Below are 144179 nucleotides of genomic sequence, written 5' to 3' on the forward strand. Positions count from 1 at the left end.
AACTTATTAAAAAAAAAAGAAATAAAACAGTAAAAAAAAATAATTTTTTTTTTTTTAGATTTAACAAAGTAATAATAATAATAATAATATTATAAATATTTTTAGCTGGACAAATAAATAAATATACAACCCAAATAAATATCATTTTGGACCTTGTGTATTGCAAAAGTTACCAATTGGATCCTTTATTTTGTTAAATGATAAAATAGACATTATATTTTCTAAAATGATACAAATAGGACCCTGAATTGATTTTTTGTCAAAATAAAATTTAATTATAATACGATCTAAAAGTGCTATGACAAAACTGTGTTACATTTTCTGTATCTGTTCGTATTATGAATTGTCTTCAAGTTGGTTATATTAAAAAAAAAGTTATCAAAAATTAAGCTCAGGGTCCTATTTTTACCATTTTGAAAAATACTGGGTCCATTTTGTCATTTAACAAAACACATGGTCCAATCGATAATTTTTGCAAAACACAAGGTCTAAAAATGGTATTTACCCTAAAAAAATTACACAAATACCACTTACATACACATTCAACCCATGATCCATGCTTTATGGGCAACTATTGCGTAACCACACAGTGACCCAACGCAACCGAAACGAAAATTTAACCAGAAAGAGAACTACCATTAATTCCGGCGACTTCACATGAGAAGACGACTAGAATCAATCAAAACAAGAGCTGTTTCGAATTTATGAAGAAAAAAAAATGTAGAAAAGCTACTATAAAATAAAAATTCAACTGACAATCCAGTTTAATTTGCATAAAACTAATGTCCTGACTTTAATTTTCAGATCAGTAAAATGCAGATCTCAAAAAGTTGAACTAGAGTTCTCAAACAATCCAACTCAAGTATAATAAAAAAAAATTACATCAATACTATAGTAAAATATTTATCCTACTGTATTTTTGTTATTTTCTAATTTTCAAATGATGAATATGTTCATATTAAATCATGAAGAGACATGTAGATAGTGTTACGTACGTGGAAACACTGTTTTGCTAACAGTTATTTCGTCCGATTGAAACTTTTGTCTAATGCAACCTTCAACTAACCACCTAGTAACATTCGTCTGATGTAATCTTCGGCCAACCACCCAACAACTTTTGTCTAATTGAAACCTTCGTTTGATGTAAGTTTCAGTCAACCAACCAACAACCATCATCTAATTGTGTAAGTAATAGTATAAGAGGTATTTTGGTAACTAAAAGTACATAAATATTATCCAAATGTATTTTTGTAAATAAAATATTAATTTATATTTTCCAATTAATAATTTTTTTTATAACTTTAAAAAAAAATATAAAATTAAATTCAAAGTTGGAACAGTCATAAATAGCGGTCAATAACTCGGGAGCGCAACCAGAGCTCTAGCTAAGCTAGACTCGTCGTCAGACACCCCGGCCACTCACTCGTCAAGTTTATTCACACGCGGAGTCCACGTGTCATCGTTTGAATGAGGCGGCGGTAGTCCTCACTGACTAGCTTCCTGTGTCCTCGGTGTACTTAACCAGAACCCATCTGAGAGATAGAAAGTCCCAAAGTTTGTAACCAACCGCCTCATATTTTAAAAACTTTTTTTTTTTTGGCATCATAGCAAAGGCAGAAGAAGAAGAAGAGAAATAGAAGCACCTGCTGTAGTTTCCCCCTCTCTTACTTTTTTCTCTTTCTTTTGTGTTGACCGAAAAGACCACCACCAAACGACGTCGTCCGACGATTCCTTTCTTTCTTGCCCAAACTCTTTTCTTCTTTCCTTCTCAAAATTCCATTTCTGTCCCTAAACGGAACATATATAACTGCTCGGTTCTCAATCCCGCAAACTTCGCCTTTTTTCTTTTGGGTTTAATTTTTTTAAAAAAATGGAGTAATGGTAAAGGATTCTTTCTAGAACCGCCGTCAGTATCACCGGAATCTCTATTGCCGGCGAAGTTAGATGTACTCGATTGGGCGGTTTTTGATTTTATGCCTATCCATATAATTCTACATGCATCCTTTTTGTTGTGTCTCTACCGTCTCTGACCACTCTCCGGGTAAACCTTCGTCTCAGTTCGCTGAACTCTCTATGTCTCCGGTGACTTCGCTCGCCGCTAGATCCGATTCGGCCGGAAGAGTGGCTAGCCATATCAACAATCATCATCACCAATCGTACAGTCACAATCAGAGTCAGAATCACAATCACAATCATAGTAGTAGTAACAGCCTTGGTAATAGCGACTACGGCCGGCTGAGCCAAAGAACGACCGCGGCTGCTGCAGCTGTGGCGGCGGCGGAGGCCCTAGCTCGACCTCCGTCGATGAGGGAACAACCAGTCGATGTGAAGATCAACGATCTCGTTGGAAATGGAGTTTCTGGTATACTGTATAAGTGGGTGAATTACGGTAAAGGTTGGCGACCTCGGTGGTTCGTGTTGCAAGATGGAGTCCTTTCGTATTATAAGATTCATGGACCTGATAGGATCATTGTTACCCCAGAGACGGAGAAAGGATCCAAGGTTATCGGCGAAGAATCTTTGAGAAGGATTTCTCGTCAGAGGAATTCCAATTCTCTCCAGAACCGCCGGAAACCATTCGGCGAAGTCCATCTCAAGGTATTTGTTTTGATTCTGGTTGGATGTGTTTCTCCTAAGATTCTCTTTTGTTGTTCTCTTTTTCATAGCACAAATTTAAGTAAATAATTTGATTTTTCTGTTTCCATTTCAATTTTACGTTTTTGATCCCTCATATCAATCAACTCCTGGATAAACTTTTGCATCTTTTAGTTACCTAAGTATCCCGCTTGCTTTTTTTTTTTACCTCCCTTAAGATCGATTGATGTAATTGCCTTCTTCCTTTTCATTTGATTTAGTGTAATCATGTATTCATTTGTATATATCGTTAATTGATTTCTGAAGAATGTATCTCTAGGTTTCGAGCATCCGTGAAAGTAGATCTGACGATAAGAGATTTTCAATCTTTACTGGCACTAAGAGGCTGCATTTGAGGGCGGAGACGCGGGAAGATCGTGTGGCTTGGATGGAAGCATTACAAGCTGTGAAAGACATGTTTCCGAGACTGTCGAATAGCGAGCTAATGGCTCCCATTGACAATGTGGCTGTTTCAACAGAGAAGTTGAGACAGCTGCTTACGGATGAGGGCGTTAGTGAATCAATCATTCAGGAAAGCGAGCATATAATGAAGAGTGAGTTTGCTGCTCTACAGAACCAGCTTCTTCTGCTCAAGCAGAAACAATGGCTCCTCTTCGACACTCTGAGACAGCTAGAGGTACGGAAACTTAATGCCATTCAGAACTCTTCTTCAGTTTCCCTTTCCCCTTCTAGTCCGGAGTATTCTTAATCACTCTAACCACCTAACAAAATTTTGCTTGGAGGCTGGGGTGTTTTTTTTTTTTTGGGCTAGTTTTGTCTCTTGCAAGAAGTGTTGTAATGTTATTCTTCTTGTATCAAATCTTCGCGGTGGTTTTCATTTTCTTTTCTCAAAAAAAAAAAAATCAATTTTTTGTATACAATTTTTTTTTGTTATTATATATATATACACGTATATATAGAATACTATATTAAAGAAAAACATGTACTTTCCCGATTGAGGTAACTATAACTATAAATAAGAATAATTATATCTTAATAAAATAAATACATATAATTGATAAATATGAATAATAATTTTATTCTAAACTGTAATACATGTACAAATATTATATACAATTTTTTTTTTTGATATTATATATATTTATAGTATATATAAATAGTGCACGACTTGTGGACTATTTTTTGAACTAAATTAGCATTTTAATTGTGTATGCGATAGAATCTGTTGATTAGTTTAGGAGGGTTTATACTGGTCTTTGCTGTATCCAAAGTCTAGTTAACCTGTTCCTGCTAAATCTTTAGATCCATAAAGAAAATCAATATAGTTTCTGCAGCTGTCTTTTTCCATTTTTATTGTTGAAATCCCTGGTGTCCATGCTGAGGGTAAACATTTAGAAAATGAATTTAAGTGCTGTACGAGTGGGAGATAAACTATAGTGGTGGTTGAGGCAATTGCTAGCCTCTGCTTGATGAAGTGGTAGTACGGTACCAAAGGATGAGAGGCATTTTTAGGAGCAAGTGTTTAAGCTGTTAGAAAAGATAATCGCTATGTATATCTATATTTCCACTAAAAAATGGCTAGTTAAAAATCATCCATCAGTTCTAACTTCTTTGCACTTAGCAGTCAGTTATTTGTAAAATATTGGTAGATGATTGGATAAACTACCTATCAAATCATATAAATGACAATGATTGTTTGGATACATTTAATTTATTTATGTTTTATATTTGTTAGAGCACAAGCTTCGCTACTACAATGCCGACTTAATTCTTCTCTCAGAAAAAAATACTTCCTTAACCAGTTTTCATCCATTAGCTTCATTATTATCATTAACTAAGAATATGCCTTGTTAGAACATATTGATAATTTTGATGTTTTACTTAAGGATTAAGGAATTCATGTGACTATCTTATAAGGTTTGAAGCTGAGGACACAAAGAAACAGATTTTGAATAGATTTGAAATAAGTTATGTTAATTTGGGGTGATGATACAAATTATCAATAGATAAACCTTTTTGAGTTCGCTTTTATTTTACAATAAAAATGTCCCTTAGTTTTCTGTAGTCCATCAAAAGTTAGAAGAATGTCCATGGAGAATTGATCTGCATAATGATAGTGTTTGTGCTTAAGTTGAATATCAAAATATGTGCGGTGAGGTTTGTGGAAGGTTTATACCATCCAATCTTTGGTTTTTTATTCTGACTTTAGTTTTTATTTATTCTTTTGCAAGAAACTTTAAGTTATTTAATGGTCGAAACATATGCAAATCATGTCTGTTTCTTGTTGTTGTTGTTGTTTTTTTTTCTTTTTTCTTTTTACACCTGTCTTTTCTTTTTGTTTTCCTCATTATTTGATATTGATCTTTCTGGGCATTTTGTCATTACTATTTCAAATTCTCTTTCTAACATTTGCTGGCTTTTTCTTTGCATTTTGCGAACATATTTTTTATTGTTTGCAGTATGGCCAAATTGAACTAATTTGGGTTAAAAGATTCTTGTCATCAAAGACAGACGAGCTTCTTCTTTTACTATATTTAGGAAACATATCCTGTGTTTGTACTCAGGTTGTTTAACAAAAGTTTTTAGCATTTTCTTGATTTTGTCACTATTTTTTGCTTACAAATTGCTGTTTATGTTGGATTCTGTAGACAGAAAAGGTTGATTTAGAGAATACAGTTGTTGATGAGAGTCAAAGACAGTGGAAGGATTGTGGGGTTTCTTCTAGGTCGAGGCAGGATAAATTTAGTGGTAAGTTATGAGAACTTGTAGCAACATTTTTATGTACCGAGTCACTTTATCATTTCTTTGGATTGTGGGGTATTGACTTGTAATAAGAGAGCACAATTCCTCAAAAGATTTTACTCTTCTTCTGTACTGAGTACTAATTTATTGCCTTGATTATATAGTCTTTGTTTGTGGTACTGGAAAATTTCCAAGTTAGTCTATTCAAGATGAACTGATATTGCAAAATTTAAATGTTAAATTCGAAAGAGAGTGATTTCAAAAATTATAGTGAATTTATCAAGTTTAAAACTTAAAATGATCTATTTTACTACTAGAGCCCATATATTTTACCAGTTTAGCATTTGACGCCACATGGCAGTGGAAAGGTGGCTGAAGATTTTAAGTGTCAAATTTATTTTTTTAATTTGGTAAGAGAGAGATGGTGTGAGCACATGAAAGGCGCTGTTATGAACACATGAATTTCCAATATCTATATTGCAACATTAAAAGAATAAAGAGTGAGTTTTAAAATGGCTGAAACTTGAAGCTAGTCAATTCTTTTTCACCCGGTCTTCTTCTTTTCTTCCTCTTTTTGTAATATGTAGCATTTGATTCTTTTCAGTTCTTATTTATCTCCATGTTTTATAAATTTGTAAAATGAAGAAAGTATTTGTGACATTTGATGAGGTTTTGTCTCCCCTGATATTAAAGTTGCTATAACTGATGTCAAGTTCTTTAGGTATTGATATCTTATCTTGGTTTAGTTTTATGTTATGTTGTGATCTTACCTTTGCGTTCATTCTTTTTCCAGAAGGAAGTGGAAGTGAGTCTGATGATGATAATGAAAGAGTTGATGCCGCAGAGGAAGAAACAGATGATGAAGATAATACATTTTTTGATACTCGCGATTTTCTGTCGTCAAGTTCTTTCAAAAGTAATGCCTCAGATTATAGGATATCATCGTTTTCTTCTGATGATGATGGCTTTTATGCTGTTGAGTCTGAAGATGACATTGATCCAGCCATTAGGTATGTTGGGACTAGCTATCCCCGTGTTAAGCGGCGTAAGAAATTGCCAGATCCCATTGAAAAAGAGAAGGGTGTTAGTCTTTGGTCGATGATTAAGGATAACATTGGAAAGGACCTCACTAAAATTTGTCTTCCTGTATATTTTAACGAACCTCTTTCCTCTCTACAAAAATGTTTTGAAGATTTGGAGTATTCTTATCTCATTGACCGTGCTTATGAGTGGGGAAAAAGGGTAAGTTTCTGTGAATTAGTAGTTAATATGTAGTTCCATTCATAAATGTGTTTGTGTTTCATATGTCATGTTTTTTTTTTCTCTCCTAGTAATTTTGTAGGTCACTATGACAAATAATGGAGTTTCAAACTTAATGTGGTTTAATTTTATCCAAACTCGAAACACCTTAAATGTTTTGCATTCTGTTTCATGTGGTTGTTATAATTTGTATTTCCCAATTTTTTTAGAGATGATGCACTGTTGCCAACTCCCATTTAGATTTTTATTTATTTATTTATTTATTATTTCTCTGTTTACTAATTTGTCATTTTCTTTTTAAGTTTTGCAGGGTAATAGCCTCATGAGAATTCTTAATGTAGCTGCTTTCGCAGTATCTGGATATGCTTCAACTGAAGGAAGAATTTGCAAACCATTTAATCCATTATTAGGGGAGACATATGAAGCTGACTATCCAGACAAAGGCCTTCGATTTTTCTCTGAGAAGGTAAAACTTATAGTTAATTTGCTTAAGCAAATATGAAAGTGTCTTCTATATCTCTTTTATGCATTCCTAGTGTAATGCCTCTGAAATTAGGAAATCCATAAGGAGGTCAAAGTATTTAGAGTTAGAAAAGATGGAAGTTCAAGATTTGTTCCTTTCCTTCCACTTGGCCCATGGGTGGGGGCATAGAGAGGGGTGTTTAAGGGGTAAAAAAGCAGAAAGAGCGGATAATGTGGACACAAACACATTTAGGAGAAATTTAAGGCAGTTCTTATCTATGTAAACATGTTCTTATAAATAGCAGTTAACCTAATACTTGTAAATTCTTATTTTTGGTCTCAGGTCAGTCACCATCCAATGGTTGTTGCTTGTCATTGTGAGGGTACAGGATGGAAATTTTGGGGGGATAGCAATTTGAAAAGCAAATTCTGGGGTCGGTCAATTCAGCTTGATCCTGTTGGGATTTTAACCGTGCAATTTGAAGATGGGGAAGTTTTTAAGTGGAGTAAGGTGAATGGTTCTACAATTATCTATTATTTGCAGCCTGATGTCTTTGATATTATTATATTATTGTAGCTCATCTTTGAATGGACTACATTCTCAGGTTACAACATCAATTTACAACCTCATATTGGGAAAGTTGTATTGTGATCATTATGGTACAATGCGTATAGAAGGAACTCATGGTTATTCATGCAAGCTAAAGTTTAAGGAGCAGTCGATTATTGAGCGAAATCCTCACCAGGTACTTTCCATGCTTTTTCAACTGATTTTGTGGGTTTCTTGTGAACCTGGGTGCTGAATCGATTTTCAGTTTTACTAATTGTGTTGCTTTTAACATGCTAAATGGCTTTGGATACAGGTTTTGCTGGTTCTTTAGTTATATTGAAATAAACTCTGATATCTGTTACTTTTTACTGAACCTGTGGGCGAATACTAGTTGTGTTGATTTTATTTTACTTTTGTATGTGTTTGTTCTCTTGTTTAGAAAATGTCGCTTGAAGGTTAGGAGTTGACAAAGCACTTGAAATTGAAATTATCTTTTACTGTTATGAATTTCATTTAAAATGAATTAATTGGAGAAAACTGCAAATGAATCTTACAAAATCTTCCTATGCATTTTGGCATGGGAATTTGATTGTGAACATAACTTGATTAGAAGATATTTTTTGTTTACTTTTCTCAGGGACTGGTGGTACTTGGTTGCAATTTTAGTTGGTTCTTTATCGTCGTTTGTTCTTTCTTTTATATTTGAGAAAACTAGTCCATGTTCTTTAACTATGAATAGAAAAACAACAAAGATAACAAAACATAACAAAAGGGAGTATTACTTGACTTATTGGAGTATGCATTATAGCTTCAGTTTGTGGATTAATCTTCTTCTGGTACACTGTTTTAAGTATTCTCTATTTCATTAGTTTCTAATATGTCCAAGGATGTAAATTAAAAATGAAGAAAATGTGAAGAGTAGTATAACGTTTGAATGCCGTACTGGATTTGAAATCAAATGTACATAAACATGTTTATGTATATGTGTACATTTTGAGCATTTTTCTGGATTAACTTGTTTCTAAGAAGGTGAAACAACTACATATATTTTCCGGAAATAGTAAAATTGAATAGAATATTAGAATGGATTAATGAAATGCTAAATTTTATGTGAAGTTTAGATTTCTTTTGCTAATTGTTTTTTCTTCTTGTCATTTTTAATGCTGATGGTTATGTTTATCTTTCATTTTTATCTTCGAATCAGGTACAAGGTGTTGTCCAAGATAAGAATGGAAAGACAGTGGCAACACTATTTGGAAAATGGGATGAGAGCATGCATTATGTCATTGGCGACTGTTCTGGAAAGGGAAAAGGATTTGAGTCATTGTCTGAAGCACATCTTCTCTGGAAGAGGAGCAAGCTGCCCAAGTATCCGACAAGATATAATTTGACGCGTTTTGCCATCACTCTGAATGAACTTACCCCTGGATTGAAGGTCATTTCAAATTTCATTAACTCCCGTGGTTGGAAATTCTGCTGTGGAGCTTTGTCTTTTATAATTTTGATTTTATTAAGATGATACTATGTGGGTGTTATAATCTGCAGTTACATTGAAAACTGAAAAGACACTGTTGTCGGGATGGAAGTTTGATATTATATATGACTTGCAGGAAAAGTTGCCTCCAACTGATTCAAGGCTCAGACCCGATCAAAGGTATCTAGAAAATGGAGAGTACGAAATGGCTAATTCAGAGAAGTTACGACTTGAGCAGAGACAGCGGCAGGTAAGTTATTGATTTCGTTCCTTTTGTTGCTTTAATATTTTGTTGTGAGCTTTATTAGACATGATGGATAAATATCGATGTTTGTTTGTTCACTCAATCCAAATGCAGGCTCGGAAGATGCAAGAGAGTGGTTGGAAACCACAGTGGTTTGCTAAGGATAAAGGAAGTGATTCTTATCAGTATGCTGGTGGATACTGGGAGGCAAGAGAAAAGGGAAATTGGGATTCATGCCCTGATATATTTGGTCAATTTCATTCTGATCAAATCGTTGAATAAGCTCATTGCATTCTTCTGGCTTTCACCAATTCTTTTCTGTTTTTTTTTCCTCGCCAGCTTGGCTCTGTTTCAAGGAGTTGGGATGTAAATTAGATGGTAGACTTCTGTAGCTAATAATGATAAATATGAAAAGAAAAAGGAGAAGAAAAGAAAAAGTCTATCGATCTCAAGTTCCATTCATTACATAATATGGTTAATGATCTTAGTGGTGGATGGAGTGAACCGGTGCGTCAAGAGTGAGGTTCTTCCAAGAATTATAAAATAGTAAGTAAATTTGAGAAAGTGAATATTCTTAACAGAGTAAAGCATTGGTGGTGGCCGCCCCAAGTTGATGATTCTTTTGTGGTTTGCGTGGCACATAGTACATATTGGAGAGAGGAAACCAAGCCCAATTTCTGGCTTAAGAAATGTTGAGGTCTAGATTTTGACCTCTTTTCTAACCTCTACTGCCTATCTGAGCTTTTTAAGTGAGCACTAACAAGTCTCCTAATTTGTGATTGAGGTATAATAATAAAATGTTCTATTCATATTCTACCTCCATCTTGGGTCTCGCAACATCTACCTATTGTTTGTTGCAATTTGTGATTTGTCTCCATAATTTAGCCTATAATTTATGTGTACTTTTGTTTTTTTGTTATTATTAATGGAGTTATAAAGAGTTAAATCTTATCAAAAAGATGTATACAATATTGTCTTCAGTTATTGTTTACTTTTGCCATTTTTTTTTACGAAGGAAAAAGAATTCAGGCCAGTATTATGGTCGTCATCCCCTATTTTCTTCTACTTCAGAGTCAGTATCAATCTCGTTTCCATTTGACGCCCACCTAAATTGAACCGAAGAGAAAAATGATGGGCTTTTAGTAAATTTAAGGGAAAAGTATAGACCGTTTGGCGCTTAAAATCATGATAAGTTTTGAATGCAACAAATATAACAAAGAGAATCAGAAATTAAAATCAAAGAGAATAAAAGGAACAAAGAAAATTAAAGAGACAAAAATACAATAAAAACCATAAAAAAATAACAAAAAAAAAAATTAGTGGAATGTGAGAAAAAACAAATAAATAAAATTAGTTTCCTCAAATAATCAAATAAAAAATTAAAACTTAAAACTCAATTATGAACAACAATAAAAAAAAAATAGTTATGAAAACTAGTTATTTAAAAAAACCAGTTATAAAAATAATAAAATAATATGTGTTTCAAAAACTGATTTTATACAAACCAAAAATTATACATAACATTATAAAAATAGAGTAACCGCATTACCGAAAAATTAAAACCTGTGAAACTAATTTCGACCCTGTGAAACCAGTTTTGACGCTATAAAAAATCATAAATGTTAAATAATAAAGTTAACTTAAACCAGTTTCATCAAACAATCAAATGAAAAATGAAAAAAGAAAAACACATACAAAAATACAAAAAAAAAAAAAAAAAGCACTAACAAAATACTAATCACAAACATAATCAAAACAACACACAATGCATACCAATAAAAAATGGCATTTTACAAAAATACTGGATTTGGGGTAATAGTTTTCAATTTTACTGCCACACGGCAGAATTAACATTTATACTGTCCTCCCCTTTTTTTTTCTTTTATACTGTCAATAACAAAACAAAAGTATGAGGCCTCCATCTTTGACAATCACAGACATAACCACCACAACAACACCAGGACACCGGAAAATAACCATTAATTCCGACAAGAATAAACAAAAGCAGTAAAATCGACGTCAATAAATAATCATGGCAAAACAACGGTAAAACAACACTAAAACAATCAAACAAAACAAAAGAAAAAAATGATTAAAAAAAACAAACAATCTGCTGCACAACCTCAACACCAGATGCAAAATCAACTATATTTGCAAGTCTATTCCTAGAAAATTATAAAAACAAAACTACTAAAACAACACTGAAACAACACAAAAACAAATTAAGCAAATATAAATACTTAGAAAAATATAAAAGAAACACACACCTCAAAACTCTCTTGTGAGTGAGCTCGTCAAATATATTTATAGGACAACCAAAAGAAAAAAACTACAAAAATAGCCAAAGAGAACGAAGAATAAATGTATTTATAGCATCCATCTTCCACACTCACAGACATAACCATCACAAAAACACGAGAACACCCAGAAAATACCTATTAATTCCAGCGAGATGGAGCAAGGGCAGTGAAATCGACATCAAATAAATAAATCATGAAAAACAACAGTAAAACAATACTAAAACAATACTAAAACAAAAAAAAACAATAAAAGAAAAAAATGATCAAAAATTAACTATGTTGTGCACATTCTCAATACTAAATGCACTATATTTGCAAGAAAAGTTCTAGAAAATTAGAACAAAAAAAAAACCACACTAACTCTTATATTTTCAAAAAAAAACATAACTAAGAACTTCAAAAAATTAAAAAAAAAAAAAAAAAAAAAGAAAAGAAAAGAAGATGAAGAAGAAGAACTGAACATTAAAAATAAATAAAAATCATGAAAAACAACAGTAGAACAATACTAAAACAACGGTAAAGATGAAGAAAAAAAAAACTTGAAGAAGAAGATGAATATTAGAACATGGGGGTGAGATTTATGTGAAAAGCTAGAAGATAAAGATGATGAAGAAGATGAATAGTGAGAAATGGGAGTGGGATTTTTAAATCTATTTAAATAAAAAAAAAAGAGTGAGACATGGGGTGTGATTTTTAAATTTATTTAAATAAAAGAAAAAGTAAAACATGTCACTTTTATGACACATCCCATCAACATTTTCATCAAAATAATAAACATTAAATTATCTCAAAAAATAATAATTATTAAATATTAAAAATAATAAATAATAACTTTTACATCCATTAAAATAAAAAATTAAATAAATAATTGAGCCCATGTCCCAATTAATCAAAAAAAAAAAACAAAACAATAACATAAAATTGTTGGCAGCCAAAAGAAAAAAAAAAAAAAAACAAAAGTTAATTTCGAAAAAAAAAAAAAAACAGTATAAAAGTTATGTTTGGAGTGTAACAGTGTAAAAGAAAGAAAATAGGAAAACACAGTAAACTGTGTAAATTTCCCATAAAAAAAAATAACTTAATATAAAAAATTTGTAATAATATTATAAAATAGAGCAACCCCATTACAGAACTCTCAAAATATGTAAACTAGTTTCGAACAATAATTTAGAAAAAAGCACGAACAAAAATAATAAAAAACAACACATAAAATCTCGAAGTGATATCACATTCTGTGTTCTGATGCTTCATCTCATGATTAATGACCGCTGATGCCTCTCTTTGATTGCCTGTAACCCATTCCATTTCTGTCAATGCAAGTGAACTCATATGAGATTGTAAGTTCTCCAATCCAGTGGCCATAAGAAGATCGACCCCTGCAGATAGAAAGAAGGGGAATATACATAATAGAGCATAGTGACAATCCAAGAAATAGACAAGATAAGAAATGATTCCCACCTACAACTTTCACAATTAAGGATCTCTTAAAGAAACAGCAATAGAACAGTACTAAAACTTTCATTGAGCCAATTCAACAGAGTTAGGCAAACATTACCCTGCGAAATGGCCTTGCTTGCTTCTGAAAACTGGATCTTTTTCTGACCACCATCAATATTGTAATGAGAGTCCACATGCGACAGTGACCTTGGGTTCCTTAACAACCAGTCACAGACTTGACTTGATCTCATATGGATTTAAGTTGTCATCAAAGGCTCTGGTAATAGTCCCTGAATTGGAAGGTGGTGTAGTTAATTCATCTTCCTGACTATCTTTGGCAATGGCGGTAGTTCTCTTCATCTGCATTACTGAATCTCTATGATCTTCACTAACAGAAACTACTTCTCTAGACTTCCTGCTCTCATCAAGATTACCTGAACTTGGTGCTGATTTTGCAAACACTGGTCGTTGAGGAACCAAAATTCGCCTAGGCCCTATGCTATTCGACTGCATTACACCTTGAACTTGCCCAACAAAACCAATAAAAAGGTTAGCACAATTATAATAAAGTTGGCAAGGAATACTAATTCTGCATGCAAATTTCCTTCTACTTATATAATGGTCCAAATAAATGTTAAAATATCAGTTTCTAGATCCTCCATAGATACCAAGCTGCAGCTATGTTCAGTAAGAAAAAAATTTTCAACCCATTTCAACTTCGGCCCACATTTTAATGGGTTATTCGGCCCAATTTTGTGTGGGTTGGTCTGCCCGCCGGGTTGCATGCTCAGCCTTACCTATGATTTGGGTCATTTATTATAATTGCCCTTAATAATAGAAGTTAAAATATTTTTTTTTTTTTAAAAAAAATAGAGTAAATACCATTTTAGACCATGTGTTTTGCAAAAGTTAATAATTAGGCTAACTGTTTTGTTAAATGATAAAATGAACCTTGTATTTTCTAAAATTGTACAAATAGGACCCTGAACTGATTTTTTGTTAAAATAAAACTTAATAATAATCTTCTAGAGATGTTATGACAAAACTAACTACATTTTCTGTATCTGTTCGTGTTAAAAATTGTCTTAAAATTGGTCATATTAAAAAATAAAACAGTTGAGAATTGAGCTCAAGGTCCTATTTTAATGTTTTTGAAAATATAAGGTCTATTTTGTCATTTAAAAAATAGAGGTGCAATTGGTAACTTTTACCAAACATAAAGTCCAAAAAAATGGTATTTTAAAAAAAAAAAAAAAAAAAGACATAGCATAGGCCACCGAAATGGGACAGGTAAGCGGTTGTAAAATATATATATAAGATGATTTCAAAGTTGATAACATTACTTCTTTCGATACCACTCAAAATATTCTAATCGTTATCTAGGGTTTTAATTAAGCTGAAGAGAAAGAAATTAAGGGAAGAAGTAGCAAGAAAGCAAGAAAGAAAATGGTGATGAAAGCAACAGGAACATCTTCAGCATTTGGTCATAATCATGATCATGATCATGATCGTGGGAGGAATCAAATGGTACGAAGACGTTTTTTCAGATGCCCACGTTGTGAGAAGATACTAAAATGTGCTCTAGGTCTTAGGGTTCACATCGAAAACCACAACAAGCCAGCATCATCTTCTTCATCAACTGGTTATAATTGTCAATTCTGTGGACGAAGTTTCTTGAAACCACAAGCTGTTAATGGACACTTAAGGATTCACAAAGGCAGAGCCAAAGCCAGCAGGACTAACAACAATCATAATATTCTTATGAAAAAGTCTCTACTTCTTGTTGATCATGATGGAGCTCATGCCAAAGTATTACAAGAAGATCAATATCAAGATTCGGAAAAGAATCATGATGATCACAATAAGATCACGACCAACTCTGTTCTTGTAATTGATCATTATCAAGACACTGCCAAAGATCATAATAATGATGATGATGATCATAATACTGATCAAGATAATAAGGTACGTACTACCCCTATATATATATAAATATCTACTTAATGTATACTTTGATCATATAAGTTTATTTATTTATTTTCATCTACCTGTTAATATAATTAATCATGTAGCTAGCTATGGTATTTTTTTCCCATGAAATAAAACCCTAGTCTTTTGGCACATGTATATATTTCATCAATTAATTAATCAATAGTTTCTTGGTATATATATATATGTACTGGTACTACTATAAATTAATGGCCAATTTATTTATAAATGTACATTAATCCTAGTCGAAAAATGATCTTTGTTAAAGCAGGGCCTGATGATGACGACCAAGAAGATAAATTAGCCTGCACAGCTTAATTGCATGAATATGAAATGGAGATATGGAGCATGATACGATGGTGAGGGTTAAAGTTACTGTTAATGTCAGAGATTATTACAACAAAGATTCCAATTAGAAGGGTTTATATATATAGTCATAAAGACAATAAAAAATAGTAGACACTATTGTTTGTTTCCAATATGCATATATCTGATTTAAATATTGTATATGTGTCAATCTAATATACAAATTTGACAGACACAGAATTAAATAGGTTATTTTGTTTGGAGACGACATTTTTAAAAGTGTTAGATTATATGGTTTGAGTGTTATTAATGAAAGCTTATTCTTCTTCTTCTTCTTCTTCTCTCTCTCTTCATTTTTTTTCTGTTACACGTACGTACTTAGTGATGAAATAATAAGTTCAAGAAGAAACATGCATGTAATATTACGGTATGCTTAATTGTATATTCTATATTCTAACTTTAGTGAATTCCTTTGATTAGGATGTAAAATTGCATATTTTTTTAAGTGTTAATTGGTAAATAATTATAATTTATTTCATGGTTTTGTGTAAAATTTTAATTCCAAATTATTTAATTTAATCTAATATGGTGTTAAAAAAATTAGATTAAGAAAAAATATAACAAAAATGAAAGGTAGAAAGGAATAAGCATCAAATTGGGCCCAGTTCTAATGTATTTCAACCTTGGTCTTTCCAATCACTAACTAGTTAGTAGGGGTACACCGTACACGGGTGAGTTTTAACGAGTTTCGGGTTTTGGGTTTGGATTTTCGGGTTTGAGTGTGCGAATACTATAAACCGAACCCGCCCGATTGCGTGGCCGGGTTTTTGGGTTCGGGTTTTCGAGTTCGGGGGTGTGCGGATACTATCAACACAATTGTCATTTGCGATTGAGCTCACAAAACTCACGGTCCAACTTATAATTCTAAGCTCATGGAAGCCTTCACTAAATTTCAGCAAGCTTTCACTTCACTTACAGGAAATGTTTAAAAATATACCAAAATTAAAAAAAAATAAAAAAAATTGAAAAATATATATAGATTTTATTTAAAAAAATACGGAATGGTATTAATTTTATTTACAAAAATATGATTCTTATTTTTTAAAATAATTTTAACAAATTTGTAAACATTTTTTCACATAATTTGTAAATAACATTTACAAAAACTAAACACATTATATTTGTAATTAACTATTTTTACAGTTAAAAACTAATATTTTTTCTCAACCGTCAACAACACCATGTCAATGTAATTATTTGGGATAATTACATGAAACATCATTTTTTGTAAAAAAAATTATATTTTTACGTTTAAATATCTTTTTTTACATTTTTACAGTTTTCTATAAAAATAATACGAAAACAACAAGAAAACTCCATAAAAGTAAAAATAACATTTAAATAACATCAAAATAGCAACAAAAATTAACATACAAGTAACAAAAAATCAATAATAAATTAACAAGAGTACAACATAAAAAGATCGTATTTTCTGTAAATAAAATCAAAAAAATCGTAAAAGTGTTTAAATTTCATAAAATTGTATTTTTATAATTTTTTTTGTTGTTTTTGTGTATTTGTGAAATAATTCCTAATTTTTTCCACTTTATTAAGCAACATGGGCCTCATACAATCTTTTCGGCCCAAGAACCATATTTCATTAAATGTCCACGTTCAAGTTTCTAAGAAGGCCTATGTAGTCGATATACAATCCAATTCCTCCCTGGTTTTCCAGTTAATTTTCCCTGCCACTTAATTTCTCCATTATTTGCAGCTCTTTTTGGCTAATGTCTTCTACATATTTTCTTTTTATTGATGTGGATATAGTCATACGACAAGCTTATTCTACTATTGCAACCATTTTCTGAGTTTACACACGTAAATTTTTGGTAGAGGTCTCAAACTGATATATAATACATGAAATGAATATTTCTTTTTTAATAAGATTGATAAATGTGAGATGTTCATTAATTTTGTACATGTTTTACGGCTTTTATTTTTATACCCCCTTTTTACTTTTTTTTTTTTAAATTAAATAAATATAGTTGTAATTAGTAATTGTTTACCCAGAAACTCACTCTGGTGATGTGGACATCAATATTTGACATGTGTCAAGAAATAAAACATCTCAGAGTTGAGTAGTCCCTAATTATGGCAGTCGACCTGGAAGGGGTCCCTAACCCTGTGCCCAAGTTGACTCTGGGAACTCTAAAATGGTTGTTTGGATCCCTCTAAGTAGTTTCCAACTCACTAGCTTTCAGTATTCTGTAACATAGACATGAAGAATCTAAATTCAAGGCCTGGAAGTTGAAAATACACAAAGCAACAACCCAGAAGTCAACCCGGGTGCCTAGCGCCCAGATTGACAACCCTCATAGGGTTTAGGTTTTCGAACCAGTCTTAGTGCCAATGGGTCAAACTTTATACTGTCAGAAGAATTAGACATGCCAAGAACATATTTGAGACAACAGAATCAAAATCAGAGCACTTTTAGTTTTAAGCCCCTGGAGCACCAGGTACCCCAGACACCCAACACCAAGGTTGACATATTGTCAACTTGGAGCACTTCCAACCACAATACTAAAGAATTATACCCGAGAATTTTCTTCGTCTTCATTCAAAACGAGGAAGCAAGTACTTTCGAAGGAGAAACGGATCAACTTGGAGGCCAAAATGGGGACCCAGCACCTAGGTTGGGCCTAGCGCCCAGGTTGACACTTTGTCAACCTGGGCCACTTCTATCAGCAGTTCAAATGAAGTCTTCCAAACATATTTTTCGTTTTCATCAACATTTAAGATTTGCGTGCTTTCGAGAAATAAATGGAATCATTTGGGGGTCAAAACTAGGATCCAGCACCTAAGTTGACCTGGTGCTAGGCCAAGCGCCCAGATTGACATTGTGTAACACTAGGCCATTTCTAATGAGTTTTTCTGAGAAGTATTTCAGACATATTCTCTGTTTCCATTAACAGTTAAGATTTGAGTGTTTCCGGGAATCAAACGAATTCATCTAGCGGCCAGAAACTGGACCCAGTACTCAAGTTGACACCTAGCATTGGGCCTAGCGCCTAGGTTGACATTTTATCAACCTGAGCTATTTCCAATCATTTTCCTAAAAAAAGTGTTCTAGGTATTTTTTTTTTTGGCATAAAAAATAACAAAAATACAAATGATCTCAAGGAGCAAACGAGATTTCCAGAGGGCTAGAACCAGGTCCCAGCACCCAAGTTGACATTGTTGGGATTTTATGCCCTAAATAAACCCATCTTGAGATAATCTTATTAACTGTTCAATAAAAGATAGAAATCATATTATGTTACTTGGTTCACATGATACTTTCGTGATTATAGTTTTAATATATACATTCTATTAAATCCTGAACTTATGGACAATCATGATTGTAGTATTATCTACACAGTGAAAAATAATCATGGTCATATGGTTCAAATTTTTAGTCCCATGATTTATCAGTGCACCACGTTTACACTGACGTGATAATTAACGATGTAGTTTACTAGCACTTGGCTAAGTGGAATGTCTTTTCCAAGGCATGAGTAAAATAAACAAAGATTAGATGTATTGGCTATAGATCGGATTAGACCGATATTCACAGTGAAAAAGATATCGTAAACTTACCGTAATATATTTTCTAAGTGAATATCACTTAATTGATCTTAGATCAATAATCTTAATCCTGAGATGACTAAGTTCTTGCTTAACTGTATTGCACGAGTCCTTTGACTTGTTCATTATAAGCATACCAGTAGAATTAGTGCATACTTACATCTTGGGAACACGGTAGCTAGTACAATTGAGTGAGAGTGTTAATCATAGAAATGGAATCTATAACTTCTATAATTGTTTCCTTAGAGCTTGAATGAAATGCATAAATGGAGGAGCTCTTAGATCAGTAATTATATTAGTTTACTAAAATATCATTTATAAGAAGCTAATTGTTTTAAGGACAAAATGGGGACCCAGCACCCAGGTTGACCTAGGCGCTAGGCCCAGCGCCCAGGTTGACACTTTATCAACCTGAGCCACTTCTATCAGCAGTTCAAATGAAGTCTTCCGAACATATTTTCTGTTTTCATCAACATTTAAGATTTGAGTGCTTTCAAAAAATAAATGGAGTTGTTTGGGGGTCAAAACTAGGACCCAATACCCAAGTTGACTTGGTGCTAGGCCCAGCGCCCAAGTTGACTTGAAACTAGGCCCAGCGCCCAGATTGACACTGTGTAACATTAGGCCATTTCCAAGGAGTTTTCCAAAGAAGTCTTTCGGACATATTCTCTGTTTTCATCAACAGTTAAGATTTGAGTGTTTCTGGGAATCAAACGAATTCATCTAACGGCCAGAAACTGGACCCATACTCAGGTTGACACCTAGCACTAGGCCTAGCACCTAGGTTGACATTTTGTCAACCTGAGCTATTTCCAATCATTTTCCTGAAAAAAGTGCTCTTGGCATTTTTTTCGTTATCAGAAACAACAAAAATACAAATGATCTCAGGGAGCAAACGAGATTTCTAGGGAGCCAGAACTGGGCCCCAGCGCCCAAGTTAACATTGTTGGGATTTATGCCCTAAATAAACCCATCTTGGTATAATCTTATTACGAAAGATAGAAATCATATTATGTTACTTGGTTCACATGATACTTTCGTGATTATAATTTTAATATATACATTCTATTAAAACTTGAACTTATGGACAATCATGATTATAATGTTATCTACACAGTGAAAAATAATCATGATCATATGGTTCAAACTTTTAGTCCCATAATTTATCAGTGCACCGCATTTACACTGACATGATAATCAATGATGTAGTTTACTAGCACTTGGCTAAGTGAAATGTCTTTTCCAAGGTATGAGTAAAGTAAACTAAGATCAGATGTATTGGCTATAGATCGGATTAGACCAATATTCACAGTGAAAAAGATATTGTAAACTTACTGTGATATATTTTCTAAGTGAATATCACTTAGTTGATCTTAGATCAATGATCTTAATCTTGAAATGGTTAAGTTCTAGCTTAACTGTATTGCACGAGTCCTTTGACTTGTTCATTATAAGCATACCAATAGAATTAGTGCGTACTTGCATCTTGGCAACACGGTAATACAATTGAGTGAGAGTGCTAATCATAGAAATAGAATCTATAATTTCTATAAGTGTTTAGAAGTCTTGGCTAAAATGCATGAATGGGAGAGCTCTTAGATCAATAATTATATTAGTTTACTAAAATATTATTTATAAGAAACTAAGTGTTTTAAGGACAAAATACATTGATGGGTAAAACGATAATTTTGTCCCTATTCGATGAAGACCATCTATAAAGAATCATTAATTGATTAAATTAAAACAATAGATAATTTATAGCGTATTTATTTTTTTCCATTCTATACAAATTTGTAACATTAATTATTTAGCACCCTTTCTAACGATTCGCTTAAATGGTCTCTTGCTTTAATCTTTATTCTCTTCTCCAAGTTCTTTTGTACCGGTATGATGTTTATCCAATTTATTTATATTAAATATTAGTGTTGTAAATATGAGTTAGATTTTTTGACATGACACGAAACTAGCACGAATTTAGGTGGTATGAGCACAACCAAGTATAAAAAAATATAAGCTTTGGCACGATACGACATAAAAATTACAAATGACACGGTATATAAACACGAATAAACTAACTCGAAAAATACGACATGAAATAAGCTCAAAAAACACGACATGATACATTACATTAAAAACACTATAATAATAATAAATAGATAAGTATTTATCAAGTAAGTTAAAATGATAATAAAATTGAATATTATAATTTTATAATTAAAATTATTAGAAAATATAAAATTAAAACTATATAGTAATTAATTTACAAAGAAAAATATAAAAATTTGAGTATTTATAAGTATATATTTAAGTTATAATAACTCTAATTATTTTTAATATAATTATCTGTAAAATATTATTGAAAAATTATATGAATATAATTAAAGTTATGATAAATTTATATTTTAGTAATTGACTCATTATTTGTAAAAATAAATGTAAAAAAATAAAGCACGAATTTAAGTCTGACTATAAAAACGAATCAGTACGAGTAAAGCACAGTACCAATTAGATACGACACGAAAACACCAGGTGTACCCTTTAAAAATATTGACATAATATAACACGACTCGTATTTTAGAAAACATAATATAATATAGGTCGAGCTAACACGATACACACAAATTTACAATACTATCAAAGATATCTAGACAGACAAAAAGCAATATTTGAACAGGTTTTAAATTAAAGGCTGACATTATACTAGCTTTAAATTTTTATGAATAGAAACAAGTTAGGACTTGAACCATGTAGCATGCATTGCACAGTAATGCATTTCATTAAAGATATATATATATATATATATATATTTATATATATGTGAAATATAAAAAGAACCTAATTTATGGAGCAATAAAGTTTGTCTTGTCCAAAGTGGGGACACACATCTCTTTCTTCTAAAAACGAATCGAAATTGGATATTTTTATATTGAGAAGGCACTGCTGATGTCTAGATATTATTATTAGTGTAATTAGAGAAATATTAAAAGGTATTATTAATGTTTAGTACTTTTTTATATATTAATATTGTTATTTTGTCTAATTAAGTATTGGGTCTTTTATAATGTAATATAATAATTTTTAAGAAGTATTATTAGCCAATCGTAAAACCACATTTTTAGAGGTGTTAAGCACTATTAGTGTTCAATAATAATACTCGTGTAATTAATTAAGTAGTAATTTTTATATAATTTAATGTAATAAATTTTAAGAATTAGTGCTAGTATTACTAAATAGCAACTGTTTTATATTATATACATTGTCTTGAACTGCGTAGCAGTCAATTTATACATGTCAAACAATACTGTGTACATAATTAAAGCCCCTAAATTTATAACCCTAAACCATAATCACTTGTTACAAAAGCCATAGAAACCTTCTCTTTGTACTCATATTACTCTAAACACTCTTAATCTTCCACAGCTCTTTCAGCACATACTCTCCGGAGGTACCCATATGAGAAAGAGAAACTACTCTTAGTAAAACCACTTCAAGGCACCATTTCCTTTGTTAGAAATCCAGTCTTTTCTTTCCATGTCTTCAACAATGGCTAAGCAAAAAAATCAGAAGAAGCCCAGCAAACAAACTCACCACCAAAGCCAGAAACTTGAATCCCAAAAGGTAGAAAAGCCTCCTTCTTGGGCAGTTGTGAGAGATTTACTTACTTGCAAATATTCTCAAACACTACAACCAGAAGAACAAAAGAAGCAGCAGCAGCTGCTGCTGCAACAACAACAGCATCAGCAGAAGCTGAAACAAAAGCAAAAGCAAAAGCTAAAACAAAAGCAAGAGCAAGAGCAAGCAATAGAGGAAAATGCAAAGAAAAACAAGAAAATGAAGTGTTCTGGCTCTCTATGCAGCAACACAAAGGTCATGCACAGGCCTGAAACAGGTTCCCCTGAACTCCACAAGAAAAAAGCTTCAATGGGCTCAACATTACCCAACAATGAATCTTCAAACAGATCATCCATGAAAGCTCCAGTACATGAACTCAATGGAGTTGTTTCAACTTCCTCTTCTTCATTATCTGTCTCTTCCAATTCTTCTGTAGGTGGATCTTTTAGAGGAATGCCATTTAGGAGATTCTCTGGTTGCTATGAATGCAGAATGGTGGTTGATCCTGTTCTTGGATTCACAAGAGACCCTTCTCTTAGGACCACCATCTGTACTTGTCCTGAATGTGGAGAGATTTTCATGAAAGCTGAAAATCTGGAGCTTCATCAAGCTGTTAGGCATGCAGGTAAATACTTGTCTCATCTCTTTGATCTTTTCTACCTCTTATTTCCATACCCTTTACTTCAATTTACATTGTAAATCCAAAAATTCAATTGCAACCCTGTTTAAGCAAGTAAATTTCAACTGATTTAATCAAGATTTTCTGAGCTATAAACGCAGTTCCCTTATTCAAAAAGTCAAATTTCCTCTTAACATTTTAATTTGTCATAAATCCACAGTTTCTGAATTGGGTCCGGAAGATACAAGCAAGAACATAGTAGAGATCATATTCCAATCAAGCTGGCTCAAAAAGGAAGCCCCAATATGCAAAATCGACCGAATACTGAAAGTTCACAATACCCAGAAAACCATATCCAAGTTCGAGGAGTATCGAGAAGCCATTAAAGCCAAGGCCACCAAGCTCCCAAAGAAGCACCCTCGATGCATCGCCGACGGGAACGAGCTCCTCCGCTTCCACTGCGCCACCTTCATGTGCTCCCTCGGCTTGAACGGCTCTTCCAATCTCTGCAACTCGATGCCACAATGCAACATTTGTAGCATTATAAAGAACGGGTTCAAGGTCGCAGGAGAACCCACCGGAGAAGGGCTCGGAAAGGGTATACTGACGACGGCGACGAGCGGAAAAGCGCACGACCACGTGGGAGAGGCGGGGGGAAACCAAGGTGAGAAGAGGGCAATGCTGGTTTGCAGGGTGATCGCCGGGAGAGTGAAGAAGAATATGGAGGGAAGTATGGAGGAGTATGACTCGGTGGCCGGAGCTGTCGGAGTTTACTCCAATTTGGATGAATTGTTTGTCTTTAATCCCAAGGCTATTTTGCCTTGTTTTGTTGTAATCTACACTGGCTTTTAGTGTAATTGTGTAAACACTTATATTAGTAAGTGTAAGAATTTATGGTTTTATTAATCTAATCTACTAAGTGTTTTATTACTTCTTCACAAATTAGAGAAAGAAAACTAGTGAAGTTGCATAATCACAGCACGATTACTATTGTGTGAAATGAAAACAATCAATCAATCACTTAGGATTCAGTTTATAGTACTAACAAATACTTAATACAATCAAGAAATAATATATCAAGAGGTCTCAAGATTCAAGTAATGAAATAAGCAGTAAAACAGGAAAAAAAAAATAACATCAAATTTAACGAGTACGATGTTCAAGCTATGTGCAATGCAATACATCTCGGTTGGAACAGCAGCAATCATATTTATAGCTATAAATAGATTTACAATGTTACCAAAAATATCTCTTAAATCATTCTGGCACATTTACCCCGCTTTAAATGATCCAATTCATTACCAGCAACAAAAAATTCACTTCATCTTCAAATATGCATTTTTAGTACGAACAATTTGAAAGCTCTATAAGCACACAAGCCTTCCAAATACGTACAAGATTTCATTCTCAGATGAACCTTCAAGACTGGCAGTAAACTGTCTGGGAGTGTACCTCCGGATTAATAACAAGCTATCTAGGAGAGACATTCTATACAAAGTATAAACTTATTTGGAAGTACCTTCCGAATTCTACCAGATCTTCTGCACATGACTTTCTGGATCCTCACTAAGTTTTCAGTATCTTCTCTCGAGTTTTATAGCTTCCAATCCTGGACGATAAAACTTATAACCATAACCAATCTGTGTTAACATTGACTACTTCGCGAGAAAGAAAGAATGAAAACAATATATATATATAGAGAGAGAGAGAGAGAGCAATGAGGGCTAGGGTTAATGTTTATGTTGGTTTTTTTATTTATTCTCTATAAGTTATGTATATTTTTGTGTTGTGATTCTTATGAGGCAAAGAAATTATTGTGCCCTCTAATCTTATGGCAATAAAATTTCGACTGGCTAGGTGTTTCACTAAGGACCAGCCGCACATATCTTTTTGAGCCTTTATAGCATTGACGCAAAATGGGAGTTATTACTCAACTATTACTCCATCAAAATCAGAGTAATAACTCCTAGTAAGATTTTGTCTCCACGATAATTGTTAATTATCTTTAATGAACGTTCAGTAGCAATTATTTGTTATTAAAAAAAAAACTAAAGAAAAATGTATTGAATTGTTAGCAAGTCTTTGATTTTGTTTTTATCCTTTTAAGGAATTTTCAGTACTTTGATTAATATCAATTAATAAAACAAAATTATCAACAGTTTAGCTACATTTTTTTTAATCACAGATAGCATTTAGAATATTTACAATAGAGAGTATAAATATAGTATATTGCTATTTTTTAAAATATCTGTTAAAAGTTAACTTCAATAGCGATGTAAAATACTTATTTTGGTCCAAACTAAAAATTGTACCAAACAAAAAATAACATGTGCTAAATTTTAGCTCACAATAAATACTATATTTTTAATTACTTATTTGTCACTAATTAATATTATTCATTAATAAAAAAAATTATATTTATAAGTTATTAAAATAATATAAATAAAATTAATTAATTGTTTTATATATTTTTAATGAGTATTAATAGTAACTTTTATAACTAATTTATATATTGTACATTAAAGTATAAATACAAAAATTAAGTTAAATATTATTTTATAGTATATTTTGAGCGAAATTTAATTTAAAATATAGGAGATGGTCTTATCCAACATAGTTTTTTTTTTTCTTGCTGCCTTGCTCTATTGTCTAATCTTGTTTGTTTCTTCTTCAAGAGATTTTAACTTCTAAGCTCTATTACAAGTAAAGAACAAGAGTAAAAATGTCATTTTTTACATATACAAATTAATAATCACGATTCACAATCATATATACATATATACATGTGGGATGGGCGATTTCTTTTTATGCATATCTTTATTTATTTATTTTACTTTTTATGAAATATTTTGAAGGTCAACTGTGAAATTTTGAGTGGTTGGTGGGGGATCTAATACTTAGCTGGCTTGCTCAACACTAGATGACGAAGAAGTTATGATAAGTAATATTATTAATTACATATATATTTGTTCAATAATGTTGATTTTGATACAAAGAGTATAGAAGGTTGTGTACATATACATTGTTAATGATGATAACGCAAAGCATTGAATGCACGTTGGGGTTTGGAAATTGTGTTTCCAACTAACAATTACAATATTAAATATATGTATATCAGAAACTGTGCCATATGAATTTTCTATGCTCACATATTATTTATTCGTATAGCTACATATCAATGTGTAAATTACTTTTTTTTTTTGTTTTTTGCAAGAAGACATGTTCAAAAGATAACAATTTATTAGTTACTGTTAATCAAATGAACCATTTGATATATATATGTCCTTTGTTTTAAGTGTATTTTTCTCTAGTGTTGAATGTGACACCTTTTAAGACAGTCCACAAAGTCAATTTTATATATTTATTTATTGCTATTTTTATTTATTATGGTGTTCTATTAGTTGATGAATGATGATAGTGTGATCTCGATGTAGTTGGCTGTATGATGTGATGATTACTTAATAATGCATTGCATCTCTCTTGAAAAATCACTTTCAAATTACACAAGTGTTAGAATTTAAAACTATTACATAAAATACAAAGTTATAATAACCCATTATAATTAGTATTATTCAAAATAATAATTATAATCCCATTGAGAAACTAAACTACAACTTAAAAATAGCATGAGAATAGAGTACTTCCCAATGAAATTAAGGACATAAAATTGATGTTATAGAGGGTTATGAGAGGTAGCAGAAGCATGAAGAAGGTAGCTAGGCCTTGACAATTTCTTCAAATAAAACAAAAGCAAATGGACAAAACTTAAAGCACTCCCAATTTAAACTCTTAGGTACTGTTTGGTTAGAGGTAATGAAATAGAATAAAATAGTCTAAAGGAAACAATTTTTGTTTCATTCTTTTGTTTGGATGCATATTAAAATATTGGAATATTATTCCGATAGAATGATATTTTTACTATTTTAGTAGAATTACTATTTCATTTTAAAATGGAAGGAAAGACTATTCCAATGCATGATGAGAAAAAATTTAATAATTTTTTAATGTATTTTAAATTTTATTTCATTCTATTCTTAAACCTATTCTCATTCTCATTCCTATTCTTATGTTTTCATTCTTCCTAACCAAACGCCACCTTACATTCTTAAAAATTATAAAGAAAACGGTATTAAAAGTAGCTCCATCAACTCTTTCAAACCTATTCTTTAAAATAGAGATCCTTAAACTCATCTCTATGTAGAGAAGCTTTAAAGCCTTTTCATATATTTTTTGATAATATTTTTTAATTTTTGTCTTTTTGTTTTTTTTCTCTCTCCTACTAAGTACTTTTTTAGTATTTTTTCTAATTTTTCTTTTAATTTAAGTAATTAAATATGTAAAGATAAAATATTTTATTTGATGTAGTGTAAAATAAAAAAAATTATATGGTCGTATAATGTAAAAATTGATGTAAAATAAAGAAAAATAAATTTTAATAAGTATTTTAAAAATTAGAGTAGAAAAGCTATTGGGATTTTTTCACCACTTTGAGTTGGGAAGTTTATATATATTTATAATATATAATATCAAACCTAAAAGTGTTCAAATACTTGGAATTTGATATAATGTCCCACTCTGGCCACAAGGGGTGTTTTTCAATTTTTATTTGCTGGAGGTGGGTTGATATTGGATCACACTGGGTTGGCATTTTTTTTTAAAAAAAAACCAAAAAAAAAAACTAACATGTATATATAATTATATATATATTAACAATATATATATTTTTTTTAAATAAATTTACTCCTTTGAAAATTGCTCTGTAATTTGTCTTTTGGCTAATCATTTCCAAAAGCTTAATAATATAGATGATGATCAATTATATAAACATTTGTCATATTTGTCATTTATTACCTATTTTTATATTTTTTATTTTTTAAAAATAATGTTGAAACTTGGAACTAACTATTTCACACATTTTTATGTTCTTTTTCTTGTAATTTTGTTGAAGGTTCTGATGAATAATGAAATATAAAAAGAAAAATATCTTTCAAAATATTCCCCAAAATCAAAATCTCAAAATCCACGTGAAATTGGAATGTACTATCACTGTTAGGATGATATTATTGAATTGAATCTTTTGCTTTGTGTACTCACTAATTAAACTAACACTAGTAGTAGTCCTACTCATTTTTCTTAGTTACTTACCAATTGCCATTGTTATTATCCTTTACTTAATTATTAATTTTCATATGCAGGCTTTACCGTTAGACTTGTTGAGGAAGAATTGTGTCTTTTACCATAAACGACAAAGAAATTGTTTTATTCTTTTTTCTTATAACTGAAATTGTTTTATTGTTCAGTTGTACGTAGATGGAGATGGAGTCAGTCTCATCTCAGGAGTAGGATCACATACATAGGAGCATAATAATATAGAGGTTTTTATAAAAAGATTTTGGACAAAAGTTTGTATTTTTACTATTATATGAAATTTTTTACAATTTTTTTTTTTTATATAATAACTGTAAAATAACAAAACAAAATAATTAAAATAATACTGGAACAACTTAAAAATAACTATGGAAAACCGTGAAAACTTAACACAATATACAATATAAAACTTACACAATATTTCTGGAAAAAAAAATCTACTCCACATTAAAAATGTAAAAAAATTATAGAATATCAGTATGTGGTGTTAAAACCCCAATAATATAAGAGTATTATTATTAGGTATCAGTAGTATTCAACACTCTTTATAAGTAACACTCTTATAATTGATTAACGATATTATTTTCTAAATTATATGACATCCGATAATTTTGGTGTCTAGAAGTGAATAAAAACTGTGTTGAATTCTTGTTAGATTGAAAAGTGTCATATGTGTTTATATACACACTCAATATCAAGAGGAGTTAAAAAAAGAATTAGTTAGAACAACAAATAGGATACCTAACCCTATCACTCAACTCACTAACTAACAAAAACACATACATAACACCTTACATTAATCTAATACCCTTAAAGTAGAGTGTATATATTATATAATCTTATTTTGTCTTTGAGAGCTTGAAACTGAGTTCGCAGTAGAGCTTTAGTGTAGATGTCTGCATTCTGCTCCTTGCTAGAAATGTGAAATGTTTTAATTGTCCCTTCTTGAGCCTTTTGTCTAACAAGGTGGCATGCAATTTTTATGTGTTTAGTCCGTTCGTGGAAGACCGAATTTGTAGCTATTTGTTGAGTCGCCTTGTTATCACAATGCAAAATAGCTGGTTCACGGTGCTCAATTCCCAGTTCATCAAGTAATGACAGCAACCAAACTAATTCGCATGTGGTATTAACCATGGCTCTATACTCTGCCTTAGCAAAGGATCGAGACACAATATGTTGCTTCTTGCTCTTCCAAGACACGAGAGAATTGCCAAGAAATACACAAAAACCAGTAGTGGATCTTCTAGTCTCAATATAAGATGCCTAGTCTGCATCTGTGTAAGCTTCGAGCTTAATCTTAGAGTTAACAGAGTAGAACAACACCTGTCTAAGACTCCCTTTCACATATTGGAGAACTCTTTGGACTGCATTTAAGTGATTAATGGTCCTAGGTGAAGCTAGGAACTGACTGAGTTTATTAATGGAATAAGCTAGGTCTGATCTTGTTATGATTAAGTATTGCAATTTACCAATGATCTTCCTGTAGAGAGTAGGGTCAACAAGCTTGTCATCACCATCTTGGCTCAGTTTTAAATTGATCTCCATAAGTATATTTGCAGACTTGCATCCCAAGAATCCTAGGTCTTCTAACAATTGCAAGGCATAAGATATTTGTGAAACAAAAATGCTTTGTTGGACCTTGCAATTTTAAGCCCGAGGAAGTATCTGAGTTCTCTGGGGTTCTTCAATTTAAACCTGTCATTTAGCTTTACTTTCAAAGCTTCTAAGTCCTTGATATTATTGCTAGCCAAAATATCATTATCCACATAGACTAGCAACAATATTAAACTCGATCCATTTTGTCTAATGAACAAGGAATGATCTGAGGCAGAATGTTTGAAACCTTCCTCAATGAGAGCTGTTGAGAATTTTTCAAACCATTACCTTGAAGATTGTTTGAGGCCATATAAAGATTTTTAAAGTTTAGAAACAACTCGAGGTGGTAGCTCCCCCTTAGGACTATACCCTTGAGGTATAGTCATAAACACGTCTTCATGTAAATCATCATGAAGGAATGAATTATTCACATCTAATTGGTGTAAGAACCAACCTTGTATAGCAGCAAGAGCCAAAATAAATTTGATAGAAACTAACTTAGCAACTAGAGCAAAGGTGTCTATGTAATCAACTCCTTCTTATTGATTGTATCCTTTAGCCACAAGTTTGAGTTTGTATCTTTCAATAGTGCCATCTGTATTATATTTCTTTATAAACCCACATACATCCAATAACATGTTGATGAGGAGGTAGAGTAACAATGATCCAAGTCTTGTTAGCCTCTAGAGAAAGAATTTCAAAAGCCATAGCATTATCCCAGACCAGAATACCCTTAGCTTGACTGTAAAACTTAGGCTCATATATGCTTGATATTGCTAACACAGTAGCTCAAAACTTAGAAGACAACTTGATGTAATCAAGAACTTCAGATAAGGGGTACTTAGTAATAGGGGTAGAAACCTGAAAATACACACTGTTAGTGGACAAAAAATAATGATAGTCATTTAGATAAGATGGCTTTTTAGTATTTCTAACAAGTCTATGAGTAGAAGGAATTGTAACTCATGATTGTCATGGGTTTTAGATTCAAATGAAGTAGCAATAGGGGGAGCAGACATGGAGGTATCTGCATGATGATGTGGTGTAGAAATAGGAAAAAAATCAAAAGATTTTGGTGATATGGTTCCAGCAAAAACAAAAGGGAAAATATGTTCATGAAACACAACATCCCTAGAACAAAAAATCCTATTAGTATTCAAGTCAAGTAATTTATAAGCATTCATCTCCATGGGGTACTCTAAGAAAACACAAGTAACAGCACAAGGAGCAAACTTAGTTCTAGCAACCCCTAAGGTAGAGACATAGGCCAAACAACTAAATGCTCTACGATGATCATAATTGGGAGCTTTAGAATTAAGAATTTCAAAATGAGACTTGTGTTTGAGATTTGGAGTAGGTGTCCTGTTAATGAGATAAATTGCAGTATTCACACACTCTCACTAGTAAGATAAAGGAATGTGAGACTAAAAAAGAAGTGATCTAGCCACATTCAACAAGTGTTGATGTTTCCTCTCAACAATACAGTTTTATTGAGGTGTTTGCACACATATGGTGATGTATGATGCCAAGAGAAGTGCACAATTTAGGGAATTATAGTTCTTTGCCATTATCAAATTGAATTCTTTTAATATTATCATTGTATTGGGTTTTGATAAGTTGGATAAAAGTTGGTATAACATTCTAAGAATTAGATTTATCTTTAATAAGATGAATCCAAGTATATCTAGAATAATCATCCACAATAGTAATGAAATATCTAAAACTCTCAACAGTTAGAACATAATAGGGACCCCAAATGTCTATATGAACCATATCAAAATAGGATTTGACAATATTATGATTGAACACAAAAGGTAATTTTCTTTGCTTAGCAAAATGACAAATGGAGCAAAGAAATTAGAACAACTAGAATATTAAAATTGTAAATTTTTATTCAATGAATGAGTTTTTACAGTAAGTACTTCCATGCCACTTCTAGTAAGCGAAGAAGAAATAATCAAATTACTAGTTTGCGTGATGATAACGGTAATATGGTCTCTTGGGACACTGGTCTTGCTAATGTTATGATAAAGTATTTTGAGGAGCTTTTTATGGTGGGTTTGTCAGATTGGGAAGATGTATTAGATTGTGTGGTTACGTCTGTTTCGAATAGTCAAAATGAAGAGCTTCTAAGGCCGGTTACTGAAAGTGAAGTTAAGGTGGCGCTTTTTCAAATGTATCCTGATAAATTCCCAGGTCCTGATGGTATGAATTTAGATTTCTATCAAAAATATTAGCATATTGTTGGTCATGATGTAGTGTTCATGGTACAACAATTCTTTCGCACTCAGGTGATGCCAATGGACCTTAATGATACTAATGTGGTGTTAATCCCCAAGAAGAAATATCCTGACCGCACGAGTGATTTAAGGTCTATATCTCTTTGTAATGTTCTCTCTAAGATCATTACGACCGTTATGACTAATCTTATGAAGCATCTCCTTGATTAAGTGGTGTCCTTGAACCAAAGTGCTTTTATTCCTGGCCGATTAATCACGGTCAATGTTATGATAGCGTTTGAAGTCTTGCACTACCTGAAGTGAAATCAAGCTGGGAGAGATGGTTTTATGGCTTTGAAGCTTGATTTTAGTAAAGCGTACAATCGGGTGGAATGGTCTTTCCTTTGTGCCATGATGTCTAAGATGGGTTTTGATATTCTATATCTATAAATATATGTATTTATATAAAAGAATACACAAGAGTCTATATTCTTTTTATAATAATAATTTATTTATTTATAAATATAATAAATATATATAAAAGAAATTACAACATAAGTCATATGATATTCTTTATGTTCTTTATTTTTTTTTTTATTATTATTTTGAATTTATTTAATTTTCTCTATTTTTTATGTTATTTGCTAATGAAAGATAATTAATTTATTACAATATAATTCTTAAAATAATATTTTTGTTAGTATTGTTTTCATTAATAGTTAACTATTAATGGTGATTTTTCATTTTTATAACTATCACATTGTTATAAATAGTATTAATTATGTGGATGTCCAAATCTTTTATTTATTACCATTAATGTAATCAACATTCCCTTTTTCTTAGTTTCCCTTTCTCTTAGTTTCTTAATATCTCACTCTTGTATTTGTATAAATAGGGGTTTACCCCATTGGAATAAACAACTCAGAAATTCTCATTCACTTTCTCTTTCTCTCTTCATCATCTTCTTCTTTCTTCTCTTCTACTTTATATTATTTTATAACACGTTATCAGCACGAGTCTCTGCCCAAGCTTCAAGCATGAGTCTATGCTATGTCCCAATGTAAGTATTTTGTTAAAGTTCTTGAATTGTTTCAAAGTCATGATACACTAAATATATATTTATATATATACTTATCTGACTGAAACAATTTCAAGAATCATTTGTTTTCTTTTTTCTTTTTATCTATATATCTATATATTATATATGTATGTATATGTTTTTATATATTTATTATTAATTTCATATATATATATTATGTTCTTATCATTCATAATATTTACAATATATGTGTGCCTATGATATGATAGAGAAAATCTATATAAATTATACATATATCCAAAAGATTATGTATTATCGATAAAATATTGCATATATCCTAAAGATTATGCATCATCGATAAAATATTGCATATATCCTAAAGATTATGCATCATCGATAAAATATTGCATATATCCTGAAGATTATGCATCATCGATAAAATATTGCATATATCCTGAAGATTATGCATCATCGATAAAAAATTGTATATATCCCGAAGATTATGCATCCTCGATAAAATATTGCATATATCCTGATGATTATGCGTCCTCAATAAAATCTTGCATATATCCTGAAGATTATGCAAACGTAATATTCATTATATAGTTGATGGATATATAATGAAAGAGATGAATACATATTTATATATATGTTCTTGTATTCTTTGAGGACAATGAAAAGTAATCTAATATCGATATAGATTTTGACAAACATTTCCTGAAGTAAATGTTTTATATTTGTCAAAAAAAAAAATGATTGTATTTATGTGAATACAACTAAAGAATCATTAAAAATGATTATTATTGATGCAATTTTATAGTGAGTTTTGAATATCCAAAAAGAATATTAAGAAAATTGCATTGAAACATCAAAGTATAAGAATAACAATGAGCATGACTAATGTTATTTAAATACATGAGGCAGTATTTATTGTTCATCATTCCCTGCAGAGAATGATACGAATTGAAGTCAATCACTTTTAAAGATTCTTCGTATTAGTCATGTTATTATACATTGTTATTACTTGCAATGTTGCAAATTATTGAATCTGACATATATTAAAGATTAAATTTTGTATACATCTTGGAGACTATGCAAAAATTGCATTCATATATTCTTTGAAATATCGTAAAAGAAATTGTTGAATAATTTCTTATATTTTTTATGGATGAACAAGTAATAAATTTTTAAGAAATTTATAATAATGTTCTACTTGTTCAACGTCATCCCCCGAAGTGAATGTAATGATTTTAAATAATCAATGACATTATTTACTACTAAAATATTTCCAGAAAAAGTGGAAACAACTAAAAGATGAGATACCACACATAATCAAAGTGCATGAAATTTATATATCATGTGTGGAATTGAATAATAGTGGTCGCATACCTGTAGTACGGACATACTTATAATCAAGATAAAAGTATACTTGATTATTGAATAGAATGTGAATTGTACAAATTGATTGTACATTTAGAATATTTAAATATCATTCCCTAAAGAGAATGAATAGACATGAAATTCTATTTCAAAGAATATAGATTTCACATATATTGGCAATGCCAAAAGCAAATTAATATATACATATTTTATTATTTCTTGAAATCAATAGTTTCAAACTATTGTTAGTACAGGATATGTATATATATAGTTACTATATAATTCAGTTTGCATATTCCCAGAAGTGAATATATAACTTACTAACATTTGTTAGTGATCCAATATAATCAAAGTGCTAAAGAATCACAAAATGATTATTTGAAAAGCTTCTTGAAGAAGTCTTACATACAATTGCTACTTGGAGTAGTAAAATATATTTGTATGTACCTAGATGTATAACTTTTATCTAGTTATAAAAGTGATAAGAAATTACTTATTATATGTACTGGTTGTACATTTACATATATAATATATCAAGTCATGATAATTAGACTGATGAATAGTCTATTAATAAATTAGACGACTTGTTAAAAAGATATCAGGAAAAATGAATGATATGTTATGGTTATATCTATTTGACCATTACAATAACATGATGAAGTTGTCATGTATCTTTTAAATTATACACATCATTGAATTGATGATAGTGATTCCTGAAGAGTGTATATGTTTTGGAGAATAATATAATTATATTATTCGTGTATATAAAAATGAAACTTGTAATGATTATGTTGTAATGAATTTACATTACATTTTGAAAGTTTCATTGAAATACAAATTATAGTGAACCTGAAGTTCATGAATTGAATTATTTTGACATGATCAATCATATGCAATAAATTGTCAAAGAATTTGACTAAATTTTGTTGAAGAACCAGAAGATTCTTCTCATTGTTTTTTATAAGGCTCAAAAGAAGAATGTGCATATATTTCCACATAGAAAATATTTAAATTATATTTTCTTAACAATCTTGAGCCATTGTTAGATTTTTATTGCATAGTTTCTTATCGATGTGATAAGATTATATGATCATGCATTTACAAAATGTGTAAATTTATGTATTTCTAATTATACACGTATGACTCATTCTTAGAAATGAATTAAGTTCATAAGTATTGAACTTGAAACTGAAGTTATTGAACCTGAAGTTCAATGTCATATAATATATATGAGTTTAAATAGATATTGATTCATTGTGATATATTGAAATCCCTACAGGTGTATTAATATTATTAGATATCACAATTTTTAAAAATTCTCTCGATCAGGGGGAGAGAAGCAGTTGGGATCGATGATAATTTTTGAAAAATGATCCTTGCACAAAGTATATAAGAACAATATAGTTCAAAATGATATATACCAACTGCAAATCAATATTATTCAAAGTTGAGATAGAATGAGTTGAAAACGCCTGAAGCGTAAATGAACAATGTAGAAATTATTAATAAATGTTCATTTGATTTGCCCTGAAGTTGTTAAATCTAGAGGTACTCATGGAGATACCTTAATGTTATAAAGTATTAAAATGATAACCGTGATGAAAACGGTACTCGAAAAGACTCCCAAGAGAAGTTAGACATAACACATTTGATCATAATTGAATCCCTGAAGTGATTCTATATAGGTACCTATAAATGATAAACATATTTGAAAAATATGTAATTTAAAGAGATCTCTATAAGTTATGTCAATATGGGAGGAAATTATCATTTATTGAAATTTTTGTCGACAATAAATATTGAATGTTTGCATATGCAATAAATTAACATGAGATAGCAAGGATCATGGTATTAGATTTGTCGAGAATCATCGACATACATTTTGATTTTTGGCCAAAATATTATGACGCAATCCAGGCAAATTTACTCACATAAAGTGAAGTAAGACCTGTAGGGTGTGCAAATAAATATTTCTAATGAGAAATTTGCATATATGTATTTGTACATAATGAATTGTTATACAAAGTTTGCATAGACATGAGATTGATTGAAGTAAGGCTTAAATATTGAGAAAATATAATCATGATTTGATTATAGCCTGGAATATATTTTATGAGGATTTATAAGCGTCACATAAATGTTGCAACAAAAGGTTATTTATTTGGAGCTCCTAATATAGTGAGAATTTGAAATAAGCCTTATCTAAAAATTCTAGAAGAATTTAATACATGTCTTAAGTGATATAAATTCTAAGTCGCGCGCACTATATGACAAAGATCTTTGTATGAAATAAAGACATGTAAGTAAATTATTGTTTGAAAAATACCTATGGTTGTCTATGCAATATAAATACGTAAATTATACGTTGTGATAGACTCTTGAAGAGTTTTTGATTAATTGCAAAACAAACTTTTATTTCTTTTGTATATCGAGAAATATTAAATGTATAAAGTTTGTTCATTAGTATTGAAGTCTTGAAGTACTTCATATGTATTAAGAATTATAGATATATGATCATTTGATATGGAAATTAAGATCATACAACAAGATGGAACAAATATATGGTCTTGGAGTACCATCATTGTCACAAACGAAAATTTATATTATCATTAATGTGTTATGTTCATATCTACTTGAAATGTTAAATTTTAGTATGAACAAGATTGTATATACACATGAATGATACAATTAGTTGGATAAAGATTAATGTTCCACGAACCCCTCATCTATAATTTAGATGTCCATACATACTCTAGAAGAGTTATAGAAAATATATGATCAAAGATCATATATGGTGATATTTTAAAAGTGATAACAATAATCTTATGAGATATATTATCACCAAAAGAATTATGGATCATATGTGCATGAGGGGGAGACATATTCATGTTGCACTCTTTTTCCCTTAGTTCAGGTTTTGTCCCAAAGGGTTTTCCTAGCAAGGTTTTTAACGAGGCAACTTACAAATAGTTATGAATGTGAAATATATATTGTACTCTTTTTCCCTAGCTCAGATTTTGTCCCACTGGGTTTTTCTGGCAAGGTTTTTAACGAGGCAACTATAAATCATGTTAACATACTTGCATTTTATGAAGCAAGTAGAGAATGTGTGTGAGTGAGATCATTGACATAGCATATTTGGGAAACATATGGATTGCACCCAATAAAGAAGTATCAACCCAAGCAATTCTCTATGGATAATACTGCTTGCATCGCTCAACTAAAAGGATGGTACATTGAAGGAGATAGAGTTAGAACACATTTCACAAAATTCTTCTTTATACGCTTCAAGAAAATACATATAGGTGTTCAACATATTTAATCAAGTGTCAATCTTGTAAACTTATTCACAAAGTTATTACCAACATCAACATTTGAGAAGACGGCAGATCAGATCGAAATTCGTCGATTAGAAGATCTCCACAAATGCTTAAATGAGGGGGAGTTAGTTTACACTATACTCTTTTCCTTTGATCAAGTTTTCAGCAAGATTTTTAATGAGGCAGTTATTATGGACATCCAAGGGGGAGTGTTATAAATAGTATTAATTATGTGGATGTCCAAATCTTTTATTTATTACCATTAATGTAATCAACATTCTCTTTTTCTTAGTTTCCCTTTCTCTTAGTTTCTTAATATCTCACTCTTGTATTTGTATAAATAGGGGTTTACCCCATTGGAATAAACAACTCAGAAATTCTCATTCACTTTCTCTTTCTCTCTTCATCATCTTCTTCTTTCTTCTCTTCTACTTTATATTATTTTATATTATTTTATAACATAACATATATAACATATTTAATCATTAACCTCATACCTATAAATATGTATATATATATACCTATATATGCTTCTATTTAAAAAGAGAAATTCTATTATTTTATATATTTGATGATATATTTATTTCTAAACTATTCATCTTCTAAATTTATTTTAGTTATTAGATTTTTTATTTTTATTTTTCAATACTCCTCATATATATAATGCAATTGAAATCTACAAAGATAATAAGTTGACTCTCTAAAATTTGTTAATTTTAGATTATTTATTTTGTGATTGATCTATTTTATTAATTGTATTTCTTATTTAGAGTTGTAATATTCCTATTTTAAGCTACCTAAATATAATGAAATGAAGATTACAGACATATATATATAAAATATATATAAATTGTTGGGACTTTTTCATTTTTACACTTCAAAACAGATTTTTTTTTTTGCATTTTTACGGAATTCTACATAGAAACATCTACTGCAACTAGCGCTGCAACTTAAATTGCAACAAAAAATCGTACAGAAATCTCTATTGCAACTAGCGTTGCAACCACTCTAAAAATCCAAATCGTAAATTTGAAAAAAAAAAAAAAAAAAAAAAAAAAAGCTAAAAAAATAATATATGTGGTAATTTCTCTAAATTTTTTTAAATAATTAGTATTTTTCCTTCTGAACTTTTTACACTATTAAGTTGTGTGTTTATAGTATATGGCTCGTAAATAATACTCCTAGAAATATAAATTTTGTAGTAACGTAATCTTTCCATCATATTTTATTTAAATTTATCGTGAAATGAAAAAAAGTGTTAAGATAATATATGATGAATGGATGCAAATTAAATAACCGTGACTCTTTCTATGTTTTTTTTTTTTTTTTTTTTGAGAAAAAACTGCTATTATTAAAAAGATGAGTCCCTAATAATAACAGAGATAATTGGGGAAGGAGTTTCCCCCAACCAAGTGTAATCTTCATCCAATCGAAGAGCAAATTTAGCTAAAGCATGAGCTGCTTCATTAGCATCTCTTTTTACATGAGATACTTTCACTCTAGGAAAGAAGGATAAAAGATAAGAGACATCTTCTACTAAATCATAGAAAGGAGCTAAAAACTTAGTAGAAGAAGCCTTATTAAGAGCATTAACTACCACCAATGCATCTGTCTCAATGAAAGAAATTGGAAGATGAAGTTGAAGAGCCCACTGAAGGCTATGAAATAATGCAGTAACCTCCATTTCTTTAGGAGAAAAAGTCCCAGGGAAAGGCTTGGAAAGGCCAGCAATAACAAAGCCATGGTGATCTCGGAGAATCGCACCAAAGCCTATTACAGCACCTGCTTCAGTACATGCCGCATCTACATTTAATTTGTAGCAGCCTTCATCAGGTGGCTTCCATTGAGGCCTCGTCTTCTCAGGTGCGTCCACAGGAACCGAAACATTGCAGCTGGTAGAAGATAAACCAGAAGCACATTTCTGTTGTGTAGCAGCCATTTTGTATTGAGTTAAATAATTGGCAGCAAAAGAACAAAGAATGGGTGCAGGTTTCGGTTTAGTGCCATGAATCTCTTTGTTCCTTTCAGACCAAATACACCAGAGGAGGCATGTGATAATTTCTAAGTCATTGTCATTGTGGGCAGCAGCAAGATGGGAATAAATATCAAATCCTTTAATGTGAGCAATGTTGGGAATGAAAACATTAAAGTGAAACTTATCCCATACCAACTTAGCTCTGTGACAACGAAAGAGGGCATGTCCGACTGATTCCCAGCTACATTTGCAAAGAGCACAAGCAGCAGAAGAGGCAATTTTTCGATGTGCGAGATTGACTGCTGTAGGAAGAGCATCATTCACAAGTCTCCAAGCAAAAATTTTGACTTTTTTGGGAAGTTGGAGTGACCATAATCGATTCCACCATTTCCTATTGGTGGATGATGATGAATGATCATCTCGTGAGTCCAAACTAACAGCTAGGTGATATCCGGATTGCACTGTATAACATCCAGAATCCGAATGGTGCCACATAATCTTATCATCTTTGGGGAAAGGACTCAACGGAATAGAAAGAATACGTTGAACATCCAAGTCACCAAAATGCTGCTGCAATAACTGAATATCCCACTGCCTATTTGAATTTATGTAGTGCTCAACAGTAAAAAGAGGATCTCCACCATAATGATAGGGAGTGAAGGTAGTATTACCGGGTAACCAAGGATCCCTTGCACATCTAACAGTTTGCCCATTACCAATTTTCCATCTAAGACCTTTCAATAACAATTCCTTACCATCACAAATACTTTGCCAAGTGAGAGATGGTAGAGTGCCTTTCCGAGCCATTAGAAAATCTCCATTTCGAAAATACCGGGCTTTAAGCACTCTTGCTAAAAGCGAATCAGGAAAATCTAGTATTCTCCAAGCTTGTTTTGCTAATAGGGCTTGATTAAAATGGATGAACGATCGAAAACCCATACCACCATCAGCCTTTGAGGAGCACATGAATTTCCATTTCTTCCAATGTATTTTGGAATTATTAGCATTAGAACCCCACCAAAAATTAGCCATCATAGACTCTAATTGGTGACAAAACTTCTTCGGAAGACTGAAACAACTCATAGCATATGTCGGTATTGATTGAACAACCGCTTTTAGAAGCACTTCCCTGCCACCTATAGAAAAAAGCTTGGCATGCCATTGATTCATGAGTTTCCAGATACGATCTTTAATACCACTAAAAAGTTCCTTTTTATCCTTACCCGCATAAGAAGGAAGGCCTAAATATTTCTCATGAAGGGAACAAATAGGCATACGAAGAACACTATGGAAACGCTGTTGAATTCCGTGAGAAGCATTTGGGGAGAAGGACATCACAGTTTTCTCAGTATTCAAAAGCTGCCCAGATGCTCTATGATAATAGTCAAGAACTCGGTTAATAGCTTGGCAAGAATCTTCTGTAGCTTGACAAAAAAGTAAGCTATCATCCGCAAAAAGAAGATGAGATATATCTGGAGCACTTCTCGCAACTGTTAAACCCTTTAGCTGACCCATAGCTTCCTCATGTTTGAGTAGAGCCGATAATCCTTCAGAACAAATCAGAAACAAGTATGGTGACAAAGGATCTCCTTGGCGTAAGCCTCTTTGGGGAGAAACAGATCCCTTAACCGCTCCATTAAGATTAAAAGAGAGTGTTGCAGAAGTAACACAATTCATGACCAGATGCACCCAGTTGCTATGAAAACCCATCTTTAACATTACTTCCGATAAAAAGTGCCATTCGACTCTGTCAAAAGCTTTACTCATATCAAGTTTAAGGGCTGCATACCCCATTCTGCCTCTCTTCTTATTTTTAAGGCAATGAACCAATTCAAAGGCAAGGAGAACATTGTCTGTAATAAGACGATTAGGCAAAAAGGCGCTTTGATTTTGAGAGATTACATGCGGAAGAACTTCTTTAAACCTGGCTGCTATAACCTTAGACACCAACTTGTATAAAACAGTGCACAAGCTAATGGGCCGAAAGTCACTAACAAGCTTTGGTTGATCAATTTTTGGGATGAGAGTAATGAGAGCTGAGTTTATGGCATCCATTGACTGACCTTCATTCAGAATAAGTAAAATACTTTGAGTGACAAGAGGTCCCACTATATCCCAATAGTGCTGAAAAAACATTGCGGACATACCATCTAATCCAGGGGACTTATCAGGGGCCATAGAACGGAGAGCCATTTCAACCTCAATAGCTATAAACGGCTTCAGCAAAGATTGATTCATGTCAGGAGTTATAGCCGAAGGAATGGTAGAAAGGACAAATTGCAAAGCTTCACTATCAACACCATTAGATGAGAATAAAGTAGAGAAATAATTAATTATTTCTCCGCTGATTTCCTCTTCAGTATGAACCATTCCACCATTACTAACTTGAAGCTTTTTAATTTTATTTACTGCATTTCGAGACTTAGCTCTGGAGTGGAAAAACTTAGTATTTGAATCGCCACTTTGGAGCCAATCTACCCGTGCACGCTGATGCCAATATAACTCTTCTTTTGCAAGTAACTCATCAAGAACTTTATCAGCATCTTCCACCCGTTTCAAATGAGCAGCAGAATTATCATGTATAGTATTCAATTGCGAAGAATTCTTATGAGCAGCAGCAATATCCTTCCCCATTTGACCATATTTCTTACCATGCCAATCTTGTAATGCACTAGAGCATGCTGCAATATTTTGCAGAACAGCAGCCGTGGCCTGTGAGTGAGAGTTTGGACACCAAAAAGCTTGAATTAGATCCCTGCAGTCAGTATCTTTGAGCCACATTTGCTCAAAACGAAATCTGGAACGCCGTTGATTAGTCTGAACTGGCAGTGGAGGTTGGCACACCATGTATTCAATAGCACGATGATCTGAATGGTAAAAATCCAAGTGTGAAAGAGTGGCTTCATGAAAAAAATCTGACCATTTATTATCAATGAAACCTCTATCAAGCCGTTCCCGAACCACATTCCCATGGTGATTTTTATTAGTCCAGGTAAAAGCATCACCATTAAAAGGGACAACTTTTAAGTTGCAGCGATCAATCGTTCTTCGAAAATTATCCATAAGAGTGTCATCTCGAGGAGGACCCCCGACTTTATCCTCATTAGAAAGTAATTCATTAAAGTCTCCAAGAACTAACCAAGGTAAAGATGGAGCATTGGAAGCAAGGCTACTTAAAAGATTCCAAGTATTGATACGCAAATGAGTTTCAGGTGCACCATAAAAACCAGTAAAGTGAAATTGATGACAAGAATCCGACGAAACCAAAACATCAAAATGATTCATTGAGTATGTATTTAGAGTTACATCAATATTGGCCAGCCATAACAACAATAAACCACCTTTCATACCCATCCTAGGAACTTCCAAACCATGACTGAATTTTAAACAAGAACGAAAACGATCAACAGAATTACAAATTAATTTAGTCTCCATAAGGAAAAGAACATCAGGACGCTGCTCTTTCACTAGCAGCTTCAAGTATCTGAATGCCGAAGGGCTTCCCAATCCCCTGGCATTCCAGCTTATGATTTTCATGGCTGTGGGCGGGGCTGCATAGAAGCAACCTCCGCTGAACAAGAAGAGTTCCCTTCAACTGAATCTGTAATCTGATCAGAAACATGCTGGAAAGATGACTCCTCAACACCAGAAATGTTAATAGAATTACCACGGCATCTCTTTAGTATACTTCGCAAATTCTCAGGATCCATTTGACGCTTATAAGTCTTGACAGAGTCCTTATTCCCTTCATAACAATCGGAATTCACCACAGCTTTCCCTTTATTCACAGTCACATTAATCGGGGTATGAGAAGAAGTAGTAACAGGGACCTGAGAAGTGGAGAAGGATGGCAATTGCGAAGTAGTTTCAGGTTGTGACGAGGGTGGTTTGGAAAGTAATTCAGGTGAGAAAATGGTAGGATCATAAGATGGAAAAGGCAAAGGCAATTCAGGGCAATGTTCCTTCTCAATCGCAACTGATTTTACAGGTGTAGAAGACTCAGCTAAGGTTAGAGGTTGAGGCTGAGGCAAAGATCCACTGGCCATATTTCGATGAGAGTTAAGTGCAGGAATAGATGCAGTGATGGTTTTTCTAGTGAGGCGAGTAAGAAAAGGATACACATTAGCTTTGGAAAAATCTCCACGGTATCGATCATAACCAGATATTGGCAACTTATCACCAATCATTTGAGGACCATAAGGCATATCAGGATCAACACCAGCATCAACCAATTCCATAAAACTGATGCATTTGTCAAAAGGATGGCCTAATTTGCCACAGTGAAAGCAGAAAAGGGGCAGGTTTTCATATCGGAACTCAAGCCAATGTTCATCCTTAACCCGAGGCATAGACACCATTTTACCCCGCATAAGAGGCTGCGTAACATCAATGCGAACTCTGGTGCGCATGAAAGAACCCCAGCCTTCATGGAGAGAATCTTCATGGACATCAACAAACTCTCCAATCCATTCACCCACTTTCTTAGCCAATGCTCTTGATTTGCTTAGGAAAGGGAGACGGTGGGTTTGGACCCAAAACTGAGTGTAGCAAAGATCATCCCGTGTAACAGATTGCAAAGAAGAGGGAGAATGCAACACTATTAATTGATTCATATAATGCCATGGCTCACCAGAAAGAATTCGTTGAAAATCCCCTGCACAAACCATAGTTAAGAGAAAAAGATTAGAATGCATTTCTGAAACAACAACCTCAAACCGACACTTGTTACTCCAAAATTCGCCCATCTTTTTGATGAAAGTATTGGGATTAATTGAACTTGCAAGACACTTAGCCACCAGAAAAAATTTGGGAGATTGATTGGGGTCACAGAGATCAGCCTCTGAAAGAGAATGTACCACTCTCTCTTTCTCAGATAAACAAAGAGTTGTACTCATATTTTGTAGAATGGATTCCATACAAACCAAAGGAATAGAAAAAGAGAATAAAAATCTGAGGAACAAATCGTAAAGGCTGTGATGATATTTATAACCCAAATTAGAATCCAAAGATGGGATCATGGGGTGGGTAAACACCAGCAAATGCATCCGCAAAGAATGAGAATATGGGCAGTTAACCATAGACATGGCTGAGATGGAGAGAAAGTGGAAGGGAAGAAACAAGAAAACCAGAGAACCGCAAGTAACTGCAACAGAGAAAAAAACCCCACTCGGGCACTAACACTTAATACTGAATACTTCGACTCTTTCTATGTTAGTAAATAATAGAATACAAGATTTTTCTTTTCTTATAATAATTTAAATGTTTATTTTTAGTTTTGTAATCATTAAACTAAAAATGGTGAAATTCGTTTCATAATAAACTTAAATAAAATATGATAGAAAGAGTAAAAGTTATATTTCAAGTACTATTAACAAATTATATATCATAAAGGTATAACTTGGTAGTGTAAGAAATTAATTTACGACAAAAAACATTAGTAATCAACACATAAACTTTCTCAAAATACTCAGACAAATAAAAAATCACAGTATTATCATGCAAGCCAACACAATTATCAAAATTTTGTTATTCTTCCCTTTCTTTGATTCTTTCGCACCTATACCATATCCACTCTGATACGATTCAAAATTAGTGAGCAAAAAATAACCACCATCTTGAAAAAGAATAATGTGAACATTGTCTCACATAAAATAAATAGTAAAGTATTGAGCCAAATATGAACTACTCCATTTATTACCAATTAATTTTAAGATAGAATTCCATGATTCTCAACACTCAAAAATAAAAAGACTGATGGGCATGCAAAACCTTATGTGTCATTTTGTTATTGTTGTTTTATTCAATATTATTCTTGTCATGAAAACATTATGTCACATTTATCAAAGATTATTTGCACACACTGGCCACCTCAAAACAAATCTTTTAATTTCACTTATACCAAAATTGCTTAGCAAGTTTACAAAATGAAAAGTGACATTGTAATGCTAAAACTGTCACATTCTTACCTGCTAATAACAGCAGTTACATATCAATCAAACTGTGTCTAAATTCAAAGCCATGTGACCAGAACTAGGAAGCCATACCCCACTGGAAATGGAAAATAAAGTTTTGAATATACATACTTGTAATAATTCAGCTCTGCTCATTGATAGGCTTTTGAAGAGATCCAAACAGTAACCTCAGAAGGAACAAGTTTCACTTGTAACCAAATTCCAATTTTCTCTGTACAATTTCAGTGACCATCTATACCATACCTTCGTCGGTGGCAATTGTTTTCATGAGCATCAGAACAAAGGTAAGAAACCACACAAGAGAAGAACTATACTCCCTAAGGATGAGGTGTATATTGAACCAAACTGGCAAAACACGTGTTCTGTTTGTCAAACCGAGTATCATGAATGCACATTTAGGTCAACTTGATGGTTTTGCGGTTGCTGTAGACACCTACATTCAGGCAAAGGGTAAGTGTAAACCGAGGATTTTCTGTTTATCTTCTTCACTCTTGGTACTATCATTCCTTTCCGGTCACTTTCAGCAAGCATAGCTTCCATCTCATCCTTGAAACCTCTCCAACTGCAACTCAAAAAACAGGAAATAGATTAGAAGAAAACAAAGATGTTAGGTAGCTCTAAATGTAGGAGCATAAGTGCGGTTGTTATTAAATCATGATGTCCTATAATTTAATATCAACAGTCAGGACAATCCAAAAATAACTCAGATTATACAGATATGTCATGCTTTTGATCCATCACTACATACATAAACCCAACAGATATATATATACAGTGTGTGTGTATTATAAAAATATAAATATATGTGTGCATTTTTAGAATTTTTGTTCTTGCATATCTTCTATCTTCCTATAGGTTCCATGACTAAACACGACCTTCCTATTTAAATTCTCTTTTGCCATTTCAGATAGTGTCAACTAGTGTTGTGAAAACGGGTCCGGTTTTTTGACATGGCATGAAACCGGCACGGGCACGACCCGACACGAAAAAAATATAAGTTTAGACACAACACGGCATGATGCTGCAAATTGGCAGGACACGACATGAAAAAAATGGACTTAAGCAAGGCACGTAGGCACATCTAGACTAGTCCAAAAGCACAATACGTTAAATTTTTTTATAATTTGATAATAATAATAATAATAATATATATGTATTTACTAATAAATATTCAAATTCTAATCATTCTCTTTTATATAAGAGTATAAGTGTTGAAAAATTATATAAAACAATTAAAACTATAAAAATATATATATATATATATATAATTTAGTGATTAGCTCATTAGTTGTAAAAAATAGTAGAAAAGTGGAGCCTGAATTCGAGTCCGTATAAGAAAATGGACTGACCCATCTATAAACTACAGGTCAACCAAAATAAAGCACGACATGAGTTCGAGCACAACACGAAAATATTGGCTTACAGGCCGTACTGGGCTTACATTTAAAATATTTGCACAACACGGCAGAACCCAGCCAACACGGCACAACCCATATCAAGCGGGCTTTTCAAAATATGGGTCGGGCAGACTCAATACGCACGTATTTACAGCTATAGTGTCAACTGTCAAGAGCATCTAGATTGTAGACCTTTGTTGTTATAACTGACCTATAATAAATTTTTAATCCATTCTACAACTCAATCCAGTTCCAGTAAGTTTTATATTTAGGTTCACAAGATTACTACTATAAAATATTTTCACGAAATAAATATAAAACTAAAACAAAAAGTTTCAATCTAAGGAAGTAAGCAGCAACATACCTCATATTTTTATCTTGAAGCAGAACAACAAGCTTGCGCTTATCAGGTATAATAGTCTTTGCATGTCCGCCATTATAAAATCTTCTGTGACCCATTAAAAAATGTGGAAAATTTCCTCCCTGAGTTGTTACGAAAACCTCACTAAGCAAGCATGCTGTGTAGTCTAAGGCAGCCAATCTCGACGAATATACCTACAGATCGAAATAATCATTATTAGGCCAGTTAAACCAGGACTAAAATAACACTAATGGTCTAATACTGCATATTCATATTACTCATGTTTTCTAAATCAACCTAACACGAAATTTTTTTCCAAAACAAGACCTTATAGGTAATTCCACTCTATTGGAATCAACGGTTTCTGTTAAATGGTATAAAATTTTATTGCAATCCTGATTGACTAATTGAGCTTTCCAATTATGTCTCAAACTGGGTTGAACAAATACATTTTATTTTGTGTGAGATGCAGTTTGGCACCGAGTTCGTAGTTGTCCTCTGACCAAGTTTCAGTTTGGGTCATATTTAACTAGTGAGCAATATTGAGAAGTATTTCAGTATAGATGTGATAATAAGTTAAAGACAATAAGCTTTTAGCAGTAACAAATAGTTTGTAGATACATTAATTCAACTAATGAAAAAGAAACTCAGCAGCAAATGATAAGCAAGATAGTTTTACCTGAAAAGGACCAAGCTCATCAGGGGATACAAGAGACTCCTTGGTGTGCAGGTTTGGAAACATCTTCAGCAGCGGAGCTAGATGTTTCTCTTCCTGGTATATTTTGCCTGAGGCCAAGTAAATGGAAGTGCTGTTATCAAATCCCATACCCCGTAGCATCATTCCTACCTACACTGACAAGATATTATGCAACAGAAGGAGATTATTATTCACAACATTAAGAACAATGGGAATGAATAATACTAAGTTGTTCATCCATTTCAAAACTACAGAGTAATTGGTCCTGCTAATACCTCTACTGGGGTTAATGGACATTTTCCTTCAACTCGATTTTGACCAGGTGAAATGACACGATCTGTTCGCTGGAACTTCTTCTTCCATCCTTTTTCTCTAATTGAATCCATTTCAGACATTTCAGCCTCTCCCCCGTCATATAAACAGCACGAGAAGGCCACCATATCCTATTTAACAAGGAAAAAATTATAAAAACAAACAATTAGGCTAAAAAATAAAAAATCTCAAAATAATTCGGGAGACAAAGTGTTCTTACCTCCTCAAAGCGAAGGTGGATTGAGATGTACTTTCCACCTGTCCTTGAGCTCTTCTCGGCCATACGACTGACTAATGTCTTTCCAAGATTCAAAATGGGAGCCGAAAACTTTAATGCTTCATAATTAGCTAGGCATCTTAAGAATTGAATCTGAGGTGGGACGTTCATTGCCAGTCTATTAGCGAAGGGGGATATCCGAATAATCCTGAACATAAAATTAAATAAGATATGAAATAAATTTCAATGAAAATCAAATAAACAAACCAAAGTTATTGTATGGTCATTTGTCAACAACTTGGTTACACACACAGAAATGAAAATAAAAGGGGGAAATTTATGGTTTACTGCTTACCCTTGGCTCCTCAGGACAGGATAAACTACACCTGTGTAATAACCGACGGTAGCCCAAGCTTGAACGCGGAAAGTTGGTATGTTACTTATGTTGTAATCATATATCTCCATCACATCCAGAGGTAGCTCTCTAACCACTTTAACATAGTCCTTAAGGGTTGCTATGAAATGATCTTCATCATATATGTCAGCAAACTTACTGTAAACAAAAATTAATAGAAATAGCTGTTACAAATAAAATTGATTCCCCAATGTAAGGGTGCAACGAAAGGTACATTTTCAAACAGCTTAAGCAGCTACAAATGGATTATGGAATCATAATTTTTGAATCACTATCATCAGGATAGCTACAAATGACAAATGCTAACACTTTTGCTAAATTTGACATGGTGACAATTGCAAAAGATGTCTCTTTTAATGGAAAAATATCTCAGAAACCATGATTTTAAGGACCATGTCACGGATCTTTTATGTTTGAAGACAATAGTCTTGGCCATTAAGATAGTTAGTAGTTACCTTGGATCTCTCCAAACACTATTGAACTCAAAACTAGGAATTACTAGTATCGCGTTCAAAAGTCCAGCCACGGCCACAGCATTGCAGATCTGTGAAAAAAAATTATTTAAAAATATGAGAAAGTTGAAATGAAAGTAAGAAAGATGCAAGCGAAAATCAGAAGATCCCACAAAGCATACATGGTCGCCTAATGCTTTATTTTATTAGGAGTTTAGGACTTTTCCTTAGCAATTTTGTTAATGCGTTGAAAAAGCTTAAATATAGTTTATTGAATTATTTTCACACACTTAAAACACAGGAGAGTTAAAGCAAGTGCCACAATGTATAAAAGGTTGTATTTCTGTACTAACAAATAAACATACCGCAGATCGTTGTTGGTTGAGACCACCATTGGCTTCAACAATCAAGTAGCCGCTAGGACCCGAAGACACTGTAATTCAAGAGAAAATTCCCAATTGAATATACAAAATAGTACTCTTTTTAAGTATTAGTAATATAAGTAACTTCCATATAGATAATGATCATAACTGAATGCTGTTTCCATTTTTTTTTTCTTGTGTTCAAGGTAGATGAGGCTTCATTATATCCTTATGTACTTTTTTTGTTCCTTTCTTGTATTAAAAAAAAAAATCATGCAGAAAGATGGAGAGAAATAATGCAGAGTCAACAATTCAAGTCAATATTGGTATGTACCAGACAGTAGTCTGGCAGTTGAATTTGGACAAGGTTTCTGCTCTTTCAGTCTTCTTCTGTAACTCCACACAGAGGAAAGCTGCATCAAGAAAAATATATTTACATCACTGGCTTATCACATTGCAAAAATAACTTGTAAATATCACTATTAATATCATAAGCCATTGGAAGGACCAAAATGATATTTACAGTTATACAGAAAAAGACCAACCAAAGTTAAATAAGTCCCAGAAAAGTCATTATTTATTTACCTAAGAAGAGTTTGCTCTATAGCAAAATTATAGTCACCAATTATTCCCCAGAATTTTTTTTTTTTTGAAGTTTGCATTTTTATCATCACCTAATCTTGGAACATTTGGAAAGAAAATCTACTTGAAAGAGCTCATAAGAAACTATATACTAAATTTCAGAGGCCAATGTACAAACCCAAAAGTCCTCTTTTGGAACAAAATTCAACTAGCTTCCACTTAGTTTGCTTAGACAATTTTGAGTAACACCCAACTCAATGACTTGTACTATATGCAATCCCCAAACTGTGTTTTCAGTAAGGTTATGTTCCAAATCTCTAAATGCGAAGAAAATTTCAAACTCAAAAAACCTTCCTTTTCTTCTTTCTTGTTATTCTTTGCCCATTTCGTAAGACTAAGAATAAATAAATCAATTGATTTTTTAAAAAAGAAAAAGAAGCACACCTGAATCCCAGATGAATTATCAGACTGAATATGATTCCAAAGCCTTCGAAACATCTCATCGCTATGGTAAACCGACCCTGGAGGAGGAGGTGACTGACCCATCAGAGCAGAGAAGGGACCCACACACATGATCAACCCAGAGACATAGAGCATCGGCAGAACAAACAGGTACCGAAGGTTCCACCGGAAAATCATTCCGCTGGCAAGGTTCGAGTACGGCTTCGACCGGAGCCTTCGACGGCAAAATGACAGACTAGAACGACGGCGCGGTGAAAGAGGTGGACTTGGCGAGTTACTACCGCTCTCTTCGCCGGCACCGCCATTGCCATTGCCGTTGCCGTTGCCGTTCTGGTGATGGGTTTTCCCCTTCATAATGTTGCTTTTAAACAAACCACACTAAACTCTCTCTCTCTCTTCGCTTGGATTTCTTTTGTTTAAGAGAGAGAAAAGGACAATGTCCAAGAAAGAAAAAAAAATGGATTTTGATGGCTTGGGCTTCAAATTTATCAACACTGTACGTTGCAGCTTTCATGGAAGAACTTAAAAAAAAAAGTTAAAGAAGAAATTAAATAACAAATGACAGACAAAGAAAATGACAGGAAGCTTGGCTTGGAGCCGATGATGGTGACAGTTTGGTATGTCAGCTAATGCAAGCTTCCATTTTTTTTTTAATATTAACCAAAATTTGATCATATATTTTATTTTTTCTGTTTTTTAAGGAATAAAGTGCTTTTTCTTTTTCTTTTTTGTATTTTTACTGTTTTTTAAAATGTAATATCCTAGTTTTCCAGAGCACTGTAATCTGTCTTGTTTCTTTGTTTTGTTTTTTTATCCGTTTTCTTCATATTAAACAAATTAATTAATTTTATTTAACTATAAATGTTTGGGAAGTTAACTTCTGGTTAAAAATGTTTGGAAAATTCTACAATGCACCCCCTTAAAATGGATATATTGATGCACCCCTATCTATTTTAGCATCCAAAATAATTTTTGAGACAAATTTTATCTTATGGTCATGTACGTTATAATTATTTAAGACATCCTGCAAAATTTTAAAAAATTTGGAAAAGTTTAACATGCCGAAAACTATGTTCAAACAGTGTATTGCACGCGTGACTATTTTATTTTATACGCGTGTAAAATCGACTGTTTGAACATTATTTTCTATATTGTAAATTATTCCAAATTTCTCAAAAATTTGTAGGATATCTTAAATAGCTATAACGTACATGAATATGAAAAAAAATTAGACTAAAATTTTTTTCTGAATGCCGAAATAAGTTAAGAGTGCATCAATACATCCCTTTTATGGGAGTGCATTGTAGAATCGCCCAAAATGTTTTTCTATTAACTTTTTTTGACCGTACAACCCTTAAAATTGGACTGCTTACAAAATTAAAGTGCTATCTATTTTGTTTTGTGTATTAATTACTAATATAGACTGTTTATGTGTATATTTTTGTACATACGTCAAATTAATATTATTACAACTAATATTATTAATTTAAAAGTATATAAATTATTAAAATTTATAATATTTTTTATATTTTTAAAATATTTTGTTTTTATTTTTATAATTTTATTTAATTTTAAAATGAATTTTAAAAATAATAATATTAGGTTTACCGATATAAATGTGTCACGTGAACAAGAGTGTACACATAGTTCAACAATTTAAAAAATTTTATTGCTAAAATTTAAATTTAAAAAATTAAATACAAATAAAAAAACAATTAAAAAAGTTTTACCGCAAAAGAACTCTTTTCTATTTAATCAGGAAAAATTAATGTAAGTTGATTTGGATTTGTAAGCATAGTACGCTAGACTACACTGGTAGTTATTTGTTGTGATTACTTTAAAAGTAGGAAGATATTTTGAAATGATACTCTTACTATTATTTAGGGGTGTTCGCGGTGCGGGTTGTGCGGTTTTTAACCATTTTTTCAAACCAACCCGCACATGCGGTTTTTCTAATTTTCCAAACCGCACCCGCACCGCGATATTAAAAAACCGCAAAAACCGCACCGCAAAAAATGATGCGGTGTGGTGCGGTTTTTGCGGTTTATGCGGTTTGAACTATCACAATTTTTTTTTTTTGAAATAATCATAAAATAATTAAACTATCATTAATATAATTATTCCAAAACACTTAAGAAAATACAACAAACTTGAGACTAATAAAAGTTATAACAACAACAATAAATCAATAATCTTTTTAAAATTTCAACAACACACTTAAATCAAAATAACAAACTTGAAACTAATTAAGTTCTAACAACAATATAAATGTACAACTAACATACTTACATCAATAGATTAAAAATAAAACAAATACAAACTTCCAACTCCAAATTTTAATACACATGTATGGACTTGGGTTTGTTGCTAAGAAGAGAGGGTTTGTGAAGAGTTATGGATTTTGCCCTAAGATTTATAGGCTTGGGTTGGGCTCATATGTATGGGCTTAATAAAATAAATATAAAAATTGAAATTTTAAAAGATGCGGTGCGGTGCGGTTTGAATCGCGGTTTAATAATTCAAAACCGCAAACCGCACCGCACCGCGCGGTTTGGGAAAAATTCAAACCGCAACCGCACCGCGAAGAATTTCAAACCGCATTTTTTTTGCGGTGCGGGCGGTTTGAGCGGTTTGAGCGGTTTGATGTACACCCCTACTATTATTGCCTCTACTACCGTTTCAAAAAGATATTTTCTGACACCGTAAAGAGAATGAAATAACAAATATCACCTGTTGTCTATAACATATTTTCCTTGTTTTGGCATGGTTGGGTTGAGCTTCACTCCAAATTTTATTAGAATCTCATTTTTATATATATTTAGGGTATTTTTAATGTATTGATGTATTCTTTATATATTTTAGTATTTAAAAAAAATTATTTTTTTTTATATTCGTGTATGTAATAATTATTTAAGATATTTTATAAAATTTTAAAAAATTCAAAATAATTTACAAAATAGAAAGCAATGTTCAAATAATTTCTTTCACACGCGTATAAAATAAATTTCTGATTTTTGGCATGTTTATTTTTTTTGAATTTCTTAAAATTTTACAGAATATCTTAAATAACTATAACGTACACGACCATAAGAAAAAAATTGACTAAAATATTATTTCAAATACCAAAATAGATCAGGGCACATCACTACATCTCTTTTAAAGGAGTGAATGGTAGATTATTTCATAAATTTATTAAAAAATATAGAAAAATTTTGCAGCCCTAAAAGAGTTCTATTGTTGCACCTCTTATCTATTTTAGTATCTGGAAGAATTTTTTAGTTTAATTTTTTTCATGGTAGTCTACTTTGTAATTATATAGGACATCTGGTAAAATTTTGATAAATTTTAAAAAAACTTAACATGTCGAAAATATAGTTCAAACAATTTATTTCACACGAGTATAAAATAAAAGAATTTCGTATGTAACACACTATTTGAGAGCTTTATTTTTGGCGTGTTAAATTTTTTAAATATCTTAAAATTTTACAAAATATTTTAAATAACTACAACGTGAACGATCCTAAAAATTCTTAAATAAGGATCACTATACAAAATTTGGACTAAAAAATTTTAAAAATTACCGAAAGAATCCCTTTAAAAAGATACATTAATTATAGAACAATGTATTAAGTATAATAATACATAAACTTCTTCTGCAAAATAAGTTTGTAAAATTTGCATCCCTTTATCGACAAAGAACATTATAATCATGTGATTTTTGTTTTTAGTTTATTGACTGTCTTCAACTGTCTATAAATAGAAAAATTACTGTTGCCTTAAATCTTGATTTCTTTATTATTATTTTTTTTTAACATCTTGATTTCTTTATTCAAGTGCGACTAAAATAATAAATTTATTATTATTATTATTATTATTCTAACATGAAGTATGTTGATGGATAAGGTTAAATTTATGAAGATTTTGGCAGGAGAGGGAGCCAAACACGAGAATTTCTAAATGTGTGACTTCTTTTTAATTTCTACTATATTGTTGAATTAAAAAGAAAGAGAGAGAAATTAACATCAATAAATTGAAACTACATAAAGAGACTTGAAAGTAGTTGTAGATATACATATTAGACTTTTAGGTGGTGAAAATATAATTTGACTTTCAATCATTAATTAACAAACTCACATTTTAGGTGACATTTGAAGAATCGTTGAAATGACTAATAGTCAAAGCGATGATGTTGATGAAGTATAACTAGTTTCAGACGACAATATTTACAAATGATCTTCGAAGAAGATTAAATGAAAAGAAAAAGAAAGCAAGAACCAAAAAAAGCAGATCCTGTGGGGACGATTTGAGAAATCATACCAATGATCGTATTTGTGGAAGGGAATCTTCAAGTGACAAAACTCAATACTTGAAATGCAAAGTCGAGGAATTGATAAAGATCATAGAGAAGATTTCTAAAAGAAAATGGAACTGTGTCCGATTCAGAAGAAGAAGACACAGAACCATGCGTGAAAAGAATCATAGATCAACCCCTGTCGGAGCACTTCAGAATGTCCCAAATGGATTTGTATGAAGGCAGGACGGATCCCAGGGACGACCTGTCCAAGTACAACCGCACGATGCAAGTTGCTAAGGCCAATGATGATGTAAAGTGTCTCTACTTTTCACTAACTTTGGCCAAGTCCGGGAAAGATTGGTGGAAAAGGCTATCTCCGGGATCAATCCACAGCTGGAGGGACCTATAGGCAATGCGAAGAACTTTGATCTAGAAGCTAGTTCCCTGACCAATGTTAAACAGCAACCAGGAGAAAGCCTGAACATGTATATTCAACGTATGATGGACGTTGCAGCAAAAAAAAGTTTCAGATGATATGAAAATGGTGGCTTTGACATCAAGATTAACTACTGGATTCTTGCTATGGGGAGATCTCCAATGCAAAAGAGCAGAGACTTTGACTAATTTCTTAACAAGAGCCCAAGGATTCATTAACTTAGAAGATGCTTACGACCAAGCTTACAGAGTACTCCAGCACCTTCCACCAACACAGTGACTACCCAAACTTCACAGATGACAACTCCATCAATTTATCCTCCTGCAACTACCTTTACAACTCCTACAATTTACGGACCTAGTGCTTCCGTGTAGCCAGCTACACAAGCTAGTTTATTCGGATTTAGAGCTGTATAAACTAGATACAGTGCTGCTCCTGGATAAACGAACCAAAAAGTGGAAGCTCCAGAGTCCAATGTAAGCTGATCACGGAGTAAAAGGAGTTCCAAGGGTCCAAGTCAGAATGATTCTGCAAATAAATGGAAAACTCAAGAGTCAAGATACTCCAAGTACACAAGCCTTGTCGATACTCGAGAAAATATCTATAAGGCAACTTGTAACATGGTCCATTACAAGAAATATCTGCCAATGTACAAGGCAGGAAGAAAAAAAAAACGAGATCCAAACAAGAGGTGCAAATATTACGATGATATAGGACACACCACCAACGAGTGTGACTATGAGGGATGAAATTGAAGGATTGGTCTGAAATGGTCATCTATCTAATTGGGTAATGATACCAATTATTTATTCTGGACAGGGGTTGCACATGGCCAACTTTTATTCCTGGACAACATGGAGCTATTAATCCTTAGGGAGTAGGCCACCCACAAGCTCTTGGAATTCAAGCTCACAATGCACAAGCCCTTCACGGGGTGCAACAGGCTATAGCAGCAAGACCTGCTATAGCTCCCAGTCCTAGAAATCCATATCCTTCTGGAGCAGCCCAGCCAGCACTAGATGGCCACGTTGCAACCTCTGGTGGACCACACATTGCCGAAAGCACTCGAAATGCACAAAAAAAATACTTGAATGAGTTAGATCAAGAAAAAACTTGCAACTTGGTACAATCATCTGCTTAGCATCCTCGGATGATGAATTTGCCAATGACTTTCACAAAAGATGACGCCAAGCATGTACATTTTCTGTACAATGACCTTTGGTGATAGAAGCTCAGATTGCGAATAAAAGAGTTTCTAAAATTCTCATAGATAACGGAAGCCCCTTTAACATCATTTTTAAAGATGCCTTCAAAGCCGTCAGTCTTATGGAAGCAAATTTATTACCTTGTCCAATTCAACTGCAAAATAGAGACACATTGATTCCAATCAGAAAAATACAACGTTCAATGACGATAAATGAAGAAGTCTCTAGAAGCAGTGTAATATCCTCTTTCAAGTATAGTACCTTTGTGGTAGTTGACTGTCCAATAGCTTACAACGTCATTTTGGGATGACCATTTTTGGTTTATTTTGGGGCAGTAACAATCATCGGTCATCTATGCCTAAAATTCCTAGGTGATACCGAAAGTCGAAAGTATTGGCAAGAAGCTGCTATAATGTTTCAACCAAAACGATTCTTATGGTCTGGGAAGGAAATATAGCAGAAGCCATAACATCTTCTTAGTCAGCATTGAGGGTGGTCCGTGAAGAGGATGAACTAGATCCATGGGTTGGTGTGGAACGAGTAATTGAGCTGATGGAAGAGGTAGAAGAAGATGCATTGATGATGAGGATACCACTAAAGTTATCAAAGTGGGAAAGAATCTACCTCAAGTTGTTAAAGAAAAGATTATCTCCACAGTCAAAGCAAACAGTGATGTATTGGCCTGGAGTCATTCAGATATGACTGGAATTAGTTATCGTGTGATTTGTCATGAACTGAACATAAACCCTAAGGCAAATCTAGTTTGACAGAAGCGAAGACCCATAGATCCAGTGAGGGCAGAAGCAGTTAAAATAGAAGTAGATAAGTTGACCAACATCGACTTGCTTAGGGAAGCTCTATATCCCATATAGCTAGCCAATCTGGTTTTGCTTCTAAAGCCTAATGGGACATGGAGGATGTATACAGATTTTACAAATATAAACAAAGCTTTTCTAAAATATTGTTTTCCACTTCCGTGAATTGATCAGATGGTCGATGCATCCTCAGGGTATGAACTCTTAAGCTACATGGATGCATACTCCAGTTACAATCAAATAAAAATACATGTGGCTGACCAAGAGCATACAAGCTTTCAAACTGAGAAAGACATCTATTGCTACAAGGTCATGCCCTTTGGATTAAAAAATGTCAGAGCTACCTACCAGCGAATGGTTAATAATATGTTTAAAAATGTATTGGGGAAGAACATGGAAGTGTATGTCAATGACATGTTGGTAAAGTCAAAGACTTCCATGAGCCATCATGAAGATTAAGAAAAAGCATTTTCCATTATCCGAGAATATGGAATGAAATTAAACCCAAAGAAATGCATTTTTATAGTTTCCTTAGGGAAATTCTTGGGTTTCATATTTAGTTCTCACGGTATTGAGGCAAACCTGAAGAAGATTAAAGCTCTTCTAAATATGCCTTCACCCAAAAAAACATAAGGATGTCCAAAAGCTGACTGGAAGGATTGCAACACTTAACCGATTCGTTTCTAAATCAATAGATAAGTGCATACCTTTCTTCAATGTGCTTCGAGGGAACAACAACTTTGATTGGACAACTGAGTGCGAAGATGCCTTCAGCAACTTAAAGAACATCTAAGAAAGGCTCCAATATTGTCCAAACTAATTGAGGGAGAACCATTATTCCTGTACTTGGCAGTGTCAGATCACACTATAAGTGCCGCCTTAGTGCAAGAAGAAGGAAAAGTACAACTTCCTTTATATTATGTGAGCGAAAGATTGCTGGGCACGGAGTCCAGATATCCCATGATTGAAAAGTTTTCCTTTTGCTTGCTAATTGCTTCACGGAAGTTAAGACCATACTTTCAAGCTCATGCCATCAGGGTACTGACCAACCACCCTCTCCGTTAAGTATTGCAGAAGCTAGAGTCATCAAGAAGACTCTTAAAATGGGCAATGGAGCTAAGTCAGTTTGATATCCAATATCAACCAAGAATTTCAATTAAAGGTCAAGCCTTAGCAAATTTCATTGTGGAATGCACGGGCACAAACAACGATCCTGAAATGTCCATCCTAGAGCTAGAAGTCTGGAAGATATATGTAGACAGAGCATCAAATGAGAAAGGTTTCTAGAGCCAGAATCATTCTAATTTCTCCTTAACAACTTCAGCTTCAAATTGCACTCTAATTTGAATTCGAAGCTTCCAACAACAAAGCTGAGCATGAAGCAATGATTGTTGGCTTGCAGTTAGCTAAAGAAGTTGGCGCCAAGAACATTGAACTATACAATGATTCGAAGTTGGTTGTCAACCACGTGTCCGGAGAATACCAGACAAAAAGGGAAAAGATGGCTAGTTGCATAGTAAAGACCAAGAGCTATTGCAATATCTTAAGCACTATTCTGTGAAAAAAAATCCCTAGGGATAAAAATGCATTCCTAGACATGCTAGCTAAATTAGCAACATATCTAGAAGTAGATAAATACTGACTAGTCCCCATCGCCCATCTACTCACTCCAAGCACAGAAACACTGGGGGTGTCAGTTATTGATCACTCAACTTCTTGTATGGCTCCAATCCTAAAATATATGGAATTTGGCACACTTTTAGAAGATAGAGTCGCTTCGCAGAAGATACAATATCAAGCCCCCAGATATGTGATTATGGATGAAAAGCTATACGAAAGAGAATTATGATGCCATACTTAAGGTGCATAGCTGGAACTGAGATAAGCATTGTCATGCATGAGATACAAGAAGGATTTTGCAAAGATCACACATTCGAACCCAGTCTTTCCAAGAAAATCATTTGCCAAGGTTATTTTTGGCTAACCATGAAGAAGGATTGCACTGAGTATATCCTTAAATGTGGACAATGCCAGCGTTATTCCAAGGTTCCAAGAGCTCCGCCAATAAAGGTAACCCTCATGAACAGTCCTTGGCCTTTTGCCGTTTAGACAATAGACTTGGTGGGATCACTTCTAAAGGTTGAAAATTTAAAATTGGGGAAAAAGTGATAAATAGAGTCTTATAAGGGTACTAATACCTAAGGTGGCTATCCGTGTGAAGAGGAATGAATGATCCACGATCATATCTATAAAAGAACAAATACATCCGACGGTTGGGGAGTCTAGCAGTCAAGCGTGTCAAACAATTAATACGCTCTAGAATCAAGGTACAAATCAATGATGAAGATGCTATTTATTAGTTCTCGCACCAAAAAGTGAACACCTATCAAAATAAAAGTGTGCCCAGAAAGCAACTCCTCGATAAATGTTACGAATTTTATGTTTATTACGCAAGTGTACGCAATCAAGTAGTATCTCACGCAAGTGAGGTCGAACCACAGGGAATTGGATTAAATACTACTGAACTATACTTATGATTCTATTCGGTAAAATAATAAGTTTGCAATTTGAAAGTAAATAACTCAAAAATTAAAGAGAAAATAAACGAAGATTAATCAAGATGAGAGATTAGGGAGGTGAATCCTGTTGTTAAGCTACCAATGTTAATACCTAATTGCTATCCTTATCTCAATGTGAATGACAGATTATAAATTAACCTAACTCTTTTCAGATCTTTTAGGTTCTAAATAATGTATTCTCTAATTAACTTCTTAATTAAATCAACACAAAATCAGCATTAAGAAATAATCTATTAGTCACTGAGGCTATGTAAATACTTTCGTTTTACATCAAAACCTAGACTATCCAAATTTTAGCATTCTCAATTCTCACTTTTCAGATTTCGAATTGAGATCATTAAACAAGTAAAAGGTGATCAAGCTTGCACATGGAATTAAACACAAATAAAGATAGTATTCACACATAAGATGAAGGAATGTCAATTATTTATTAACTAGGCATAAACTTAAACAACATTCATCATCCTCCCTTATTGGGAAATTTAGTTCATAATAACTCTAAAAACATCCATGATTAATTCAGAAATAAAAACAAACATAAAGAAGAATTCAAATGGTAAAAGAAAGAAACTAGAAGGTGATATCGCTCCGGGTCTTCAAGATAGCTTCCTCTCCACTTCCATCCACTATTAGGTCTGTTTTTGCTTGTCTCTGACCTTCAGTGTCGTATTCCTTATATAGGGATGAGTAGTGTGCCTCCAATTGAGAGAAAAATCAAAATTAGGTCAAAACCACGACGTCCGTACCAAGTCGCGACTAGCCCTTAAGCTGGTCGCGACTACAGGCAAACCTCAAAAATCGAAGGTTCTGCCAAACCTCGAAGTCGCGACCCCAGGAAAAAGGGTCGCGACCTAGCTCTCATGAAGTCGCGACTACTGTAGCTTCTGGAGACGAATTTTCCAATTTTTTTCCAGTTTATCCCAGTTTTTCGCCATTTGACTGAATTTGAACTTTAACACTCCGGGAACCTGAAATAATGAAAATCAAGCGTAAAACTGCTCCAAAAGACACCAATAGACGAGATAATGCTAACTTTAAAGACCCGAAACATAGGCTAATTATAACCTAACAAAATCCCCCAAACTAGATTCTTACTCGCCCCCGAGTAAGATAAAAAAAACTAACTACGCTATCAGATAATCACTATGCTGCTGACTCATGCTCTGTTTTCTTACTTGCATAAACTAGAATTTTGATCCTACTAACTCTTACAATTAACTCGGATGCTCCGTTAATAACATTGTGTACCACTGCAACAATTTACTCAAATGTGAAACATTGTTATAAAAATTTTACTCTTTCCATTAATTCCACAATCCGATAACTCATAAGCTTGCATGCTTACCTTTCTCCACTAATGTTGACAGTATTCTTTGGAATCATTAGGTCTTTTAAAGGCTTAAGTATCATGGCTCAGATATTCAGGGATAGGCAAAAGACAATCTTTTTGGCTCAACATATCATAAGCACACAAATAGAACCCACAAGCTTTTCACTTTGTTTTTTTTTTTTAGAATCCCATAATGTTCCCCAAATTTACCAAGATTGATAGAAGATATCTCTATTATTTTTCCAACATCACTGAGTCTCTTTTTTTCTCAAACATATTTTTTTTCACTTTTTATTGTTCTTTTTTTTTTTCTTTTTTCCTTTTTTTTTTATTTTTTCATCAGTGACATTGAAGTACAATTTTTCCTCTTCTCAATCTTACAAGTTTTTCTCCTTCTCACTAATTTCTCTCACTAAGTGTTTCCTCTCCCCCAAACTAATTATGTAGCTTATGATATCATGAATAACATGGTGAAGAAAAAATTAATAGTGTGGTTACAAAATTTTTTGAAATCAACGGGTGAAAAACAAAACAGGTTTAGGCTCAAAAGGTTCACTAGGGATAAACATTATTATGGTAGGCTTGAAAGGCTCAAACTATCCAAAAAATGCCTAAGTCATATTCCAATTGAACACTATCAAGGATTTCGCCTCAAAAGAATAAACATGCAAGTTCTAAGCTATCCTGTCAATCTTACCACAAACCATAGTAAAACAGTTATAACAATTTTCACAGATTGAGTAATTACAATTGTTCACAGGTTCCTAAGCATCCAAACTAATCCAAAGAGTTAACAGAATCAAGCACACAATTATTTTATAATTTCAGATCACATCGCACTAATAAGCAGTATACAACTATCACCAAGCTTATTGTCATTCCTTGACTAAAACAAAAAACTAAAACAGAAAATTAAAATACAGAAATTAAAGTGCAGAATTTAAAATTTTTAAGTCTCTCCCCCCAAACTAAATATGACATTGTCCCCAATGTATACAGGAATATGCAGAGAAAAGAGACTTACCTGAGACCCTCTCAGAAAGGGTTGGGTGGTGGCGGCTGGTCATAGGGATAGAACCGAGGAAGTTGTGCCAAATAGTTCGGGTCATCAATCCCAATGTTCATTCTGTTGATAAGAGAGTTGAGTTGCTGAACTTGTCCCTCATCATAGATACTCCTCTGCACCATGTATTGTTGCATGTGGTTGTTCTGCTGAATTATATAACTCAGCTGTGCATGAGTGTATTGTGTTGTAGGATCGATAGGCCCAGGCAATTGTAGGGGCTTCTCCTCTTCTTCTTCAACACTAGGCTCACGTTGCCGCCTACGCCCTTGCGGTGCATCAGGTGGTGGTTGGCCATAGGGATGTGGTTCTTTCAGCCTGTTGACAAAGGCGATGTCCATCTTGCGAAGTGGCAACACCGTGTTGTCATACTCTAATTGGGGAACTTCATATGCCCCGCAGAGTTCTGTGATAACTCCTGCCAAACCAAAACCACCTCCTGTGGCTCCTTGCACGATCTGCTCAATGCTTTGCCTTATGACTTGTCCAATGTTAATGTTGTACCCCTTCATTATGGCGTACACATATTTCAGGCGATCCATTTGGACATCGGAAAAATGCTTGTTTGGCACTAACCGAGCACTCACAAAGTACAGCCATGTTTTTGCCACCAGGTTCAGCTCACACCGGTATAGAATATTGGGCGACCCCTCGGTGCCATCATTTTCATGGAACCTCAACCCAGGGAATCCCACTGTCTCCGCCACATCCACCATAACAAACTGCTCTTCCTCCTCAATAATTCGGAGGCGTTGTTCTTCCCTAGTGTAATCTTGGACAGAGAACATCACATTAAATGCATCAGCAGTAGCAGGAACTTTCTTCCCACGCACTTTCACCTCCCCATTCCGGCGGTCGGGCCAATTCGCAAGGAATTCACAAGCCATAGTAACATTAGCCCGACCCCGAGCATCTACAAAGCTTCCCCACTTCATTCTTTCTATTTGAGCTCTGATTGTTTCAAATCGAGGTTGACGCCTCAAGGGATTCTCCGGGAATTCAATACCCCGATCATCAATATAAGCCCCATTCTCTAGCCTCATGAAGCGATTTTGGGCCTCAATGTTTCCAAAGCGGGTCCTATCAAAACCCGTTGGTGGTGGGTTTGAAGACGAACCCTCCTCTACATTCCTAGTCCTCTTGGGTGCCATTTTTTTTTCGATTTTTTTTTTTTTGTATATTTTTCTGAAACTTTTTTTTCTAAAAAAAATTGGGCAACACCTCCCCTTAATTTTTCTCTATCCCAAAAATAAAAAAATTCACTCAAACAATATTCCCAAACACTCAATACCACAATACAATAATGACAAACCCAATATCAACAATATTTTGCACAACACACAATTATATCACCCAAAATCTAGAAAAAGTTAATCAAATTCCTTAAAGATTGAAGAAAGTGATACTTACGAACCCGAAAAAAACTTTACTCCACCTCCATTGTTGAATGTTCTTGAAAGCTTGAGGTTGAAGTTGAAGACAATGGTGATTTTCGAATTTGGGGTATTATGGGTTATTTTTGGTATGGGTTTTGATGATATGTGTAGATTTTTGGGTGAAATTGGGTTTTTGAATGGATTGGGTTTAAGAAATTTAAAAAAAGATGAAAAGATTGAAGATTGGAGATGAAAAATTGAAATTTTGAGATGGAAAGGGGTAGGGTTCGGCTGAGAGGATTTGAATTTTGAAATTTTTGGTGTAGGGTTGAATGAGGGGGAAAATTTTGAATTTATAGAAAATTCGTGAGCAAGTCACGACCTGGCCTAGGGCAAGTCGCGACTAGCTTACGATCGATTTTTAAGCCTCTCTGGAAAATCAGGAAGTCGCGACTGGAGTCGCGACTTGGCCAAAGGCTAGTCGCGACCACTGGAACAAAAAAAAAATTCGTGAGTTTCTGTAAAAGTCCAGGTCGCGACCAGGGTCGCGACTTGAAAAATAGGTCACGACCCAGGAACCCTCAGGTCGCGACCACTGGGCTCCAGGTCGAAAAAACTTTTTTTTTCACGCTTTTCATGAACAAATTAAAAAGAAATAATGTCTGGTTCTAATCTAAAAATTGAAAATACTAAAAATACTAAAGCATACTAAAACATAATCAAAAGTCTGAAAAATTAAAGAAAAACACTTGGGTTGCCTCCCAAGAGCGCTGTCTTTATCGTCATATAGCCGGACGCTGAGCCTTGTACTTCAAAGTGGCGCCAGGATCATGGCGGACTTGGCTTGGTCAAATTGACCTCCCAAGTAGAGCTTTAAACGCTGTCCATTAACTTTGAAAGTTGCTGGACTATCACCTTTTAACTCCACCGCTCCATAAGGAAACACCTTGACCACCGTGAATGGTCCTGACCACCTTGACTTCAACTTTCCAGGAAACAGTTTCAACCTTGAATTAAAGAGTAACACTTGCTGCCCTGGTTGAAACTCCTTCCGTACTAGACCTTGATCGTGCCACTTCTTAGTTCTCTCCTTGTATATTTTTGCATTTTCATAGGCTTCGTTTCGAAACTCCTCTAGCTCATTCAAATTGTCAGCCTTTTCTCCCCTGCAGCTTTTAGTTCCATGTTAAGAGTCTTCATGGCCCAAAAAGCTTTATGCTCTAACTCCACCGGTAGATGACAAGCCTTTCCAAACACCAACCGATATGGGGACATGCCAATCGGTGTCTTGAAAGCAGTTCTGTATGCCCACAATGCATCATCTAATTTTCTTGACCAATCTTTCCTTGATCTTTGCACTGTTTTCTCTAGAATCATCTTAATCTCCCGATTAGAAATTTCAGCTTGGCCATTACTTTGGGGATGGTATGGTAAAGCAGTTCGATGTCGGACACCATATCTTGAAAGAAGTGCTTCAAACTGCTTGTTACAGAAGTGACTCCCTTCATCGCTTACTATTGCTCGAGGAGTACCAAACCGAGTAAAGATGTTCTTTTGTAGAAAGCGGGCTTGTCTTACCATCATTCTCGAGGTGTAAACTGAGCCGACCCATTTAGACACATAATCGACGACAAAATAATGTACCGATTGCTAAAGGATGAAGGAAAAGGACCCATGAAGTCTATTCCCCACACATCAAACAATTCAACTTCTAAAATTCCTGTTAACGGCATCTCGTTTCTTCTTGAGATATTACCTGTTCGTTGACAACGATCACATGCCTTTACAAAGGTAGTAGCATCCTTGAATAGCGTTGGCCAAAAGAATCCACTTTGCAACACCTTTGCGAGTTTATTCCATTTCCACTAAAATGTCCTCCACATGGTAAAGCATGACAATGATTTAGGATAGAATACATCTCCTCTTCAGGCACACATCTCCTAATTATTTGATCAGCGCAGTGCTTGTAGAGGATTGGCTCTTCCCAATAATAATGTTTCACCTCAGAAAAGAACTTCTTCAATTGTTGACGCGAAAGCTCGGGAGGAGTTATTTTTGCAGCCAAGAAATTAACATAGTCAGCGTACCACGGTACCATCGGAGTTGTCCCTCACACTAAAGAGTTGTTCATCAGGAAATTGCTCATTTATTTGTACCTCCTTTGTATTCTGACTCTCTTCCAGCTCTAATCTTGACAAGTGGTCTGCTACCAGGTTTTCTGTGCCCTTTTTATCTTTTATCTCTAAGTCAAACTCTTGAAGTAGAAGTACCCACCGAATCGCCTCGGTTTGCATCCTTCTTGGTCATAAGGTATTTGATTCGAATGATACGTGTAGACAATTACCTTATTTCCAATCGGGTAGGGTCGAAATTTGTCACAAGCAAACACTATTGCCAACATTTCTTTCTACGCGTGGCGTAATTTAATTGAGCATCATTCAGAGTTCTACTAGCATAGTAGATTGTGTGGAATACTCTGTCAACTCTTTGACCCAAGACCGCTCCAATGGCATAGTCACTTGCGTCGCACATCAACTCAAACGGCAATTCCCAATTTGGTGAAGTTACTATCGGTGCTGTAATCAATCTCTCCTTTAGAACCTTGAAAGCTTTTAAACAATCTTCTCCAAACTCAAATGGAACACCATTGACAAGTAAGCTAGATAAAGGTTTTGAAATTTTGGAGAAGTCCTTGATAAAATCTGGTAGAAGCTTGACATGTCCTAGGAAACTCCTCACTCCTTTTACAGAAACTGGAGGTGGCAAATTCTCTATTGTTGAAACTTTAGCCTTATCCACCTCAATTCATGCCTTTGAAATTTTGTGCCCAAGAACAATTCCTTCTGTTACCATAAAGTGGCACTTCTCCCAGTTTAACACCAAGTTAGACTTCTCGCACCGTGTTAGCACTTTTTCCAAATTTTCCAAACAATGATCGAATGAAGAACCAAAAACTGAGAAATCATCCATAAAGATTTCAATACAATATTCAATCAAGTTTGAAAAGATAGCCATCATACACCTTTGAAAAGTAGCAGGGGCGTTGCACAAGCCGAATGGCATTCTTTTGAAAGCAAAGGTACCGTAGGGACATGTGAAAGTAGTCTTCTCCTGATCTTCTAAAGGGTCTTATAGCTATCCGTGGTATCCGGAATATCCATCAAGAAAGCGATAATATTCTTGCCCCGCCAACTGTCTAGCATTTGATCAATGAAGGGCAAAGGGAAGTGATCTTTTCGTGTTGCTTTGTTGAGTTTCCCGTAATCGATGCGAGATTCTCCAACCAAAGGGATCGTTCTTGTAGGAATCAATTCATTCTTTTCATTCTTGATCACAGTCATTCCACCTTTCTTTGGAACCACTTGCACCAGGCTAACCCACTTACTATCTGAAATAGGATAAGCAACTCCAGCATCCAACCACTTAACTACTTCTTTTCTGAAAACTTCTTTCATGGGTGGATTGAGTCTTCGTTGAGCGTCAATTGTCGGTTTGGCATTGTCTTCCATGAGAATTCGATGCATCACTGTTGAAGGACTGATTCCTTTGACATCGCCTAGTGTCCAAGCGATGGCCTTATTATGAGCTCGGAGTACCCTCAAAAGTCTATCAGTTTCCACATCAGAGAGAGAAGCTGAAACAATAACTGGCAGCTTTTTATCTTGACCCAAAAATTCATACCTCAAGTGACTAGGAAGCACCTTCAATTCAAGTTCTGGAGGCTTTTCAGTAGATGGCTTTAGCTCTTTTGGAACTGCTCCCAATTCCTCAAAATATCTTACGTTCGTCTGCGGCCCATAGGAATCAAGCCACTTCACATAACCCATGACCTCTTGTCCCTCTTGCTCCGTCAATTCATCTTCAGTTAAACTTAGTTCAAGAGGATCATCTCGTAGTTTTTTCTCACCCACAATTTCATCAATTAAGTCAATGAAGAAATAGTTATCACTTGCCTTTGGGTACGTCATAGCCTTTAGCACATTAAAGACCACTTCTTCTCCTTGGACTCTCAGCTTTAATTCACCCTTCTGAACATCGATCAAGGCTTGGCCAGTTGCCAAGAATGGTCTCCCAAGAATGATTGGGACATTGCTATCTTCTTCCATATCCAAAACGATGAAGTCAGCTGGAAAGATGAACTTGTCAACTTTAACTAACACATCCTCAATGACTCCTCTAGGATGGGCTAGTGATCGGTCCGCCAATTGGAGAGTTACTGTTGTTGGCTTTGCTTCTCCCAACTGCAATCTTTTAAACACTGATAGAGGCATCAAGTTAATGCTGGCTCCCAAGTCACAAAGTGCATTTATTCCTTCAATTCTCCCAATAGTACAAGGAATAGTGAAACTCCCTGGATCTCTGAGTTTGGGAGGGAGTTTCTTCTGTAGAATGGCGCTGCACTCTTCAGTTAGAGCCACTGTCTCATAATCCTCCATTTTTCTCTTCTTTGACAGAATTTCCTTCATAAACTTAACATAACTTGGCATCTACTCTAAAGCTTCAGCAAAGGGAATGTTAATGTGAAGTCTTTTGAAGACTTCTAGGAATTTGGTGAACTGCTTGTCTAGGCTTGACTTTCTAAGCCTTTGAGGGTAGGGTATTTTCACATGGTGATCACTATTAATTGGTGGAGACTGATGTGGTTGTGTTGGTATCGTCGTAGCCTTCGTTGAAGTGGGTGTTGGGGTTGACATTGGTTGAGCTTCATTCTCCTTTTCTCCATTCACTAGTTGTGGCATTTCAGGACCATCATAATTTTTACCGCTTCTAAGGGTAATTGCTTTGCAGTTTTCTTTGGGGTTTACTTCAGTTGTGCTAGGCAGATTCCCTTGAGGACGAGTTGCTACTTGAGTTGCTAGTTGGCCCATCTGTGTTTGCAGGTCTTTGATTGAAGATCTAGTTTCAGTCATGAATTGAAGCAATAAATCTGTTTGCAAACTAGAATTTCCACCAGAGGTTTGTTGCTGATTAAACTGTTGATTCGATTTCCGGTTCGATTTCGTTGCCGATAGAACCCTTTGTTTCTTCCTGCTATTACCCTAGTTGAACCCATAATTGTTGTTGTTGTTCTGTGAATAGTTTCCAATGGCTTTAGCTTCATCCATTGGCAAATCATCCACATCTGCTTGACACCCTGAAAAGTGATGACTTCCTCCACATAACTCATACACAACTTGGGCTTGTTTAGCTTGCCCTGCAATTAGCTTTGTCAATGCCTCAACCTGAGCTGTCAACTTTGTGATGGCATCAACCTCTAACACACCAGCTACCCTCTTTGATTGACTCCTTTCGCCTGGCCATCGTCGATTGTTTAGAGCCATCTCCTCCAATAGATCATAAGCCTCATTAGCACTTTTTCTCATGAAGGCTCCACCAGCTGCTGCATCTATTAGAGTTCTAGTGTTTCCTACCAACCCATTGTAGAAGTTGTGGACCAGCATCCACTTCTCTATACCATGATGAGGGCACTTTCTGATCAGATCTTTAAATCTCTCCCAAGCCTCATGGAGAGATTCATTATCTTGTTGGCAGAAGTTATTGATTTCTCCTCTCAGCTTTGCAGACTTGGCTGGAGGAAAGAACTTTGACAAGAATTTCGTTGCCAGATCATTCCAGGTGGCAATAGAGTTGGGTGGCAAGGAGTTTAGCCAACTCTTGGCTCGTTCCCTGAGAGAGAATGGGAACAGTCTCAATCAAATGACATCATCACTAACTCCATTAACTTTAAAAGTTTCACAAAGTTCCATGAAGTTAGAGAGATGCAGGTTAGGATCTTCAGAAGGGAGGCCACCAAACTGAACTGAAGACTGCACCATTTGAAGAATGGCAGGTTTGATCTCAAAATTATTTGCATCCACTGCTGGTGGCCTGATACATGACTGCACTCCCGTCAGAGTAGGGAGAATGTAATCTCTCAAGCTGCGGCCATTAGCTTGATCTTCCACGGCGCCACCATTATTACCGTTATTACCTCCATTGTTCGCAGCATTAGCAGCCATGATTTCTGAAGTTTCAGCAGTTGCTGAAACTCCTTCTTGCCTCTTGTTCTTTCGGTTTCTCCTACAAGTTTTCTCGATTTCAGGATCAACTGGTAATATGACAGCTTGTCCTTGACGGCGCATACACTTAGGATTCCTGAAATGGAACACGAAAATATTGCAAGAAAAAGGTTAGAAAAATCAGCAAGAGAAAATATACCAAAGTAGAAGTTAGTATAATTTGTGTAATATTAATCTTTAAACAATTTCCCGGCAACGGCGCTAAAAACTTGTTACGAATTTTATGTTTATTACGCAAGTGTACGCAATCAAGTAGTATCTCACGCAAGTGAGGTCGAACCACAGGGAATTGGATTAAATACTACTGAACTATACTTATGATTCTATTCGGTAAAATAATAAGTTTGCAATTTGAAAGTAAATAACTCATAAATTAAAGAGAAAATAAACGAAGATTAATCAAGATGAGAGATTAGGGAGGTGAATCCTGTTGTTAAGCTACCAATGTTAATACCTAATTGCTATCCTTATCTCAATGTGAATGACAGATTATAAATTAACCTAACTCTTTTCAGATCTTTTAGGTTCTAAATAATGTATTCTCTAATTAACTTCTTAATTAAATCAACACAAAATCAGCATTAAGAAATAATCTATTAGTCACTGAGGCTATGTAAATACTTTCGTTTTACATCAAAACCTAGACTATCCAAATTTTAGCATTCTCAATTCTCACTTTTCAGATTTCGAATTGAGATCATTAAACATGTAAAAGGTGATCAAGCTTGCACATGGAATTAAACACAAATAAAGATAGTATTCACACATAAGATGAAGGAATGTCAATTATTTATTAACTAGGCATAAACTTAAACAACATTCATCATCCTCCCTTATTGGGAAATTTAGTTCATAATAACTCTAAAAACATCCATGATTAATTCAGAAATAAAAACAAACATAAAGAAGAATTCAAAGGGTAAAAGAAAGAAACTAGAAGGTGATATCGCTCCGGGTCTTCAAGATAGCTTCCTCTCCACTTGCATCCACTATTAGGTCTATTTTTGCTTGCCTCTGACCTTCAGTGTCGTATTCCTTATATAGGGATGAGTAGTGTGCCTCTAATTGAGAGAAAAATCAAAATTAGGTCAAAACCACGACGTCCGTACCAAGTCGCGACTAGCCCTTAAGCTGGTCGCGACTACAGGCAAACCTCAAAAATCAAAGGTTCTGCCAAACCTCGAAGTCGCGACCAAGGTCGCGACCAGGAAAAAGGGTCGCGACCTGGCTCTCATGAAGTCGCGACTACTGTAGCTTCTGGAGACGAATTTTCCAATTTTTTTCCAGTTTATCCCAGTTTTTCGCCATTTGACTGAATTTGAACTTTAACACTCCGGAAACCTGAAATAATGAAAATCAAGCGTAAAACTGCTCCAAAAGACACCAATAGACGAGATAATGCTAACTTTAAAGACCTGAAACATAGGCTAATTATAACCTAACAATAAACGTGCTCCTCTATCACCAGATGACTACCACGTTAACTTACTACGACTGAAGATGGAAATTCACCTTCCATGATCGATTAACACCTAAAAAGCAATGCAAGATTACTTTTAAACCTCCACATGTCCATATTGATAGAATTGGGCAAGCTTCCACCATACGTAGCATTCTGAAAGCTTGGGGGTAAATGTTATCCGTATTTTTGGCAAGGGACATGTGGATTCCAAGTCAGCACCAAAAGCCCACAAGTGGTTCCCAAAGAAGATAATTTAGGCCAAGCCAAAGCCATACAAGACCTTATAGGAACGCACCTTAGCTCCGTGACAAGATGAGCTTCTGCCAATAATAGATCGTATACAGAAGCAGCTCTAGTATCATGATGCCCGAGGGTTAGTATTTTTGGCAAGGGACATGTGGATGCCAAGTCATCACCAAAAGCCCACAAATGGTTCCCAAAGAAGATAATTTAGGCCAAGCCAAAGCCATACAAGACCTTATAGGAACGCACCTTAGCTCCGTGATAAGATGAGCTTCTGCCAATAATTGATCGTATACAGAAGCAGCTCTAGTATCGTGATGCTCGAGGGTCAGACAACATGTTTCTAGAAGACGAGTCCAGTTTCCCTTTTTGATCCAAGTGCACAGAATAAGAAATTAAATGCTCCTCAAATCTCGACAGAAGATCATATCAATCTAAAAGGGGAAATTACCTAAAATGGAGATCAAGCAATTATTTTATGATTAATTGTCCACGATTATAGGACACAATTTTGAAAAATTCAATCGTATCCAGTCTGTCAGCCAGCAGATCAACTCCTTCGTGGGCTGGACCTTATGAGAATAATCCAATTTATGTATTTTCATGTGAACTCCCTAATAGAAGAAAAAAGGAAAACTAAATATAATTCTCTAGTCACCAACATAGAGATATGAGGGTCATAGGGTGGTGCCATGTGGCATGTCTCCTTCGTCCTTGCCATAATGGACATCGAGTGTCTAGAAACAGTAACCATGGTCTCCGTGACAAGAAGATCTTTTGGTGAAGAAATTGCCCTATCAACAGGCAAAGTATCGGGCACACTGTCCTGAACAATGTAAGTCCAGGAACCATGAAGAAAATACCTCCACACGAGGCTCAATTCCCAAATGAACCAGCTGTAAATCTCACCACCTATTCGCTCTGAATGACGGTGATGCTGGACTTTGGGTTCTGGAGAACCACTACTAACATCAAGATCTCTAAAGAAGCTACTAGAGGAATCAACTGGACACTAATCCTCGAAGAGAATGTTGGAATTTATTTTACCAGGATCTTAGATCTACTCACAAGTATGTTGTTTAACACCCTAAATATGAACTTTCTAAAACGATAAATAAACACATATAAAGTTAAGAAAACTTTACATTGGTTGCAGCGGAATAATATGTCTCCTTCCACTCAGATCTCTAACCCTTGTATCCTTTCTGTCGCAGAGTATTATCAAGATCTGAGCCCGAATGTCCTTCTCTTTGAATGTGATCCTTCACAGTCTTCCAATCTATGATTGAGGTACCACTTGCTGTGTGTGGGCACTACTCTATCACTAGAGGGTTCGAAATAGTGAAGAAGAAAAGAGAGAGAGGTAGGGTCGGCTATAGAGAGAGAAAGTGGAAGGCTCAGTTTTTCTGAAAAGGCAATCTTTGATTTTTTGACAAAAGGCTTGAAAAACTTATTATTTTGACTGAGCCATCACTTTCTATTTATAGGCAACTACTAGGTTTAGGTTAGTAATTATTTGGCATTAAAATAATGAAAATATTAATTGGAAAAAGCTAACCAAGTGGCCGACCATAGGTGTTAGTGGGCCTCACTTGGATTTTGCAGTTTTCATAATTTTTATTTCTATTTTCTCAAAAACGCAAATTTTCAAATTCTAACCATTTAAATGCCAAAACTAATTATTTAATAACTAAAATAGATTATTAAATAATATTGTCATTTAATATAATTATTAATTAGACATATAGAGTCTCTTAATTAATAAACAAACCTAGAATCTCTTTTCTTTACAATTTCACCCCTTCTTAGTGAAAATTCACAAATTAGACATAGTCTAACTTTAGAATTATAATTGATTAATTATAAATCAATTATTGAGTCTTACAAGCAGTATGGTCTCAACTAGAATGGGGACCATGGATCTATATGCTGAGCTTCCAATAAGTGAACCGAATTTACTAAGTAAATCCCTACTTATTAATTCCTTGTTGAATCCACTCTTAGAACTTAGAATTGCACTCTCAGACTTATATAGAGCATTCTATATGTTTCACGATATAGATATGCTATCTCATTTAACCATTGTTATAATCTTAATATGATCAAAGATTCTCTATATAGATGATTTACATCGAGATGGGATAAATTTACCGTTTTTCACCCCTCAATGTATTTGGCCCCTTAAAACACTTAGCTACATGTAAATGATGTTTTAGTGATCTAAGAATTAGTCACTGAAACAAGAGCTCATCCATTTACTTCTATTTAACTAAGCTCGAAGGGAATCATCACTTGACTTCTATACACCAGTAGAAGCTATAGATTCCATATTTATGTTCAGCGCTCCCACTCAATCATACTATCATGTTCCCAAAATATACGTATCACCCTGACCCAAAAGTAGGCTTAACTAATAAATCAAAGAACATGAATAGCACTCCTGAGTTGAGCCTAAGCATATTAGGATTTAGATTCTTTTAATCTAAGATCAACTACTGATATTGACTTGGAAAGATACAACAGTAAGTTTATAATATCTTAACTAAGTTCAATATCGGTCCAATCCAATGTATACTCCATACATTCGAAACCAGTACACTTTGCCAATGTCCTGGAAAGAACATAACACTTACTCCAAGTGTAAGTACACATCATCGCTGATTATCACATCAGTGTAAATTCAAAACACTGATGAAACAGGGACTTAGTCTTTTGAATCATATAATCACAATCACATTCCACTGTGTTGACAATACTGTAATTATGAATAAATATATGTTCTAGACTTAACAGATTTTGTGCATATATATATATTAAACATATTAAACCATAAGCATGAAAAATTCATGCAAACATAAATCACTTCAAATTTCTTAGATTGATAACTAATCAGATTGTAATGGGTTTTATTTAGGGCACATAACCCAACAGAGAAGACCAAGTAAATCTTCGTCGATATAATAGTCACCTCCCCAATAGTCACTTGGGATCATCTGCACACAAAAGACAGGGGGAGGTGAGCAACCTGACAAAGTGACAAGGTTTAGACAAGACTCTGGTTCAACGTACCTAAGGGTACTTGCCAGATAATTGCATCGTACACGGATGGGTATCAACAAAGTACAATTTCAAGTGTAACAACTTAGACAAATGTTGAGTCTTAAGTTGAGTATTCGACTATATTAGACTCACCATAAAGTGTCATACAAAGTTTCTAAGGGAACCATGTATGAGACAAAGGTTGTATAGGTTCATAAGACCATGACAGAATTCTTGCCAAGGTCAAAAGAGGACTAAAAACTGGCCACCCACTTGGGACCAAGGCCTAGGCTGGCCAAGGTCCCAAAACATTGAGAAGGTCGGCTAGGGTCCCATGACCCATGCAAGAACTGGCCAGGTTCACATGACCCATGCAAGACTGGCCAGGTTCACAAGACCAAGGCATGAACCGGCCAGCTTCCTAGGGTAAAACCCTAGAACTAGCCAACCCTAAAGCCAGCCATGTCTTAAATAAGAACCTAGGGGTGGCCATAGTATGTTTTGGATCAAAGTGTGTGTTTTTTCAAAACTAAAGCGTGTTCTTCGTTACTCAAAGAGTCAAGAATCACAACAAAGATCAAAATTGAATCTTTTTCATTAGGAAATCACACATTATGCATCCTAAAACTATCATGCAGATAAAAATACCAAAAAGACTACAATCTAACGTGAGAATCAAGAATGTATAAAGCATGGAAAAGCTTGAACACAACAATGGTAAATCCAAGAAAATTAGAGAACGTGATTTGAAAGTTTAACCACTAGTAGAACCTTCAAGTAAGACGGTGGGAAGCTTGGATCATCAAAACAAAGCGAGAATCTCGAGTTTTAGAGGACTTGGGTGTGTTGGCCTCAAAGGCGGAATGAAGAGCTCCTCTTGTTTCCTTTTTTAAAGAGAGAGAATGTAAAGTGTGGAATGAAAGGTGTTTCACCAAATAACCTTATATAGTTTCTGGTGGGCCCCTCTCATTTAACATGCAGCAAATAACCATGCAACCTGCAAAAAACAACCATGCAGAATGTGAGTAGCCAAACAAGAGAAAATATTTTACAACTAAAGTTATTATATAAAACCTGCTCGATTAAGGCTCTAACAGTCAAAATTGAAGCTGGAAAGTCCCTATCTATACAGACGTCCACATAGGGACTTGGGGGCCAAATATTATCCAAATTTTTATCCACATGGGCCAGACTGATGCCACGTGGAGTACAATTTGTTAACAACAAGGCTAAGTCATCATACACAACATATCAGTTGATAGGAAGTTCGAATACTTAAGCGGGATAAAGAGACAACAAACTGACCATGTTAAGGGGTTTGGCTGGACCCCCTTGGACGGCCCTATTACCAGCATAGGCCAGCCAGCCTCCAGTAAAGGAAGGGTCGGCCAACCTCCATCCTGGCAAACACTTGTTGTGCCTCTACAGCTTACATCCTGGACAACACTTTTAATCATGAATTAAGCTTCAACAGCCCATGAAAATAGGAGATAAACTTCATTATTTACCTATTCCTAGGGACTAATAAACATATTATTTATTTATTATTTTAATGTGTAATAAATAAGTGATATCTCCTCATTTTAAGGGATATCAACCTATCATCTCTTGTAAGCTCTCCTATATAAAGAGCACTAAGCTAAACCTAATCTCTCCAAGTGATAGAGGTCTAAAGTCTAAGTTCTAAATCCAAAGCTCTAAGTTCTAAAACCCTAGCTCTCTCTCTCCTCTACATGCCCCAAGCAGTGTAGAAGAGACTAAGTCTTTCATCTCTCCTACTTGAGATTTGCTTCTTGATTCTCACTATTATAATCTTAAGAGAGCCACTTCAGAATTCATAACACTTGTGATCTGAGTGGTATTATCTCTAATATCAATACAACCAAAAGGGGATACGGTCATTACCTGCTAACTAATGGGGTCAAACCTCTATAAAAATGTTGTGTCTCTTTGATTTGCTTATTCTTATTATGTACACATGGTGATATTAATCATAAATACGACTCCGTTGTCAGTTGGCCAAATATGAGGTCAACAATGATAAAAGCTTTTTTCTTTATGAGTGACACTCATTTTAAGGTCACATAAAAAATTGATCTCGTTGAGAGTTGGAACAGGCCAGTTTTGCAAACGATAGATGATGAAAAATGTCAAAAAAATTCAATAACTGTTCGGATTCACCTGATGAGGACAGACTCCGAAATAATCAGCAATCGACACAAAGCACGGGTGTAAGGGCAAGAATGCACCCGCGTTCATGTGAAATCTTGACAAAGCACTACAACAAGGATTTCGAGAACCATTGGGTCACTCAATTATGGGTTTTCTAACAATAATTTTTGGTAAAGAGTACTCATCCCTAATCAACTCTACTTGGTGCTCAGTGATAATTTTAAATACAAGGGGTCTTAACTCAAAGTCGCGATCTCTTGCATCTTCACTTTCAATGGTAGCGGTAAGTAACTCGGTTGCCATGAATTTTCCTCCACGTTTGCCACGTGTGGGTCATATTCATTGAGTCTTCTTCTAGTTATCTTCATACAAGGCATGCTCGTTCCCTACTTAAGTCTGATCAACTTGGATAAGGTGAATATTAGCTCACTTCAACTCAATTCACCTCAAAATTGCCCTTTTCAGCTCACTTAAAGATGTGTTAAGACAAACTAGCTGGACTGCACCTTGCAATAAAAGTTAGGTCTTAGATTAAGACTCACATGAAAATTGTATTTTCGATTTTTGGAGGTCTTATAAATGGAGTTTAAAGATTTCCAACTAGATCAAGAATCCTTAAACTAGGCTCTACAAGAGGGAGGAAGAAAAAAAAAATAAAAAATTTTGAAAATACCTGATGGGGATGAAGAACACTTGAGAACTCTAGAAAGCAAAAGACTTAGGCTCTTTTTTCCTCTCTTCAGGCTTGTGGAATGGAATAAGAAAGAGTCGAGATGAGTTCTCTATTTATAGAAATTAGACTCCTCTACTCCTAAGCCAATAAGGAGTTATTTTAAATTTAAAATTTAAAAAGAATGATAAGAGAGAAAAATATCAATTATCTTTTCTTTTCTTTTTTCTTTTAAATTTTGAAATTCCCAATCCAACATGGAATAGTAATTTTCAAAATTCCTATTCCAACTAGGAATCATTGAAAAACAGAAAACAAATGCTAAGATTGTCAAAACTGATACCCATCTGGTAGTTTCATATGAAATGAGCTTAGTTCACGTCATCAAGTCAACTTCACACAAGTGTAAAATTCACTCGGGGGTAAATGTTTACCCAAAATCTGATCTTGGTGATGTGGAAATCAATGTTTGACATGTGCCAAGAAGAAAACTATTTACGAAGTTGAGTAGTCCCATGTCATAGCAATCGACCTAGGATGGGTCCCTAGCCCTACTCTTAAGTTGACTCCGAGAACTATGAAATGGGTGTTTGGATCCCGCCTAATGTTTATAACTCACCATCCTTCAGTATTCTGAACCAAGAAGAAAAGAAGAATCCATGTCTGAGGCTTGGAAATTGAAAAGAGATGAAACAACATCCTGGAAGTCAACCCGGGCTCTTAGGGATTTCACCCAGTGCCCAGGTTAACATTCTTAACTAGGGTTTCCGTTTTCGGGTCCGTCTAAGTAAAAATAGCTCAAACTTTGTAGTTAGACATGAATAATGCCTATCACGGACATATTAGAGGCACCAAAATCAAAATCAGAACACTTCCCGTTTGGAGCACCCAGCACCAAGTGCCCGGGCCACTTGGTGTGTACCCAGCGCCCAGGTTGACATGTTGTCAACCTGCGATACTTTCAACCACAATTTTGAAGATTTACCTCGAGAATTTTCTTTGTCTCCATCCAAAATAAGGAATCAAATGCTTTCGAAAAAGAAATAGATTAACTTCAAGGCCAAAATTAGGACCCAGGACCCAAGTTGACCTGGTGCTAGGTCCCAACGCCAAGGTTGACAATGGGTCACTTCCAACTGTAGTTTAGACAAAGTCTTCTAAGCATATTCTCTGTTTTCATCAACAATCTATATATGGATGCTTTCAAGAAATAAACAGAGCCATCTGGGAGTCATAATCAGGACCTGGCACCAGGTCTCAGAACCTAGGTTGACATATTATCAACCTGGGCCATTTCCAAAATGTTCTTCCAAGAAGTCTTATAGGAATATTCTTTGTTTTCATCAATAGTTAAGATACGAGTGTTTTAGAGAATCAAACAAAATCATCTGGTGGGAAAAACTGGGACCCATCGCTCAAGTTGACATTTTCTCAACCTGGGTCCCAAGTGTTTTCTCATAAAAGTGTTTTGGGCATCTTTTCTATTTTTAGAAATAATGAAGATACAAGTGATCTCAAGAAACAAACGAGAACATTTGGGAGCCAAAACAGGGCCTAAACGCCTAGGTAAACATGGGCACTGGGCCTTGCATCCAAGTTGACATATAACATGGTTCGCATGTTTCTGCTCCTTCAACATAAATTATGCTCTAGTCATTCTTCTTATTTTGTTCAAAAATTGGATATGGGACCTTGTTCGCAATCTTGAATGCCTTAGAAGTATCAAAACAACCCCCGAGAAGCCCCCCGAGGAGCACTTAACGCCAAGGTTGACATATAGCATGGTGCCCTGGGTTTTACTTATTCGATTCTGGTTCTGTCTCAAGAATCCGACTATTTTTCCGTAGTAAACAAGACCTACCACTTGTGAAAATTAAAGTTCGTACTTTTCTATTTCACCTTTTCAACAAAGTGGAATATCAGCAAATTAGTCGCAAATCGGGAAATTTTGAGTCTACCCGATTTTGCAGAAAAGAATCATCTCCAAGAACTGTTGAATGATTCCACAAAAAATTAAGAAATTGACTAAGTGATGTCAACATATCACTTAAACATTAAAAATACAAGTCCAACACATTTTTCTACACATACAGCGTCCAGGTTGACGTCAGTATGTCAACCTAAAGCTGGGTGCTGAATAGTTTTTATTAAAATAGTCATAACTCCCTAAATATTGATCTGATTAACACAATTTAATTTGATTCTTAAAACTCTTCCAAACTCTTCTAAGCATGTCTCACACCCATATCTAAATTCGAAATATTTCAAGTCCAAAATTCATCCCCAAAGCAAGTGTAATTTTTCACCATTAGATCGTCATCAATGGTCAAGATCAACCAAAAAATATTTTTTCATATTTTTTGTAAAATTTTATTATTATTTTAATGGACCTCCTTCCCTATAAAATGATAGTTTCACTAGCTCATTTTTTACATTCTAAAAAAATTCTCATATGGTCAGAGCATTTCTCTCTAGTTTCTCTCTCTAGAAATATAGAGCTCTTGCCTAATCAATTTTCTTGTATTCTCGTGAGTAATAAAAACTCGAAGTACACGTAGCTCCATTACCATCGCGACACGAATAGTGAACTACTATAAATTATGTGTGTCTCTCTTATTTAATCTACTTAACTTTTATTATTTTTCTCGCCAATCTAACGAGCAACTGTTGGCTAGTTTTTTATTTCAACACACTCACTTATGCACCTATAGAAATACAATAACTAGACTAGATTTTGTAATAAAAGTAAATATAATAATGTATTTTAAGGAAAAAAATTGTACGAAATAAATTTTTTTATTTATATACTAACCAAAATATACATATTAAATTATTGGCTTATATTTTTCTCGTCTTTTTAGACAAATAGTGCAGTGCTAAAAAAAAAAGCTCTATTTTAAAATTGAACATTAACTTATTTTTAATTTGATAAGGGAAATTTGTTAAAACATACTTAAAAATTTAGACTATTCTTTTAATATACCACTTTTAAACAAATACTCTAAATATTCTCCAAACACCCTAAAACCCAAAATTACCCTTACAATTAGGGGTGTTCATCAAACCGCTCAAACTGCCCGCACCGCAAAAAAATGCGGTTTGAAATTTTTTGCGGTGCGGTCGCGGTTTGAAGTTTTTCTAAACCGCGCGGTGCGGTGCGGTTTGCAGTTTTGAATTTTTAATATGTGATTCAAATCGCACCGCACCGCATATTATAAAAATACCAATTTTTATATTTATTTAGGTCCAATATGTGAAGGCTCAACCTAAGTCCACTAATTATTGTATTGTTGAAACTTGAAATTTTTTTTTTCATATTTATTTTCAAGTCTTATGGTATTTTTGACAAATGTTGCTCAAACTTTGTTGTATTTGTGATAGTTTAATTATTTAATGATAGTCCAAACCACAAAAGCTGCATAATCGCACCGCACCATTTTTTACGGTGCGGTTTTTGCAGTTTTTTAGTTTCGCGGTGCGGGTGCAGTTTGAGAAATTGAAAAAACCGCATGTACGGGTTGGTTTGAAAAAATAGTCAAAAACCGCACCACCCGCACTGCGAACACCCCTACTTACAATTCAAAAATTCTATTCTCCCACTCTCTCTGTCTAACTTCCCCCCCCCCCCCTCTCTTTTATTCCCAGCCCTAAACCTTTCAAGCCCCGACTGTTCACGAGCTCTGACTGACCAAGACGACCCACGACCAAATCTTCATTCGGCTAGGACCAAGACTACCCACAACCCACGACCAAGATGACCCACGACCGAGAAGACCCATGACGACTCGCGACGACCCACGAGAAGCACCCAAGACAACCCACGACCACCACATTTTTTTTTCTAGTTTTTGACCCATCTAGCGTTTGTTTTATGCATTTTTTTTCTAGTTTTTCACGATGTCGCGAAACATCGCTAGATGCCGTGAAACATTGCAAAATTATGAAACATCTATAAATGTCTCCAATTCACAACAACACTTATTTTTTGCATTTTTTTTTTCTGATTTTTGACGATGTCGCGAAACATCGCGAAATCGTGAAAACATCAATAGATGTCTCCAATTCACCACATCGCGAAACACATCACAAATATCATCGCTAAATATCGCTAAATATCACTAAATATCACAAATCATCACTAAACTTCATCCCTGACCTCAGATTTGTTCTATCATTGCAAATACATCGCTAAATATCGCAAAAAACTAGTAAACCAGAAGAAAAAAATACAAAAAACGAGAGAAGTTCTTTTGAAATGTAAGGCGGCCGAACAACACTAGCTCCGGTAATGGGTCGTCCGACTGGTAGAGTGTGTGTGAGTGTGTGTGGTGTGAGTATCCTAGAGAGAGAGAGAGAGAGAGAGAGAGAGAGAGAGAGAGAGAGAGAGAGAGAGAGAGAGAGAGAGAGAGAGAGAGAGAGAGAGAGAGAGAGAGAGAGAGAGAGAGAGAGAGAGAGAGAGAGAGAGAGAGAGAGAGAGAGAGAGAGAGAGAGAGATGTTTGGTTTTTATTTGTTTAGGGGTAAAATTGGGTGAGAAAAATACTATAAGTATATTTTGCATGATGCAAAAATTCTAGCATATTTTTAGTAGAATTAATTTTATGCATATAATATCAAATTTCCCTTTGATAAAAACTATTATATATTATTTTTTATAATATTCATTAATTATTATTTATTTAAACAAAGAAAAAAACATTACTAATACTATATTTATATTAATATAATATACACTTTTATGCAAATTTGTATGGTTAAATATTTAATTATGTATACTTTAATTTATTTATTTTTTATATTACACTACGTGGTTATTGACTTAAAAAATATTTGAAGAAAAAATAAAATAATAAAATTTTACTACATTCTCAATAATGAAAATATATAGCTTGGTGTGTGTCCAAGTGATTCAGAGCGGTATTTTATGCCTTCATAATTTGTGTTTTGTAAAACGATCTGTAAATAAGTTAGCTCATTGCATGGCAAGAGACTCTTATTTCTCTACATGTCGTGTGCTTCAGTTGGAGGACTGTTCTTCTGAAGTACGTTCTATTATTTTGAACAAATTTATTAATTAATAGATCTTATGACTTTTATTCAAAAAAAAATATTAACTATTTTATGATTTTGTAAATGGCAGATAGATAATAGTGAATACTATTATAAATAAATATATAATTCTCAATATAATTTCAAAAACAAATAATTATAATTTCAAACATTAAAAAAACAAATAATTATAAGCATTAAAATGGCAGATAGATAATAGTGAATACTATCTTAAAGTTAACATTAAAATTTTAAACATTTTAATTCTCAATATAATTTCAAAAACAAATAATTATAAGCCTTTAATATAAAAAAAATTTATCATGTAAAGTAGATTGATCTTTTACAATTTTTTAATTGATATAAATTAATATTTATATAACTTTATTTTTTAAATATGAATTATTGTATTTATTGAATTTTATATATATAAAAGAAAATCTAAAAGTGAAAAATATAAAATAATTTTTAAACAATCAATTTCTTGTTTTTCTTAATAAAAATATTTTGAACTAAAAAAATAAAAAGTGAAAAAGTACTTATTAAGTTTTTTTGGAAAAAGCTTGAATTCTTTTAGTAAATAGAGTAATATATAGGTAAAAAATGTATGAAAATATTGCTAGCTAGGTTTTATTATTACTGTGATATTTTCTTAATTTTATCACATCTTATATAAGAGCATGTTTTCAATAAAAGTAAAATATAACTCATTTTATTAAAAATCTATTTTAATAATATTCTAAATTATGATGTAAATATATCATATATCATAATCTAGATTTAAATAATAATATAGTATGATGTAAAATTTACATGTCAATAAATACTATATTTTTATTTGTTAAAACAAATATTATATTTTTATATTTATCATTATATTGTTTTTAATTTTTTATTATTAAATTTTAGTTAACATGTTCTTTTGCATTAAATGACTTGTATTATTCTTATTTTTAGTATTAGATTTTATATTTATTTTTGTATTATTATTTTATATTTTTTTAGTAAATGATATATTAAATTTTACATCAAAATATTTATAATTATGCAATAGAGCACAATAATAAAAATTAGGATAAATACTATTTTAGATCTTGTGTTTTGTAAAAATTATTAATTAGATTTTCTATTTTGTTAAATGATAAACTGGACCCTGTATTTTTTAAAATTGTACAAATAAGATTCTAAACTAATTTTTTTTTGTCAAAATAAATCGCAATAATAATCTGATCTAGAAATGTTATGACAAAACTGATTATTATATTTTTTTTGTATCTATTCGTGTTAGAAATTGTATTAAAGTTGGTTATATATATTAAAAAATAAAATTATTAAAAATTGAGTTCTTGATCTTATTTTTACCATTTTAGAGAATATAGGGTTTATTTTATCATTTAACAAAATAGAAAATCCAATTGAAAACTTTTACAAAACACAGGATTTAAAATAGTATTTATCTTAAAAATTAATATTAAAATATCACAAAATTACTTTTAAAACTAAATATAGCTCAAACTTTTATATTTTTTATTGATGATTCTCTAATGTAGATGTAACATTGACGAAACACATGTATACATATTTATTTTACTTTACGAATACACTAGTTAATACTAATTATTATGCAGCAGGGTTGAAATAAGTTAGCAATGAAGGAATTGTTTCATATAAATATCAAAATGAACCGTATAAGTTATGAAATTCAAACCCTCCTATATTTCATACAATCTAATAATTAATATTTTTTTTTAAAAAAAAGTGAGTGAATCTCACGCCATTCTCCCTAATTAAAAAAAAAAATCTTATGCTCTTCTATCACAGTATAAAATAATTATACTGTCCTAAAATATATGTGGCACTCAACAACTAAACGAATTTTCATTAAAAAAAAAATAATAAAACAAACAACACTACGATACCAAAAAAAATTTTGGAAAATTTTATTTATACTTTACAATTTTTTAAAGACACTCCATTTTATTTAAAATTTATATCTTTAATTGTACTAAATTTTTTTAACTTTTTTCTTTCAATTTATATTCTTAAAAAATATATCTATTAAACAAAAATAAATTATTTTAAATATTATGACAAAAAATTATATAAAATTTTCTTAAAAAAATTAAAAACATGAGTTAGAAAAAATTATGAAATGAAATCAAAATAAGTATTGAAATTAACATAAAATAATGTGAGAAATTTTTTTTAAACAAATATTAAAAGTAATTTTTAAAAATTATTTAAGTTTATCTTTTTTTAATAATAAGATATATTTATCATGCTATGGGGGTGCAAATAAAACTTCCAAAAAATATTATATTATTTTTGATCGTCAATTAAGAGAAGGGTAATTATATTTCCACCCTAAATAATTATAAGTACACTTCATGTTTAAGTTGATCCCATTTAATAAATTAAAATATTATTTTTTTAATAAAAATACTCTATCTATTTATATCAAAAGTACACCCCATCCCATGTTTAGAATTTTTGTTTCCTCTTTTCTTTCATCAATTTTTTTTTTCTCAATTTCCATCCCACTTACCTGTTAAACATAGTATCATTTTTTTATATGAACTATTTGTGAAGCCTACGAGTCTCCAACTATTTTCAATAAATTTTTTTTTAAAATAAAACAAATTAATTACAAAGTTACAATAACATAAAATTAGAAGAATAATTTTTTTTTAAAGGAAGTAATTTACCGTAATATAAATCACATCAAGAAGAGATAAATTTCCATTAACGTGAGAAGAAGTCTTTGGGGAATCTATTTCTAAAATTAAAACTCTTATATACAACTAAATTAGTATCATACATATCCTTCTAAACAAATTATCTTACATATCATTATATTAATGTTTCATAATCTATATAAAAGTTTTGTAATTGTAATATTGAATTGATGATTTGTAAGGGTTAAATAAAACAGCTGAATTTTAGTAGATGGGTGTGTATTGATTATGAATAAATTTTATAAGAAACTTAATTTTAGAATTGTTTATTTTTATTCTTTTATAAAAAGACAAAAATATATTTAATTTATTGAAGTGTATTTTTAATTATTTGAGTTGTAAATATAATGTTTTGAACAATATCAATAATATCCCACGTGAGGTTAATTGAGGATAATTAAAATAATTTTATATGGTTGGAAGGCAGCCGACACACGTGGTTAACAGCTGGCTTGATGATGAGCCGCAACGTGGGAAGCCAAGCCGATCCTAAAATTACGGAAAGGAAGTGAGGATCGGCTAAAGCGCCGCCTGGGGCTGTGTTGATCCATCCAGCCAGCCAGCGCATGTTTTATTACAATATTTTTGGACCATTGTACCCTCTCCAGTGCTCTGCTTCACCACCACCACCACAATCCCACTTTCATTCAGTTAACACGTGTCATATTATTTTGTTAAAAATAATAATAAATCTTTATCATTTTGCTCCACTACTTTGTTTTTTGTTTTTCTATTTTGTAAAAGGAAATTTAAAGAAAGTTAGTGGGTTGTGTATTTTATTATTAATAAAGGATATTTTGTTGTTCGTTGATACATGTGCTTTTAACTCCCACTATTCTATTTCTACCTCCTACATGTGGGTGGGTATTATATATCAACATTTGATCTATTTTACAGTTTTTTTCTCTGGTTGGCAATTCTGCTCCGCCACCACATTCCAATATGCTTCACACTAATTAACACAATTACTTTTATTCAAAAAAAAAAAAAAAATTGAAAAACTGTGTTTTTGCAAATGTCAGTTGTATATACGAAAATATAAAAACTGTACGCGTTTGCGACGGCGAAAGTAATTCTTCTGACGGGCGAACGGGCGAGAATATAAAATATTTGCGAGAAAAATAAATAACTTGACACGAAGAGATTTATACGTGGTATCGGTGTTCTCACGAACACTCACAGTCAGGGGCCACGCCCCGAGAGAATGAAATCAATTAATAAAGTATCAAAATTACGAAAGACAATTGACTTAAACAAGTTTAGACTCCTACAAGTATTGCGCAATCCTTTGTAATCCACTTTATGAATCGACTTCTTGAAACACCTTGGCTTAGAACTCCCTTCGTCTTTGAAGTGTGAGTGCTTACTTCCTCCGAAGTAAGGCTTGACAAGTCTTCTCCCGAGAAGACCAAGTGCTTACTTCCTCACGAGTAAGGCTTGACAAGTCTTCTCCGAAGACCAAGTGCTTACTTCCTCCGAAGTAAGGCTTTATCAAGTCTTCTCCAGAAGACCAATCTCTTGTTCGGTCGAGTAGTTCTTCCATGACCTACAGGATAGAGTAAGAACGAGAAATAGAACAACTAGAACACTAGATGAACAAGCTAGGCTCTCGCAAAGCAAAGAAAGACCTATCTCTTCTCTCAAAAGATAAATGTAGAAAATGAATAATGGAAGAGGTAATACGAATGGTTGCTCTCTAGGCTCTATTTATAGACCATAGAAACCAAAGAGGCAACCACGAGTTCGAATTGTAATTGTCTAAAACTTTCCAAAAGAAACACGTCTGTACATCGGATTCGGATGCTTGACGAACGGATACGCGAAACGGAAACTTACTAAAATCGGGTTCGATCTTCTTTCAATGCTTGATTCTGCCAAAAAGCAGTTAGATATTACGATTGTATCAAGATACGATCGAAATTAATAAGGAAAAGGCAATAAACAAAGTTTCCACTATAAAAAGACAACTTTCCGAAAGAGAATTCCTTCTCTTTTGAGAAGTTTTCAACAAAGGAAAGTTCGGTGAAAGTGCGAAGCTTTCCAAACAAGGAAAAGGGCAACTACACTCACGAATTTATAAGGTAAGAAATCGAATATGAATGCACAATCTTACCATAAATGGGAAAATTATTTTGTCAGTAACTTGCTAAAAAAAGACTTTACAATCTCCCCCTTTGGCACTTTAGATGAACAAAATAATTTTTAACACAAAGTACTGCAAGTTAAAGTTAGTCATAACAAATAACTACTCCCCACGAGTAACACGATCGAAAACCAACAATAACTAAAGAAACATGCTAACTTTTAAACCAAATAAGTTCACGAAGTACCAAAACCTGACTCCACGAAAAAGGGTGCTAGAGTTGATAAAAACAAATTGAATGCTCAATAAAATGCACATTAATTAAGAAATATTTTGACAACTAAATTGCCAAAAAAGGACCTAACAATCTCCCCCTTTGGCGAGTTTAGATAATCAAAATATTATTAATTAACAAACACCTACAAAACAAAGTTAGCAAAATAAACATAAAAACTCCCACTTTGAGAAGCACAACATTAAACCAAAATAAACGGCTAACTTTGACCAAAGATGAACACGAAACACAAACCTCGGCTCACTGACGAGTTGAGTATACAATTACTCCCCCTTTTTGTTTATGTATAAGGGCCAAAGACAAAAAGAAATGAAAAGATAGAAATATGTCCAACAAAAACAAAAAGAAAGAAAACTTATGCCCCATAAAGCTTGATCAATGAGGACAAGCTTGCTTGGACATCTCTTCTTGAACCTCTCCATGACGTGGACGATTGGAGCGGCAAGAAGAGCATTTGAGGGGGCTTGTTTAGATTCCACCATTTTCCTTTTTGGGATGCCACTAGGTTCTTTGTTCTCACTATTTTGATGCGAAAGAGACAATGAACGGCAAACAAGCAAGAGAGACAACGAAATAGAATCGGGTAGGTGGTGAGAGTGAATGACATAAATTGGTTGAAATAAACATGGGAGAGTTTAGCAAAAAGGAAACCAATTTCAACATATTTGAGAAACCACCGGCCCACGATTACAAAGGAAGCGCACTCCTTGTAACTTCTTTCCCCTTTTTTTAAAAAAATAAAAGGAAACTAGAATTACCAACAATATTTCCAAAAATAAGTCAATCTTTCAAGATTAAAGACACATTACATATAAAAGATCAATCTTTAAATGGAAACATATCAAAAATAAATCAAAGAAGAATGAATGTTGATACTTACCATTTATGCACAAGATTTTCTTGACCCATGAACCAAGTCACACGCCTCCACTTTTTTTTTTTTTTTTTTTTTAAATTAAAACTGAAAATAAAATACAATGTGTACAATAAATATATGTGATTCGAATCAAGCAAAGAAATAAAATATCATTGACAATTGACAAAATAAAATACATGTTATGCTTTTAAGGAAAATAACTAATTAGTATCTCATGAAATAATCATACTAATTGATGTTAAGGAAAAAGATATGCATGTTGCGAAAATTGTGTACCAGGATTATCAATTTAATTTTAATAGAGGAGACTTACAGAATTGAACACACTTGTCAGACATAAGTGTGTGCAGTGAAAATAGGATCATTGTCCTTGGCAAGATTTTTCATTTTCGCCTTTTTCAATTTGATCACTTGGCTTGGATGCTTTCACGCCCATCTTGAAGGTAGCCATTTTACTATGGTAGTGCATCCTCGTCATAGTTGCTAATTACAATGTTCCGGCTTACTCATCAGATGGCTTTCACACTCGGTATGGGTAGCTCTATTCAATGAGGGCTTTGACAAGTCTGAAACAAAAATTGCTCAACTTGTATAAGAACATTATTTAATCTGAACACAAATAAGGAGTAACATGAACCTTTTAACACAACATCACAAAGTATGATCGAGACGAGAGATCCTAACTAATTATATTCGAGAGCATAAACATGATTCGTCAACATACAATGATAGAAGATTAAGAGTAGAGATGAATCACATAACACTATTGTACAAGAATTATGAACAAATAAAATTAAACAATGCAAACTCCCAAAAGACTTTACGAGGGGAGTCAAAGCGACTTGCATCTAGGGCCTTTGTGAAAATATCGGCTAATTGTTTTTCGGTATCAACATATTCTAATTGCGATGATTTATTTTCAACAAGTTCCACGATAAAGTGGTGTCTTATGTCAATGTGCTTTGTTCTAGAATGTTGAACGGGATTTTTGGAAATATTTATGGCACTAGTATTGTCACAAAAAATAGTCAAAACACCCAATTCAAACCCATAATCAATCAACATTTGTTTCAACCACAATAGTTGAGTCGACAATACCACTTGTGACGATGTACTCGGTTCGGCGGTGGATAAGGAGATGGAATTCTGTTTCTTGCTATGCCAGATACTAGATTATTCCCAAGAAAGAAACACCCTCCACTTGTGCTCTTTCGATCATCGGCATTTCTGCCTTGTCTGCATCAGCTTAAAACAAGCAAGATTTGAATTGGTATCTTTCGAGTACCAAATTCCATAATCGAAGTCTTGTAACATATCTAATAATCCTTTTCTGGTGATACATGAGATTCCATAGGATTACTTTGATATCTAGCACACACTCCCTGTAACATATATCGGGACGACTAAACGAGTTAAATACAAAAGACTTGATCATGCTACGATAGAGTGTAGTGTCTACCTTTACTCCATTCTCATCTTTTGTTAATTTCGGTGTGGTGCTCATAGGAGTACTTACACCTTCCGATTCAAGGCCAAATTTCTTGACAAGGTTCTTAGCATACTTGCTTTGAGATACAAATGTACCTCCTTCCATTTGTCTCAACTTGAAGACCCGAAAGAAATTAAGCTCACCAACCATGCTCATTTCAAATTCACTTTTCATTTGATCAACAAATACCTGCACTTCATGGTTAGATGTAGAACCAAAAACTATATCATCAACATAAATTTGAGCAATGATAAAATCAGATTTTATATGTTTGATGAAAGAGTTTTATCCACACTACCTACGTGATAGCCATGAGAAAGTAAAAATTGAGTCAACCTTTCATACCAAGCTCGAGGAGCTTGTTTCGGACCATACAAAGCTTTTTCAAGTTTGTATACAAGGTACGGAAATTGAGGATCTTCAAATCCTTTTTGGTTGCTTTCAACATAAACTTCCTCATTCAAAATACCATTTAGGAAGGCAGATTTCACATCCATTTGAAACAATTTAATATTCGAATACAAGAAATACACAAAAGTAAACGAATTGATTCTAATCTTGAAACGAGGCAAAGTTTCATCAAAATCAATACCTTCTACATGTGTACCCTTGAGCCACCAAACGAGCCTTGTTTCTCACAATTATGTCTTAGGAACTCATCACTTTTATTTTTAAACAACCACTTTGTTCCAATAACATTTATACCTTTTGGTCTTCGAACCAAAATCCATACCTTGTTGCGAACAAATTGGTTGAGTTCCTCTTGCATTGCATTGAGCCATTCCTCGAAAGGTCATGGCTTCCTTCACATTTTTCGGTTCATATTGAGAAACAAAGCAAAGAAAGGCGATTAAATTAATATACCTTCTGCGAGTTACCATGCTTTCTTCGGGATTTCCAAGGATGAGATCTTTTGGATGATTCGGTTTGACTGCGGTGCTTGGTTCTTTCGAATAGAGTCGGTGATGATGTTTGGATGAGTCAAGATAGACGGTTACGGTTCTCCGGTTTCGGTTGCGACGGCGGATTCGTCCTTTGCGGCATCGGCAATGGGTTCTTTGCATCGAGATCTCTTTGTTACAACACGGAGGGTATCCATGAGACTATCTATCTTGGCTTAAATGAAAAACTACGAAAAATCTCTAAAATCATCAGCAACCACATTAGGCGATTCCAGAAACGGTTTGAGTTCTCATGTTATAAACACGATAAGCTCTCTTGTTTAAGGAATATCCAATAAACACACCAACATCACTTTTAGCATCAAATTTACCAATATGCTCACGATCTCTATAGACATAACACACACATCCAAAAACATGAAAATGACTTACATTGAGGCGCTTACCTTTCCGGATTTCATAAGATGTTTTTGAGGTACACTGGACGAATAAACACTACAATGTTTATTATGTAGCAAGGAAATTTGTGTTAATAGCTTCGGCCATAAGCGCTTTGTCAACTTCTTGCTATTTAACATCACTCTTGCCATTTTACGCAATGTTCGATTCTTCCTCTTGACAACTCCATTTTGTTGAGGAGTTTTGGAGTTTGAAAATTCATGAGTTATACTGTAGACTCGCAAAAATCATCATACACGAATTTTCAAACTCCTTACCATGATCAACTTCGAATTCGAACAATTTTCCCAATATTACAACCTTTCTCGACTCTTAATCTCGGACAAGAGTTTTAAAAGGCATCGAAGTGTCGATTTTTCTCTTAAGAAATCTACCCGAGTAAAACGAGAGAAATCATCAACACACACAAAGATATATCGTTTACCATTCAAACTTTCAACTTGGATTGGACCCATAAGATCCATGTGAAGCAATTCCAATACCTTTGAGGTATTGATATCGGTTTCTGAGGCTTGTGAGTGATTTTTAATTGCTTCCCAGTTGACACAGTTCACACTTACCTTCACTTTCCTTACCAAGCTTGGGAAGACCTCGAACAATACACCTTGCATTTGACAATTTTTTTTCGGGTTTTTAAAATTAATATGCCCAAGTTTGGCATGCCACGGATACGTAGTGTTGTTGATGGTAGTGACAAGTAAACACGGGGGTTAGAGTGTAACGGTTATCATTGGATCGAAATCCTTGCAAGATACATTCATTGTCATCATTCGGAACATAACAATGATCACTATCAAAAGAAAGCAGTAAACCCTTGATCACGGATTTGGCGATGCTAAGTAAATTAGCCTCGGATCCTTCAGTAACATCACATTTTTCGGTTTAGGTAACCATGAAATTTAGAGTTCCCATACCAACAACTTTTCCGGATAGGCCATTACCAAAAGTGACTTCTCCACATTGCATAGGCCGAATGTTAGTCGAAAAATCCTTGTCACTGTCATATGTCTAGAGCGACCCGCGTCGAAATGCCACATTTGAGATACGGCGGTTTATCGGAAAAACCGGTAGACACTTCTTTTTCACCCATATTTGTTTCAAACCTTTATGTTTCTTTTGAGATTTTTCAAATTATCAAAATAATTTATTTTAAACGGATTGTTCAACGTGAAACATTTAGGTACGATATGTCCTTTTCTACCACAAAAATGACAAATGGGAATAAATCTTTTTACCGAGATCTTACCACTTTTTAAAAATCCTGGAGATTTTGCGGCGTCGAAGCATTTGTTCTTGCGCTGTAACGTCGTAGAGCGTACGGCGAGTTTGTAGCCTCAAGGTGATTCGTTGGAACACTAGATATTACAAACTTCGTGACTCAAGAACTTTCCATTCCATTAGAACCAAGGCTGCGAAACCTCTCGACTGCATTCGAGCTTTTCAAAAAATAGAAGATCCGGGGTTAAGCATTTGAACATTTTTCTTAAAATTTTCAAGTTCCTTCTTTAATAGAGAGATTTTTTCATCTTTATCACAAAAACTTGTCTCATATTCTTTTATTTTCAAATCACACATTTCAATCGATGAGACAATTTTTTATTCAATTTATTCAACTCTCTATTTTCGAAGCAACTTTGAATCCATTTTTCATACATGACTTTGTATGATTCGGCAAGAGATTCTTCACGGATTTCGGACTCATGCGAATGCGATTCCTCTTGTTTGGTGGTATTATTCGAGACATACCAATCTAGCTTTCACTGTGAATCACACGACACATTAGTCATAACGAGAGGTTAGGGCAACATTTTCGACAATATCTTCGTCAACTTTCGGTTTTCATCACTCAGTGACATTGAAACTTTTCTTATTCTTTTTCAAAGTGTTTGCACACTCGGCTTGAATATGCCCAAGAAACCTTCACATTCCACCTTATGAATTCCCTTTTTGTTAGAGACGGAAAGGTTTAATGAAAGTATTACTTTATTGAACCTTTTGATATGTTCTTTTTATTTCCCATCTTTTTCATATATTTTTGAAAATTCTTAGTTAATAAAGCAATCTCATCATCACATTCACTATCAGAATTTTCATTATCAGCAACTTTCAAAGCAATACTTTTACCTTTATCGGCAAATGGATTTGGGTTTGTCCTTTTGTTTAATCTGTTGATTTAATTCAAAAGTACGTAAGGAACAATCAATTCTTCCACTTTCATAGTGCTAAAATCTTTAGCTTCCTCCATTGCCAAAAGTTTAGTATCGAGCCTTTACGGAAGAACTACAACAATTTTTCTCACGAAACGAGAATCATCGAAGCTTTCTCCAAGAGCAAAAATATTCATTAGCAATGTCGGATAATTTTTCATAGAATTCGGTTAAAGTTTCATTATCGGACATTCTAGCTCATCAAATTTAGTTTGAAGCATGATAAATCTAGATCTTTTCACATCGAAGTTCCTTGAGTTTGAAGAATCTCCCAAGCTTCGCCAAGCGGAAACACGAGATGATATAAGTTTAATGTAACCTGCTACACCATTAAAGATAGCATGCAAGGCTTCGCTATTGTGGGCAGATAATTTATCATCTTGATAGACCATTCCGGTTCGAGATTTTGTAATAGTATTACACGAAGAATCGACTCAGTTGGAGGAGACCAACTGATAGAACCATTCTCCACGCATACTCATCTTGAGATTTGATGAAGGCCACCGTTACAACTTTCGATAAGGATAGTTAGAGTCATTAACGACGGTGGTCTAGAAATAGAACTTCATGCAAAAAAATGACATTAGCAAAAACGTTATAGGACCACCTTAAGAGTTTAGTGTCTACGTACCGATTGAAAAGCATGTTTTTGCAAATGTCGATTGTATATACGAAAATATAAAAGCATGTACGCGTTTGCGACGGCGAAAGTAATTACGCTACTGACGGAAGCGAACGGGCGAATATAAAATATTTGCGAGAAAAATAAATAACTTGACACGAGATTTATACGTGGTATCGGTGTTCTCACAGTGAACACTCTGAGTCACGGGGCCACGCCCGAGAGAATGAAATCAATTAATAAAGTATCAAAATTACAAAGACAATTGACTTAAACAAGTTTAGACTCCTACAAAGTATTGCGCTTGATCCTTTGTAATCCAAGCTTTTATGAATGCGACTTGAAAACACCTTGGCTTGAACTCCCGCCGTCTTTGAAGTGTGAGTGCTTACTTCCTCCGAAGTAAGGCTTGACAAGTCTTCTCAGAGACCCAAGTCTTCTTTTCCTCCGTAAAGGCTTGACAAGTCTTCTCCCGAAGACCCGAGTGCTTACTTCCTCGTAAGGCTTTATCAATCTTCTCAGAGACCGATCTCTTGTTCGGTCAGTAGTTCTTCTGACACCTAGGATAGAGTAAGAACGAGAAATAGAACAAGCTAGAACCTAGATGAGCAAACTAGGCTCTCACAAAACAAAGAAAGACTCTCTTCTCTCAAAAGATAAATGTAGAAAATGAATAATGGAAGAGGTAATACGAATGGTTGCTCTACAGGCTCTGTTATAGACCATAGAAACCAAAGAGGCAACCACGAGTTCGAATTAGCGGTATGCAAAAACTTTCCAAAAGAAACACGATCTGTACATCGGATTCGGATGCGACGAAGCGGATACGCGAGAAACGGGAAACTTACAAAAATCGGGTCGATCTTCTTTCAATGCTTGATTCTGCCAAAAACGGATTAGATATTCGGTGTATCGAATCTGATCGAAATTAATAAGGAAAAGGCAATAAACAAAGTTTCCCTAAAAAAGACAACTTTCCAAAAGAGAATTCCTTCTCTTTTGAGAAGTTTTCAACAAAGGAAAGTTCAGCTGAAAGTGCAACTTTCCAAACAAGGAAAAGGGCAACTACACTCCGAATTTATAAGGTAAGAAATCGAATATGAATGCACACCAATCTTACCATAAATGGGAAAATTATTTTGTCAACTAACTTGCTAAAAAAAGACTTTACAAAAATTAACACAATTAGTTATAAAATTGAGGTTAGGTAATAAAAATAATGGAATAGGAATTGCTTTGACCAAAAATAGTTATTAATATTTTTGATCAGATTGCACAGTAAGTATTTTCTTTTGTTTATGAGAACTTTCTCTCAAAGTTTATAATGGATTCTTTATTCTGGTCTCTTTTTTCTCTTTTTCTTTTACGTCAATTTCTTACTTCATTTATATTGTATGCTATATGATGGACACGTGTACCTATAAGTTGTTAAATTTTCATGATTAGTTTTGTATTGAGATTATCTGTTTTTGGGTTAACTTTGTTTTATTTGATCTGGTTTTAATTTTTACGGAGCCTAGATGAGATTTACTTTGACTAAGTGTGATGCTTATCTTATATATATCAACATAATTGGTTTATCTTAAATGTCAACTATTCCGGGTCATTGATTTACCTTGCTTATTGGGCCGAGATATAGTCATACTTCAGGTCTTGGTTTATCTCAAACTATATATCCTGGGGTATAACTTGAATTTTAGCATTGCAAATATTTGATCCAATTAGCTTTTGGCTGGGAGATGGAGGTGAAAGGAAATGGTTTTCCTTCATTTAAGTAGGTAGAGTTATCCAAAACACAAATTTATAGAGAGTGTTTGCACCGTTTTGGTTGCATTGATGAAGTGAATTGTTTATTATGATTTGGATTTAGAGACTCATCATCATTTGCTAGCTCTTTAAATGTACGTAATTATAATAACCAAATTTAGATGGAGATTTTCAATTGAATTGGGCTGAATGTTCAACAAGATGATTTAGTGCATTGCTTCAAGTGGGTGAAAAGGTATAAAAGGCCAAAGAGGAAAAAAGAAGTCTATGTGGCTAATTGGCTATCCTTTGGTATATAATATTTGGCAAGTCAGGAATAATGCTCTTTAGAATGCTGACGTATATGCTATAAAGTATAAAAAAATTTGAGTAAATATTATTTTAAATTCTGTATTTTTTTTTAAAGTTATTAATTACACTTTTTGTTTTGTTAAATGATAAAAATAGACTTTATATTTTCTAAATTAGTAAAAATAGAACTCTAAGTTTAATTTTTAATAATTTTATTTTTTAATATAACTAACTTTAAGATAATTTTTAATACGAATAGATAAGAAAATGCAACTAATTTTATCATAACATTTTTAAATCAAATTAATATTAAGTTTTATTTTGATAACAAATCAGTTTAGGATCCTATTTGTACAATTTTAGAAAATATACAAAGTCTATTTTGTCATTTAATAAAACAGAGGGTCTAATTAATAATTTTTGCAAAATACAGAATTTAAAATAGTATAAACTCAAAATTTTATTTTAAATTTTTTCATTTTAAAAGAGAGAAAGCCAGTATAAACAATTTCAATTGGTTGGATAACTTGATTATTGTACTTATTTCTAAAGTTGTAAAAAGTTGTTGTTGGCACTTGACAATAAAATTCTTCTTGCATACAAAAAAAAATATATTGTTATTGAACATTAGTGGTGCCTAACATCACTACTACAAATATCAGAATTCGCGACGATTTTAAAAATAATTTTTTTCGGGAACTGTCGTTAAAAAAATTAAATAACTATTTAAAATCGTCAGGAAAAATTTAGTATTTCCGGCGGTTTAAAATCGTAGTAAACAAAATAAGCGACGTTTTTTAATAAAATGTGATTTTTTAATAGATCCTTATAGGCGAAAACCGTCACCTATAAGGGTCCATTAAAAAATCGTCACCTACTTCTCGCCACATTTCCCACATGCCCACCTACTTTTTTTCTATTTCCCACATGCCCACCTATTTCTTCTCAGCTATTTCTTTTCCATTTCTTACACCCTAAAATAAAAATCTTAACTCTCCAAAACCCCACGCACGCCTCCGCACCATCGCCCCCCTCTCTCGCCGTCTTCCTCCCTCTCTCGATCTTCATTTCTTCTCGTCCATCGATCTCCACCCACCCCTCCTCGCGTCGGTCTCCCTCTACTCTCCGTCGCATACGTTGGACCACCACCACCTCCAGTCGGTGTCTCTCTCATCTTCGTCTCATATGTCGGACCACCACCACCTCCCGTCTGTCTCCCTCTCTCTCTTTCTCTCTCTCCGAGCTCGGTATAAATATATTTATTTATTTATATACTTTTTTATTTATTATATATATTTATTTTGTTATTGTATAAATTTAATGTGTTTTAAAGTTAGTTGTTATTGTAACAAAATTAATTAGTTATAAAACTAAAGCAGGAAAAAAATGAAAGAAAATACAGATTTTTTTTGTCATTAATGGCAGAAAAATCTGTATTTTTTTTCTCTTTTTTTTTACATTCTCGGCGGTTTAAAATCGTCGCCTATAACAGGGTATAGGCGACGGTTTTACACCGTTCCCTATACTAAAACTGTCGCCTATAGTATAAGGCATTGTTATAAACTGTCGCCTATACCCAGTTATAGGCGACGGTTTTAAACCGTCAGAAAACCTACATTACCGTCGCCTATTCTGCCCGTTTTACGAGATTGTATAGGCGATGGTTATAGAAACCGATAGAAATACTTTAAACGATTGTTTAAAAACGTCAGGAAAATCCATTTTTGTAGTAGTGCATCTTTAGACATGTCGTCTTGTGATTGGTTAGCGATACTCCCCAAAAGTTATTACATTAAATTATATGGGACCATATACTTAATTGGACCAATAGCGATAATGACACGTAAGAAAATAATAAGCACCACTGATACCTTTTAGCATTTCTACTAAAAGAAAAAAAAAATAGTTGTGCTGCTTTTATTAAAAAAATCAATGCTAACTATTAGACGCTAGTGGTATGAGAAAAGAGCTACATGTCTTGTAAATGGTGAATAATTTTTTTAATAACTATTAATTAAATTATAATGTGTGAATTATATCTATGAAAATGATGGATAATAATAAACAAATTCGACATATATTTGATATATATAATTGGACAAACATTAGTTGAAGCAATCAAGATGGTTCACAATAATTATTTCATATATGGTCATTTAGCTAATAAAATACAAAAGTAAATAATAAATTCCACACAATTATTAATTTTTTAAAAGAATGATTTTTCTTTAATTAAGTACATAATAGTTTAGTAATGAGTATAAGGGGAAGCATGAGAGTGAGCCATCTTCCAATGAATGACTTTAAGCCTTGTGACCCATTACAGACCAATTTGTTGTTATGATATGTGCATACTTGTTGCTTCCTGAAAGGGGTAACAAAATTATCGTATATATATATTTGGACTATTATTGCTATACATATAATTACTCTCCATCATCATAAAATTTAACATATCTTATTATTAATATAAATATTATTCATGAACTACATGTTGTCATTAATAATAAGAAACCCTAAACATGAACTACACGTATGAAATTTAATCATTTTATAAAAAAAAACAGTTTTATTTACGTAAAAATTTATAAGAGTGCTTTAAAAAAAATTATAAAGGTAATTCATTTTAATAATTTTTATTTTATATAAAATATTAACTTTAATTTATACTAATTTTTTTTTCTAATTCAAGTTCTTACAAATTATTATTAAATAAAAATAATTATATATTAAATATTATGATAAAAAATTTATTAGAAAAAATACCCATGATTTAAAAAAAATAATAAAAATAAATATTAAAATTAACACAAAATCACGTACGAAATTATCTTTTAAAGATATTAAAAAATGATTTGGAGTTTAATTTTTCTACTGTAAACCTTATTCTTATTATTATTTTTAATTTTAGAGTGTAATTATAAATTTTTTTGGGTGTAAAAAAACTTTTTTTTTATATTGCAATATTAATAGTTTTAAGAAACTGCAATATCGTATTTTTCCATAATGAGATACAATTCTTCATACTAAATACTCGTAATAATAAATTACTAGAAATATATTTTACCAACCTCTTGGTGCAAAATGCAACCACATAATCCGTTCCGGTGCATGTAAATATACTGGTGGGATCATCATAAGCATAACTGTAAGCATTAGGGCATGCATTTTTGAATTTCTTGGAATAGAAGGTAGGTTGGCACACAACAGGGTTCCCATAAAGCCCTCGGCAGCAATACTCATCGGTATCGAACACGTCACACGCGCTCCGGCAGGCAATCGTTTTCCCATTGCTCTTGACCGCCAGCTCGTTAGGGCAACTGGTTCGGAGGTCGCCATCACATCCCGCCACGCTGCAATTTCCTTGCCCGTGGAGTGGTGTGACGACTATGGGCAAGTTGAAACCGTCAACAAGACTCACATCATAAAAATCAGGAGATGCTAAGGTAAATTCAGCAAGTGTGGCCGGTGTCTTTCCCGAAGATCCACACTTAAGGGCATCGCCGCAAGCGCCTGTCTCGCACTTTCCTACACCGCTTTGGTCGAATTTGCAGCCAGTGCGGCCCCAAATTCGGCCAGACCAGGCCACGGGAGCTGTGAAGACAATGGATTGCCCTGGTTTCAATGCGAATCCTCCACCGTTAAAGTTCTCGCCGGGAGTCACTCCTGGCCAGATTGTCTCTTTGCAGTTGTTTATTATGGTAAACATTCTAGCTGATTCGGATAGGTTGGCTCCTGTCAAATAACAAAAAGATTTAATAATTATTAAGTTTATAATAACAACTAATTGTCAAATTTGGATTAAAAGAAATACATACGTACCAAAAGAAACAATGAGAAGCAAAAAAAGTGAAAGAACATTCATATGTGGAGTATCCATGTCTCTCTTGCTATTTCTCTATCTATAGTAATACGATCACTTTGTAATTAGTAAAGTGGTTAATTATAAAGGAGGAATTAATGGAGGAGAAAACTAAGCAAACGAATCCCATATAAAGCATAAGAGAGAAGAAGAATACGTGTGCAGAGAGGGATAGTAATATTTACATCCCAGGAACCTTTTCTTTAAAAACTAATATATATATAGTTATGTATACAATAATATAAGCTATATATATATATATATATATATATATGGTCATTCTTATTCTTTTCCTAGTCCTTTCATTCAAGTTTATTCTGGTTCCAATTCCATTTCTATCTTCTTCTTCCAACTTTTTGATTTGTTATATATATACATTAATCCAATATTGTTCGTACATTGGCAGGCGTATTATACTTACTTTCACTAGTTAGGCTACCAATATATACGCAAATACACATAATATATATGGAAATTCTATATGGTTGAACCCCTAAAAAAATGACAGTACTATTTTTTTTTTTTTTTTAATTTTACAGTTTTACGTTTAATTTTTTTTTTTTTTACATTTTTACGATTTTTCTATAAAAACAACACGAAAATAATAAGAAAACTACTGTAACAGAAAAATTAATAATAACATACAAACAAAATCAAAACAACAACAAAAAGTAGCATATATATATAAGAAAAAATCAAAAACAAATTAACAAGAGTACAACATAAAAAGACCGTATATAAATAAAATTATAAACAATATTTAAAATTCCGCGTACAACGTATTTTTGTAATTTTTTTATTATTTTTATGTATTTGTGAAATAATCCAAAAAATAATATATATCTCTTATGTACTTTTTATATATTTAGATAATTTTAATTTCTATTTTTTTATATATGATAGTGTACATCGTATTAAAACATTTTGTATACTTTTAAAAAATTCAGAGTAATTTAACGTGCTCAAAATATTAAAATTGAAACATATGATGTACGCATGCTTCTTTTATTTTATATGCTTGCAAAATAGAATATTAAATCATAAGTATAATTTATTGTAAACTATTCAGAATTTTTAAAACTTTGGAGTAGGGTAGTATATATTTTGCATGTTGTCGTATTATATTACATATTTAATTGATCAACCTTAATACAACTCATATAAATTTTGTGTCTAGAATCTTAATCCTAATCCGACCTATTGTGTTTCCGTACTACTAACACATATCATGCTCATGTGTCGATTATACTTAGATTTTGATCACATATTTAATTTATATGTATAAATATATATATATCAATTTATTTGGCTCATGTGAATAATATAGTAAAAATATATTTATATAAAGTTGCATTTTAGTTGAATTGATTTATTAAATAATTTATAATGAATTATATACAATAAATAATTTTTTAATATTAAGTATAAATAAATTTATTTATTGAGTTTTTCAAAAAGTAATATAATAAGAGCTTAGAAATAGTAAAATACAATAATAGAGGAGATAAAAATTTTACGTGGTTCAGGCGTCAATGTGCCTTAGTCCACAAATTAGTCTATTGGTCTTAATAGGCTTGTATGATATTTTTACAGTGCTTATGCATGAAATCCTAACTCTGTACTCTTAGTTTCTTTTGAAGAAGAAAAAAACTTAGAGTAATTTTAATAGAGCTTCAGCTATCTTGAATTCGATCCTCCCTTCATATGGAAATAGAAGGGTATTTATAGGTTGAAGAGCGGGTATGGACACATACCTATGAACCGCCTAAGATTTTTGCAAAAAGCCCACTAATAGGGTACAATACATGCAAAGAGCTAATTATTGGGCCCCTTGGAAGCTATTGTGCTCGTGCGTTGAAGTAGTTGGATCATAGGGGACCACCATTCATACAGGATGCATGTCGCCAAAAGGTTTAATCCTTTAAAAGTAAATGTCTGGAATAATTTTCTGGATAAAAATCGCGTACTACCATGGCCTGTCATAGGAGACAAGATCTAATTGTGTCAGAAAAGCATAATTATCGCTAGGTGTTGTGCTATAGAATTAGATATACGCAAGTGCACGTAGTCACAAACAAGTAATACAATGATAAGTAAAAGAGTATCGTCTCCACAGGGATTGATTAGAAATTAATTATTCAAAAATCAATATTAAACAATTTGGTTAAAACAACCAAGAAGTGATAATTTGAACTAGGCTAAAAACTAAATAAGAAAGTAAATAAAATGAGAAAAGAAAATGAGCAAAGTGATGAGCTAGAACGATTAAATCCCCCTAGAATGCAAATTCAATGTAAATGTCATAGAAGAATACATTAGTAATTAAATTTTGTCATCCGAAAATATAAATAAACATATAATTTTTCCAAACCTATATGTTATGGGCTCTCAAGATTAAATTAACATATTCCTATGCAAATTTACACCTAGAGAACACAAATTAAGCACTAATTTCCCATGAGTCATACAAGGTAAATAGCATATTCCTATACCATCTACAAATCACACTTTTCCAAGGTGATAATCTTGCATCATTCAAGTATTTCTACTAATCTTATTTTTTCCAAAATCAAAATTAGCTAACAGCCTACAATTGGTGATCAATCAAAAATAGGTAAACAAACATTAGGCATCCTTGAATGAACAATTCTTTATTATCAAAAACATTCATAAAACATCAATAAAATTCATAATCCAAGGTTCATTAAAAGTTTTAACTAAGATAAATTAGTTCATGCTCAAAAATACAAAAATACCCAAAATAAAAATAAAGAAGTATGAAAATGAAATACAAAAGATTAAAGGAGTAGAAGAAACTATGTGGATAGATCCTCCTTCTTCCTTCTTCCTTGTGCACTCCTCTTCTTCTTCTTCTTCTTCTTTTTCTTCATTCCTCTAAGTATTTTCAATAATGGTGGCTCCAAGAATTGTGTTCCTCCCTTTTCTTTTAAGCTAGGGTAAAATTTCCTTTTCTACCTTTTCAAAAATGCCCCTCCACATGGTTCCTTAATTCCCACTTAGAGACTTTTCCAACTAGATCAGCTCAAAACCACTTGTCTTTCACCACCTCAGCCTCATTTTTGCCACATCAATTAATAAATTGCCACATTATCTTTTTCTACATTAGTTTCAACAATCAGCCCTGCTACTTTTGCTGCAGCAAAATTCTTAGCAAAACTTCAGCAAAACCTTGCACTTTCTCTATTAAGTCATTTTCTTTACCAAAACTCAAATAAAACTTAATAATTTCCACTAACAACTCCAAATTACCCAAAAGAACATAAAAATGCAAAATAATATATTTTCTCACAAAATGGAAGGAAAAGAACTAAATACAAGTAAAATACACACAAATTAAGCTAAAAAAATATAACAAATAACTCTTTATTCAAGAGTTATCACTAGGAAATTTGGGTATATCCTTAAGGTAGACGTTTGAATCTCTTTTAGGCTGTCGGCGTCCGTGATAAGCCCTTCAGTAACCTTCTAAGTATCATTTTGGGAAAACTTTAATCCTGGGCACTCCAGGTCCCGGAGCAAGGGTAAGCCTTTCATGTCTCGAATGGCATAATTTTTCGTGTATCCTCTGGCCTTGATCTATTCCTGGCTTCGTGGAGCCTCTTTGTGATTTGATGTCACAGAGGATACTTATTTAATGATTTTTCGGAGCCTTACTTCTCTTTTTATGCCACATGTTTTGCTGTCCAAGAGTGATGATAACATTTACCCTCCAAGATTCCGAAACTTTGCAAGTTGTGGGAGCTTGCAATCCTCCTCTAGATCTCTGAGGCATATTTATGACACGTGGATAATTTTTGGGAACATGGATGTGTTCTTTTTATTGAATTGTCGTCGGTTGAAAGATCAAGAATTAAGATGCCACTGGTGTGGCACACATGACATGTCTTTAGTGAACCCACTGTCAACATGCGTGTGTTGGAGGCACGTTTTCCAGGGGAAGTTGTATTGATGCATGGAAGGTCGATTGACATGACCATCCTTTAATGCATATTGGGCTCAAGACAGCTAATGATGAAAAATTTAAGCATTGAGCAGATTTTAAATGCCATCTTTTCAACTCCCTATCCGTTAGATCAAATTGTGCTTTTTGGAGGGAGAATCCAGACTATTTATTTTGAATTGCACGAACTTGATTAGACTATAAATAGATCCATCATACACCACTTCCTCTTCTTTACCATTTTAGACTTTTTTAAAAAATCCTTGCTTTCAAATTTCAAACCAGAGCCCTATTTCCCAAAAAAATGTTTTGATCTTGTGCTCGTTTTGGTCGGTGAATGTAAGAATTTTTGGACTACTTAATCTATTCTTAGAACTTCGTTCAACCCACTTTCAGAGTGTATAGCCATTGCACCTTGAATCATTCCACCCCTAGTCGAAACAGGATTTCGACGTGCAAGTCAGCTTCGACCGATTGATTGACTGGGTGCACAACTCTTAGGCAGATTTCCACAATAACCCCTCGTCTTCCACTCGTATATCAAGTAAGTATCCTGATGCTTGTTGAATCTTGCCATTTCATATCTAGGATAGAAATGCTTAGTTCAAGGTAAGTCTAGGATATCTAATATATATGAATGGTAAACTGATGTCCGTAGAGTTGTATTTCTAGAACAGGGTTATGTTAAAATTGCCCCGCCGAAGGAATGTTAACGTCACCTTAATAGTCAAGGTATGGTGCCCTGATTTTTTTAAATGTTTGCATGTTCTTAGTGTTGGGTTTTATGCCTTAAATAAAATTCATTTCAATATAATCAGATTTACTTATTAATAAAGATCAGAAATAACATTTTATGTTGCATGGTTCACATGATTTATTTCATGATTATATGTATATAATGTATGAATTCTTTTTAAGTCCAGAACATATGAGTTTGTTAAAGATTATAGTGTTGTCAGCACAGTGGAATATAATCTTAATTATATGTTCAAAAGTTTATTCCCTGATTTGTCAGAACACTGGATTTAGACTGACATGGTATAATCAGCGATAGGTATTCTTACACCTTGGAAAAGTGTTATGTCCTTTCCAGGACATTGGCAAAGTTTACCAGTATCAGATGTATGGAGTATACATCGGAAGGGACCAATATTGAACTTTGATTAGATATATTAAAATTTACCGTAATATCTATTCAATTCAATATCACCTGTTGATCCTAGATCAAATGATCTTAATCCTGATATGGTTAGGTTCAATCTCAAGAGTGTTACTCGTGTTCTTTGATTTATTAGTTAAGCCTACTTTTGGGTCAGGGTGATACGTACATTTTGGGAACACGGTAATGCAATTGAGTGGGAGCGCTAACATAAATATGGAATCTATAGCTTCTATTTGGCAAAATAGAAAGTAAAGGATGATTTCCTTCGAGCTTAACCAAACTGTAACGTCCCTGATTCAAGCCTCCATTGGGCCCTTACACCCACGGAATGAATGGCTCTTATACACGAGTACGTCACTCTGGCTGCTTCATGGACTAATGACTGACCCTACAGACCAACACGAGTGTTTCCAGCGTGCTTTGTCCTCACTCACACGCTTCCTGGGCAAACTTCCCAGGAGGTCACCCATCCTTAAATTGCTCCAAGCCAAGCACGCTTAACTGTGGAGTTCTTTCGTGATGGGCTACCGAAAAACAAGATGCACCTTGTTGATATAGGTAGTACCAATCAATCCATTTAAGCCCTCTTCAACTGTGTAGTCCCATACCTACACAGTCTCAGAATCATCCCACTTGACCTTCCCCAGGCGGTGTGGGATTGCACAGCTTACCCGGTGTTTCCCCTTACGGATCACGGGACTACTGACTGTCACAATCACCCCCCTTACGGGGTCTGACGTCCTCATCGACCAGACTTCTGGCTGGGTCAAGGCTCTGATACCATTTGTAACGTCCCCGCTTCAAGCCTCCATTGGGCCCTTACACCCATGGAATGAATGGATCTTATACACGAGTACGTCACTCTGGCTGCTTCATGGACTGATGACTGACCCTACAGACCAACACGAGTGTTTCCAGCGTGCTTTGTCCTCACTCACACGCTTCCTGGGCAAACTTCTCAGGAGGTCACCCATCCTTGAAATTGCTCCAGGCCAAGCACGCTTAACTGTGGAGTTCTTTCGAGATGGGCTACCGAAAAACAAGATGCACCTTGTTGATATAGGTAGTACCAATCAATCCATTTAAGCTCTCTTTAACTGTGTAGTCCCATACCTACACAGTCTCAGAATCATCCCACTTGACCTTCCCCAGGCGGTGTGGGATTGCACGGCTACCGGTGTTTCCCCTTACGGATCACGGGACTGCGGCCCATCACAATCACCCCCGCTACGGGTCCGACGTCCTCGTCGACCACACTTCCGTGGGTCGAGGCTCGATACCATTTGTAACGTCCCCGCTTCAAGCCTCCATCGGGTCCTTACACCCACGAATGAATGGCTCTTATACACGAGTATGTCACTGCAGTGCTTCATGGAGCGATGACTGACCCTACAGACCAACACGAGTGTTTCCAGCGTGTTTTGTCCTCACTCACACGCATCCTGGGAAAACTTCCCAGGAGGTCACCCATCCTTGAAATTGCTCCAGGCCAAGCACGCTTAACTGTGGAGTTCTTTCGAGATGGGCTACCGAAAAACAAGATGCACCTTGTTGATATAGGTAGTACCAATCAATCCATTTAAGCTCTCTTCAACCATGTAGTCCCATACCTACACAGTCTCAGAATCATCCCACTTGACCTTCCCCAGGCGGTGTGGGATTGCACAGCTTACCCGGTGTTTCCCTTTACGGATCCCGGGACTACTGACTGTCACAATCACCCCCCCTTACGGGGTCCGACGTCCTCGTCGACCACACTTCCGGCTGGGTCAAGGCTCTGATACCATATTGTAACGCCCCGATTTCCCGAGACGTCACACTAGCTAGTCCGTTTAAAACCATTTAAGATAAAGACAATAAAAGACTTCTTTAATGAAAAATAACTAAGCATGAGATCTCATTATTTTTAAAACAAAACATTTATTTATTCATAACCTTAAAATATAAAGCTTTACAAAAACTATTTGAATCATAATCTTTAATGAAATATTTTTAAACCAAAACATCATGACAATCCCCTAACATGTAATCCATGCCTCGAGCTCGCCACCCTCACTGTATAGTTTTGCCTTTACCTGCACACAGAGTACCCGTGAGCTAACGCCCAGTAAGAAGAGCTATGTAGGACATAACCCCCCAACCAGATAACATAGTCATAAGTATAACAATATCACAACATCAAATCAATTCATACCATACTTGCATACATATACCAACATATCCTATCACATACTATTCTCAAATACAATATAACATCATAATTGTGAGAGTCAGTAGTCCCGTGATCCGTAAGGGGAAACACCGGGTAAGCTGTGCAATCCCACACCGCCTGGGGAAGGTCAAGTGGGATGATTCTGAGACTGTGTAGGTATGGGACTACACAGTTAAAGAGAGCTTAAATGGATTGATTGGTACTACCTATATCAACAAGGTGCATCTTGTTTTTCGGTAGCCCATCTCGAAAGAACTCCACAGTTAAGCGTGCTTGGCCTGGAGCAATTTCAAGGATGGGTGACCTCCTGGGAAGTTTGCCCAGGAAGCGTGTGAGTGAGGACAAAGCACGCTGGAAACACTCGTGTTGGTCTGTAGGGTCAGTCATCAGTCCATGAAGCAACCAGAGTGACGTACTCGTGTATAAGAGCCATTCATTACGTGGGTGTAAGGGCCCAATGGAGGCTTGAAGCGGGGACGTTACAAATGGTATCAGAGCCTTGACCCAGCCGGAAGTGTGGTCGACGAGGACGTCAGACACCGTAAGGGGGGGTGATTGTGACAGTCAGTAGTCCCGGGATCCGTAAAGGGAAAAACTGGGTAAGCTGTTCAATCCCACACCGCCTGGGGAAGGTCAAGTGGGATGATTCTGAGACTGTGTAGGTATGGGACTACATGGTTGAAGAGAGCTTAAATGGATTGATTGGTACTACCTATATCAACAAGGTGCATCTTGTTTTTCGGTAGCCCATCTCGAAAGAACTCCACAGTTAAGCGTGCTTGGCCTGGAGCAATTTCAAGGATGGGTGACCTCCTGGGAAGTTTTCCCAGGATGCGTGTGAGTGAGGACAAAACACGCTGGAAACACTCGTGTTGGTCTGTAGGGTCAGTCATCAGTCCATGAAGCAGCCAGAGTGACATACTCGTGTATAAGAGCCATTCATTCCGTGGGTGTAAGGACCCAATGGAGGCTTGAAGCGGGGACGTTACACAAACGAAGATAAATGGTGGAGATCTCATTTCACTTAGCTGAAATATCATTTATACAGGGTTAAGTGTTTTAAGGATAAAATACATTGAAGGTGTAGCGGTAACAGTAGTGCCTTTTCAGTGTAAATCATCTATATAGAGGATCATTGATCACATTAGGGTTATAACAATGGATAGCTAATGACATGTCTATATCGTGGAACATATAGAGCGTTCTATATGACTGAGAGTGCAATTCCAAGTTCTAAGTGTGGATTCAATGAGGAATTAGGGAATTTACTTGGTAAATTCGGTTCGACTTATTGGAAGCTCGGTCATATAGACCCATGGTCCCCATACTAGTTGAGACCATACTGCTTGTAAGACTCAGTTAATTGATTTTAATTAATCAATTATAATTCTAAAAGTTAGACTATGTCTACTTTATGAATTTTCACTAAGCAAGGGTGAAATTGTAAAGAAAAGAGATTTTAGGTTTATTTATTGATTAAGAGACTTTATATGTCTAAATTAATAATTATATTAAATGACAATATTATTTTATAATGTATTTTAGTTCTTAAATAATTAGTTTTGGCATTTAAATGGTTAAATTGGAAAATTGGCATTTTTGAGAAAATGGGAATGAAAAATAACAAAATGGGAAAGTTGCAAAGTGAGGCCCAATATCCCTTGTTTGGCCGCCCACTATGCATAGCAATTACCATTTATAGTTTTCATTATTTTAATGCCATACAATTCTAACCTAAACCTAGAAGAAATTCTATAAATAGAAAGTGTTGGCTTCAGGAAACACACAACTTCACACATTGTTTCCTTCAGAGAAAAGCCACACGCCACTTTCTCTCTCTTTTCTTCTCTTCTATTTCGAAACCCATGAGTGAAAGAGTAGTGCCCACACACATCAAGTGGTACCTCAATCATAGTATGTAAGACTATGGAAAATCTGCATCAAAGAAGGAGAAAAGAAGATCCAGATTCAGATCTTGATTATGCTTTGCTACAGAAAGGAATCAAGGGCTAGAGATCTGAATGGAAGGAGTCATAATATTCCGCTGCACCCACTGTAAGGTTTTCTAAACTTTATATGTGTTTATTTTCATTGTTTTAGAATTCATATTAGGATGTTAATCAAACATACTTGTTAGTAAATCTAGATCCTGGTAAAATAATTTCCAACACTTAGGACTCTGACATTAGGGTTTGTGTTGGAAATATTTTACCAGGATCTAGATTTACTACCAAGTATGTTTCATTAACATCCTAATATAAATTCTAAAGCAATGAAATAAACACATAAGAGTTTAAGAAAACCTTACATTGGATGCAGCAGAATATAATGACTCCTTCCGTTCAGATCTCTAGCCCTTGATTCCTTTCTGTAGCAGAGCATAATCAAGATCTGAATCTGGATCTCTTTCTCTCCTTCCTTTGATGCTGAATCTCCTTCTTGTTGTTTGGATTCTTCACAGTCTTAGACACTATGATTGAGATACCACTTGATGTGTGTGGGCACTACTCTATCACTCTAAGGATTTTGAAATTTTAAGAGAAGAAAAGAGAGAGAGGGGCGGCTATGGCTTTTTTTCTGAAAGGAACAATATGCAAAGTCATAGTTTCCTGAAGCCAACACTTTCTATTTATAGAATGCCAACTAGGTTTAGGTTAGAATTGTATGGCATTAAAATAATGTAAAAATAAATGGTAAAGGGCTTGCATAGTACCCGGCCATATAAGGAAATTGGGCCTCACTTTGCAACTTTCCCATTTTGTTATTTTTCAATCTCATTTTCTCAAAAATGCCAATTTTCTAATTTATCCATTTAAATGCCAATTCTAATTATTTAATAACTAAAAAAATAATTATTAAATAATATTGTCATTTAATATATTTATTAATTTAGACATATAAAGTCTCTTAATTAATAAATAAACCTAGAATCTCTTTTCTTTACAATTTCGCCCTTGCTTAGTGAAAATTCATAAAGTAGACATAGTCTAACTTTATAATTATAATTGATTAATTAAAATCAATTAACTCAGTCTTACAAGCAGTATGGTCTCAACTAGTATGGGGACCATGGGCCTATATTAACCGAGCTTCCAATAAGTCGAACTAAATTTACCAAGTAAATTCCCTAACTTATTAATTCCTTATTGAATTCACACATAGAACTTGGAATTGCACTCTCAGTCATATAGAACGCTCTATATGTTCCACGATATAGATACGCTATTAGTTATCCATTGTTATAATCCTAATTTGATCAATGACCCTCTAATAGATGATCTACATTGAATAGGCACTAAGTTACTGCTACACCTTCAATGTATTTTATCCTTAAAACACTTAGCTCCGTATAAATGATATTTCAGCGAAGTGAAATGAGATCTCCACCATTTATCTCTGTTTAGCCAAGCTCGAAGGATATCATCGTTTCACTTCTAAATTCCTATAGAAGTTATAGACTCCATATTTATGTTAGCGCTCCCACTCAATTATACTATCATGTTCCCAAAATGTACGTATCACCCTGACCCAAAAGTAGGCTTAACTAACAAATCAAAGAACATGTATAATACTCTTGATATCGAACTTAACCATATCAGGATTAAGATCATTTGATCTAGGATCAACGGGTGATATTGAATTGAATAGATATTACGATAAAATTTAATATATCTAATCAAAGTTCAATATCAGTCCCTTCCGATGTATACTCCATACATCCGATACTGGTAAACTTTGTCAATGCCCTGGAAAGGACATAACACTTATCCAAGGTGTAAGGATACCTATCGCCGATTATCATGTCAGTCCAAATCCAGTGAACTGACAAATCAGGGAATAAACTTTCGAACATATAATTAAGATTATATTCCACTGTGCTGACAACACTATCATCATTAACAAATTCATATGTTCTGGACTTAAATAGAATTCATACATTATATATATAATCATGAAATAAATCATGTGAACCATGCAACATAAAATGTTATTTCTGATCTTTATTAATAAGTAAATCTGATTATATTGAAATTGGTTTTATTTAGGGCACAAAATCCGACAAACTCCCACTTGCACTAATATAAAACAAAATGTGCATTTCAAATAATCTCAACACATTGATATACAAATCAAGTGTAGTAGTAGTATACTCCTCGTAATAGGATCTGACAGATTGAATTAACCACAACCTTTTCTCCACCATTACTCTTCCTTAATCACGAAATCCTTGATAATGTGAAATTCCTCTCTATATGTCTACTCTCTTGGGATACTGGATTCTATACTCTTGGCAACTACTTTTTGGTTAATCAGAAAATTACACTAGTAGTTAAGACAAGTTGGAATGGTGCCACAAATGTATAGAACTTTCCTTAGACTGAATAAGTATCTTTCCTGCAACTTTAACATTCAATCTCTCTCTGGTAGCCTAAGAGACTTCAGATAGGTTTTTACACTTCTCCAAAATGACTACTCCACCCCCAGAGTAATCACCATCTTATCAGTAAACTTTCTAGCACAAAGGCAAGTCTAGAAATCTGATGTGGTGTATTCTAAGAGTTTTAAACACACCCTTATCGACTAACATATAGATCCTCTTCTTAATCTTAAGATTTACTTGATTGTCTTCCAATGTTCCTCTCCTGGATTAATCTGATACCTACTCATTACTCCCACTCAACAGCAGGTGTCTGGTCTAAGGCATACTAAAGCATATCTGAGACCTCTCACTGTTGATTTAAGAAATTCTTTCATGGCTTTATCTTTCCTGGAATAGTTGAGACTTTTCCTTAGATAAATAAAATCTATGTCTAGAAGTTGTGAAGCTTATATAGATTGCCATTGGAAAGAAAATGCTTCAGCATCTTACTAAAGTAAGTTGCTTGCATTAGAGTAAGTAATTACCAGGTATACCACAAGCCATAGGTTTAGATAAACTCAAACCTATAATACTAGGAACAGGAAGTTTTGTTAAGTCCATTGAATAGACTTATAAACTAAAATTTCCTTTTATGTCCTTGTAATAGAAAACTTTTGGTTACTCCATGTGAATGGATCAAACCATAGTTCTATTGGCTTTTCTTCTTAGTTTCTTATCTTGACAATCCATTACTTGTTTAAACTCACAATGGATTTTAATCACTAGTGTCTTCCAAGTCATAATAAGGTGAGTTCCTAGAAACCCACCCACTACAACAAGGTACCGTGAATTATGTCTAAGAAAACTAAATTGTATTAACCTCTTCGTTTGTGTCAAGACAACAGAGGCAGTGGGATCATCATATGTAGAATAAGATGATAGAACACTTTTGGAATCAAAAAATTTCTCCTTTATTTGCTACTTTATTTTCAGACTTAGTCATTTTCTTAGAAAAGTAGTATTTGTTTAAACAAACATTTTCTTATCTAATGACTATGGGATGTTCCACCCCTAATCACTTAGAATAGCTAACAAACATGCAAACCATGGTTAACAGTTCTATTTTTTTTTAAGATTTCGATTACGTCATCCATGAATCTAGTAATGATTTACATTAAGTATACAACCATTACATCATTCTGAAATTGTATTACCATAGAAGGACTTAGGCAACGACTAGTAACTAATCATCAATATGCAACTCGAATTTCTAGGGAGGTAAGTTTGGATATAATTCAAAATTAACTTAATGATCTTTGAACTGCATATCTACTAACTATTTCTCCACCCCTATCAATTCGCAAGATATTTAACCACTTACCTTAATGGTTTTTCACCATTGCTAGAAATTCATGAAATTTTTCAAACATTTCAAATTTCTTTTACTTAAGGTAAAATCTAGAGTGATCGTTTTAAGAATACAACGAAAAACTCATATCCACCCCTGAATGTACATTCCTCTGCAAATGAGATGAACTTACTTTCAGTGGATATAGGCATATTAACTCTTTGCAGAGATTTGATCTTGTCAAAACCACTATGAACAGGATACAAATGCCATAGATTTATAAAATGTGGTTGTAGTCTTTTGATGACTTAGGTTTAGTTACATCAAAGAGTTCTTAGAATAGTGCAAGTGGATTCTGGTCACAGAATACTAAACTCATATTCCATACTAACATACAGTTTGAATCCATTGATAGAAAATGGTTATTAAACACCTGTGAAAGTGTAACTGTATAATGAGTAATTCTTTCTTGGACCACCACTACTAATTTAACTCTATGATTGATTTGCCCATACAATTAGGAGATTTTTAAGATAGAGGATTTATATCATTTTGGGATAGAATTTCGGGAATATAATCATATGCGTCATTTAATTTCTTAAGAGAAAATATAGAATGACATGAAATGATTTATAGACCATTCATCCAATGATATGTTATTGAGCTAATTCGAAATGAATAAGCTAAGAGGAATTAGGATAATTTTGTTTTTAAATAAGAATCCAACGATGCTCCAATTAGCGTGAGTCAAAGTAATCTTATTTATACAATCTTCTTGTTTCATATTGTAAATACTAGTCTAAGGTGTCATCAATTGATGAACAGCTAGATGTTGCATTTACAATATTTATCTTTCGAGATCTAACACTATTATGTTTATCTAATGGTTGACAATCCATTAGGGATTTGTCCCATTAGAACAACAAACCAAGTTAGACCAACAATGAAGATTCGAAATTAAACTACAATTTAATAACAGAAAATAACATGGTTCAATATAAATTCATACACAATTCAGAAATTATTAAACATATAGCAAGTAGGAATGACAAGTGAAAATACTAAAACATACAATCCTAAATAATTTCCAAGGTCTTCAACAAACTGATATTAGTGTCCCGTTTAGGCGAGAGTCAGTGATATCATCCATTGAATAGAGTTGTCAGCTCATCTAAAATGATAAACATTCTAGCAACCTTTTATTCGATCAAGATTGGAATCCAGCGTTGTCCCGTTTAGGCGAGAGTCAAGGCTATTCTATCTTATGAGCTTCCACCATTGTTTCATACTTTTGTAAGTCAAATACAGTCGCCACCATTAGGGTGATCAATACCATATAAAACACTTACAAATAATATTATCTTTCGAGATTCTACGGCGTTAAATTGCTAATGAACGTTCCTCCATTAGGGAGGATTACTCACTAAAACAAGAACTATGTAGAACCAACAATGGAGATCGAATGTCCTAATAATAAAGCTCATTATTTTAAGTGTATTTTCTTCTAATATTTATTTTAATCAATTTATTTTAAATATATATTTATTTAATTAAAATTTCTAATTTAGAATGAAAAATTCTAAATATAAATTTTAATTTAATATTTATAAATTATATTTAGATGGATATGAAAATAACATGAATTATTTCCATCTTAGTAATAATTTCCAATAAATACTTAGAAAATTATTCAATTTAAGTTGTTTCAAAATTAATTTAAATTAATTTACAACTCAAATTTAATTTTCTATAAATATATATTGCATCTCGAAAAATTAAAGTATATAAGAATACTACTTTCGAAAAAATGCTTTAAAATAAAATAAAAAATAAATCCTGGAAAAATTATTCTAATTTTATGTTGGCCCAAAATTAATAAAAATTAATTTACAACAAAAATATAATTTTTCTATTTAATTAAATATTTAAGAAAATTTCAAATATTTAAGTATCATGATTAAGAATCAACTTAAATATTAATTTTCTATTTAATTAAATATCACTAGAAAAATACTTCAAGCAAAACAGATAATATCTATCTAGACTTTCATTGACTAATTAATTCATTTTCTAATTATAATATATTTTAGTTCATTTATTTTAATTAATCATTTAATGAAAAAAATCATTGATTTAAGTTGGTCAAAAATTAAAATAAATAATTTTCAACTTTAATCTATTTTTTAAATAAAATTCGAAATTTCTGCATTTTAAAAAAATGCAATTTCGAAAATAATAAAATAAAATAAAATATATTTGGAAAATTATTCAAATTTAAGCTCTTATGAAATTTAAAGAAAAATTTCCAACTTAAAATAATTTTTCACTTTAATTATATATCATGAAAATAACAATATTTAAGTATCATGATGAAAATCAACTTAGATATTGAAATTTTCAATTTAATTAAATGTATTAAATTCAAGAAATAAATAATTAAGTATAGAGGAGACTTAATTATTAATTCTAGTTTAATACTATGAAAAATATACTTAACTTAGATTGTACCAAAAATTAATTATTAAACAATTAATTTCACAATCTATGATATTTTCTTAATTAAATATTAGAAAAAATAATTAGTATAGAAATAACTATCTAGAAAATATCTCAATTTAACTAAGTATCTTTTCAAGATTTGGAAAATATCTAATTTAAGTTATTATAGAAAGAATCTAAAATAAGCAACTTAAAATTTTCCAAATAAAATTTAATTAAATATCAAAATCAAGTGGTAACTACCTAATTTAAGAATATTCCATTTTAAGCTTAAAACCAACTTAAAAAAAAATATCTTAAGAATCTTCAATAACTAATTCCTAGAATTCCTCAACTTAATTTTAAATTCAAAAGATATTCAAATTTAAGTTGATAAGAAAAATTAGTTAAAAATAACTAATTTATAACTTAAATAGGAATATTTAATGAAATAATTAAAATAAGCTTCAGAAAGAATCTAGTTAGTTATAATTCTATATTTAATTAAATACAAGAAAAATACAATAGTTTATTTAGAAATTAATTAAACTAAGAGTGTTTTTCTTAAAATTAACTTTAAAATATTAAAATGAAAATAAATTTCAAATATTTTAAAAGTTAATTATGGTTCTAATCAATTTTATTAGGTTAAACTAATTTAATTAACCTAGTACAGTTATTCAAATCAGGCAAATGAGCCTTCACAATTGGGGTAGTTCATGTGAGGGGGAGCTGGGTTCAGTATGTCGTACCCACTTCTATTGGCCCCCAACTCTCACACAAGGCCCAAAAGAGAGGAATTTAACCTTAAAATGAACAACTGTTATTAATTGAATAGGCCCCAAAAAACTAAATGGGCCTTAATAAAATCTATCATGGTGTGACATTTTATTTAGCAACAACCTATATGCATCTAAACATAAAGTAAACATGTAGGCTCAAATAGGCACACAGATTTGGATGGATCCTATCATGTTACTAGGTCATACACAGATGAAAGAAGAATGTAAAATTTACTTGTTACAAATTATTTACTTGACCTATTGACAATTGAACCATGGGTTAAAATCAGATCATTGGATCTGTCAACAAGTTAACCATGGCAATTTAGATCAAGCAATAATAGGTTTTAGAAAAATTACAAACAAGCTAAAACACATACTCCTGAAACAAGTTGAATTTGGATAATTGGATGTAGAATTTATATAATTTTAAATTAATTAATAAAAAAAAAATTCAAAACTAATATTTAAATAAAAAATATTTTCGGTTAAAAAAAATTAAAATTAAACCTACAATTTTAAAAAATTAGGTTTCAACTAACCTAAATATCATTTCAAAAAAAATTTGATAACCAACTTTTAAATTTCATGTTATTTTATAAATTAAATATTCAATAAAATAAAATGATAAATACATACCCTTTTCTGATTTTATAATTTAATTTAAGTAAAAATAATAAAATTTAAAAGTTAGCAAAAATATCTTATTTCTATTTAAAATACCATGATTATAGTAATCTTATTTTAAATCTAAATAAAGTCAAAATACTTAAAATAGAATATTTTATAAAATGAATTTAATATATGACCTTAGATTTAAAAATAAGATAAAATAATCAAATTTTAAAAAAATAAGAAAAGAAGTAAGCAAAAATAGATTTTTACCTATTTTTAAATTCAAATTACACTAATATCTAAAATTAATTTAAAAAAAAATTAATTTATTTCTGATAATTAGATTTGAAATATGAAAAGTAAAAATCAAAATACAAAACGACACAAAAAATCGGAAGTTAATTCCATGAAATAGCATGAAAAATCGAAGAAAAACGAAAAAAAAAAAAAATTGAGCTGTACGGACGGTATGCAAAGCACACCATCCAGGTGCACATCCTTGGGCGCAAGGGGCTGCTTGGGCGCACAAAGAGTGCTGCCAGCAGCCAGCCACACGCACAAGGGTGTGTCACCACCCCCGATTTTTTCAAAACTTTAAAAAATCATAACTAATTCAAATAAAATCAAAATTGAGTTCTGTAAAAAAAGAAATTGCTTAATTTTTTCCAAACTATCCAATAAAAATAATTCCAGAAATGAAAATTCAATTATGTTTCATAAATTTTCACAAGCATCAATCAATCATCATATAACACACAAATCAACATGAAACCATCCAAATCAACATATATCATCGTTTTAATTCATATTTCATGAAAGTAAATCATTACCATGGCTCTGGTGCCAGTTGTTGGAAATCTTTTACCAGGATCTAGGTTTACTACCAAGTATGTTTCATTAACATCCTAATATGAATTCTAAAACAATGAAATAAACACATAAGAGTTTAAGAAAATCTTACATTAGGTGTAGCGGAATATAATGACTCCTTCTGTTCAGATTTCTAGCCCTTGATTCCTTTCTGTAGCAGAGCATAATCAATATTTGAACCTGGATCTCTTTCTCTCCTTCCTTTGATGCTGAATCTCCTTCTTGTTGTTTGGATACTTCACAGTCTTACACACTATGATTGAGATACCACTTGATGTGTGTGGGCACTACTCTATCACTCAAGGATTTCGAAATTTTAAGAGAAGAAAAGAGAGAGAGGGGCGGCTATGGCTTTTTCTGAAAGGAACAATATGCAAAGTCATAGTTTCCTGAAGCCAACACTTTCTATTTATAGAATGCCAACTAGGTTTAGGTTAGAATTGTATGGCATTAAAATAATGGAAAAATAAATGGTAAAAGGCTTGCATAGTGGCCGGCCATATAAGGAAATTGGGCCTCACCTTGCAACTTTTCCATTTTGTTATTTTTCAATCCCATTTTCTCAAAAATGCCAATTTTCTAATTTAACCATTTAAATGCCAATTCTAATTATTTAATAACTAAAATAATAATTATTAAATAATATTTTCATTTAATATATTTATTAATTTAAACATATAAAGTCTCTTAATTAATAAATAAACCTAGAATCTCTTTTCTTTACAATTTCGCCCTTGCTTAGTGAAAATTCATAAAGTAGACATAGTCTAACTTTAGAATTATAATTGATTAATTAAAATCAATTAACTCAGTCTTACAAGCAGTATGGTCTCAACTAGTATGGGGACCATGGGCCTATATTAACCGAGCTTCCAATAAGTCGAACCGAATTTACCAAGTAAATTCCCTAACTTATTAATTCCTTATTGAATCCACACTTAGAACTTGGAATTGCACTCTCAGTCATATAGAACGCTCTATATGTTCCACGATATAGATACGCTATTAGTTATCCATTGTTATAATCCTAATTTGATCAATGACCCTCTAATAGATGATCTACATTGAATAGGCACTAAGTTACCGTTACACCTTCAATGTATTTTATCCTTAAAACACTTAGCTGCGTATAAATGATATTTCAGCGAAGTGAAATGAGATCTCCACCATTTATCTCTGTTTAGCCAAGCTCAAAGGATATCACCGTTTCACTTCTAAATTCCTATAGAAGTTATAGACTCCATATTTATGTTAGCGCTCCCACTCAATTATACTATCATGTTCCCCAAATGTACGTATCACCCTGACCCAAAAGTAGGCTTAACTAACAAATCAAAGAACATTTATAATACTCTTGAGATCGAACCTAACCATATCAGGATTAAGATCATTTGATCTAGGATCAACGAGTGATATTGAATTGAATAGATATTACGGTAAATTTTAATATATTTAATCAAAGTTCAATATCGGTCCCTTTCGATGTATACTCCATACATCTGATACTAGTAAACTTTGCCAATGCCCTGGAAAGGACATAACACTTATCCAAGGTGTAAGAATACCTATCGCTGATTATCATGTCAGTCTAAATCCAATGAACTGACAAATTAGGGAATAAACTTTCGAACATATAATTAAGATTATATTCCACTATGTTGACAATACTATAATCATTAACAAATTCATATGTTCTGGACTTAAATAAAATTCATACATTATATATATAATCATGAAATAAATCATGTGAACCATGCAACATAAAATGTTATTTCTGATCTTTATTAATAAGTAAATCTGATTATATTGAAATGGGTTTTATTTAGGGCACAAAACCCAACCGGTTGAACTAGGTAGAATGAACCTCTAAATGAGAATTAGGTTTATTTATCTGCTACATGCCTATTTGGAGTTGCTAGGACTCCAAAGGAGTTTGATTTTAGGGATTTATTGAATATGCTCTGGTAATTGTCTATTGGGTTCTCGACTTATCGTTTAGAACTGTTGTCTGGTGAAGGTAGGTCTTTGTAAGTGATGGGTCCAGCGGGGACTCCTCCAAGAAATTTTAGGGGAGGTTTGGATGTTGGGTATATAATTACTTGGTTCTTTCTTTCTGTTTTTTATCCAGTGATGGATCTAAACAAGGAATTTAGCCTCAAGGTAGTATAGATTAAGGAAACAACAGTGGTGACTCTCCCCAAGGAGGCAACTGTTGAGGAATTTTTAGCTACGACTCTCGTGGAGGACTTTCAACAAGGCCTTGCTACAGAAGCTGCTCCATCTAGGGAGGCAGTAAAGTCTAAATCCAAGGCAAAAAGGAAAGCGAAGGTTGTATCTCCTACGCCTTTCATCTACAATGATTCCATCTGAGAAATGGATCAAAAAATAAATAGCTTCAGGTCATATGACATGATGGAGCTTTATGCCAACGAAGTCGGAGTGCGCAACAGTTTGGGGTTTATGTGCAATAGGCTATCTGTAGCAGATGAATCAGCCTCCATGAGTACAAATGGGTTTAGCGCTTAGAGCTGGGCCCACATAGTGAGTGGGGCACATTCCCCTAAGGACATACTTTATAGAACTTTGTGCGAGGATAGGGATAGCTCTTTTCCAACTGATACCTCTGGCTTACAAGCTTTTAGTTGGACAATATATCTTTTGTAAGATCCAAAAGTTTGAAGTGCCCAACCTAGCGGAGATCTTGTACTTTAATGGCATGAAGCCCCAACCTATGCGTGCCAATTGTAAAAAGATTGTGTTTACAAGCTTAAGAGGTACTCAAATGCATACTGCCCCACCAGCTATACCTTAAGCTTCCTAGATCTTCGGGAGTATTGGTTCTTTTCCATTAGTTTTCTAGTAAAGAGAGTGATACCCTTCCTTTGAGCTTCCAAATCCCAGGTAAACATTTTTATTACTGTTTTTGTCCTTTCTTTGCAAACTTCTTGAGTATGGGTGTTAACTAGGATTTTATCCTCTTATTTCTGGCAAAATTTGTTCCTCGAAGTCTTGACACGGAGGAATTGAAGAAGAAGGTAGCCGGCCAATACAAGCCCTTCTCCGTTAAGGAGCTATAAGTTGAAGGCTTGGTTACCATAAAGGTACTCCATGAGCACGGGTTGATCGCTGACTTTCAGAGCATTGATAACGTGAGTGGTAGGGGCCAGAGCCAAGCTTCAAAGAAGGTGAAGGAAAAAATTTCCATGGACATCACCAAAATAATGACTGAGGCTGTTAAGGAAGACATGCTCCTGAATGCGGATTGGGCACTCCGCCACCCCAACCCGTTGACCGAAGAGGAGGAGATCATAGAAAGGTTTGCTACAACATACCCAGACAAAGGTGCTTTGTGAGCCAACACTTTCAGAAGAGGTAATAGGCCCTTCCGTGTATTTCTTACCCCTAGCCTCTACCACATGTCTCGGAGGGACCAATAAGGATTCAATAGTCATTTTTTAGGTCTATATACTCTCGAATATCCCATGAAAACATATATCAATAGTGCAGATGATATTGTTAGGAGTCCTAGTAATCCAAAGCTATCTCTAGATACTGTTAGAGTGGATTTTTTCTTGACTATGTCCTTTCCCGACTTCAATGAGTATGGCAGCTTCATTGGCTAAGAGGACATGATTTTTTTTTGCCTAGGGAAATTGCTAACGGTTGCACCCACATTAACACTCGTAGCTTATGTTGTCATATGTTAACTTTTGTTTAATTTTGCTATTGGAAGATCGTTTTCTAATTATATTATTGATTGATGTGTTACAAAAAATTTGGAATCGAAAATGATAAAATCAGTGATGGACAGGACCGTCAAGGGAGGTGCAAAATTTTCTTATTTTTATATACTCTAAATTTATCTTATAAAGTGTGTAATCTTTTGAATTGGAAAAATTAGAGTACACTGTTAACACCATTAGCTAATTTTAGTTAGTTTGTTGTTAGCTTAGGTTAATTAAATATGTGTTTAGTTAGTTAAGATAGTTAAACTTTCTGTTATGAGCTTAATGCTCTGTTTATAAATACAGTGGTCATTAATGATAATTAGTGAGCTTTTTACAATTTCTTTTTCGTGTGTTTTCTGTTAGAAAAATTAATATAAACCCCAAGATCAATTTGTACATAACATAGAACACAATAGTAATACATAATAATTAGGTATGTGTACCTGATTGATCCATAGCAATTACTTCAATTTGATCCATAGCAATTACTTCAATTTGATAGTGCAATACTATCAACTAAGTCTTCCTCCCTAGATCTCTAAATCAGAAGCAGTTTATTTATCTGATTATCAAAAGGTATACAATTGTGATGAGACAATATGTATTTATAGAGTTAGGGAGGGGACTTAGCTACATAACCCTAGTTGGACTGGGCCTGCTCATCAAAGGCTTCAGTTAACTAGAAAAGCCCACACTTCTGCTTCACCTAGACTTTACACACAGATGTTAAGCCCATTAACAATTGATCACCAACAACATGGGCTAACACAGCAAAGAACTATCCAATCAACCCAAGTTTTAATAAAACCAATAAAATTTAATGTAAGCCCAAATAAAAGTCTAACATTTTTTTCTCCCTGCTTCTTTTCTCTATATGGTATCAGAAGTTTGACTCAAGACCATGTCTTCGTCTACCTCCGATCTTCAGGCTCTTGCCATGACACTTGCAACTTAAGCTCCTTAGGCCACTGTCGTACAGTCCTCTGCATCTGGATCTTGAAATCCTTTTTCAAATTTTTTGTCTTCTTCTCTTACGATCAAGCTCGATCGTATGAATTTCCTTTCTTGGAAATCACAAGTAATTGAACATAATCTTGATGAGATCTTCTTTTCTCTACATACACTACTAATTAAATATATAAGTGATTGAAATATAGTTAAAGACAAACATAATTTGTTATTTACATGAAAAATGATGTCTCATGCTATATAAGACAAGCATGACATATCATTTTGTTTTTTGTTTTTTTGAAAAAATAAGAGACATCGCTTGCTCAGGCCAAGTGACATTCATAATCTACAAAATCTATATGACACTTTCTTGAAAACTATTGAAAAACAACGTATTAATCAAAGTTTTAATTTCCTTGTACAATATTTTTAGAAAAAAATTATTTCAGTATCTTCAAATATAATTTAATAGTTATTTATATTATTTGTACTGGTGTGTAAATGTTCAAAATATGTAAAACAATAAATTTAATTAGTTATTGCTTTTAAATACAAATTAAGTAAAAATAATAGTTCTATATCAATTGTGACTATCATTTATTAGCAAGTTATTGAATTATGTTGTAGTTACTTTAATTGACTATTATATATAATACCAATTAAACGTTATAATAATAATAATAATAAATTCATCAGAGAAGAAAAGTGTCGTCTCATCTATAAAATTTACCACACGGCTGTCTAAAAAGCGATGTGCAACTTTAATTTTCTTTTTTAAAAAATATAAATAAAAATTTTATTGAATTATCTTAAATAACTTTCAAACTTTGTTAAATAATTTATTTATAATTAGATAACATTTTTTAACTTAAAACTACGTAAATAAGTGTTTACATTAATTTTGATAAATTTTTATTGATTTCAAACAAAACTGTACAGGTCATATTTTTCATTACAATCAAAACCAAAACAGAGACTCTAAAAATAGAGGCTCAAAGAATCAACTCATGACTTTACACAAGGTTTCTCAATCATTTTTTTTTTTCTATATTAGTTTCTGTACTGATTTTTCATATACATACTATATTGTCTCTTTCACTATTTTTCTATAGTGACTTGTGTTTGGATATCAAAACGTTATTATTTCTTGACTTCCAACATAGATTCCCCTCCTAACTTCGATTTCTTGTACTTCTGAATCCAATCAAGTAGTTCCTAAATAATATTATTTATCACACTATTCTCTTTATAGTTAATTATTTAAATTAATTTACTTCTGTATTAAGTTTGACTAATAATATTAACTAATCAACATTATTTAATTAAATTAAAAAATTATTAAGAATAAGCATGAGTCGTCGCTTGTCATGAAAGTGACGTCTCATGTCGTTATAATTAAAATGTACCACATGATGCTTGATTAAAAAGCGACGTATGATCGTTTCATTTTCTTTAACGAAATGATGCAATTTGTCATCGTTTCACTTACAAATGCATGGATAATAAGACTTCATTTTATATTTTCATCCCTTTTAAACTAAGGGTCAAGCGCAAGTTGCAATAGTTTGTGTTTTTATCATTTTTCTTCGGTTAATTACCTAACTAGTTATGTGTCTTATCTATGTATGTTGAAATTGCGGATTATTTTAGAAATATCCAAAAATAACAAAATATTTAAATTTTTACAAGATTTTGTTTTTTATTACAATTTTTTTTTACAGACCGTTGTTTTTAAGTTGTTCTAAAAATGATATTATTTATACGTTATTTTAATGTTACAAAAATATAATATAATGTTGGGTACTTTGTGTAAATTTCAATTAAAATAATTTATGTTAACTATAAGTCAAAATTTTGAATATATTGCATCTATAAGTTATTATTGCAAAATAAATTTTATGGCTAGAGTAATTCTATAAGTTTCTTTGTGTTTAGATATTTAAATTTTCAATATAAATATGTGATAGGCTTTGTCCATTATTTTGCATGTAAAGCAAGAAGAAGAAAAAAAGGTTGTATTTCATAATACCAAAAAATGACAAAATGTTTAACAAAATATAGATTTACAATTTCTTTAACATTTTTTTACGGATTTTTAACTATTTTTTTTTTTTGTTAAATATGACAGTTATTTTTCCAATGTTTTCTAAAAAAAAATACAAGTAAAAAACCTATGAAAAAATCCACAAAAATGTGGTTTTAGATACTTTGTATAAAAAACAAAAAATTCAAAAAGGTAAAAATAAAATAAAATACAATTTGATAGCTCATATTACTACGAGCCATAAATATGAACATGGCATGTGAATATAAGTCTCGAAGATTGAGAAAAACTATAAACATAAAGAATAAAATAAGCTTCTCACCTCAGGATGTGCTACAATTAATGAGGCGTTGTCTCGCATTATTATATTATGGCTATCAAATAAAAGCGATAAAATTATAAATACAATGATTAGCGAGAATAACAACATCATAAGCTAATCTCAAAACTTAACCGAGGTAAACAAGGTGTACATAAAACACGAAGGGATGAGCTGAGTGAAAAGGGTAGATAATGAGTTCTTTAAGAGCTTACGACTCATTGACCCACATACTCATGAGTATATTGAAAGACTAAGGAATATGAGCCAAAGACGACCCATCACGGAATGTTCATAAATGATGTGAGATAATTGACTCTAAGGAACACGAATGACTCAATCCTAAGTACTATCTAAAGACTCATCTCAGAAGACAGAAGCAAGGAAGATACTTCAATTAACACTTTGCAAAATACGCCTAGCCATTTTAGTGAAGAATGCGAGGCATATTTTTGGGTATGTTATCTCGGTAAAGAAACTGCTTTTAAGATAAGTACAAAAAACAGTTACTAGTAGTTAGATCATTAATCCCACATGTTATAAATATGAAACGTGGAGATCGTTCACATTTCATGAACGAGTATCTAGATAAGATCTAAAGGAAATAACAGTCATTCCTAAAAATTCTATAAATAGGGAAGGACCCACGGAGAAATGATGGTTTTTTTGGGAGGAGAAACTCTTGAGAAATTAAGTATTAAAAATACCCAAAAATATCTTGAATCCAGAAATACTATGAAGGAATAATCAGAAATAATAACGACTATTGGAGTATGCAGATTTTAACTATAAAGTGATGTAAAATTTCTTTTTGTCTTATTTATATTTAGTTATTATAAATATTTTAATTTTATTTATAAGGCTTCATTATTATTAATGAATTTTTGTGCTAACAATTTGGTGCTTTCATTGAGAGTCTTTGTTTAAAAATTAACAACTCGAAACACATCTCCTCGATATAATCAGACTTCCTCGTCATGGAAAACACTCAACATGATTAACCAGTCATGGAAGAAGAGACAGTGCATCGATCAGGAAAAGAGCCCCAAGGAACACATACTTAAAATAGACCAAACCAAGGAAGGAATCCCATTGAAAGGAACTCCGGAAGAGATGACCCTGAGGAAGAAATTCCCGAGAGAAGAGATTCAAATATGTATGACCCCATGAGGTATGTCCCACTCGTGGAGTTAGAAAACTGACAACTTCGACAAAGACTCGCGAAATCTAATCAAAGGAATGAGGAGTTAGAACGAGCTATGGTTGCGGCCAAAACAACCCCAAATGATGCATCATCGGTACAAGAAGAACAACTTGTCTGACGGCCACGAGGAAGACTACATGGGTCACAAACCAGAGGGGCACGAAGACCCAATGCCACTAAACAGGAGTAAAATAACCCCATTCGCCCCTAGGATCAACAACTAGGGGAAACAAGGAAAATTCATATCGATGAGCATGGGCCACAGACTCATGGTGCCACTACTTTGAGGTAGGCACGACTAAGGGGTCAACAGTCATCTCATAGAGACGGTGAAGGTATAAATGATCAAATACCTAATCGATCTGCTCGCCCTCCACGACCACCATGTGGACCATGAAGGTAGGAAAGGAACAATAGGTATACTTATCTAAACATGGGGCGATTTTCCAATGTCATGACATCAAGTGAAACTATTGTTAGGTTTCTAACTTGCTGATTGTCTTATTAAACAATGACAGAGATATATGGTTATCGGGTTAGGGCATCGACATTGCCTTATTAGGCAATGAGATATATGGATGCCAGGTTAGGGCATCGGTGTTACCTTATTAGGCAATGAGATATATAGATGTTGGGGTAGGGCATCAGCGTTGCCTTATTAGGCAATGACATATGTGGATGTCAAGGTAGGGCAATGTTGCCTTATTAGGCAATGAGATATGTGGATGTTGGGTTAGGACATCAGGGTTGTCTTATTAGGCAACAACATAAATAGTTATTTTATAAAGTAACATATACGACTTAGTCTTATTATACAAGTGCTTGAGTATTACTGTTTAATTATGTTATTTATCCTGATTTAGATATCTGGCTATTATATACTTTCATTGTTTACTTTTCTACTAAGTCTTTGTGACTCACAAGTGCTTTGTGGTGCAGGTAAGGGTAAGGGGAAACTAGGGCAACTATGAGACGACAGTCTTCTTCGGCAAACATACATATTGACTTATCCGACTTGTATGGTCAAGTTGTCAAAGGTTGTTTTGGGATGTACCTAATGTGTATTTTGACTTACTATTGTATATAGCCTTTTTGTAAAACTTTTGTAATAGGGGATCCCCGAAACAAGTTTTTAGCAATGTCATCCTGTTCATTATTATGGTTTTATGTTGGTGAAGTTTTTATTATTATCACAAATTTTATTAAATAATTAACCTATTATCCCTAAACTATGTTCCAAAAGTACATACGTGGCGTCCCTAGGGATTAGGGTGTTACATCGTGTGTATACTTCACAGAACTGATTGGGCAGTGCACTTTTTTGGAGTATCTTTCCAACTTGTAGAAGACAGTCTTCTCCTTGTGACCCCTCATGGGTGGAGATTTAATCTTGTAGAAATATAAATCTCCTTAGGTGTTGGTACTGTTTTCTTGTGCCACGAACACAAAATGTACCATCCAGATAGGAGATGGTACATATGTGGTATAAACTGGAAGGGTGCAACTCCAGCTACCGCACAGAAGTTGGCAAAGTAACACCTTGGCAGAAGGTGTGCACCCATCTCCACATGGGCCCAACTCTAAATGTCGAAGCCCCCAATCAACACATTTGTTTAGTTTCTCTGTTGACGGAGACCCTATTCCAGTACAACCCCGGAACACTTTCAAGCCTCCGCAAGGTCTCGTATTTCTGGAGGTTACCATAAATCTTGAATTTATTAATGTACTAGTCCATTTCCCATGGACTGTCGTTCAACATCAATTTTGGTGCATTCTCCTGCTCCATTACCTTGTATTCTAGTTCAACCTCTTCTCGCTGGACCTTCTTGGACGTGATTTCTGTGGAAAGAAAATCAAGCAGTTAGCTACCCAAACTACCTAATATAGAGAGGGAGAAGGGGAATCCTCCCCCATAAAGTGCTTGAAGAGGTCCTTACCAGATTCACTATCTAGAAACAAAAACTTTCAGGGCTCATTTGTTCCAAATAGGAAATCAAGAACAATTCATGTGAAGAAAAATGAACGATTCAGATCGTGTATCCAAAAGCACAAATATATCATGTGGCTCGAAAGTCCAGCAACCAAGCATGTCAAGCATTTAATGCCCCTAGAACCGAGGCATAAATCAATGATGAAAGTACTTTTCTTAATTTTTGCGCCAATAATAAACAACTATAAAAATAAAAGCTTTTCAGGAAAGCAACTCTTTTGTAAACGTACTCCTCCACCACTAGAGGACTGCCACGCCTGCTTCCCAAAGCTGAAGATGGAAGTCCACCTTCCACGATCTACTAGCACTTGGAAAGCAATAAGAATTTTACTTTTAACCTCCACATGTCTACTCATATGGATTGGAGCAAGCTTCCACAATACACTGTTGGGCTTTGAGCCCTAAATAAAACTCTATTTCAATGTAATCTTTTCTATTCAATTATCAATAAAGAAACAAATTTAATTTCATTACTTGTTTAATGTGTTATTTGGTTCATGTGATCATTTATTTACTTATTTGATTAAAAAATTCATCCAAATCCTTATCACACTGATATTCTTATTGTGTTGTCAACGTAGTAGAAAATAATCGAGATTGTGTGATTAAATGTATTCCTATGATTTATCAGTACATAGGGTTTAACTGATATGATAATCTACAACGTAGTTTACTTGCACCTTGGATAAGTGTTATGTCCTTTCCAGGGCATTGGTTAAAGTAAGCTTGGATTGGATGTATGGAGTATACATCAGAACGGACCGATATTGAACTTGGATTAGATATAATAAACTTAGCGTAATATCTATTCAATTCAATATCACCTAGTTGATCCTAGATCAAATGATCTCAATCCTGAGATGGTTAGGTTCTAGTTCAGTTGCATTATTTGTGTTCTTTAATCTATTAGTTGAAGTCGATCAAATGGTTCTTCCTGTGACGTATAGGTTAAGAACATGGTAGTTCAATTGAGTGAGAACGCTAATCATAGATACGAAATCTATAACTTCTATCTGGATATAGAAGTGAAACGATGATTTCCTTCGAACTTGGCTAAATAGAGATAAATGATAGAGCGCTCATTTTAGTGATTATATTAGTTCACTGAAATATCATTTATAGGTTACTAAGTGTTTTAAGGATAAAATACACTGAAGTGTGTAACGGTAATTTTGTCCCTACTCAATGTAAATCATCTATAAAGGATCATTAATTATTGAGATTATAATAATGGATAACTAATAACGTATCTATATCGTGGAACATATAGAGCGTTCTATATAAGTGAGAGTGCAATTCCAAGTTCTATAGTGGTGCAATAAGGAATTAATAAGTTAGAAAATTTACTTGGTAAATTCTAGATGTGCTTATTGGAAGCTCGGTTATATAGGCCCATAGACCATGGTCCCCATACTAGTTGAGACAAACTGCTTGTAAGACTCAGTTAATTGATTTTAGTTAATCAATTTTAATTCTAAAATTAGACTATGTCTAATTTATGAATTTTCACTATGTTATGGCTTGATTGTGAAGAAATAGGATTTTAGGGTTAATTTATTAATTAAGAGACTTTGTGGAGTCTAATTAATAAATATTATAAATGACAATTTTATTTGATAATTATTTAATTATTAAATAAATAGTTTTGGCATTTATAGGGTTGAAAGTGCAAAAAGTGGTATTCGTGAAAAATAGATAAATGGTTGAGAAAAATGGCAAAAATTTAACTAGTGTTGGGCCCACAAATGGCTGGCCACTTAGTGCTAATTTTGCTCCATTTTTATCATTTTGTTATTTCAAATAAATCAACTCTAACCCTAAGAGAAGTAGAATAAAAAGAAAAGAAAGTCTCATTATCCAACTAATGCTTCAAAGGTAATAAACCTAGTTTTCTTTCTCTCTAGGTTTATGAGACTTCTTCTTTTTCTTTTCTTCTCTTATTTTCGAATTCTATAATGTTCTTCACAAAAATAAATTCTGCCATTAATGATTGAGTGCATGCCCACCCATAACAAGTGAGTCCTCAATCATAGTGTGTAAGACTCTGAAGAATCCAAACAACAGAAGGAATTTCGACCTCAGATCTTGGTGATACTCTGCGACAGAAATGATACAAGGGTTAGAGATTTGAGCGGAGTGAGTCATTTAATTCTGCTGCAACCAATGTAAGGTTTCTCATACCTTTTATGTGTTTATTTTCATCGTTTTAGAAATTCATATTTAGAATGTTAAAAACATACTTCTTAGTAAATTTAGATCCTGATAACTTTTTCGACAACTTTTTCAGTACCGATATCTTCTCCGACGACTTTTCGACAATATTTATTATTAGAGGTTTTATCAAATTTATTTATCTTCTTTCTTTTTGTTTCACATATTTTAAACTTTAATTATTTTTTAATATCATATCTTTTTACATGATTTATTTATGCTATATAAAATTAACTATTTATCTACTAACAAACTTAAATATTTATATTATAAATTACTTATTAAAAAAAATAAAAACACGTGGAAAATGGTCGGGAGATCCTTACACCCATAAGAGAAGTAGAAATTGCCACCGGTGGATTCGTAACTAAGCCAGACTGTCCGTAGCAATTACCAAATTATTGATCAAAATAATTTTATAATTAGTATTAGTTTTTTTTTTTTTTTTTGCTAAAATATAATTAATTAGTATTAGTTATTGACTCGAAAGAGACACACTAACCCTTACAAAGAAAAAAAAGAACGAAAGAGACATACTAACACCGCAAAGTACACGTGGCAGTATTTTATTGCAGAGTTGTAGACCTGCTGTTGGAAGAATGTCATAGCTGAGAAGTAGGTGATTTCAGCTCTAGATACGGCTCAATGACCAGCTACGGCTACGACTTGCAATATACTGATTAGTGGTGGAAGCTATCTTGGAGCTAGCCATGTAAGCCGCTATAGAACCTTAAGCTGTCGGTAGGCACCGGCTACCGGTTTAACCGATTAGAATACTAAAATAATCCTCAAAACAAAGCGATAAAATGACCCACTGCAGCCGTTAGGGAGACAAAGATAGTACGGCAATGGCGTATTGAAGGGGCGAAGAATTCACTGTCTTCTTCTCTCTTCACTACGCACCTTATTATCTGAATACCAGGAAAACACTCTGCGATCAGCCACTGAAGGCTGAGGAATCAAGTTGAAGAGTCATGGAAGCCAATGCCGGATTGGTTGCCGGGTCTCACACGAGGAATGAGCTCGTTCGGATTCGTCACGATTCCGATAATGGGGTTAGTCTTTACAAACTTCCTTTTTCTTTTGTGTGATTAATTTTAAAGCTGATCGCTTTGTACTGGTTAGATCTGATTGGTCATTCTGAGGAAGTGAGTTTTCACTTCATGAATTTGTAATTTGTTTTTTTTTTCCTAAATACTTTATTTTGCTTGGATCTGAGTTGCCGGTGAGTGAAAGAAGTTTTTGATCATATATTGAGCCCTCTCGAAAAGGTGAGGGGCGTATTGTTCTTGTGGAGTCAAAGTTTGGATTATTCTATCTGTTTTTGGTGTTAATTCTAGCGGTCAATGCGATTCTCCCAAAAAATTTGATATTAGATATGTGATATATGTGGTTAATTTTCTAGATTATGTCGGTAGCTGCTGATTTTGCTTGATTTTCTTGCTGTGTGCTTTAATTTTCTTATTTCTGCTGCTGTAAATACGGGTTAGGCTTTTTGACACGCCACGATAATTAGGCACGAAAAAATATGAGTTTGGGAGCATGATAAGGTACGAAAAATGTATTCTTAAGCACGAAAGACACGACACGTAAACACGAATAGATTAGTTCGAAAATCAGGACACGGGGACAAGTCCGAAAAACACCGCACACCATATTAAAAAACTTTATAATTTATTAATAATAATATTAAGATATAAATTTATTAATTATAAATAAATTAAAACAATAATAACACTTAAATATAATATTGAATAGTATAATTTTATAATTAAAATTATTAAAATATGAAAAATTAAAATTAAATATTTATTTATTTATAGGGTGTGATACCAAAATTTGAGTATTTATAAGTAAAAATTTAAATTCTAATAATACTAATAATTTTTTTTTTATATAATTATCTATAAAATATTGTTCAAATTTATATAAATATAATTAAAAGCTATAAAATATTAGTAATTGTAAAAAAATATGAAAAAGTAAAGTATAAGTTTAAGTCCGGATATGAAAATGGACTAACTTATTTAACAAATAGGGACCGACACGAGTAGAGCACGATACGAATTCGAGCACGGCACGAAAATACTGGGCTTACGAACCGTGCCGGGCCTACTCTTTAAAAATATTGGCACGATATTTTTTACGCACGGCACGACACGATCTATTTTTTGAAAAGCACGAATAAATATAAGCCGGACCCAACACGCACAAACTTACAATATTAGATCTTGGTATTGTGGGATTTAGCTATTAATCACGTGGTAAGCTAGCTTTTAGCACTAATTAGTTATATTAGTTCTGAGACTTAGTGTCTGAAGACTCTTTCTCCACTCAGCTAAATCTCATTACTACTGTCATATGGGTTTAGCTCGATAAAAAAATTGCCATAATTTAGTACCAAGCCTTGCTTAGTTGGGTGGATATAATCTAAGACCTCTCCTATGTTGTATAATTTGTACTAAATTTAGTCCAAAATATGAACAAATGCTATATTTGCTAATATTGTTATTGTACTCCAATGGACAATATCATTTTAAGATGTAAATTAAGACAAAAAGTAAAATAACATTAATGACTATTCATAAATTAAATATTTTAAAAATAATTAATAGCAATATTATAATTAAAAATGTGTATTAAAGTATATCATTAATAATTAGAGCATTGCTATTGAGCACCAATGGTGCCCAACACCTTCTATAGGTGGCGGCTTATTATTGGTTAACGATATTTCCTAAAAGCTATTTCTTTAAACTATATAGGGCCCTATACTACACCACTATGTTAGCTCCCCATCGGAAATACTTTAATTCAGCTCTGCAATTAAATTCTTACTGCCCTATCAAAGATTTGCAGTCAATACATGAATTTGAAGCTAAAACTGCTTGCATTTTGTTTCAGAGGGTCATTATATTAAAATGTTTGATGAGAGATAGCTTGAGTTTTTTTCTTTCTGGTGGGCAATTTGAATTTTCGATCCCTATTATGACTTTTGCATGTTCTGTGCACTGTTAAAGTTCTACAATTGTAAAATTATTTCAAAGTGAAGCTTGTTTAGTTATATTAAGGCTATTGGTTGAAAGATCTAGTTCTTTGTTTCTTTTATCTTTTTCCCTATCTAAATAATTATCTTAAAGCGGGCCTTATTTAGTTTAAAAAAGAGTTCCATCTGGAATATTTGATATCTTCTGTAGTTTTAATTTGGAAGCTGTCTTTGAATAATGCAGCCCAAACCCGTGGATTTGAGTGGCCAAATATGTAAGATCTGTGGGGCTGCTGTTGGTCTGACAGCTGATGGTGATGTATTTGTTGCTTGCAATGAGTGTGCATACCCAGTTTGTCGGCCTTGTTATGAATATGAAAGAAAAGAGGGAGACCAATCTTGCCCAAAGTGCAAGACTAGGTATCAAAGGCTCAAAGGTGAGCTAGGATGGTACTTTCATGTTTTTGTTTGTAAAATATTGCATCATTTTTGGACCTTGTAAGAATTGTCCGATGGATATCTTTTAGGGAGTCCTCGTGTGGATGGCGATGATGATGAGGATGGAGATGATGATCTGGAGAATGAGTTCAATTATGGTCAAGGTAATAGCAATGCAAGACGCCGGTGGCAAGTAGAAGATGCTGACCTCTCATCTTCCTCTAGACATGAGTCTCAACAGCCGATTCGCCTCCTCACCAATGGGCAGCCGGTAGGAAATTAAAGCAATGTCTGCTGATCAATATAATCTCTGTATTTTTTCACCCTACATTTTCAATATAGGTTTTGTTTTTCTTTTTTGGCTAACATTTCCTTCCCACATCTCTCTTATTTGTTTCTACATAGAATTATCTAAAGTAGTAGGTTGCCTAATTTGTGTAGTGTTATGGGATGTGGTAAATAACTAGGTTCAGTGACCCAGGAGTGTAAAAATTAAATAAAAAACTAGGTTCCGGTATTCTCAGAGATGTTGTCCTTTGATTAAAGAAAATGAGCTTTGTCCTGTAACTTGGATTAACTATTGTAAACAATACTGTAATCTTACAAGATTGGTATTTTCTCTCTAATGATGTGCCCATAATTTGTGCAGGTATCTGGTGAGATTCCATGTGCTACACCTGATAACCAATCTGTGAGAACAACTTCAGGTCCTTTGGGTCCTGGGGACAAGCATCTTCCTTATGTTGATCCTCGGCTTCCTGGTACTAAAAGAGCTTGAAACCATTCGTAGTAAAATTTAGGAATGTACTATTGTTTTTTAGGCTTATATGAAAGTCCATTGACTGAGCTAATTGCCATTACAGTTCCAGTGAGGATCGTGGATCCATCAAAAGACCTGAACTCGTATGGGCTAGGGAATGTTGACTGGAAAGAAAGGGTTGAAGGTTGGAAGCTTAAACAAGATAAAAATATGATTCAGGTGACCAGCAAATATACAGATGGGAAAGGAGACATGGAAGGGACTGGTTCAAATGGAGAAGAACTCCAAATGTGAGAACATTGAGTAAAGCTTTATCTTTGCTAATTTTGGTTTGCTCTTTTCTCACCCACCTTTAAAATCTCAAAATTTCTCTTATTTTGTCTGACTACCAATTTCCAATTATGTAACATTGGATCACTCATTGTATGTATAAATCCTGTATAATGAAGAAATGTATCTATATCCTTAGTCTTGTGTGCATATGATTAGCTTTTTGTATGATTATATATCTAGTAGACTTACTTATGTTCTGTCTCAGGACTGATGATGCTCGACAACCATTGAGTCGGGTGGTGCCAATTTCTTCATCCCATATGACTCCTTATCGTATTGTGATCATACTTCGGCTTATTATTCTGGGTTTCTTTTTACAATACCGTGCAACTAACCCAGTGAAAGATGCGTACCCATTATGGCTGATATCAGTTATCTGTGAGATTTGGTTTGCATTATCGTGGCTTCTAGATCAATTTCCAAAATGGTGTCCAGTTAACCGTGAGACCTATCTGGACAGGCTTGCATTGAGGTAGCTTGAACTTCGTATTAGTGGTGTGGTTTAATAGTCTGAGCATGTGAAATGATGTTCTGTGTTTATCTTACCTTGGTGATCATGGTTTTACTGTTCAGGTATGATCGTGAAGGTGAACCATCACAGTTAGCTCCAATCGATGTTTTTGTGAGTACTGTGGATCCCCTCAAGGAGCCCCCACTTGTTACAGCAAACACTGTTTTGTCTATACTTGCTGTGGACTATCCTGTCGACAAAGTCTCTTGTTATGTATCAGATGATGGTTCGGCAATGTTGACCTTTGAATCCCTTTCTGAAACTGCTGAGTTTGCTAGAAAATGGGTGCCCTTTTGCAAGAAACATAACATTGAACCAAGGGCCCCTGAGTTTTATTTTGCCCAAAAGATAGACTACTTGAAGGACAAAATACAACCGTCTTTTGTGAAAGAGCGTCGAGCAATGAAGGTACGTTGATGATAAGTTTGATCACACTGCTTATATGCCATTTTTTTTTTCAATAATTTTGAGTTATTTTTAGATGTTGTGGCATCAATCTTGATGTTCTTCCACCTAATTGATATTTTCTAAAATTCACATTTCAAACAAGAATGTTATGATGTTTTAGGTGAATGGCATTTTGTTATTTTGTTTACAATAGATTTGTCCGTTTAGAAACTCAAGAGGTCTGAAACAATGTTTACACAACACGATAATTCACCGTGTAGTATGGAATTGTTTATCTCAACAAATTACAATTGAATAATGTTAATAGGCAATAATTGTGCGTTTTTTCCCTTGCAGAGGGAATACGAAGAATATAAGGTACGGATCAATGCCCTTGTAGCAAAAGCACAGAAGATGCCTGAGGAAGGTTGGACAATGCAGGATGGCACTCCCTGGCCTGGAAATAATTCTAGGGATCATCCTGGAATGATTCAGGTAAAATTCATTGGAACATTATATTGACATCCCTGGCCTGTCTTGTTTCGCTTAACAAATTTTTTTGGAGTTTACCAACAGGTTTTCTTAGGACATAGTGGGGGCCTTGATACTGATGGAAATGAGTTGCCTCGACTTGTTTACGTCTCTCGTGAGAAGCGTCCTGGTTTCCAGCATCACAAGAAAGCCGGAGCAATGAATGCTTTGGTTTGTCCTTTGCACAACTTTTTAGTTTTTTGTCCTGATCTAAGTTAGCTTAGACATTGCAAAAATGCTAATTATACACCATCCTGATTTGTTTAGCGAGTTTTGCACCAAGTTTTTACTAGCCAAACTCATGTCTGATGTTGCATAGAGGCTGTTTATGCCTTGTGATTTTGTATGTACCCTGTTGCGATCTAATTTAATTTCCCTTGAACTTTGCATAATGGCCTATTAAGGTATGGGAATGTCCTGACATTTTCTGCTACGTTAAATGAATTTGTTTGAGATGCCACATTTATCATTTGCAAACATCATCTCATTGTAGCATTCCTAGTATCTCATAAAATCTGTTCTGATTTCTTACATGGATAACATGCAGATTCGAGTGTCAGCTGTCCTTACCAATGGTGCTTATCTCTTGAATGTCGATTGTGATCACTACTTCAATAACAGTAAGGCTCTTAAAGAAGCAATGTGTTTCATGATGGACCCTGCTTATGGGAGGAAGACCTGTTATGTACAATTTCCTCAGCGTTTTGATGGCATTGACAATCACGATCGATATGCAAATCGCAATATTGTCTTCTTTGATGTATGTTTCTCTTAATTTCTTTGTTTTTCCTGAAGTGCCTTATGGTTTACTGTGCTTATATTTAATAAACTAAACTCTATTATTGTTCAGATCAACTTGAAAGGGCTGGATGGCATCCAAGGTCCAGTTTATGTGGGAACGGGTTGTTGTTTCAACAGGAAAGCTTTATATGGGTATGATCCAATATTAACCGAGGAAGATTTAGAACCAAACATAATTGTGAAGAGTTGTTGTGGTTCAAGAAAAAAAGCAAAGCATAGCAACAAGAAGTACGTTGATAAAAAGAGAGCAGCTAAAAGAACCGAGTCTACTATTCCGATTTTCAATATGGAAGACATCGAGGAGGGTGTTGAAGGTTTGTTTTTCTGGAAATTTTTACTTCTCTCCTGATGGCATCGTTAATAATTATGCAAATATATATTCATTAAATTTAAAATATGGTGACGTCCCTTTACTTGTATTTTTTCTGTATTATTTCTTATTAATATGTACTATTTATCGAGCGGCAAATGAACATTGATTTGAAATGAATGATGCATCAACTATGAAATGGTAACAAAATTCTTGTCTTCTGCAGGTTACGATGATGAGAGAGCACTTCTTATGTCCCAGAAGAGCTTAGAGAAGCGTTTCGGACAATCTCCTGTTTTTATTGCAGCCACCTTCATGGAACAAGGAGGTATCCCACCATCAACCAACCCTGCAACACTTTTGAAGGAAGCGATCCATGTAATTAGCTGTGGATACGAAGACAAGACTGAGTGGGGAAAAGAGGTTAGTAACCAAAAAACAGAAATGAAGCAAAGAAAAAGCTGTAAGATGCAGTTAGATAAGATCTTATATTAATAATGATTGAGACACTCTCAAATTATACATATTTCTTACACACAATGACATGTAAATAATCTGAACCACTATTAAAAGTGATGTGGTCCCCCTTCAAAAATATAAATGGCTAATATTTGATACACATCGGTCTGTGCAATTTGAGTCTATATCTAAGGTATCAATTAAACATTTTATTTTGTCTACAGATTGGATGGATCTATGGTTCAGTGACTGAAGATATTTTAACTGGGTTTAAGATGCATGCTCGTGGCTGGATTTCAATATACTGCATGCCTCCTCGCCCAGCATTTAAGGGTTCTGCTCCTATCAATCTTTCTGATCGTTTGAACCAAGTGCTTCGATGGGCCTTGGGATCCATTGAAATTTTGCTTAGCAGACATTGCCCCATTTGGTATGGTTACAATGGGAAACTCAGACTTTTGGAGCGATTGGCATACATTAACACCATTGTGTATCCCCTTACCTCTATTCCACTGCTTTTTTACTGTGCCCTCCCCGCTTTCTGCCTTCTCACTGGAAAATTTATTATTCCGGAGGTAAGCAGTAGTTTGCATTGATTAGAAGGTTTTTTCGTGTGTGACTACTATGTGTTCTCTTAAGTTTATGAGATAATTTTTGAAGGATAATGATTTTGTATGTGTCTATACTAGCATCTCTTCTGTTTTAAACTCATGGATAGTTCACCAATAACAATCATTTTCATGATTCTTCCATTTCCATGTGATGGATGTTACCATTGTCTAATTAATCATTTTCTTTTTTGTAAAATCTTGGGCACCTTAATTTAATAAATGGGTTTTTTTTTTCCTTCTCAGTTAAGCAACTTGGCTAGCATGTGGTTCATACTGCTTTTCGTATCCATTTTTGCTACTGGAATTCTTGAGCTCAGGTGGAGTGGTGTCAGCATTGAGGACTGGTGGAGAAATGAACAGTTTTGGGTCATTGGGGGAACATCAGCTCATCTTTTTGCTGTCTTCCAAGGTTTGTTGAAAGTTCTTGCTGGGATTGATACAAACTTCACTGTTACTTCCAAGGCATCTGATGATGATGGAGACTTTGCGGAGCTCTATGTGTTTAAATGGACAGCTCTTCTCATCCCTCCAACTACAGTTCTTATAATTAACTTGGTAGGTATTGTGGCTGGTGTTTCACATGCCATAAACAGTGGCTACCAGTCTTGGGGACCACTGTTTGGGAAGCTCTTCTTTGCAATATGGGTCATTGCCCATTTGTACCCCTTCTTGAAGGGTCTCCTGGGTCGACAAAACCGTACTCCTACAATTGTCATTGTTTGGTCCATTCTTCTTGCTTCCATCTTCTCCTTGCTTTGGGTGCGTATAGATCCATTCACCTCAGATGCTGCAAAAGCTGCATCTCAATGTGGCGTCAACTGTTAGTACACTGAAGAAGAGTTCATTTTTGTTTGATCACAAACCTTGTGTGTGTGTATATATAGCAAGAAACCAAACGGAAATCTGGTGGAGGTGTGTGCATATGATAAATTATACAACTTTACGCACTTTCTATTTTGAGTGGGTACCTACTGAAATAGTTTCTTGAACTATCTCTACTTGGAGTATTTGTTGCTTGTGCAGTCTTGTGATGATTCATTCATTGTAAACGGTTATGTAGGAGCTATTTATCTCTACTTTTGCCTTGAAACAATAAAATTTGATGATGTTTGCTACATCAGATTAGCTTGATAATTTCTTTCTTATCTTATTTAAATAACATCTTTGTTTCATTGACTGCCTTTTGCTCCAAGTGTGCTACATGGAAGTGGGTGTTTTTAAAGATCTAAGTATTTATTGGGAAATTACCATTGCACGGCCATAAGTATAAGAGCATTACTATTAAGCACCATATGGTGTCCAATACCATACCGATGTAGCGTGTTGTGATTAGTTAGCGATTTTTTATATTATTTTATTAAATTAAATTCTGTGGGATCTGATATTAATTTGCACTAATAACGGTATATTATCTCTTGCGGTGCTTAACACCATAAGGTGTCCCTTACTATTTCTCTAAGTATAATGCTAAAAGGTACTATCGGTGCCTAATACCCTTCTATGTATCATATTACTATTGGTGTAATTAAGTATTAGATTTTATATAATTTAATGTAATAATTTTTAGGAACTTGCTAATCAATTGTAGGGTGCCACTTCTAAAAGGTACTGAGCACCACTAATACCCAATGACAATGCTTTTTTGATTCTCATGGGAAATAATGGTAGTATCATTTTTAAGATTTCTAACAATTAAGTACTCATTTTTTTCTTTGGCTTCCTTTATATTGGCACCCCAAGAGGATTAGGTCATTAATAAAAAAGATATGTGAAAAGGTTGGGTCATCCTTGCTAAGTTTAATGCCTTCAATCACACATTTTTTCATAACATCTTCCAATAAACTTGAAAGGATCGCAGCCCGCCAGATAAATATATAGGGGAATAGGGAATTTCCTTGTCTAATTCTACATGGGGCAATCTTACCCATATTTTCTCCATTGATGCAAATGCTAAGAATTGTAGTAGAAATATACTGAGAAATCTAGTTACAAAATTTATCGGGGACCTTGAAACTCTTGAAGACATGGTCAATGAACTGCCAACTCAATTTGTCATAAGCCTTTAAAAGGTCAATTTTGATCGCAAAAAGCCCTTATTTTCCCCTCTTGCCCTTAAAAGAGTGAATAACTTCCTAGATGATAACATTGTTGTCTTAAATATTCCTCTATAGTACAAAAGCAGTCTGGGTTGGGCAAATAAGTCTCGACAATATTGACTTAATTCTATTCGCAATGATTTTAGAAATCACTTTATAGCTGACATTGAAAAAGGGATATATGCATGTATTGAGAGACTTTTAGAGGGTTAGATACTTTAAGGATAAGGACCACATTAGTTGCATTTGTGCCTTTGTGTAAGTTCTCAGTTCTAATGAAAAAAATCCCTCCCAACCGTTTCCCAATAATGTTTGAAGAATAAAACATGCATACCATTAAGGTCAGGAGCTTTAAGACTACTCATTGTAAATAGAGTACGTTTAATCTCTACTTCATTTGGGATACTTAGCAACTCATCATGCTCCCTACTAGAGATTTGGTCATGAATCAACTGGTCAATGCTAGCCAACGAGGTTGCACAAGACGTCAAAAAAATACTACCCAAGTAGTCCATAAATTCATTAATAGTGCTTTCGCGAGAGGTAATCCATTCCCCCATTACTATTAAGAATACTTTCAATTGCATTTCTTTGATTTCTAACAGTGGTTGAAATGAAGAAGAATTTAGAGCATTTGTCACCATCTTTAAGCTAAGAGATATGAGATCGTTGTTTCCAGTATGCAGCTCATCTAGTTAACGCCTCATTAAGAGACTTTCTGAGATTGGACTCATCTTTCCAATTGCGTTGACCAGTGGGTTGATCTTGTAAAGACTAAAGCTTCTTCTCGAGGTTGCGAATAGTTAAGTCAATAGCACCAAATTATCTTCCGCTCCATTGAAGAAGGCCCACCCTCGTAGCACCAATCTTTTTGAACATTCTAGCTGGTGCTCAATGACGCTTAACAGTAGACCAAGCATGATTCACCACTAATTTACTCTGCTCATCTCTAGTCCACCAAACTTCAAACTTAAATTGTTGTTTAAAATTTGTTTCCAGGCCCCTTGCGTAAAAGCACAAAGGTCTATGATATAAGTTTGTTGTGTGGAGGGAATGAATAACTGCCTTAGGGAATAATCCAATCCACTGAGCATTAGCCAACCCCTTATCCAAAGTAGATGTAATGTGAGCTTGACCATCACGATGATTATCCCACGTCAGATTGTCCCCTTTGATTGGAAAGAAAATGAGACCATTAGAATTGATCAACTCAAAAATAACTGGGCAAACTAATCTTTTCCTTTAGAGTTGACTCTCTCAGTAGGACTAAGCACAAAATTGACATCCTCTAAGACCAACCATGGGCCTCCAAACCGTTGCCCCAACCCCATCAAATCATTCTAGAATCTTTTTTTCTCATGAAAGTAAGGGGGCATAAACACAAGTGAGGAGCCAAGAATAATGAGCAGGATCTGCATGGATAAGACCCAAAATCTATTTTTTCATCACTCTAATGCTTTTAAATATTAAATTATTTTTTCCAGGCCAAACTAATTCCACATGCACACCCCGAGCTGAAAAGACAACATTATTATAAAAATGTAAATTATTAAGAGAATGTACCATCTGAGATGTGTCCACTTTTAATTCGGTAAGAAAGATAAAGTCTTGTGAGCACGCCCGAATAAGGGACTTGAGCTTGAGAACTGTAGAAGTCTACCCCAACCCCCTACAGTTCCAAGAAATTCCTCTCATTGTTCCTGTGGAGGTGGCAATCTACCAACCTCCACAAGGAGGAACAGTTGTTCAAAATTTCCAATGAATGAGCCCGTATCATCATGAACTATCACTTCTCTAGTTGGATTATCAATGTCTTTCATTTGTGCTTGTGCTTTCCAGGCTGAGAGACGCAACAATTGCCTAGCTAAAGGAGGTTTGGTAGTCTAGATCATGCTATCATCAAATAGGCTAGCCTCCTCATTAGAACCATGCTTGCCATTGCTACTGGTAAAGTGATGAAACTCCTTTTCTAGTTCATCCACAATAATATGAGGAGTTTCACGTCCCACTCCAACCGGAAAGTCACGTATCACACTAGGGAATCTTCTCAGTTTAAATTCAATTTTAGAAATATGAGAGACAAATCGAGAACACACTTGTCTCTTCTTAAAGGGATGAATGTGTTCATTAACTTCTGAGGAAGGTTGGGCTTCAATATCCTCAAAGTGGACCTTATGCTTAGGCTTATCAACATTCATGCATAACTTAAATTCCTCCATATATGTATCTTGGGCTTGGAAAAACTTACCAATTGCTCTATTCTCATCAAGGTGGTCAGATGTTTCTTGGCCCAAAGTGGAGTCCCCACCCACATTTTCATTAATAAAGCTCAGCCCAATAAAGAAAGTTCTCACTTTATCTTTTCGCCCAATAGTTGCCTGGTCCACTAAGTTCACTTGCATATTAGGGTTTAGAGAGATATTAGCATCAACCTCTCGATATATGTTTGGACTAGAAGAAGGAAATTTCACAGAAGCCTTTTTGATTGCCAGAGGAGCCTTTCCCTTGTTAGAGCCACAATTAGAAAAAACTTTCCCAAAACTCTCATTCACAGGTCTCAAAGCTTTAAGTCTCCATTCTGGGCGTGTCACTTGGCATCTTAAACTTTCTCCTCCCTTCTATTAGCAATTTTCGAAATATAGGGAAGTATGCTCTTTTGACCCCAGAATGGTCATCTCTACTATTATTGTCATTCTCTTGTGTGTTACTATTGATGTGCAAAGCTTGAATATCGGCTAGCGTAACAATTAGGACAGGGGGAAGCGCCTGGGTAACAACCAACCTATCCCAATGTATGACAATCAGTAGTCCTATGATCCGTAAGGGGAAAGACCGGGAGTTGTACAATCCCACATTGCTTGGGGAAGGTCATGTGTGATGATTCTAAGACTATGTAGGTATGGGACTACATAGCTGAAAAGGGCTTAAATGGATTGATTGGTACTACCAATATCAACAAGGTGCATCTTGTTTTTCGGTAGCCCATCACGAACGAACTCCACATTTAAGCGTGCTTGACTTAGGGTAATTTCAAGATGGGTGATCTCCTGGGAAGTTCTCCCAAGAAGCGTGCGAGTGAGGACAAAGCATGTTAAAAATACTCGTGTTGGTCTGTAGGTCCAATCGTCAATTCAAGAAGCAGAAAGAGTGGTGTTCTTGTGTATAAGAGCCATAAATTCGTGGGGGAAGGCCCAATGGAGGCTTGAAGCGGGGACGTTACAA

The 144179-nt window shown here is 33.7% G+C and overlaps 6 protein-coding genes and 1 non-coding gene across 8 annotated transcripts; 5 read left to right on the forward strand and 2 right to left on the reverse strand.

Moving 5' to 3' along the window:
* Positions 1-1338: 1338 nt before the first annotated feature.
* Positions 1339-10296, forward strand: LOC115697227 (oxysterol-binding protein-related protein 1C). Of its 2 annotated transcripts, none has more exons than XM_030624155.2 (10): positions 1339-2598; positions 2915-3271; positions 5244-5343; positions 6131-6579; positions 6908-7063; positions 7403-7570; positions 7665-7805; positions 8814-9044; positions 9220-9333; positions 9442-10296. In XM_030624155.2, exons 1-10 carry the CDS (start codon positions 1996-1998, stop codon positions 9607-9609), a joined length of 2487 nt encoding a protein of 828 aa, XP_030480015.2. In that variant the 5' UTR covers positions 1339-1995; the 3' UTR covers positions 9610-10296. The 2 variants fall into 2 exon arrangements, with proteins under 2 accessions (XP_030480015.2, XP_030480022.2); XM_030624162.2 differs by having other exon boundaries at positions 1363-2598; positions 6134-6579.
* Positions 10297-13706: 3410 nt separating this feature from the next.
* Positions 13707-15687, forward strand: LOC115702497 (uncharacterized). Its single transcript, XM_030629937.2, has 2 exons — positions 13707-15029; positions 15325-15687. Exons 1-2 carry the CDS (start codon positions 14511-14513, stop codon positions 15355-15357), a joined length of 552 nt encoding a protein of 183 aa, XP_030485797.1. The 5' UTR covers positions 13707-14510; the 3' UTR covers positions 15358-15687.
* A 6527-nt stretch (positions 15688-22214) lies between these two features.
* Positions 22215-24156, forward strand: LOC115697242 (uncharacterized). The gene is made up of 2 exons (XM_030624172.2): positions 22215-23220; positions 23435-24156. The coding sequence occupies exons 1-2, from the start codon at positions 22515-22517 to the stop codon at positions 24064-24066; spliced, it is 1338 nt and encodes a 445-aa protein (XP_030480032.1). The 5' UTR covers positions 22215-22514; the 3' UTR covers positions 24067-24156.
* Positions 24157-45752: 21596 nt separating this feature from the next.
* LOC115697250 (O-fucosyltransferase 10) lies at positions 45753-51911 on the reverse strand. The gene is made up of 10 exons (XM_030624184.2): positions 51103-51911; positions 50411-50489; positions 50080-50147; positions 49718-49806; positions 49203-49400; positions 48851-49055; positions 48594-48761; positions 48301-48468; positions 47625-47815; positions 45753-46425 (listed from the first exon to the last, which is right to left on the reverse strand). Exons 1-10 carry the CDS (start codon positions 51472-51474, stop codon positions 46245-46247), a joined length of 1719 nt encoding a protein of 572 aa, XP_030480044.1. The 5' UTR covers positions 51475-51911; the 3' UTR covers positions 45753-46244.
* A 17758-nt stretch (positions 51912-69669) lies between these two features.
* On the forward strand, positions 69670-69776 carry LOC115701602 (small nucleolar RNA R71). The gene has a single exon (XR_004008596.2). It is a non-coding gene; the product is annotated as a small nucleolar RNA R71 (small nucleolar RNA).
* A 28919-nt stretch (positions 69777-98695) lies between these two features.
* On the reverse strand, positions 98696-100723 carry LOC115697260 (pathogenesis-related thaumatin-like protein 3.5). The gene is made up of 3 exons (XM_030624195.2): positions 100460-100723; positions 99709-100372; positions 98696-99002 (listed from the first exon to the last, which is right to left on the reverse strand). Exons 1-3 carry the CDS (start codon positions 100515-100517, stop codon positions 98870-98872), a joined length of 855 nt encoding a protein of 284 aa, XP_030480055.1. The 5' UTR covers positions 100518-100723; the 3' UTR covers positions 98696-98869.
* Positions 100724-131529: 30806 nt separating this feature from the next.
* Positions 131530-139995, forward strand: LOC115697268 (cellulose synthase A catalytic subunit 1 [UDP-forming]). The gene is made up of 14 exons (XM_030624205.2): positions 131530-131789; positions 133965-134157; positions 134248-134429; positions 134808-134919; positions 135022-135208; positions 135457-135723; positions 135825-136170; positions 136507-136644; positions 136726-136851; positions 137228-137440; positions 137531-137795; positions 138018-138214; positions 138475-138825; positions 139105-139995. The coding sequence occupies exons 1-14, from the start codon at positions 131709-131711 to the stop codon at positions 139684-139686; spliced, it is 3240 nt and encodes a 1079-aa protein (XP_030480065.1). The 5' UTR covers positions 131530-131708; the 3' UTR covers positions 139687-139995.
* Positions 139996-144179: the final 4184 nt, after the last annotated feature.

Source organism: Cannabis sativa, chromosome X, assembly GCF_029168945.1.
Source record: "Cannabis sativa cultivar Pink pepper isolate KNU-18-1 chromosome X, ASM2916894v1, whole genome shotgun sequence".
Lineage (NCBI taxonomy): Eukaryota > Viridiplantae > Streptophyta > Magnoliopsida > Rosales > Cannabaceae > Cannabis > Cannabis sativa.

Bases quoted from the DNA above. Each gene is read 5' to 3' on its own strand.
- LOC115697227 (XM_030624155.2), top strand. From the start codon at position 1,996: ATGCATCCTTTTTGTTGTGTCTCTACCGTCTCTGACCACTCTCCGGGT. The intron at 7,064-7,402 runs GTAAAACTTATA...TTTTGGTCTCAG, and splicing joins TTCGATTTTTCTCTGAGAAG to GTCAGTCACCATCCAATGGT. The intron at 9,334-9,441 runs GTAAGTTATTGA...ATCCAAATGCAG, and splicing joins TTGAGCAGAGACAGCGGCAG to GCTCGGAAGATGCAAGAGAG.
- LOC115702497 (XM_030629937.2), top strand. From the start codon at position 14,511: ATGGTGATGAAAGCAACAGGAACATCTTCAGCATTTGGTCATAATCAT. The intron at 15,030-15,324 runs GTACGTACTACC...TTGTTAAAGCAG, and splicing joins ATACTGATCAAGATAATAAG to GGCCTGATGATGACGACCAA.
- LOC115697242 (XM_030624172.2), top strand. From the start codon at position 22,515: ATGTCTTCAACAATGGCTAAGCAAAAAAATCAGAAGAAGCCCAGCAAA. The intron at 23,221-23,434 runs GTAAATACTTGT...ATAAATCCACAG, and splicing joins TCAAGCTGTTAGGCATGCAG to TTTCTGAATTGGGTCCGGAA.
- LOC115697250 (XM_030624184.2), bottom strand. From the start codon at position 51,474: ATGAAGGGGAAAACCCATCACCAGAACGGCAACGGCAACGGCAATGGC. The intron at 50,490-51,102 runs GTGTGCTTCTTT...TTCTTGATGCAG, and splicing joins ATAATTCATCTGGGATTCAG to CTTTCCTCTGTGTGGAGTTA. The intron at 46,426-47,624 runs GTATGTTGCTGC...TTTGAGTTGCAG, and splicing joins CTTCAAGATAAAAATATGAG to TTGGAGAGGTTTCAAGGATG.
- LOC115697260 (XM_030624195.2), bottom strand. From the start codon at position 100,517: ATGGATACTCCACATATGAATGTTCTTTCACTTTTTTTGCTTCTCATT. The intron at 100,373-100,459 runs GTACGTATGTAT...GTTATTTGACAG, and splicing joins GCTTCTCATTGTTTCTTTTG to GAGCCAACCTATCCGAATCA. The intron at 99,003-99,708 runs GTTGGTAAAATA...TACCCCTTTCAG, and splicing joins GTTGCATTTTGCACCAAGAG to GAAGCAACAAGTATGCACAT.
- LOC115697268 (XM_030624205.2), top strand. From the start codon at position 131,709: ATGGAAGCCAATGCCGGATTGGTTGCCGGGTCTCACACGAGGAATGAG. The intron at 131,790-133,964 runs GTTAGTCTTTAC...TGAATAATGCAG, and splicing joins GTCACGATTCCGATAATGGG to CCCAAACCCGTGGATTTGAG. The intron at 138,215-138,474 runs GTTAGTAACCAA...TTTTGTCTACAG, and splicing joins AGACTGAGTGGGGAAAAGAG to ATTGGATGGATCTATGGTTC.